At 36.8% G+C, this 119,064-nt stretch overlaps 1 protein-coding gene across 4 annotated transcripts; it reads left to right on the top strand.

The window, feature by feature from the left end:
• The first annotated feature begins 8,474 nt into the window (after window positions 1–8,474).
• nek1 (NIMA-related kinase 1) lies at window positions 8,475–117,320 on the top strand. 4 transcript variants are annotated; one of them, XM_088627837.1, is made up of 35 exons: window positions 8,475–8,581; window positions 18,765–18,913; window positions 19,734–19,830; window positions 25,827–25,924; window positions 26,138–26,221; window positions 27,870–27,937; window positions 28,311–28,397; window positions 29,255–29,309; window positions 30,005–30,205; window positions 40,132–40,204; window positions 41,493–41,650; window positions 47,949–48,008; window positions 48,213–48,272; window positions 48,901–48,948; window positions 49,110–49,193; window positions 54,123–54,265; window positions 54,349–54,480; window positions 55,194–55,296; window positions 58,167–58,250; window positions 58,804–58,887; window positions 61,255–61,332; window positions 61,508–61,603; window positions 62,145–62,300; window positions 82,210–82,266; window positions 82,788–82,809; window positions 84,233–84,394; window positions 84,822–85,013; window positions 86,465–86,576; window positions 86,974–87,065; window positions 93,986–94,212; window positions 97,014–97,162; window positions 97,630–97,853; window positions 100,338–100,471; window positions 101,000–101,132; window positions 116,513–117,320. In XM_088627837.1, exons 2-35 carry the CDS (start codon window positions 18,797–18,799, stop codon window positions 116,524–116,526), a joined length of 3,684 nt encoding a protein of 1,227 aa, XP_088483963.1. In that variant the 5' UTR covers window positions 8,475–8,581; window positions 18,765–18,796; the 3' UTR covers window positions 116,527–117,320. The 4 variants fall into 4 exon arrangements, with proteins under 4 accessions (XP_088483963.1, XP_088483933.1, XP_088483944.1 ...); XM_088627807.1 differs by having other exon boundaries at window positions 82,788–83,034; XM_088627818.1 differs by lacking the exon at window positions 58,167–58,250 and having other exon boundaries at window positions 82,788–83,034.
• The last annotated feature ends 1,744 nt before the right edge of the window (window positions 117,321–119,064 follow it).

The following is a 119,064-nucleotide window of genomic DNA, read 5'->3' as shown; positions in this document are numbered from 1 at the left end:
TTATGTACATTCCTAGACTTCATGAATAAGTAAGTGCTGTGCCACACCAAAATTTAAAATAAACAAATGTCTATATGTGCTGGATATTAGACTCTAGATATAGAATTAGGCCTACTCTGAAAAAAAAACGGTTCAAAAACTGATATTACACTAATACACACTATAGCGAAAATGTTTAATCCTGTTATATATTTTGGTCCGATTCAAATTTTAATACTGTACATACATGCTTACAAAAAAAAAGGTCAAAAGGAACAAACTTTAGAACAGAGTTTAAAGAGATATGTCTTAATTATAATAATAATAATAATAATAATAATAATAATAATAATAATAATAATAATAATAATAATTGCTTACACTTATATAGCACTTTTCTGGACACTCCACTCAAAGCGCTTTACAGGTAATGGGGACTCCCCTCCACCACCACCACCAATGTGCAGCATCCACCTGGATGATGCAACGGCAGCCATAGTGCGCCAGAACGCTCACCACACATCAGTTATCAGTGGGGAAGAGAGCAGAGTAATGAAGCCAATTCATAGATGGGGATTATTAAGACTATATGGGGATTATATTTATATATAAATATATATAATTTATATATGGGGATTATAAATTATTGTAACGCTTACATCCGACAGGTACTGTGTAAGAGCTGGTTTACCAGAGCAGGTGACGTCACCGCCCTTCCCAGTAATAGCAGGACCACAGCCCCTGGGCTGTGGAGAGATTTCTCTTTAGATCACCAGGCTGGGTCCCTCTTGAGTGACGTGGGAGTCCTGGGTTTGAGCCCCCAACGGTGGGGGGCCACCTAATGCGGCAAGGACGCCCTCCTGAGCCCCCGTTGCGTTACATTATGTTTATAATGCTGATCATGGATTTTGGCAAAATGTTGCACAAACATGATTCTATTAGGAAGAGGCTCTTTTATTCACTCTGTAGAGCCTAGTCTTCAGCAAATATGGCTAGAATCAATTTATTTCAGATTAAGATCTGAACTGTACTCATACAATAAGCCCTTTCAATAATCTTAAAATAGACCAATTAGTGCCTTATATGTGAGCAGGAGAAGTCCACTCTAAATGTCACGTGGAGCCAGTGCAACTTACAGAGAACAGGAAGTATGTGCTTTTGTAGTGTAGTAACAGTTTGATATTAACACATGGATAATGATGCGGAAGTGTCACTTGCGAAGATGATATTGAGAGTCAATGAGCTTGGTCTTATATAGATACCTGTTGAGCAATACATTGAAACTTTTGTTCTGCAGAAGGTAGCTGAAGCAAGAGCTGAAACAAGTTCTGACAACAAGTGTTAAAAAATATATAACTTCTGTCCTATCTTTGAAAATTGATTTGATTTTGCATAGTAATAAAGAGAAAGTGGTGGTGCAGTAGCACAGTAGTTAACTTTGCTGTCTCAAAGCACTAGGGCCCTGGGTTCAATTCCTCCCCTGGGGTGCTGTCTGCATGGAGTTTGTATGTTCTCCCCAGGTTCACATGGGTTTCCTTCAGGTGCTCAGAATTTTAAGGAGACTCAAAAGTCTCACAATTCAATGTATAGCATGAAATTATCTTTGTGGTGAAGTTATTGTTCCAAAAAAATCTTATTTAGTTTTCTGCAAATTTGATTATTTAGTCAAAATCTTCATATCTTTCCAGTATAACACTGATAAAGATCTGATCAGACCTAACATGTCGTGTAAAACTTATGCTGACAACAAACTTATTCTGTACATTAAAGCAATAACTGATAGTAACTAAAAGAACTAAGTCTATACAACAGGGATAAGGATAGGGCTATGACTATATGTAAATGTACAACCTGTGTAGATTGCATTAGCATGACAATTCATAGGACCATGATTGGATGGTAAGTGGCAAATGCTGTGTTGGACAGTCTCTTTCCTTCCTCCTTTGATATTGTTTCTTTCAGGTCTGGCCTCTCCATGCACTGCACTCTATGTAACTTGCACAATTAAAGGCTTAGCAATGACAGTTGCTAAGTTCCATGTGAAGGCTGCTATCACCCATGCTGATATTGTTAGTGTATTGTGAAGACCTTAAAAAGAGTAGGATTTTCTTTCTACAAACTTAGGCAGATGTGGGAGTAAATACATATTTTTAGCTTTTTTCCCTGTGATTAACTACTTTTGCTTTTATTTATATAGAATTCTCTGTAAGATTTAATTTTAATGAAAAAAATAAATCTTGTGGGTTTGAATGCTTTATTCCTTTTCTGTTATTGACTGTGCATTGCTTTCCCAAATTAAACCGTTTTGATTTAAGATAAGATCACTTTATTAGCCATACACAATTTCTTGCATTAGGAATTTGACTTTCTTCATACCCCAGCGTGCTCTCCATGAGACACAGGAAGGAAGAGAGAAGCTTGGGGTCAGAGCACAGGGTCAGCCATTGTACAGCACCCCTGGAGCAGTTGGGGTTAGGGACCTTGCTCAGGGGCCCAATGGAGTAAGATTCCTCTGCCAGCTGCAGGATTTGAACCAGCAACAGGCACGGATCCTTAGCCATAGAGCCACCACTCCACTCCTAACCCCTGCTTTAGCAAATTTAATATTAATATCACCTAAATTTAATTTTATGATTTACCAGAAAGGCTAATTAAGATAGGGCTTGCTGAACTGAGGAGGGATTTCAGATATACACAGTATGCTCATTGATGTGGCATAAAACCTTGCTCTTTACTCTTGATATATGCCAATAAGGAAAAATATTTTTCACAAAGATCCATTAATAAAAATATCCCATAACATTCTTTACTTCCTGTAGTACTATTGGTACTCTCCCCTGTGAGTGCCTTATTATTTCAAACATCACAAAGCTCTAAACTTACTATCAGTAAACCCCTGCTTTAGCAAATTCAATATTAATATCACCTAAATTTAATTTTATTGTCTGATCTGATACTAGATCTAGTATTTATTTTTAGCTCACCTCTTTGCTGAGATGTGTTCTGCAGAGTCGTGTTTTTATGTTATCTAAGCATTTACAGTATATACATGCTAAGTGACTATAACTGTTACTGATACTGTTCATCAGTCATGGCAATTGCAAAAGTAATTTTACATGAATAGTCCCAGCTAACATTTTGAAAAACAACTATCATTGCAGCCTGGTACAACAGATTTCTTCAAAATAATATTTTTGTGGTTGAGTGCAGCACTTCACAGTAGCTGTTAAATGGCCTGACCATCTACAGGACATAAGTCAATTTGATCTGCAGTTCCTATGAACTATCTACCACCTATGAATTCATCCACATTTTGTCAAGCTTTTTTAGCCTTCTTTGAAAAAAACTTTGAAAAATTACCTCTCTAAAAGGAATGCAAAAATGGAATGTAATTTGAGGCTATATACTGTATACTAACTACCAAACTGTGGACACAAAGTGCAAAAAGTCCTACATTAATGTTCATCAAGCATGTTTTTTTTATAATCAGACAATTAAATTGTCAGCAAAAACATTAGGACATATCAAAAATCTCCATTCCTATTCTTTTCTCTGTTCATGTTAAGGGTTTGGGTGTTTTCTTTATCCTACTGATGGCTGTCATCTGATTTGCAAGCTCTAATTTCTGAATGTCTGAAATCAGATCTGCCTGCAGTTCATGTCCTTCTGTTAATTTCTCAGAAGACAGTGTCTGCTTATATTTTGTAAGTAAATCAATATTATTTATGTTTAGGTAATCACTTTGTTTATTTTCAATCCATCAGTTGGTTAATCGGTTTCTTAATTTAAGTAAATTACCAGGAAATACCTAGAAAAAGCCAAATTCAACTTGCTTTTTCAACAAACCTAGCTCCAAAGTCCTACATACATTAACATTGTTGTGTCAGGATTAACAATTGCCTTACTTAATGTCACCTTATCTAGTCAGATTTCAGAAGCTAAACTAATCTGACCATGTTAATCACCAAGACAGATTTCAAAATCTGTTTGCTGCACTAACTATATTGGCGAAAAAATCGGTGGCACTCTTTGTTCTGGACTAGAATTCACTGTAAAACACTGCTCCAGTTTGGCAACTAGGAACACTATACTGAAGTGGTATTTAGAGATCCCAAATACTTGATCATTAAAGATCCCAAGGCACTGTTCATAAGAGTAGTGGTGTTAAGCTATGTCCTGCATAAATTCCACACTTTGCTTTCACAAAGCTTTCCCCCCTTAGTTCCATCACTCAATTGGTGTTGGAATTTCTTACTTCTCCACCTGATCTGCTGTGTAAAAGGCCTACTGGCACATAATACTTGTGACACTTGCTGAAGTTCAGGTGATGGATAAAGCAGGACCTCTCTTATGTGTAAAGCATTCTTGGATCCTTTGACATGATTAGTGCAATACAAATGCAAATAATTTATTTTAATTATATGCATCTGACAAGGTTCCTTATATTTTAATTAAATCTTAGACCCATAACCTCTGATAAACATCTAATACTCAAAATATTTACTCAAGAGTACTTTATAGAATACAGTTTAGAAAATGATATGCTTGATATTCTGAGATGTCTTAAAATACAATCCATCTCAGTTCAGTTTATTTGTCATATACACAACTGCAATGAAATATCTAATACAAACACCAAAACATAAACACAGAACAGCAGCAGCAACAAGTAGCTAAATAACATACAACTTTAAAAAAGCAAGTCAGACAAGCAGTGTGAGAAGAGAAAAAAACACATCAGTGTGAGTAATAATGTGCGTGTGATAATGTAGATGGATTTAGTCAGTAGTAAGGGTAGAATTCAGTAATCTGACAGCTTGCGGAAAACATCTGTCTTTGAATCTGGAGGTTCGTGCCTTTATGCTCCTATAACGCTTACCAGAGGGAAGGTGGGAGAAAAGTGATAAACCAAGATGATTGTTGTTCTTAGTAATACTTCCAGCCTTCCTGAGACAGCGCATTGTAAAAATGTCCACAATAGAGAGAAGCTGTATTCCAATAATGGACTGGGCTGACCTGATTGTCCTCTAAAAACGCCTTTTGGTCAGACAATGAGCTGCTGCCAAACCACACTGTAATGCCACATGTGAGCACACTTTCAAGTGCAACTGTAAATGTAGTAAGGACAGTTAAAGATAGAGCTAATTTTTGTCTGAGAAAGTAAAGGCACTATTGTGCCTGTCTTGTAGCTCCAGTTACATGCTGGGACCACGTTAAATCATTAGTAATGAAGGTATCCATGAACATACTGTACATGGAGATCATACAAACACCATGCAGATATTACTCCAGGTCCGAATTAAAACCAGGGCTCCAGCATTGTAAGGCAGCAATGTTAACAACTGTGCCACTATGCCCACCAACAAAACATAGAATTTCTTACTAATATTGCTTTGCAATTGTATGATGAAAGTGTTGATATAATACCCTACATAGTTCAAGTTCAAGTTTATTGTCATCGTACTCATATACAGGTATATGGTATAACAAAATGCTATTTAGCTAGCTCTCAGACAATACGTAGTACAAAAAAACAACAATACAATTGTATAATAAAAGAAAGACAGAGACAACAGGCAGTGTGCAAAAACAACAACAGGCAATGTGCAAAACAACAAAAGGTAACAGGTAATGTGCAAAACAACATCAGATATGCAAAAACATGCATTAACAGAATGAAATAAAAGGATAGAAAATTATGGGGAGTGAGCTTTTTGACATGTAACATGGAGGTAGATTTCAATGTGTGTTTGAGTTTTTGGTAAGAAAGAAGGCAGTGTGAGGTTCAGATCATAGAGAGGCTGGGAGTTTAATAGTTTTAAAGCGCGGGGTAAAAACTGTCTCTGAGTCTGGTAGTCTGGGTCTGAATTCTCTGGTACCATTTTCCAGATGGTAGAGGGTCATACAGTCTGTAGTTGGGGTGTGTGGGGTCTTTGATGATTCTTAGAGCTTTCCTCAAGCACTGTCTGTCATAAATGTCCTGTATAGATGGGAGGGCAGCCCCAGTGATGGACTGGGCAGTTTTCACCACCCGCTGTAGAGCTTTGTGGTCAGCAATACTGCAGTTGCCATACCACACTGTGATGCAACCTGTCAGTGTGCTTTCTGTAGTGCATCTGTAAAAGTTAGTGAGGATAGAAGGGCTTTGGGTGATGTTTTGGGAAAGTGGGCTAATTATCACATCAAAAGAAGTGTTTTGATATCTTGTACCTGTGTATATGTTTTTATTCCGTTGTGTACAAAAAGAAATCAAGGTTACAGTACATTATCTTCTGGAGTTTGTTTGGTTTTAATCCTAATCATGCTGACACATTAATCACAAAATGACACCCACCTTACCATTATTTGTTATAATTATAAAATATCATACAGTGCACTGCAGTTAAGGCTCTGTTAAGAAGGTATTCAAATACTGTATGTTTATGTTTAGTATTATTAGCAAAGTGGTGCAGTGGTTAGTATTGCTGCCTTGTAGCACTGGGGATCTGGGTTCAATTCTACATCTGGGGTGTTCTCTGTTGTGGAGTTTGTATGTTTTCCACATGTTTAAGTGGGTTTCCTACAGGTGTTCTGGTTTCCTCCCACAGTCCAAAGTCAGACTTGTAGATTAATTGGTTTCTGGGAAAATTGGCCCTGGTGTGTTTGTTTCTCTGTCTGTGGGTGCCCTACCATAGACTGGCATATTGTCCAGGGTGTATCTTTCCTAGTGCCCATTGCTTGATGGGATAGCCTCTGGCTCCCCTGTGACCCTTTATTGGATAAAGTGGTTACAAAATTGTTGGATTTTTAAATCTTATACACAAAATATAATGTACAGTAGCACTATTTGATTACGTGCAAATTAGAAAAATATATTTATCTTGAAAGCAAAAAAGAGCTATGAAATGGAGTAACTAATTTGCATTGCCCGTTTTAAATTAAATGATATAATATACAGCATTCAAAAGTGTTACATTTGGAATATACACGTGCTTCACTTCCAACAATTAATAATAACCCTCACATTCAAATTAACAAATATAATTAAACGTTATCCTTGGGACTGCAATAACGTGACTTGTTTACTGGCATAAGAACCTTCACATCCTTTGTACAATGTATTAATAACAGATAATCCAACAGGAATCTTTCAATAGTACAGAAATCCAGAGGATGTGAAGCCCCAGGAGATCAATGACATGACAAAATAGCACAGAACCCCAGATGCCTTCTCAATATGACAAAGCCTTCATGAAGGGATTATTTATAGCAAATGCCCAGTTCTACAGGAACTACAGGGTTTGTAGTGTATGATGACTGCTGAGACTCTTGTGAGGATGTAACTCTCTAGTCTCTAGGAGTGTTAAATATCCTGCAGCAGAGACCCGTTTTTGGCAAATGAGTTTGATTTTTGTTTAAGTTTTGAAGATCAGGGTGTCAGATTTATTTCAGTCACAGCAATTTCCATCTGAGATTCAAGTGCAAATGCCACAACTTTGTGATGTTTTGGATTAAATATGTTTATGCTGATCAGTCCTTGAGCAGTGCTGTAACAAGCCACAGTTTGTAATTAACCTGTTACACATACACCATTCATCATCTTTGTTTGTTCATGATTTCCATATTGTTTGTATCATCATGCTTGACCAAACTATGGAATATCCTAGATTACTATATAATGTGGCTCAGAACCTTTGCACCTAAACCCTGGTATTCATTAGCTTTCCTGGCTTTATTTACAAGAAAATAAAATATTCTCTAAAGATATATAAAATGAAAATTCTTCAGCTACTATTAGTACTATTGCTAAGGATAGAAGAACAATTTCTATAGTACGTCAAGACCAGAAGGGCCTTGGACAGTTCGTGGGGGGTCAATGCAAAGCATGGGAGACCTGTATTATTAACAGACCAAATATTGGTGACTGGGAATCATTCTGAAATAGTGTCTCCCTGTCATAAAAGGGATGTAAAGTTCATTTGATTAGTAAAACTGAAAAGTCAATAATCTAGATTTGTTCACTTAGACAGATTAAAAGTACTTTCAGCTGCTGATGTATTTGTGGTTTCACAGAAGATCAAGCAGAAAATGTGTGTGAATAAAATCTTAAAATCTAAAATTAAAAACTATTATTTTAAAACAGTTATAACTGTCTATTGTAACCATAGCATGAGCAGTATCACCAGTATCAGGTTACTTTTGCATCTCCCGTCCATATAAACTTGAAATTTAAAGAGACGACTTAATGAATATTTTAGTCATCGGGTTAATAACGCAGTGTAGGTTCCAAGCTTGTAATAATTAACTGGTGCAATTTGAGACCTCATATTTGAGAGTAACTTGTTTTGATAATTTTGCACTTGTTTTCCTCTGCAAGTGAATTTCTGCAAGGGGCTCGCCCCACCCCCTTTCTGTTTTACACAGGACGGAGACGGTTGCCACGGAGAAGCCTTGAGCCACAACAAACAGAGAAAACAAAGCATTAGAAGAAGATTGACAGCGCCGTGAACGAATTATAATGCATACTTACAAGGGCGGGACTTCCAGCAAGTTAGCTAGAGAGCGAGAGGGTGAATTGAAGCGGTTTGGTGCCGCTGAGGATTGTAACCTGGTCAGGTCAATGGTATGTAAAATGTTTTTTAAATATATTCTTGTTAGCACTAATCTGAAGTTTATCCTGTATTCGTATACGCGTGGCTTTTGTCAAATAAAAAATACTGATACTGATTTTCTTAACCTGTCTGACACTTTTCAGGCCCTGCTTGAGCAGCATCTTGACCTAGTAATATTAGAATACGCATTTTGTACATCCACTCCTAATATTATTAAAAGTTCATTTAATAGTTCGTCATTTTATATCGATTTGTTACATCTGGTATATGGATTTTAAATATAATTATGGTAGAGCTAGTGCTAAAAAAAGTTGTAATTTATTTGACCAAAACTTGTACAAGATGTTTGGTGTCTACGATAAATGTAGTCTGTTAACAGACTAATTGGTGGCTTTATTTTCTTTTGTAGGTTTCTAGAGATTCGCTACAGTTTATGCTAGTGAGAAACGTGTAAGTTTCTCTTGAAAATCGAGTTGTCAGACTTATACTGTGTGATGAAACTGAACTTCATAAAAACAAATATTGCTACACACTATTATCAATGGCAAACAAAATTTGGTGAAGCAAATTTGGAAAATTAGTTATTTATAGAATTACAATTAAAAAGATACAGTTCCAGTTAGAAACGTTTCTAGGTAATAATATATAAATTGAACAAAACAAGTGTAGGGCAGTCCTCCCATCTAGCTCAATTGATTGCTAGTGGGTAAAAGTGGGTGAAACCCTATAAACGGCATCTGCGGCTTTTAACCCTTAACAGCTTGATTGGGTAGCTTGTTCCCGCTCTCACAAACCTCTACTGAAATTGTGAATCCTGAAAGTTTCAAATGCACTTCTTTGGTTCTGAATCAGTTATTTGTGTAGATTGTGGCATTCCCTTTAAGGATTTTGATTGCTTTAGTCAGTTATTCTTGTTGTATTCTTCAAGTTCAGTCAGCTTGTCAGTGTGACAGTTCTGTGATCCCAGAAATGTATCTTGTTGATTTGAGAGCAGCAATAAGTTTTTTTTAACGTGGTGACCAAATTGCATTGCACTGTTCTAAATTCAACCTTTGTTGAATATTACTAAAATCTGTATGCACAATCTGAAATCCAAAATAAACAGGACATTTCCTTTTTATTATACTCACTAAACCTCCCTACTTTAAATGGGGGTCAAAATTTAAGTAGAGTAATTAACTGAGTAAATGATTAATCTTAATTTCAAATTGTAAGGCTGATAAACCACTAGGGACATATGGCTTTCCAGTGAATTCCATAAGGTATTCAAAAACAGTTGGCTTGCCCACCTATAATTGGATAAGGGAAGGAACAAAGCTGTTATATTTGTTAAACCAAAAGAAGGAAAAGATTTAAATGTGGGTTTTACCAACCAGTTTCTGTACTCAATGTGGGCTACAAGATTTAAGCTTCAATTTTTTATCCCAACAATTACATTTAGATCAAACTGGATTATTTCAGAATACACATAGACAAGATAACATTACATACTCTCCGTATTATCAAGTAATAGAGGATCAAAAATATGGGCGATCTTGGTTAGACTAGATGCAGAGAAAGACTTTGATTGATTCAGTTCAGAATTTTTATATCAAACATTAGAGAGGTTTGGATTTGCTGATGTATTAAGACATTTAATTAAAATCTATTCATATTCTACAGGGCAAATTAAGATCAGTAGAAATGTTTTTGACATATTTTGCTTAAAGAGAGGTATAAGACAAGGATGTCCCCTGCTAAACCTCCTGTTTTCTTTATACATAGAACCTCTGGCAGAATGGATTAGGCAAGACCCAAAAATCAAAGATTTTCAAAGGACAAGAAGATTGCAAGCATTGTATGCAGAGGATATCCGGCTGTATTTGGATAATCCTAATGAATTTCTTTGCTAGGATAGTGAATCTACTGGAGAAATTTGATATTGGACTATAAACTGAATATATAAATAAATTGAAGTTTTGTGTGATTATAACCCACTGGATCAATGAAAAGAAAGGTTTAAGCTAAATTGGCTATAAACATCCATTAAATATTTGGGAGTTAATTTATCTGAAGACTTATCAAAACTGTTTATTTCAAAATTCAGCTCTCTCTCTTAAAATAAAAGATGATCTAGCTAGCTGGAGTCTGCTTCCTCTCTCATTGGGATTTAGAATGCAAGTTATTAAAATGATTGTACTATTATGTAACATATAATATAGAACAGTGGTTCTCAAATGTTTTGGACCAAGTACCACCCCTGATCAAACCAAAGCATTCAAATACCACCTACAAGTCATCTTCTCATAGGAACTCCAGAAATCCTCAATGACCAACATGAGCGCACATGCGTGCACACACTCACATACACATATAATAAATATTATAATAATAAACTTTATTTGATATGGCGCCTTTAAAGGTGGCTTCTCACAGCTTTTTATTAAAAAATAATAAAAAAGCACCATTTCAGTGAGAGGGGTGAGCCTGTTTGGTCGAGTAAAGCAGATGTGAATTCATTTTTCGAGCCTTGATACAATTCACAACAGAGTCTAACAGATTTTAAATCGTCAGGCATTTTCTTGATTGCAAAGTTCTCGCGGTGGATGTTGCAATGCGTCCATTCATTTCTGGAGTAACCTCTCTAATTTGTGTAACTACACCGCTGTGTCGGCTTGTCATCCTAGCACCATCTGTACAAACTCCGACGCATTTTATCCAGTCGATGCCATTCTCTTCGATAAATTCATTCAGAAGCTGAAATATGTGCTCTCCTGTAGTTTCTGTTGGTAGTGGTTTACACAACAGAAAGTCCTCATGGGACGTACCCTCAAACTCGTACAGTATCTAACGTAAACAAGCAAATTGGCCAAATCGACTAAAGACTGATCTAATTGCAGTGAAAAGCATCTGCTCATCTTAACGCGCTCTACCAGCATACTTTTGATATCATCCACCATTTCAGTAATTCTGATTGACTGTGTCTTTCAGAGGGGGGCAGCAGGTCGAGCTGTTTAGCAGTTTTTTCTCCACACGTAATACGTGTCAGCTCTTTTGCCAACGGTAAATAAGGTTCTTCAAAAATAGTGTGGGGCTTACCTGCTTTAGCAATCCGCAAGCTTGCATTTTCCACCGTTTCCATTTCAGGAGTCTGTCTCAGAAGTTAAAATAAGTTTTTATTTCATGGGAATGGGAGCGAAACACAGAGACTCTTGGTGTATTTTTCTCAAATTAACCTAGAACAGTTCTTAAATATTTTTCTGTTATCTATCACGCTTTCCTGTGCTCAAAAGATTGCCAGCATTCCTAGCATACATTTCTATGCATTCCTGTGTTTACAACATTGGCATTGTTTCAAAATCATGCACATTCTCCTACCTCTCTATTTGCTGGAGATACGTTTTTTCAATACAATTGGTCACTTACGTTCATAGCATGTATTCCTATAGAGTGGTATAGAACTACATTGTGTCCACTCAAGTATTAGCGCGTGCTGTATCGTAGTATGAAGGCTGCGTATTCGACACGTCTTAAAATAGAAAATATGAAAACCCGTCCGGATTTTTCAGTGCACACAACAAAGTTCCAGGGTCATATGGCGTACCAGCTGGCGGAGCTCTGCGTACCACTCCTGGTACGCGTACCACACTTTGAGAACCACCGATATAGAACTATTATACCCTTTTCATTGTCTTTCAGTAGACATCTCCACAGAACAGGTTCATGGATGGGAAAAATTGATTTCAAGATTCATTTCTAACAACTTCATTTCTAGAGAAAAGCCAAGGGTTACAATTAAAATTAACCACAATTAACCAAAGAATATTACCAACCTTATATTGTAATATTATAGTGCAAAATGGAAGGAAATGGTGTCTTTCGTCACAGATGAATTTACAATACAGAAGGTTCTGGGGGATAGATCACTGGCAAGATTATACAGTGCTGGGTGAAAGTACATCTTTCATGTGTTAGATAATAAAAAACTTTTTTTGAACTCCAATATTTAATGAATATAAGCTGAATATTGGGCAACCATACAAAAATCTATAATGTTTCATTATTTATTAAATAATAATGTTTATAATATAAGATAAATAATGTTTAATAGAAATTCAGTGATTCCTGTGGGCCAAAGTAAGTGAGGCTTTTAATTCAATAAGCCATTGCACATAATTTAGTTGCTATGACGGCAACCAAGCATTTCATATACAGTGCCTTCAGAAAGTATTCAGACCCCTACGCTTTTTCCAAACTTTGTGTTGTAGACGTATTTTAAGATGGATTGAATTGATTTTTTGCCATCAATCGACACACAAGATCCCCTAACGATGAAGTGAAAACTTTATTAAAAATAAAAAACTGAAATCTCCCATTTACTTAGTGGTGTAAAAAAGTAAGTACACCCCATGAAAAGGTTTGTCTTTTCTACATTTTTGGACAAAAGGATATTTGATCGTCATTTCAACAATACTTATAGATAAAGCTGATCTAATTTTAAAAAATTGAAAGATTACATTTTGCACTGATTTGTACTATTTAAAAAAAGTTAGTACACCCCTACCTTTATCACTGCATCAAACACCTAAAATTAGAATCAGGTGCACCAAAACAGGAAAAATGGTTAGAACATCATTAGAGAGTAACTTGGAGGACACTGCCTTCTATAAACATCAGAAATCTGTGGTCTGGTTTGGTCTTGGCAATTGAGGTGTGTGGCTACATCATGCCAAGATCACAAGAGCTCTCTGAGGCCCTCAGAAGAAAGCGTGTTGATGCCTGTGAGTCTGGGAAGGGTTTTAAAGCCATTTCCAAGCAATTTATTGTCAATCCCTCCACTGTCCAAAAGATCATCTACAAATGGAGAAAATTTCAAACCACTGGCAATCTATCCAGGCCAGGTCACCCCACCAAATTCAGCCCAAGAGCTGACAGAAAGATGCCACAGGAAGTCACCAAGAACCCCAGGATAACATCAAGGGATTTACAGGCGAGTCTTGCTTCAGTCAATGTCAAAGTGCATGAGACAACCATCCCAAAGAGACTGCGCAACTTTGCCCTATATGCAAGGTCAGGAAGGAAGAAGCCTCTGCTCTCAAAAAATAATATAGATGCACAACTAAAGTTTTCCAGACAACACCTAGGTGAAGAACAGGACTATTGGAACAATGTGCTTTGGAGGGATGAGACGAAGGTAGAGCTGTTTGGCCACAATGCCAGACGTCATGTTTTGCGAAAACCAAAAACTGCCTTTGACTAAAAGAACCTCATACTAACTGTAAAGTATGGTGTGGAAGCATTATGGTTTGGGGCTGCTTTTCTGCCTCAAACCTTTGAGGTGTACTTACTTTTTCAGTTTCAGTTTTTTTATTTTTAATAAAGTTGCAAAAATTCCTGAAAACGTGTTTACACTTTATCATTATGGGGTATTGTGTTTTGATTGATGGCAAAAAAGAATCAGTTCAATCCATTTTGAAATATGTCTACAACACAAAGTTTGGAAAAAGTCAAGGGGTTTTCTGAAGGCACTGTAGTTATTAATTAGGCTCTCACATCTGCTTTAAGCAATTTTTGCCCATTTTCCTTACAAGAATGCTTCAACTGCTCCAAAATTGTTAGCTGTGTTGCATGAACAGCCTTCTTCAGGTCTTGTTACAAGTCTTTCTATTGGGTTGAGATTTGACTCGGTCATTCCAAAACACAAACTTTCTTCCTTTTAATCAATCCTTTGGTAGATTTGTTGGTATGTTTTAGGTTGCTGTCATGCTAGAGGACCCATTTTAAGCTCAGCTTTAACTCATGGACTCAGGTTGTGATGTTCCTCTCTAGAATATTTGGGTATGACTCTGAATTCATAGTCCCCTCAAAGATGATGAGTCATCCAGGTCAATGGACAGAAAAGCAGCCTCAAACAATGACACTCCCATCAACGTGTGACAGTGGGGTTAAGATTATTTTGATGGTAGGTTTTTACCAAATGTGTCATTTTTTGTTATGGCCAAAAATATCAATTTTAGACTCATCCTTCCAGAAAACATTCTTCCACAAATCTACAAAAACTTTTGCGAACAGTGATTTTCTGCAAAAGTTTTCTCCTGGCTACCCTCCTGATTGCCATTGCTATTCACCTTGTTGTAGGATAATTTTGAAGGACGTCCAAATTTAAATAGTAACTATGGTCTTAAAGTTTCTCAGTTTATTTTAGATTGTCTTAAAGTAAGATGATGAATTCCAAAACATGGAATTATGTGGATATGTGGTTATATGGTTTTATAACCCTTCCCAGACTGATGAGCAGACAACACACTTTCTGAGGTCTCTTTAGATTGTGGCAAGGTGTATTGCACTAACCTGTATGGACAAGACCAACTTTACTATGTTTCTTACCTCTATATAGTAGAGGGCCTCCATGATATTGTACTGGTGATTGGCACTTTGATTGGTTAACTTAGTAACCAATTATTTTAGCACCTGTTAATACTTATTTTGTTGACTGAGCTACTGAACCTTATATGTCCCTTGCACATGCTCTAGTTCATATTTACCTAATTCTTTTTCTTATACATCATTTTCTCTAAACCAGTGGTTCTCAAAGTTCTATGGTCCACGGACCACTTACACCATGTCACAGATGTGGTGGACCACCTATGCCTATGTCCACTTCTTACCCTGTAAAATTCATCACCTCTTAATGTACTAAAAATAACTAATATTGAATTATATTTTATGAAAAGTACTAATTTATTTACAAACAAAGCTGCATATTTTGCAAATGTTTTTATAACTTAAAAAGTTAGTGAAAATGGAGCTGCTTTTGTTGAGCCATCAGAGAAGTGATATCTGGATCCAAGCTGGACAACTTTAGTGTCATGTCCAGAAGCAGACACAGACATCATATCAAGCACACCTTCTGCTTCCTTGCACATTACATCTATCAATCTGTTGGAATTAGAATTACAGCACTGCTGGTATGGTTCACAAATTACCTCACTCGCATTTTCACTTCTTACTCGCACTATATAAGTTACTTTTACCATATTTAAGCCCTAGTTGATTGTATTACAAGGCAAAGCTGGAGAAAACATAAGCAAACAGACAACAGTGTATTACAAAGAGAAAAACATAATGGCAACCTCGTTAGAGCAGATCAGGACACAACTCCAGGACAGTGAGATAAAAATAAAAAAGAGAGAGGGACAGAAGAGCCTGGTGAGAGAAGTTTGGCAAGTTAGTCAGCACAATTGAAGAAAAAAGCACAGGTTACATTATCTGCATCAATTGTGAAACACTTTACAAAAATAACAGACTAAGCTACTTTAGTCAGTTTAAAACTAGGTATCTGGATATGCTGTTTCTAATGGAGTTGATTCGGACTGGCTTCGTGTCAGTACTTTTATCATTTTAAATCGGGTTGGGCGGGTGCAGGTAAAAAAAAAAGCCGACCTGTGCATCACTAACGACAATAGACTGCTGCACTGCCGTAATGACGTCGCTGCCAAAACTGACTGACTGTCTCGTTTTCATTGTGTGACATCATTTCATTCGTGATGCATAAAACTAAAGCACTGTAGCACTAGGTGCTGATGGGGAGAATGAAGAGGCGAGGTGGTCATTAAAACACAAAGGAAACAGAAGGGTACAGCCAAGGAAAATGAATGGAAACTTGGCCCTTTCGGCAGACCCTCAAGCCAGCCAAGCCTATGTCTAGACTGGTACTCGCCCCATTACTGACACCCTGATACCTAGAACCAACCGCTCCCTCCTCCCACTGTTTACAGCTTGCAGTTCTTAACAGTGCTCCTAGGGGGAGCCCCTTTGTAGCGGACACTACAATATTCTTTCCTCTGACTTAAACAGCTTAGAGTTGCTTTAAGAAAGATGATTAGGTCAGCCTACGTACCACCTGGTGCATGCTCCCGGACCACACTTTGAGAACTACTGCTCTAAACAATAGAATTTGTGGATGTGAACCCTTTCTTTTAGAAAAAGTAAAAACTACTTTTGATTAAACAAGGGTTTCAGAGTAAATATGTTACATTATTGAATTACATTAGTGGTTCACAGACTTTCATGCAGCAAAGTGAATTCATTTAAAGCAGGGCTTGAAATTTGGCGCAGGATTGCAGGTATGCCGCACAATTTTAGTTATTCCCACAAATCTGGCGTTTCTAATGCTCGAATTTCCTGCACGCATTTATTGACAAGCTATCTCCTAGGTAGAATTAGCCTAAATCAATCCACATGTATTCTCTGTCAGATTGAGTTTTTCCAGTATGTTGCATGGCACTACAGTATGATTTCGTAACGTTACCCTATTTGTGTACATCTCGCATTTGTTATAGACAGACAAATAGGGATAGAAAACGGATTGATTTTAATTTGGAATCGTTCATCGTTATTTCAGTGTGAAAGCTTCAAAATCTAGCTAAGTAAATTCAATCAAAAGTCTGCTTTGGCAGAAGGCAAGCTCTCAAGAAAAAATGCCCCTGAACCTGAAAAAAATGCAGTGATGGTGATGAGGAGATTGACAAAAGAAAACGCAAAGAGAAAGCGCTCAAAGATAAGTTTCAGGCAAGTTGGGTGAAAATATACCCATGGCACGAAATGAAAAACAGAGAAACGAGCTGTTCAGTTTGCAGCACATTCAGTAGTGTGAGGTTTATATGTTGGTGTTAAAAAAAAATCATGTACATTAATTACACTCGAATGCAGTTGCTCATAACGCAACACTCAAAAGAAAGTGCGAGACAGAATCAGATAACAATGCTGTGGTTAATGCAATCGGAGCTGCAAAATCGCGTGGCGAGGAATAGGTTAAAGGGTTACTTAAAGTGACATTTTGTAGCATAAAGTTAGCTAATTCAATTTGTTGAACTCATGAGATTCATGAAAGATAGGAATATCCTTTTTTGAAGCATCTTAAGATTTATGTATAAAACTGTGGAAGCTGTCTGAATGACGAAGGTTTGTCAGAAATGCATCAGGCTATTGTAAGAACACTCTTAGAGTTAGATGCTGCTGTATTGACAAGTCCTGTGTTTTCTTTAATATTAGATGAGTCTGCAAACTTGGTACAGAATGCACAGGTGGAGCTGCTATTATGAGAGAAAGCCCCCAAGGAGTTCTAAAACTCGGAAGAATTAAATTCAGTTTGAACTGGATTGTACTGCACAGCTCACCAGTTTGCTAGTGAGTGGTTCTAGTGATTCAGCCAGATGTGTGGAACAAGTAAAAAGGTTCCAGCAAGACTTGAGGACAATTTTTTTCAGCAACTCCGCTGTAAGGAGCAACAAGCTTTATGAGTTGCAGAAACAGTCGGAGGAGCCTACACTGACATTTACCATATACAGTGAGGTGGTTGTCAATTCAAAGTGTAGTGTCGACTGTATGCAGATCACTAAAAGCCCTGAGAGATGTGATAGAACATTTGGCTGCCTCCAGCACTTAGGATAAAGCCAACAGTCTTCTTATTACTGTCAGACAGTTCAATTTTGTAGCCCTCTGTCACTTGATGAAAATACTTGGACATGTAGTCCTTCTCTCAAAGCATTTTCAAAAGGAAGACAGACTTCTCCACAGTCCAACCGATGGTTCAGTATACTTAAGAGGAATTGGGAGAGTAACTATTCTATCCTGGTCCTTCAGAGCAAGAGTTTTTTAGCTTCCTGGAAGGTAACAACTTTAAAAGAGACAAATTGATTGTCATACACAAAAGCCTGCCTCTGACAACGTGAAAAGCAGATACATGGGTTACTTGATGAGGAAGAGAAAAAAAACTATCATCCTTATCCTAAGTTATGTTCTTGTACCTTCAATGGAGAGGAGATTGGCAACAAGGTAGGACTGTCTTTACAATTAACTTATGAATTGTTGCGTATTAATTATTTCGATATACTTGTTTCATTAGTCGACTATTATTCCCCACCAAGATGCTGAAATCCCCCCCTGTGAGCTTCATATAAAGGGGGAATTCCCCCTCATTTTCAAAATTAATTTTCAAGCCCTGATTTAAAGGCAGGATTATTGAAATCTCACGGTGCAATGTGCGTAGCTTTTAGTAGTTTTAGTTCCAGTTAGTATTGGTCTATATAGTGGCATAATGGCATTACACATTAACTCTATTTTTTTATTTAGACACTTTTTTCATTTAAATTAATGCACCAGTGGCAGTGCAGGTCTGTCTGATGAAAGATTATGTCTGCTTTGTTGATGTAGCACAAGCATGTGGAGCCATCCTTTAATGCACTATGGATAAATACACTAAGGTGAGCAAAATTGGGGAAGGATCATTTGGGAAAGCTATTCTTGTGAAGTCCAAGGAAGATGGAAAGCAGTATGTTATCAAGGAGATCAACATTTCAAAGGTAGGCCATAACTGTTCTTTTTTTAGTCAATTTAGCTGTTGGTCGCATCAGTTGTTTGAAAGACTGGAACATAAGCTTAATATTAAAATTATTATTCCATATTCGAGCTACTTTGTGTACTATTGTAAGTGTCCCTAAGAAAAGGAATCTATTTCTTACACACTAAACCCAGGCTGCCCAAATTACATCATTTGCTTCATTCTGTAATATTGCTACAAGCAGCTCCTTAATTTAATTGAAAATGAACAGGATAATTAGCAGATATTGTAATGAGCTGATCATATCAAAGATTACAGATGATATCTGTAATGGAGTAGATTGGAAAGACCGCAAATTGAGTAGCCCTGCTGTAGTCCATGCTCCAGATGTGTTTGGGGAACAATTCTCACAACTTGTAAATTTTTATTAAAGCTCTGAACAAGGTGGTCAAGTATGCTGTAAACAAATGTCACAGAACAGATTGCATGTTACATTCATAATGCCATCAGAAACATGGTGCAGAGCTGAAATACAATAAATCATTTAATATTATTCACTAGAACTAGTTCGTTTTCACTAGTGAAAAATTTCAGATGTGCTCTGTTGTGCCCCATAACTTTGGGGTGACTAAATACAGTTATGGTTGTCATTTGGGTAGAGATTGTGTTTCAATCCTTGGTTGAATTCTCTAGGGCTTATTAATATCCTTAACTTGTTATACATTGGATTCCTTGGAATACCTATATTTAGATGTTCCTTACTGACTTTTACTATGTCCATAAACAAATTGCCATCAGTACATGTTATCTTTCCTCATGTCATTTTTTTTTTTGCTCTGAAGATGTCTAACAAGGAGAGGCAGGAATCGAGGAGAGAGGTGGCTGTTCTTGCAAATATGAAACATCCCAATATTGTCAAATACAGGGAGTCATTTGAAGGTAACATCATTTCAAAGTGCTTGATGAATATTTTTTCCCATGTTGATACCTCAAAAAGAGGCCATGGAGACATGTACTGTTGTGAGAAAAAGTTTGTGAACACTTTGGAATGATCTGGATTTCTGCATGAATGGCTCCTAAAATGTGATCAGATCTTCATCTTAGTCATAATAAAAAAAATAAAGACAGTCTTATTTATCAAACAACACACATTTTACATTTTACAAACAGGTGACATGGAACCCTAGAGTGACAGTGATGCAGATGAATGTCTGTGTTCGTGAGAAATGTTGTGGCGTGATCTGAAGCAGGCCATGCAAGCAAGACATCCCAAAAATATACACAATTGAAACAGTTTTGTATAGAGGAATGGGCCAAAAAAACTCCTAACCGCTGTGCAGGTCTGATCAGCAGATACAGAAAGCTGTAGTAGTTCAGGTGGGTAGCTGCGTCAGCATGCATAGACTGCAAAGGAACAAGTAATAGGTTTATTCCATGCTGAAAAAAAGAAGAGAGAAACGTTTTGGCCGTGGAGCCTTCTTCAGGTCTTCTTCAGCCTTCACACCTGAAGAAGGCTCCACGGCCGAAACGTTGTTTTCTCTCTTCTTTTTTTCAGCATGGAATAAACCTATAACATGTTCAGATACAGAAAGCTTTTGGCTGAGGTTACTGCCAAACCTGCCAAAGGAGTTTCCATTAGTTACTAAATATAAGGGTTCACATCCTTTTTCCATCAATGACCTTGATTGTTTAAACCATTTGTTTAATAATGAAATGGCTATGTTAAATATTCCGCGTGTTGTTTATTAAATAAGACTGTATTTATTATTATGACTTAAATGAAGATCAGATTGCATTTTAGGAGCCATTCATGCAGAAATCCATATAATTTCTAAGGTTTCACAAACCTTTTCTCACAACTGTATGTTTCATCCACCAGTGTGCAGATCTACATTTAATCTTATTACAGTTGAGGTAATCAGAAATGATTTGATAAAAGGCATTAAAGTTCCTAAACACAGTGGGAAGATTAAGTCATGTACTGCTCACAATGTTGGTTATGTATAGTGTGATTTGTACAAAAAAGGCCAAATAAAGAATAGATCCAAAGAGGAACTTTGATTAAGTCTCCTTAGCAACTATGTGGAGGATGTACTTTCAAAAGCAGATATCATGTTCACTGGTTGGTTCATAAAAGAAGAACCCTGTGCATTTTCACAGTTGTCCAATCTCTGATTTTTTTAATCAAATGCCTTTATTTCAACATTAATGTTTTGACATAATCACATTTTAACCTTAAAACATAGAAATCTTCATTTGTTTGTATAGTATGAAGAAGGGAAACAATAAATACAGATGCAGCCATTCAAAGTGAGCGGTACAGACACGTACCGCAGGTAAGATGACACGGGGTACCGCGGTGCGTGATTGGTTGACCGACAGGGGCACTCGTGGTCCGTTGGTCTGTCGTAGAAAGACTTACTGTAAACGTCTTTACTGTGCCCGTTGTAGATATTGAATTTTACCACTGAAGGGAAATCTTAATAGCTGAGCATAAAAAGAATAGGAGCATACTGTAACGCGTGTGAAGGCCATAAACGATATTAATTTTGGAACGTAAACATACAGTATATAGCTGGTCTTGGTACTTTAAAGAAAAAAATACACACCAGTATTCCATTTCTCCCTAAACATTGTAAGCTTCGAAGTCTTTAACTAACGTGATACCGGAGTCAACAAGCATACTTTTAGAATTTGATTAAAAGGGAATATAATATGGAATCGCGTATCTCAAGAATTTAATAACGGTATGATTATATCCGTGTACTGCGGCAGGGCTGTGTAGGGCTGTTTCGCCTGCCTGTTCATGCGAGCTGTCTTGTAGCCTACTGGTCTAGGTGCGTGACTACCAACTGGCAGGTTGTGTGTTCGAATCCAGCTGGTGCTGGACTTTTCATTTTTTTGTATTTATTTTTTAATCGCGTAACATAAACATATTACCGTATGCAAACTGTACTGTATACAGTATGTATATGTATATTTAATGTCTTAACTGTGCCCGTTTAAGTATTGAATATTCATATCTAATTTTACCACTGAAGGGAAATCTTAGTAGCTGAGCATAAAAAAATAGGAGCATACTGTAACGCGTGTGAAGGCCATAAACGATATTAATTTTGGAACATAAACATACAGTATATGGCTGGTCTCGGTACTTTAAAGAAAATAATACACACCAGTATTCCATTTCTCCCTAAACATTGTAAGCTTCGAAGTCTTTAACTAACGTGATACAGGAGTCAACAAGCATACTTTTAGAATTTGATTAAAAGGGAATATAATATGGAATCGCGTATCTCAAGAAATTAATAACGATATAATTATATTCATGTTGCAAAAGAACTGCAACGGACATAAAAACTCCCTTGCTTTTAACAGAGCGTTCCATAATTTCTAACTACGAAAATGCCAGGTGAAAGGATTTGTAAACATATTTTGTTAAAGCAAGTCAGTTTTTTCCGCAACACATAAAATTGATTTTTCCAAGAAAGTTTAGCCTTTGTCACTAATGAAACCACTAAATAAAGACATAAATATAGATATCTTAAGATTTGTTTTATTTAATGTTGGTAGCAGGATGAACTGTCAGAGTGTATATTTTGTCGCAGAGTTGCTGCAAGATGTTAACAGTGAAAAAGGTATTTAGAAATGAGTTATTTCAAGATGAAAAAGAAAACATACACGAAACATGGTTTCATTATGACCAGAATCGGTCTTGAGATATTTTTAACTTGATTTACAGTATTTGAGAGGTATGTCTTAACACCGATACTACAGTGCTTAAGTACTGCTCACCTATATGTTTCTAGGTTTATATTATGCATTTCATACGGTCAAGTTACTTTTGAGCAACTAATAAGAAGCGCGAAACGGTATGCGTTTTAGTTTCGTTTTGTGCTGGGACCCGTGGATTGATTAGAGATATCAAGTACATACAAGTCATTTTTTAAATGTTGTAGTTCGTCTTGAAAAAATGTTACGAGTACATCATCTATCAACAATTACACAGGTTCTGTTTCCATATTGCGGATTTTGGTTGTGTGTTACTGTAGTTTCCTGACTCCCATGTCACATGGTCTGTGATTGAAACCTGTAAAACCGGTTTAATTCGTCACAGCCAGCACTCTTCAGGTGTGAGGGTCTTCTGCTCAGAATGAAACGCTAAAATGTTTGTGTATATTCTAATGGTAGTGGGGGCAGGGTGTGTGGGAACAGGTTTGGTTGAAATTGCATTGGAGATCTATGTTCTTCACACCTGAAACATTTTCTCTGAAAGCATTTTCTTCGCAGTTTAACCGATCTTGTTACAGCATGTTACAGTTTACTATTATTAACCATATTAATTTTAAGTGCTTAATGTAAAATCTTGTAAAAATATATTTTCATTGTTCAAATATACATTAAGTCTGACTATCATATAATAAGTTAAATACAAAACTAAAGAAAAAATAGGGTTAAATATAATTCAAAATATTTTGCTAACAATGTTAAGGTTTGCATGCATAATTTTAATTTTGAAAGCCACTGAGACATCAGGTACTACTGTTGTATTTATGAAAAAGAAACAAAACAAAAAACATACTAACAACTGTGCCATCCTACTCCTTAGTTAATACATTTTATTATTCATAAACAGTTAACATTGTTAGCAAAATATTTTGAATTATATTTAACCCTATTTTTTCTTTAGTTTTGTATTTAACTTATTATATGATAGTCAGACTTAATGTATATTTGAACAATGAAAATATATTTTTACAAGATTTTACATTAAGCACTTAAAATTAATATGGTTAATAATAGTAAACTGTAACATGCTGTAACAAGATCGGTTAAACTGCGAAGAAAATGCTTTCAGAGAAAATGTTTCAGGTGTGAAGAACATAGATCTCCAATGCAATTTCAACCAAACCTGTTCCCACACACCCTGCCCCCACTACCATTAGAATATACACAAACATTTTAGCGTTTCATTCTGAGCAGAAGACCCTCACACCTGAAGAGTGCTGGCTGTGACGAATTAAACCGGTTTTACAGGTTTCAATCACAGACCATGTGACATGGGAGTCAGGAAACTACAGTAACACACAACCAAAATCCGCAATATGGAAACAGAACCTGTGTAATTGTTGATAGATGATGTACTCGATGTACACGGGTCCCAGCACAAAACGAAACTAAAATGCATACCGTTTCGCGCTTCTTATTAGTTACTCAAAAGTAACTTGACCGTATGAAATGCATAATATAAACCTAGAAACATATAGGTGAGCAGTACTTAAAAGCACTATAGTATCGGTGTTAAGACATACCTCTCAAATACTGTAAATCAAGTTAAAAATATCTCAAGACCGATTCTGGTCATAATGAAACCATGTTTCGTGTATGTTTTCTTTTTCATCTTGAAATAACTCATTTCTAAATACCTTTTTCACTGTTAACATCTTGCAGCAACTCTGCGACAAAATATACACTCTGACAGTTCATCCTGCTACCAACATTAAATAAAACAAATCTTAAGATTTCTATATTTATGTCTTTTTTAGTGGTTTCATAAGTGACAAAGGCTAAACTTTCTTGGAAAAATCTATTTTATGTGTTGCGGAAAAAACTGACTTGCTTTAACAAAATATGTTTACAAATCCTTTCACCTGGCATTTTCGTAGTTAGAAATTATGGAACGCTCTGTTAAAAGCAAGGGAGTTTTTATGTCCGTTGCAGTTCTTTTGCAACATGAATATAATTATATCGTTATTAATTTCTTGAGATACGCGATTCCATATTATATTCCCTTTTAATCAAATTCTAAAAGTATGCTTGTTGACTCCGGTATCACGTTAGTTAAAGACTTCGAAGCTTACAATGTTTAGGGAGAAATGGAATACTGGTGTGTATTTTTTTCTTTAAAGTACCGAGACCAGCCATATACTGTATGTTTATGTTCCAAAATTAATATCGTTTATGGCCTTCACACGCGTTACAGTATGCTCCTATTTTTTTATGCTCAGCTACTAAGATTTCCCTTCAGTGGTAAAATTAGATATGAATATTCAATACTTAAACGGGCACAGTTAAGACATTAAATATACATATACATACTGTATACAGTACAGTTTGCATACGGTAATATGTTTGTTACGCGATTAAAAAATAAATAAATAAAAATGAAAAGTCCAGCACCAGCTGGATTCGAACACACAACCTGCCAGTTGGTAGTCACGCACCTAGACCAGTAGGCTACAAGACAGCTCGCATGAACAGGCAGGCGAAACAGCCCTACACAGCCCTGCCGCAGTACACGGATATAATCATACCCTTATTAAATTCTTGAGATACGCGATTCCATATTATATTCCCTTTTAATCAAATTCTAAAAGTATGCTTGTTGACTCCGGTATCACGTTAGTTAAAGACTTCGAAGCTTACAATGTTTAGGGAGAAATGGAATACCGGTGTGTATTTTTCCAAGTATACAGCTTGTCCAAAGTCATCCATTATTAATACTATTAGTAATATCTTCAGTAAAGGCTTTGATGCATAAATATTTCTGATAAAGGTAGGTTGTGTACTTTTGTCCAACTGAGCAATCTTGCTTTCATAAAATATACCAACATTTTAATGACTGATGATTAACATGCTGTAATACACAGTTCAAAATTAAAGGCTCAAATGCTGTAAATGAGAGGTTAAGCTCCCCCTGGCGGTTTTACAAGGCGACACCGGATAGTTTCCGGCAGAGTGTCAAATGATACGTGACACATTTTGAATGGCTGCATCTGTAAGTGATGAAATACTTCAAAAGTTGTATTTAGGTGTATCATTTTTTATGTACAAGTTTCAGAAAGTAAGAAAATGTGTTACTGAAGTCAGGAATACACAGTTAAATTAATTGAGTATAATGAGATTGCTTATTATACTGTGTTTTTTGTGTACAGAAACTGGCTGCTTGTATATAGTGATGGACTATTGTGAAGGTGGGGATCTATTTAAGAGGATTAATGCTCAGAAAGGTGTTTTGTTCTCTGAAGATCAGGTAAAGTATTTCAGTATAAAGGTTAATGTCTTACAAAAAATTGTATTGGTGTACAAATGTTAAGCTCTTAAAAATGCTCCTTCTATTTTGAGTGTACTGAATAGAAAAAAATTGAGAATAATGTCAGAACCATAATATAAAGGCTTTTTATTAATTCCTTTTCTGGTACCAGTTGACTTCATGGAAAAGTCACTTGAATTTGTTGTGTCATAGATCATGGATTGGTTTGTACAAATCTGCCTTGCCCTGAAACATGTGCATGACAGAAAAATTCTTCACAGGGACATAAAATCACAGGTAAGCAAAATGTAAAACATTGAGGGGTGTTTTGTTTTCCACTAAAAGTTACTTAAACATATTGAAAACATTATTCAAAGTATAGTGAAGCCTTCCAAAGATTGTTATAATTTTCTATTTGGTGGACCGTAGTATAGAAATTTCAATTACAGTGCCTTGTAGAAGCATTCAGACTTGCCCAGTTTTCGTATTTTGTTGCTTTAAAACTTGCAGTCATGACAGATTAAAGTAGCAGTAAAGTTGTTACATGCTCATATTCAAAGAAAAAATACAGAAAGTAAATAGATCATCAGTAAGAAAGAAAAAATTGAAAAGTTATGAATTCACAAACATTCAAGCCACTTGCTATGGCACACCTTAATTTAGGTTCTCAAGTCCAAAAATGTCTATTTTGGTCTGATCAGACCATAGTATTCTCTTCCATTTTTTTCTCAGAGGTTCCCACATGCCTTCTGGAAAACTGTAGTCCAGATTTGATGTAAGTTTTTTGTCACTCTCCAATGAAGCCCAAATTTGTGAAGCACCCGGGCATTTGTCATATGCATAGTTTCTCCCATCTCAGCCATGGAAGACTAATTTCTTTCGAGTTGTCATAGGCCTTTTGGTGGCCTCCCTGACAAGTGCTCTTCTTGTCTGGAAATTGTTTTCGAGGGCAACCTGTTCTCCACAGTTATGTCATATTTTCTACCTTTCTTTATAATTGACCTTACTGTGCTTTGGGGATTTGTAATGCCTTGGAATTTTTCTTATATCCTTCCCCAGATTTTTCAGTAGCCCCATCTTAGATTACTTTAGAAGTTCCTTTGTCTTCATGATGTAGTTTCTGTTGGGAGCTGTACTAATCAACTGTGAGACCTCCCAGAGATAGTTATGTTTTTACTTAACTTATCTGAAACATTGATTGCACACAGGTGGACTCCATTCAACAAATTAAGTGACTTCTAAAGACATTTGGTTTTAACAGAACCTGTTTATGTATTCACCCATTTTACTATGATCTACTCTATGCAATCACTTATTATCTGTAAATTCTATAATTTAGGAGAATATGTAGAATTTTGTTTTCACTTTGACATTATAGAGTGTTTTGTGTTGACCAATAGCAAAAAATCCCATATAAATATCTTGTGATTCTATATTGTAAAAGTTAGATGTGAACAAGTTCAAGGGGGTGAATACTTTTTATACTGTTGTCACTCTATTTGGACTTCCAACTTGTACTCTGACACCAAAGCTTTGGTTTACAGCATTGTATGAGCCATGAAAACAAAGTCATTGGCTCTCAGAAGTTTGTGCTTAATTTGGCGTAGTATTGTGTCTTTCATTTTACTGTATACTGAAAAGACTGTGTAAAGACTCTCACAAAGAGAGGGGGAGAGTTCAGTTTCTGTAATCAGTTGTTGCCTTGTTCTGAGGTCACTTGAGTTCTATTTATCCATCCTATCTCAAAAGCATTTGTAAGAATGTTTTCCTACATAACCTGCATATTCTTGTTTTTCTGTGGAAACTCAGTCAGCATGCGGTTCTGATTGTTAGAAGGATCTGAACACTTCTGCAATGCACTGTACTTGCTACACGTTGTATCATCTCTTTTTTGTGTCTCTAATGTCAGTGGAGTTTTATTTATTTTATTTTGTATCTTCTTTAGAATATCTTTTTGACCAAAGATGGGACAATTCAGCTGGGTGATTTTGGAATTGCAAGGGTCCTCAATAGGTATTGTTTTAAATCAATAATGTTTTAAATTTTGTATACATTTTAGAAATCCCACATTTTTTCTGTGAAGAAACTTGTGTATTATGTCAGGCAGTTATCCTGCAATACTCAATGCTAACAATGTTAGCTCATGTTTTTAAATTGGGCAGTTGGTACTATATAAATAAGGTCTGCTGAGGAAGAGAAGGAACACTTAAAAAATCAACTTAATTAGAGATGTCTACTGCCTTCAGCAGTTTTTAATAATCCCCTGAGTTCCTTGTGTTTAGCATTTGGTAATGATTCAGTATTTGCTTCAAAGTGAATATTTTTTTTTCCTGTGTTTGATATAACTACCTTACTAAATTTTTAATCTACTTTTTGTTTCTTTCAGCACTGTTGAATTGGCTAGAACATGCATAGGAACTCCATACTACTTGTCACCTGAAATTTGTGAAAACAAGCCTTACAATAACAAAAGGTAGCATATTCTGTAGTTTAATTTACAAAAGAAATATATGGGCTGTGGTTCTGATTATTGTTGATAGATATTGCCAATTAAAATATCAATAAGAACTCAATTGGAGATATTATGGAATTTTCAAATGACAAAATGTGGCCAGTCAAGTCATTTGTCCTAGTACTTTACAAATGGTATGTATTTTACTTTTCTGCTGACATGGAGCCTGTGTTGTTGGTCCACGGGGAAAAAAAATTAAGGCAATCCTATTTTTGCCTGCTGCTGAACAATAAGAATACATCTTTAAAAATTGAGGATCAGGTAATGTTGAGTCACGCCATTGTGATGCCCTCACCAGTATGATTGAACTAGTATGCTTCGTTGTGGGGCAGAAGATGACTCTTTTTAAAATTAATTTTACTCCCATTCATTCTGAGTCTTTTGTGTGTGATTTGACAAAATTAATGTATCCTACCTTGAGCTCCCCAAGGCTTGAAATTACTGCCTGTTTGATATTCTGTAAAAAGTATGGTGTTTATAATAGTTTCCAAGCCTGAGATTGTATTATGTTCTATATTTTAAATATGATTTTAGAGTAGCTAGGATCTGGAAGTATCATAAAAATGGTAATACGATCTGTCTTGCATCTTACTTTTTCTTTTTGCTATTATTGCTGTTGTTAAATGGTGAGATTAATTTATCTTGAAATGTTAAATGTTCTTGAAATGTTAAATTATTCTAACTAAAGTTTTTGAAAAGCCCTTTGGCATAACAAGATGCCAAAGTCATAAACATTTAATGGAATACAGATGTATTTCTTTCCATCTGATTCAGTGATCCTTTGTAAAGCACCTCTAATTCTGTATTTTCCATTTTAGTGATATCTGGGCCTTGGGGTGTGTGCTATATGAAATGTGCACCCTTAAGCATGCAGTAAGTATTCACATGTATTTTTCAATGTTGTCTACATAACTGTGCTTGTTAAGCTTGTTCTACACTTTGCAGTACCTTTTTTGATTACAGGAAATTATTCCTGCTTATCCATTTGAAAGCGAAAGTAATTCAAGGGCTTATTTAGTCAGTTAGATGGATTGTGTGTTATACAGTAGAATCTCAACATTTGAGAGGAATGCAGAGAACCGTTTCAAATAGCCAAATTCGCATATACATCCAAGTCCCCTCCTACGTCATTGCATAGTGACATTAGAGAAATCTAGTGTTTCTTTAAAAAAATGTACAAGAAACTAGATGGTTAGGTAGAAAAGTCATTTGCAAATTAGTAAAAAATGCAGGACTTTCCATTACTGAAGAAGTGATAAGGTAGTGCAGTTCTCTTGGTTTTGGTAACTTTTGCTAAATGAAACTGTTGTCTATGGACTTTAAATCAAATATTCAACTGACATGAATGAAGTGTTAGTGTAACAGTCTTTTCCGATACTTTTCTTAGTTTTTCTTAACAGTTGTAAACGATCTCCAAGATGTGTAAAATTAAGTAATAATACCACATTAGAGAACCCCACCCTAATGATTCTATTTAACAATGTAAAAAATTGATATAATCCTTGACAATAAAGAAAAAGCTGAACAAAAAAACAATAGTATACTTTATTAATCTTCTTATTTTTTAGTTCGAAGCTGGAAACATGAAGAATCTGGTGCTTAAGATAATCCGTGGGTCCTACCCTCCTGTCTCTGTGCATTACACTTATGATTTACGCAATCTGATGTCACATCTCTTCAAGAGAAATCCTAAGGATAGACCTTCCATAAACTCCATATTGGAGAAGCCTTTTATATCCAGACGAATACAAAAGTTTCTCACGCCACAGGTGAATGAAGTTTTCATGAAAATTTTTTTTTTTTACAAAAAAAGTATCCAGTATTCTCTTGTCAGTTCATTAGAAATAAAATGGTGAAAAATAAGCTCATGTGTTTTAAAAACAATTATTGTTTTTAGTTCCTGATTTTAAGTTTTTGGTTTTCTAGTACACGTGGGATGTCAGCTTAGTATTGTCAATAGGGAGAGCTGTAAAATGGACACTTGAGAAAGTGATGCTGTACTGAATATTTTTATTTACTTTGTAGTAAACTAACTTTTAAAAATAATTAGGCTAGTGAAAATGGAAGTGTCCTTTAAGCATAAGGTGTTCCAACCTTATTGCTTATTATTATTATTAAGCAAAAAGGTTTCAAATAATCCTAGAAGCCCATGGATTTATTTGGTTGTTTGTGCTGATTCCAAAATTTCTGTACCTTGGTGGCCAAAATAATTTACAGTATTTTAAATGAGAACTTACTTGTGCTTTGTAAGTAACTACAGTGGCTATTAAAATAAGTCACCCCCTTGGACGTTATATACTGTATTATTGTGTTCCAAAATGGAATCATTGAACTGGGACTTTTTGCCTTTGATTGACAGAAAGCTTTCTATAATTGTGAAAACAATTCTACAGATCCTCCTTTAATAAATATAAAAAGGCAAATAACTGATTGCATACATATTCACCCCTTAGAGTCCATATTTGTTAGAGGCACAGTTGGGAGAAATTAGTCATGAGTCTTCTTGGAGAAGTTTCTTCTAGCTTTGCACATTTGAACACTGCAATATTTTCCCATTCTTGCTTGCAGAATGTCTGAAACTCTCTCAGGTTGGATGGGAAAAGTTAAACAGCAATTTTTTCAACTCCTGTGACAGGATTGGATTGAGGTCTAGGGTTTGAATAGACTTCTCTAGAACATTTTTTTCTTTTTAAACCACTCCAACATGGCTGTATGTTTTGTGTCATTATTCTACTGGAGACGAATCTTCTCCCAAATCCCATGTCTGTTGCAGACTGCATCAAGTTTATCTCCAAGATTTCTCTGAACATTGCTTCATCCATTTTAACTTCTATCTTCACAAGTTTTTCAGGCCCTGAAGCAGTGAAGCAGCCCCATACCATGATACCACCACCACCACTAGGGGTAATGTTCCTAGGTTGATGTTCACTCTCACACTTGCGCCAAACATAATGCTTGTTGTTGAGGCCAAACAGGTCAATTTTGATCTCATCAAACCATAGAATTTTCTTCCACTTGGTCTCAGAGACTTCCACATGCCTTCGTGCAAAGTACAGCCGAGATTTGATTTTACAGTTTTCCCATCTCAGCCACGAAAGCTTGTAATTCCTTTGGAGTTGTTACAGGCCTTTTGGTGGCCTCCCTGACAATTCTTGTTTGGAAATTAATTTTCATTCATTTTTTTTCCACAGTTGTGCTATATTTTCCACATTTCTTTATAATGGATTTTACTGTGCTTTGGGAATCTGTAATGCCTTGGAAATTTTCTTATATCCTTGGTGTTTTTCAGTAACCCTATCCCAGATTTACTTTGACAGTTCCTTCGTCTTCATGGTGTAGTTTCTGTTGGGAGCTGTACTTATCAACAGTGAGACCTACCAGAGATATTTATGTTTATCCTGAACTTATTTAAGAAACCCAGATTGCACACAGGTGGACTCCATTCAACAAATTAGGTGAGTCCTAAAGACATTTGGTTTAATCAGATCCTTTTTAGGTGGATCTTGGTAAAAGGGGTGAATACAGATGCAGCCATTCAAAATGCGCGGTACAAACCCGCGGTACAGTAACCTACCCACAAGCCACTGTAGGGCACCGTGGTAAGTGATTGGCTGGCCAAAATGACCGACAGGGGCATTCGTGGTGCATTGGTTGGTAGTGAAAAGATTTAATCATTTAATGTCTTTACTGTGCACATTTTAATCCGCTTAGTTTTGAATATTTATATAGAATTTTACCACTAAAGGGAAATTTTAGTAGCTGAGCATAAAAAGAAGAGGAGCATAACGCATCTGAAGGTCATAAACGATATTCATTTAGGAACATAAATATTACTGTATGTACATAAACTGTAATGTGTATGGCTGGTCTTGATAGTTTAAAGAAAAAATACACACCAGTCTTCCATTTCTCCCTAAACGTTTTAAGCATGAAAGTTTTATGAAACGGTACCCAAATATGCGATTGCTGTATAGAATGAATTTGAATTAAAAAAAAAAATATTTAACACGAAAATTAAGCTGTTTACATCTTCCGCCTGAGAACAATCACCCGTTGCTACCCAACGCAGAAACACAGCCACTAACTAGCAAAGAGAGGACATTAGCTAGCCAATATGATAAAGAAATAAATGATTATTTTGTTTATTTCTTTTGCACATTTATTTGAACATTTCCATCGATTGTACAAGCACTTGGAAACTGTCTAATCCCTAGTTCATCAGGCATTTTCTTTTACGGTGCAGGCATTCTCCCGGTCTGGCGCCGGTCTGTCTTCTAGGACAGTGGTTCTCAAACTGTACCGGTAGTGGTACCGGTAGTGGTACGTGGCGTGCCGCCAGGTGGTACGCCAAATGACCCTGGAACTGTGTTGTGTGCGCTGAAAAAATCGGGACGGGTTTTCATATTTTGTATTTTTATACGTGTCAAATACGCAGCCTACGTACTACGATACAGTGCGCGCTAATACTTCAGTGGACAAAAGAGATACTCTGTAATTCTATACCACTCTATAGGAATGCGTGCTACGGACGCAAGTGACCAATTGTATTTAAAAAAAGCTACTGTATCTCCAGCAAATAGGGAGAAAGGAGAATGTGCGTGATTTTGGAACAATGCCAACGTTGCAAATACAGGAATGCATAGAAATGCGTGCTACGAATGCTGGTAATCTTGTGAGCACAGGAAAGCGTGAAAAATAACAGAAAATATTTAAGAACTGTTCTAAGTTAATTTGAGAAAAATACACCGAGCGTCTCTGTGTTTCTCTCCGATGCGCATGAAATAAATACTTAAAATAAACACTGAAATAAAAACGGAAATGTGGAAAAATGCAAGCTTGCGGATTGCTAAAACAGGTAAGCCCCACAATATTATGTGTGGAGAAAAAGCTGCTGAACAGCTTGACCTGCTGCCCCCCGAAAGACACAGTCATTCATAGAATTATTGAAATGAAGGATTATATCAAAAGTACGCTGACAGCGCGCGTTAAGATTAGCAGATGTTTTTCACTGCAATTAGATGAGTCTGTAGTCGATTTGGCCAATTTGCTCGTTTACGTTAGATACGAGTTTGAGGGTACGTCCCATGAGGACTTTCTGTTCTGTAAGCCGCTACCAACAGGAACTACAGGAGAGCATGCATTTCAGCTTCTGAATGAATTTATCGGAGAGAATGGCATCGACTGGATAAAATGTGTCGGAGTTTGTACAGACGGTGCTAGAGCAATGACAAGCCGACACAGGGGTGTAGTTGCACGAATTAGAGAGGTTGCTCCAGAAATTAATGGTTTCATTGCAACATCCACCGCGAGACTTTTGTGGTCAAGAATATGCCTGACGATTTAAAATCTGTTAGACTGTTGTGAATTGTATCAAGGCTCGAAAAATTAATTCACATCTGCTTTGCTCGACTAAACAGGCTCACCCCTCTCACTGAAATGGTGCTTTTTTATTTTTATGTGTTTTTTTTTTCTGTAAAACACTTTGAGAAGCCACATTTTAATATATCAAACAAAGTTTATTATTATAATATTTATTATATGTATGTGTGAGTGTGTGCACATGCGCTCATGTTGGTCATTGATCATTTCTGGGGTTCCTATGAGATGGTGACTTGTAGGTGGTACTTTGTTTTGGTTGGATTAGGGGTGGTACTTGGTCCAAAAAGTTTGAGAACCACTGTTCTAGGATATAATGCCAGCAAACTCTTGTTTTTATGTCCACTATAACAGACAATCTCCTTTGCTTTTAACCGAGCGTTTAATAGTTTCCTAAAATGAAAATTATTTACTTTATTTCCCTCACGGGATCAAAAAAAGTATCTATCATCTGTCTAAACTATGGGACAGAATTCGGGGGTCTCCCCATACCAGAGATTATGGTAGGGCTTCAGAATGGTGATTGGCTGACACCATCTGACACCCCTCTGATTGGAGAAAAAAAGACGTGCTGGTTTGCTATACATACAGTATTGTACCAGGAAGAGGATTTCTTTCTATTCGAAACATGTATTTAAAAAGTTTAATAAGTAAAAACCTTACAGCGTACACAGATTTCTAAAATGATCAGGATCGTTATCTTTGTCTTATGCATAATAATGTTCACCGCTCTGTCCAGCAAATTAATAATAAACTTTATTTTATATAGCGTTTTAAACGAATAAGTAATTAGATTGCTCATAAACCTAATCACTTGCTTTTTCTTTTTATTTAGGCTCAGATTTCAACTATAGATCGTATTATTAATAACCATAATAACAAACAACCAACAAAAACAACCATATAAACATAATACCAACCAAAAACATAGATAACAACCACAATACAAAATCAAATAATCAAACCATTTTACTCTCGCAAAGTCCTCCAATTATCATAATCCCGCCCCTTATGCAAAACCAAACCTTCCTCCCATCCCAGTTTATCCTGTTTATCATAAACAAAATTCACCTCAATTTTGCATAAAGCATTACACAAAACCAATACCTCAACACTCCATACTCAACAACGATAATTCACAAACAGCCAGAACATGTAACTACACATTCCCAAACAGACCTAATTTCCATAGCCCCGCCCCTTATGCAAAACCAACATCCCTCCCCTGTTCTCTCTCTCCCCTGGCGTTTGTAATCGTTTTTATTTTCAAATAAATTTTAGCAAAGTCATGTCTTTTAAAAATCTAGGATTTCTATATTTATGTCTTTATTTAGTGGTTTCATTAGTGACAAAGGCTAAAAATGTCTTTTATTTAAACCATGTTTGCTATTAATTCGTTCAGGGCTAAAATATGTTCATTGTCTTCCAATGAAAGAAAGGTTCCTTTTGCCGTAGTCGGGTTGACATTAGAAGCTTGCCACGCCCGGACTGTTACACCAACGCATCAGCATGTTAAAGCGATTTCATTGAGGAGCCTAGCTTTCTTAACTAGTAAGTACTGTACTTACTGGGTTTTTGAGGGGGGGGAGGTGTCTTTCGCTGGAAATCTTGCCTCCTTCTACTTTGAAAATACCTGTGAAACCAGTTTAATTCGTCACAGCCAGCACTCCTGCAGAGAGGGGGGTTGTACTTGCAGTGTATACAGTAGATGGGAAAGCCAGAGCCGACCTCTACGCCGCCCACGTGTTATGCTCTTCGTTAATGTCTAAGCCGGAACACATCATTATATCTCATTTTGTATTTCTTAAAAAAAAAAATCGTTTGCCCAGCCTAACAGTATTGTTGTTATTGTTTTTAACCTGTAAAGCGCTTTGAGGAGCCACCTTTAAAGGCGCCATATACAATAAAGTTCATTATTATTACTATTGTTAATTTGCTGGACAGAGAGGTGAACATTATTACACAGAAGACAAAGATAGCGATTTACGTTGCATTGTGCATTGTGCTGCTGTAATACAGTTTTAAATAATTAAGTCTAAACAGTATCAGCTTTATTTATGGGTTTTAAATAAAGGCGATTTAAACGCGATTTAAATCAATATAAATGTTTATATTGTAACGCCTAGGTGACTATTCATTGTTATTAAAATGACTTAAATTCGATCATGTTGTGACATTTAGAAATATAAATTTGTTTGGTGTGAGTGAGGTTTTAATTAATCTCTGACTCAGGAAACGCTTCATTTTTTCAAAGAAATGTTTGTTAAAAAAAATCCAGCGGGATTCGATCACAGACCATGTGAGGTGGGAGTCAGGAACCTAACCCACAGCGCCACCGGCAAGGTCACGTGCAGAGTGCTGAAAAAGCACTACAGAAACATTATCAACAGACAATGTACAGCGTGTACTATTCTTGTGTTGCGGTACATGAATATAATTATATCATTATTAATTTCTTTAGATACGTGATTCCATATTATATTCCCTTTTAATCAAATTCTAAAAGTATGCTTGTTGACTCCGGTATCACGTTAGTTAAAGACTTCGATGCTTAATGTTTAGGGAGAAATGGAATACTGGTGTGTATGTTTTCTTTAAAGTACCGAGACCAGCCATATACTGTATGTTTATGTTCCAAAATTAATATCATTTATGGCCTTCACACGCGTTACAGTATGCTCCTATTCTTTTTATGCTCAGCTACTAAGATTTCCCTTCAGTGGTAAAATTCCATATAAATATTCAATACTTAAACGGGCACAGCTAAGACATTGAATATACATATACATACTGTATACAGTACAGTTTGCATACGGCAATATGTTTATGTTCCTTAATCAATCTCTTTTATGAGCATGTGAAAGGCATGGTGAATCAATTCTCAAAAATTACTGTACTTTGCATGATTGGAAACAAATGCGTGATTGCGAAATGCTGTGGTGTTACTTTTACAAAGACGGTCAATGAAAAAAAGAATGTGGACCAGGGCAATACTTTGTTTACAGCTTGTCCAAGGTCATTCATTATTAATACTATTAGTAATATCTTCGTTAAAGACTTTGATGGCGACAGCTCAAACATGAGAGGTTGAGCTTTATTAGCTCCACCTTGCGGAAATTCCGGATACTATTATTTTAATTGCGGTATTATAGGAGAATTTACGGTAACTCGCGGTAGACCGCGTAAAGCGCACCGCAAAATAATGCGGTATCGCCCGCGCATTTTGAATGGCTGCATCTGTATATACTATATATTTTCCGTTTTATGTTTCATATTAATTTAGTTTAATTTAATTAACAAAATTAGTTTTGTGTCAATCAATGGCAAAAAGTCCCAAATAACTACATTATGATTCTATATTGTAACAGTTAAATGTGAAAAAGTCCAAGGGGGAGTAAATACTTTTGATAGCCACTGTAGTTATTGTATAAAATGGAATTTTTTTAATGCCTTCTGCCTGCAGTTTGAGAATGAATTATCTTTATTAATTGATTAATGAGAAACTTTTATCACTGAAAATCTAAATGGACCATATGCTCTGCTTGAATCTGTTAGTGCTGGTATTGTACGGCATGTATGGCATTGTACAAACGGTTCTCAAAACTGCTGCCATTACCCCCGTGCCAAAAAAGCCTAACATGGCTTTCGACAATCTTAACAATTTTCGCCCCATCTCCAACTTACCCTTTCTTGTGCTGTCACACTTCAGTTACATAACCACCTCATGACAAACAACCTTTCGAACCCCTCCAATCTGGCTTCGTCAACTTCACAGCACAGAAACTGCCCTGATCAAAGTCACTAACGATCTTCTAAAAGCTTCTGATTCTGGTTCTCTTTCTATACTCATCCTTCTTGATGTCAGTGCTGCTTTTGACACTGTTGACCATAACATCCTACTTTCTCGTCTTGAGACTGTGTTTGGAATTTCTGACACTGCTCTCAAATGGTTCAAATCTTACCTCACTGATCGCTGTCACTTTACAGGTCTGAAATTGGTCTTGTTAAGTCTGGTGTTCCTCAGAGCTCAATACTGGGCCCCTTGCTCTTCAGCATTTACATGTTTCCACTTGGTCAGCTTTTAAGATCACATGGCCTCAGCTTTCATTTATACGCTGACGATACTCAAATATACATCCATACCAAACCAAGGATGTGACTGTCTCTATTCTATCTAATTGCATCCTGACATAACAATTTGGATGACTCAAAACTTCCTTCATCTTAACTGCGACAAGACTGAAGTCTTGCTTATTGGCACCCCCCATCAACTTTGTAAAGCCAGTCCTGTAACCCTATCTGTAGACGGTTCTGTACTTGAGCTTCCATCTAAATTGAAAAACCTTGGGGTTATATTCGATTCTGGCTTAACATTCGACCCACATGTACAGTATACTGTCAAAACATCTTTGAATAAAAATATCGCTAGACTACGCCCTATGCTATCACTAACTGTGGCTGAAAAGCTGATCAACACATTTGTGTTCTCTTGAATTGACTACTGTAATGCTCTACTCGCTGGGGTATCTAAATCTACTTTGAACAAACTACAGTATGTCCAAAACTCAGTAGCCAGAATCCTGACCAGGTGTAGTGCAAGTGATCCCATTACTCCTATCCTGGAGTCCTTGCACTGACTTCCGGTCAAATTCCGTGTAGACTTTAAAATCCTCATGCTCACCTATAAGGCTCTACATGGCTTGGCACCTCAGTACCTGTCTGAACTATTATTGCCCTACTCCCCACCTCGCAACCTTCGCTCTTCTAATTCTGCTCTCCTTACTGTCCCCCGAGCCCGTCTATATTGTATGGATGACAGGGCCTTCTCCTGTTATGCCCCCAAGCTCTGGAACTTTCTCCCCAAGGATATCAGAGAGTCACATTCCCTAAACTCCTTCAAATCCAGACTCAAAACCCTCTTCTTCAGAAAAGCCTTTACTTAACTGGTTCCCTTCTTCACCCCTCTGCTTTTCTTAGTACCACCATCCACGGTCTCCTCTATATATCGTCATTATGTTTTATCTTGTGTATTCTTTTTATTCATTGTTGTCATCATTCTGTAAAGCGCTTTGAGAAGCCACCTTTAAAGGAGGTATATAAACTTAAGTTTTTTATTATTGATCATTTCCTAACAGTTACGAGTTTTGTCTCCTAGTCATGTTGCCATACATATGATCCTATTTCTAGTTATCAATGATATTTTTAAACAAGCTATGTAATGTCTGATGTGTATACTTTAAAATGTTTGTGATTCTGTAAAAGGTAGATTTTTTTTGTTCTTCCTTCTGTTTTGATACATAGCTGTGTGCTTAATTCATATTGTGAAGCTTAGTTACCTGTAATCTCTGTAACTGCTAGAAACCAACCTTTTTGTTTCATTTTATCTTAGTACAAGACTGTTCATTGTTAATTATCTTATAACAAATAGACATATTAATATGGAGAGCAATCTGTTAATGACTAAACGTTTCTGAAATATTTACAGTGAATTATTATAGTAATCCTTATCTTTTCTCTGCAATTTAATATGTAATGATGAGCAATTATTGCAAAATGATGTTATGACTTTGCTTTTGTAATGCTCTGTATATATGAAAGTGTTAATTCCATAACAACTGTGCCATATGGATGTTACTGCATGATAGCAGTAACTCTTGGAGCACATTTCCTGGCAAAATTAACTGCAACCAAGAATTCCATATCCAGTACAGTGCTTTAATGCTGACTGCACAGTCTGTATCTGGAGGTCTTTACTAATTAATACTTTAATACCTAGGTTTTTATTAACAGTCTACTTCTTCTTTTTTTGCTTCTGTATAGATTTTATAGTGCATTTTGGTGTACTTGTTGGTATCATAAGTACCTTAATTTTTTTGTTCAATTTAAGTTCATTTCTGATGAGTGGTCATCTGCTGCCTGGGGAAACATACTTGTGCCAGACTTTCTATTGCTACTTATTAACTTTTCTGAGCATACTGGTATTATATGCAATTCAGTGTGTGCCACTGTAATCACTTTATTTAATCATACTGTTTCTGCTTTTGAAAAATATGCAGTTCTATGCTTGATCTTGTAATAGTTTGATGTGCAGTATCACATCTTCCATAATTGGTAAACTTATTTTCCTAGTATAATTCGCAGTGCAATTTTCTGATTCATCCACAGCTTTAAGATCTTTTACCTTTAATCCAAACTCTTGTGTGTATATTTATATAGCGTTTGATATTTATATATTTGGAGCAAGTCCATGTTATATGAAATGGATCAGCATTTTACAAGTGAACTGAAAATCTTAAAACTTTCTTCCTTCTTTTTGTAGTTTATTGCTCAGGAATTCAGCTATCCAGCTCTCCATAAACAGCCTAAAGTCAGTGAGGCTCAAGTAGCAGCAGGTAAACAAAGGAAGGGGTACAGAACACGGGGATATACTGTTGAAATGTGCCCTTTTATCTTAAACATATAATCTCCATATTAAACTTTTTTTAATTTTACAATTACAATGGTTCTAAAGTACCTATATATTTTTAACTGAAGTAAATCCATCGCATTTTTTAATGATGCAAGTAAATCTCCATTAACTGTCTCCAGCTGAGGAGAAATTAATGTTATTATATTTTTCAGACTGCCTAGTGTTTAATTTGCCCCATAGTTCACAAAAATAAGAGTTTGGGAAGCCTGCTGGAAGTAATACATTTCCTCGAGTGCAGCATAGAAATGTACGTGAGGAAATGTACCTTCAGTATTGGTAATGAGCATAAGAAAGACTACAAATTCAGCCCATTTAACCCTTTGGGGCGTTAATAGCTGATTGATCCAATGATGATTTTGAATGCATGTATCAGGTCCCCTCCTAGTCTTCTCATTTGAGAAAAATGTATTTAGATCTTCTCTGGTCTGATTTCAGAGCAGCAGTATTTTTCTATGACATGATAATCACAGGATATATATACACAGGACCTATATGTATGTATTACTACTGTTTCTTATTCAAAGGACTATAACAAATTCGTTAAGCATGACCTATCTTTTCCATATCCATGTTGACCATTTCCTAGATATTATTTCCTTACATATAAGTCACACTTAGTGGTCTAGTATTACTTTGTTCAGCTACAGACCTTTATCATTTCACTGCATGCGGCATGTTATTGCGGTTTGCTTTAGTGAACGTCTGAGTGAAATATGAATTTAGTACATCAGTACATATTAATTTAGTACGTCACTTTTGTTTCACTGTCTAGAAGTTTCCCATTTTTGTTTCAGCTATAATTTACTTCATAATTAGTGTTTTTTGCTGCTGCAGAAATAACAATTTTAGCTTCTATGTAATATTCCTTTTAGTTTCTGTCTTGACTTTTTCCTTTAACTGCATCCTGTTTTTTAATCATTTTAGAAAGCTATTTGTTTTCCTTTGTTTTACCGAATTGATTTTTTTTAATCAGTTGGGATACAGTCTTTTGCTTTTGAATTCTATTTTTTTGTTATAATAGCACAAAATAATAATGACCTGTACATAAAACATTCTGATTTGACACATTTACTGTTTCAATCAAATCGAATGGTCTGCCTTTTTCTGCTGACTTTAGATGTGTTTTTTTGTTGCAGTAATCTTCAACTGGTCTTTTAAGCTGAAGTTTTACTTCAGTTTTAATGAATATTTTTATTTTATTTTACCCATAGTAAAGAGGCCTACTCAGGGACAGGCATCAGCTTGTGTAGCCCCAGCTCAAAAAATCACCAAACCTGCTGCCAAGTATGGAGTGCCTTTAACTGTGAGAAAGTGTGGAGATACAGCACAAAAGTCTGCAGAGAGGAAGCCACTAGTAAAACATAAACAGGTGGGAGAAAAAAGCTTTGGAAGAAACTACATTAGTGTTCAATATTTAATTTGATCTGTTCTGTAAGGGTTCTGGTGTGGTCAGAATAAAGATAAAGACCAGCCCCCGAATTGGCAAATTGCATTCTGCAATTTAGAGTCAACATAAAATTAATTAGATGAGTATATGTCATAGGCCTCTGAAAAGATTCTACAGAGTATTGCATGTAATTAAGCTGTGGTAATGGTTTGTTGGAAGTGAAATTAAAATGAAAAATGTTGTTTGAAGTGAAGGGAAAAATACAAAGATAAATTAATCAAAGCACCTATAAAAGGGTGTCAGATTTACCTGGTTTTGAAAAATGTGTGAAACATGTTTTGTAGAAAAGTGAAAAAAGTCATGGGGACTTTCTCCAAAGACTCATCCCATTAGAATATAAGGAAAATTGTAAACATTCAGATTATCTGCTTTAGCACTTTTGTATAATACCGATATATACTTGTTACTACCATCTGGTATACATAACAGCAAAATGAGTTGCATACTTAGACTAGTGAATTGACATGAAGATGTAAATGAATGTATTTAAATATTTATCTCATATTTTCTGTGATTTGTAGCATATAAAACTGTTTAAGTGGTAAAATACTTAAAACATTACATACTTAATTCCCTTTCTTTGCCTTGGAGTAGGGTGATAAAGATATTTAGTAATCTAACTTAAGAATTTAAGGGCTTTTATAAACAAATGCATTTGCAATATGAAGCCATTGCAGTGTGCTTTGCATGGTGATTGGTTTTCTACACAGAGGTATCTAGAGTTGAACTGTGAATACTGTCAGCAGGGTGAGCATCTTGAGTCCAAGATACCTGGGCTTGAGACCCAGTTAGCTAACATACAGTGCAGTCCGTAAATATTTTGACAGTGACATAAATTTTGTTGTTTTGGCTCTGTACTCCAGCACATTGGATTTGAAATGAATCAGTGACTATGAGGTTAAAGTGCAGAATGTCAGCTTTAATTCGAGGGTATCACAGTCCTTTTTCTACATATTCCTCCCATTTTAGGGGTCCAAAAGTAATTGGACAATTGGCTGCTCAGTTGTTTCTTGGCCAGCTGTGTGTTGCTTCATTAGTTCATGCACAAGAGAGCTAACAAAAGGTCTAGAGTTGATTCTAGATGTGGCATTTGGATCTGGAGTCTGTTGCTGTTGTCTCTCAACATGAGGACCAAAAAAGTGTTAATGCCATTATAGTGGGCCATCATGAGGCTGAAAACTCAGAATAAATCAGAGACATAACCAAAACATTAGGTGTGTTGAAATCAACTGTTTGGTACATTAAGAAGCGAGAATGCACTGGTGAGCTTAGCAATAGCAAACGACCTGGTAGACCATGGAAGACCACAGTAGTGGATGACCAAAGAATACTTTCAATTGTAAAGAAACATCCCTTTTTTGACTGTTGAACAGATCGGGGACATCTCTAGGATATGTCAAAGACTACCATAAAGAGAAGAATACACCAGCATAATCTCAGAGGGTTCACCACAAGCTGCAAACCACTGGTAAGAAAGGCCAGGTTACAGTTTGCTAAAAAGTACATAAAAAAGCCTCTAGAGTTCTGAGACAAAGCCTGATGGACGAAGATTAACCTGTACCAGAGTGATGGAAAGAGAAAAGTATGGAGACAAAAAAGGAACTGCTCATGATCCAAAGCAAACCACCTTATCTGTGAAACATGGTGAAGGTAGTGTCATGGCTTGGGCATGTATGCCTGCCAGTGGAACTGGCTCACTTGTCTTTATTGATGATGTGACTGCAGACGGCAGCAGCAGGATGAATTCTGAAGTGTACAGCAGCATCTTATCTGTTCAGATCCAACCAAATGCTTCAAAACTCATTGGACAGCGCTTTACCTTGCAGCAGGAGAGTGACCCCAAACATACTGCTTAAGCAACTATGGAGTTTTTCAGGACCAAAAAGTGAAATGTTTTTGAGTGGCCAAGTCAATCACCCAACCTGAATCCCATTTAGAATGCATTTCACTTACTGAAGACAAGACTGAAAGCAAAAAGTCCCCGAAACAAGCAGGAACTGAAAATGGCTGAATTACAGGCCTGGCAGAGCATCACCAGGAAAGATACCCAATGTCTGGTGATGTCTATGGGTCGCAGACTTCAAGCAGTCATCAATTGCAAAGGATTTGCAAACATACCAAATTTTATTTAAGATTGTTAATGTGTCCAATTACTTTTGGTCCCATTAAATGGCAGGACTGTATGAAAAGGGCTGTGGTTCCTATATGGTTCACCCAATATAGACGTAAATACCCTCGAATTAAAGCTGACATTCTGCACTTTAACCTCATAGCCATTGTTTTATTTTAAATCTAATATGCTGGAGTACAGAGCCAAAACAGCAAAAATTGTCTGTCCAACTATGTTTGGACTGCACTGTATTCTACAACTAAATTAGATGATCTAGTTGACTTGCATTTCAGAGAGATTCTGTACACTTTTCTAGCAGTGGAGCTTTTTACAGGTGCACGGAAGGGTGTGCAAACTAAATGAATGACATCTTAGGAGCTTGCCATATCCTACTTATTCCAGGACTTAGTGGAGCTTGATCCAAGCATAAACAGCCTGGAAGAAAAGGGGAGAATTGATGGGCTATAGGTGGGCCCACTCCATCCAGTAAACACTTGGATTGGGCTTGAACTAGAGAATACCAATGTCTTGGGGATGTGTATATGCATGTTGAGGAATATTTAAACTGGGGAGCGAGACATACTATATAAAATGCTATAAAAACACAATGCAGATAGGAAATGTACTGTATGATGAAATCAGGAAGTTATGCAGCAAAGGTGACATTATATTGCAGGGAAATTCCAACTTTCCACACACAAATTTGCATATTCTGATATATAATAGAGAAGCTAAAACTGAGATGGTTTAAATGACTAGTGATTTCTTTTTAACACAGGTTGTAAAAGTACATCCTAGGGCAGATTAAGTCAATAACAGCGTCTTTTCAAACACCCAAGATATATTGAAGGGAACTGACATGATGGAACCACTGAGGAATAGTGGTCATAATTTTTTTTCATGTATACTTTAAAACACAGAAATGTGAGTAAAATAAAGATGTATTTTTGTAGAAAAACAGAATATGAAGGAATAAGGCAGAATATTCAAGCAGCAGACAAAAAAACAGATGCGTACAGAATCAATAAAAGTAGGCATTTAACATTTAGGCAATTTTTTTCAAAAACCTAATGTTAAATGCTTAAAAACAAATTATTTCCCAAAATAGTGAAGTCCATCAAATCGCCTAATGGAGACAGAAAATAAATCTCTCTCTCTCATCCTAGCGTTAATCGCGCATCAGCAGGGTCTGCTTGTCGGCACGCCTGTCTCCATTTGGTGGTTTGAACCAAATCTTTTAACGGACGTTGCCATTAAATGCGACCGAGCATACTCCAACCGGCGCGTCTTGGCACCTGCCGTCGGAGTGGGGGGATTGTACCCAGTTCTTAGAGGGGGGATTATTAGGAGGCATAGGAAATTTGGCCAGGACGCCGGGGTTACACCCCTACTCTTTTCGAGAAAGGCCCTGGGATTTTTAATGACCACAGAGAGTCAGGACCTCGGTTTTATGTCTCATCCGAAAGATGGCGCTTGTTTACAGTATAGTGTCCCCGTCACTATACTGGGGCATTAGGACCCACATGGACCGCAGAGTGAGCGCCCCCTGCTGGTCTCACACACCTCTTCCAGCAGCAACCTTAGTTTTTCCCAGGAGGTCCCCATCCAGGTACTGACCAGGCTCACATCTGCTTAGCTTCAGTGTGCTGCCAATTGTAAGTTGCAGGGTGACATGGCTGCTGGCGGAGACAGAAAAGAAATATTGCAGCAAAATAATGTGGAGCACAATTTCTAGTCCTACAACGGTAAATGAACAGTACAAGTGGGAGTAAATAATAGTTTCTAAGATAATAGGGGACTAATAATAAAAGAAGATAAACATACTAACAAGGTTTCTCTTTTCAGTTGGAATAAACCTATTACTAGCCAGCAGCCGTATCACCCTGCAACTCACAACTGCTAACCCACTGAAGCTAAGCAGGTGTGAGCCTGGTCAGTACCTGGATGGGAGACACTGTACTGTAAACAGGCGCCGTCCTTCGGATGAGACGTAAAACCGAGGTCCTGACTCTCTGTGGTCATTAAAAATCCCAGGGCGTTTCTCGAAAAGAGTCGGGGTGTAACCCCGGCGTCCTGGCCAAATTTCCCATTGGCCCTTACCAATCATGGCCTACTAATAATCCCCATCTATGAATTGGCTACATTATTCTGCTCTCCTCCCCACTGATAGCTGATGTGTGGTGAGCATTCTGGCGCACTATGGCTGCCGTCACATCATCCAGGTGGATGCTGCACATTGGTGGTGGTGGAGGGGAGTCCCCATTACCTGTAAAGCGCTTTGAGTGGAGTGTCCAGAAAAGCGCTATATAAGTGTAAGCAATTATTATTATTACTTGTTCCTTTGCATACTAAATAGATGTTTCACACAGCTGTTCGAAAAATGTCAGTAACATCTTGTTTTGTTACACAAACACTACAGTTTAAGCAGTGGTGGGTAATTTTAGCATAATTCTTACTAAGGTTCTAGGGGGGTGTTAGGATTGTTAAATAAATCACTGGTGCTTGATGATATTTTCCCTGTAATTCCTGAGGAAGTAAGGTCTGTTATTTTTAGATTCCTATCTATAATATTTCAACAATCACTTAGAATGGCAAATGAAATACAAGAGTGATCCACACTAGTAGTAAATCTAGGGAAGTGTAGATTCATATTACGGTCACATCGGGAGCTGAACAAGGAGGGCTGGTTGCGAGTCACGCATGTACCCTGAGGACCACCTATACAACTAGAGTAACAACTATAGTTTTCATAATGTAACATAAAAGGTAACCAAAGGTGGTATTCACACATTACAATTAGGTAGTATTATGAAAATGACCCAGAAAAGAGGCAAATCTAATTACTAAATTAATAATACAGTGATAGACTGCAATAACTAGGATGCTATTGAAAGCAACAGATGAACTTATCCAGAATGTAATTACTCGCATTACTATAATGATTCAGTAGCAAGGAAATCCTAGACAGTTTTTCAGGTTTAGGAGCTGCAGACATCTGCAAGGCTTTGCTATTAATTTTTTGTCCAGCTCTTGACAAAAAATGTAATGTTTTGTTTGTTGAACTGGAGCTTTTACCTTCTGTCAGAAACTGAGAATAGTCATTTTGAAGTTTAAAGGCTGAGAAATGGAGCTGAAACATCTGCTAAAACTTTTTTTGCGTGATTCTAACCGAACATTGCGAGTCATATTAGATAAGAAAACCTATTGATTCTTGGTAACTTATTACATATTTTTTATTTAGTCTGAATATGTTCTCAGAGTCCTTTATGCTGCAGTAATTATCCTTTAATGGGCTAATTATCATAAACATGGAGTTATATTTTGGCTTTGAATTAAAAAACTGTTAAGATAGCATAATATTGGGCTCTTGAAGTAGTGATCAGCATCACTTGTAAACTGCTTGCCTCATGCTCAATAACTGTGAAGTAACATGAAAAGCAGCTTGCCTTGTTTCAAGTTTAGCACACTTCTAATTTTTTATGAATGGGAAACAGTTGGCAAAATGCAAGGTTAAAGTCAACATCAGGGATAACAAGAAATTGACTTGTACAGGTATTGCTCTTCTTTCACTTTTACAAATAATAGATAATTATCAGCAGACATGCAGGCTGTGTTTGACACTCAAGATTTAGACTATCCATGCCATCTTTAACACTGTGAACCATAATTTGTAGTATAGTATCTCAATTAGATCTATCCTCATGGCTTTGTTTAAATAATATAAGTCTTTGCAGAGGTATTCCTTACATAAGAGGCATTTTTCCTCTAAAAAATAAGTGGTTTCCTCTAAACATAAACTGGTTACATGAATGTAGTATACATTGAAATGCTTTACATATACTGAAGGTTTTTGTCTGGGCCATTTGGGTTTTTATATAAAGCAAGTGTAAAAGTTTGAATCATCCTTAATGTAGTATATTTAAGTATTAAATGAATAACTGCTTCTAAGTTATATATTTTTTTACGATCAGCAAAAATATTTAATTCATTTTTATTCTTTTACTCTTTATTTTTTCAAAAACTAGTGGGGATAGCTCACTCATTCCTGTACTATATTTCCCTTGTTGGGTGTGTTCTTTTCAGTCTAATGCCATTTCATATCTTGTCCAGGCTCAACCAGTCCCAGCGAGGAGAGTAAGTCGTGCTGGAGAAGAGAGGGTAAAGTATGAGGTATAAAGACACAAAACTGCATCACTATTAATCCTACTCCTAACAACATAATTAACATGTGAACTCCTATCACTCTTTCTTAATTTCTTATCTAACTACCTCAGTCTCTGCTTTTGTCCTTATCTGCAACCTGAGCACAAGTATGCTTGTTGTGCTAACATGTAGTTTAACTCCAGTGTTTCTCCTTTTATTTTCAAACTACAGGAATTTGTCAGGAAGAAAAGATTGGAGTTCATGGAAAAAGATAGAAAACAAAGGGAGCAAGTGAGTCCACCAGTTTTATTTAAACTTCACCAGAATCCTATTGAACTTACATTTGGAGCTACAGTTTTCATAAGTGTATGTTTCTAACAGAATAATCCATCTCAAATAGCATTAAATAAGGTAATGAGCTGTTGTCAAGTTATTAAGAAACTACACATCAATATCTCGATGTACTTGATTCAAATGATAAAATGATACACAAGGACTTCTCTTTTTGAAAAACATGAAAGATATGTCAGCTTTCTTATGTCAACTTCTTAGTTATATAGCCACACAATATTACCACACACGTTGTTGTTATTATTATTGTTATTATATCAGTATCTTGGTAAGTTAATTACTCATTAAAAGATCCTCCGAAGTCAATTTCACCTTTATTGCATTGCACTCAATATAAAAAATAACGGTTTTAAAGTTTTATTCCTAAAGTTGCACAGTAGATACAGTATGAATGAGGTATCATCTATATACATGTGTAAGTACAGCGTTATTAACATTGACTGGAGTGTTTTAAAATTCTGTGTGTGAGACATAGCCTATTAGCAAAATTAAAAAGGCTCCAAATGTTTTATAAAGCATGATTTGTGTACAACTTGTTTTATTGCATTGTACTTTTTAAAATTTGCAGATCTATCTCCTCAAGGCAGGACAGATGAAACGATTTGAAAGAGAAAAGGTAAATGTGTTTCTTTGAGACAGAATACTTAGTGTTTCAAATTCTATTCTATTGTCCATTCTACTGACTATGAAATGTATACTGAGTTTATAAAGTCCTTAATGGAGACTGATGAAAAACTTAATTTGAAACTGACAAAAACATTTATGCTCTCTTACCAGCTCAATCGTATAAATAGAGCTCGAGAGCAAGGCTGGAAGCATGTGCTCAGCTCCAGCGGAGGTGGAGGAAGTCCTGAGCATAAGGTAGGATGTGAAAGCCTCCTCCTCTTCATACAGATGCAGGATTCTGGAGAAATATGATTTGGCAGCAACCATTGTCCACTGAACAAAGTTCTTTAACAGTACATAAAAAACTCTTTCAGTTGTTTTGGTAACTGCTGAACTGTATTTTATGTGATTGTCAGGCTTGTTCTGTTTCAGTATTTTCTTAGAGCTGTATTACCTTAAGAAAAATAATTTAACGTTTTATTTGTCAGCGGATCACTTGAAACAAAAAAGGATTTAATGAGTAGCTGTCAATGTGGTGAGTTTAGAATGTAAAAGAGTACATTACAGGTGATCATTATACAGATCTAGCCATTCAGAATGCGCAAGGGATACTGCAATAGTTTGCAGTTGAGCAGCTGCATGAAACTGCGGTAGACTGCAGGAAATGGCAGTGTTTTAGAAATTTTCAGTAATGTGACTACAGTTCTTGATAAAACCTCCAGGGGGAGCTGTGAAAGCTTAACGGGGCATGCGGAACATTTGGGCTGTTACCTTGAAACACCTGGTTTCAAATCCTGGTCAGTGCTGAGGGTCAATTAGAATTTAAGCTATACACTGTTTAGACTTTTATTAATTTTAAACTATTATACTGTAGCTTGTGAACATGATGCGTCTTTTTCAGGTTAACATTTACATAGAGAAAATCCAAAGATAAATTTTGATAGCAGAAAAAAAAACAATACTGTACGTACAGTAATCTAATGTACACACAGTAGATGGTAGTGATAGCTAAATATGAAAACATGCACAACAGTCTTCTACCCTCGTCATAAATATTTTATGCATCAAAGTCTTTAACTTGGTAACTTACAGTGGGTTCTGGTTTTAACGTGCTTGTTCAAACATTATAAAGTTTATATACTGTACTTCATAAGTTAAAACATGTTATCATTTTCTAAGAATACGTAGTAAGAACACCACTTGCTGTTATTGCAAAAAAAAAGTTGTAGTTGTACTGAGTTAATATCACTTGACAATTATATTAATATGGAATCGTGTATCTAAGCAGCTAAAATATCACAAGTGGACATTTTGATATACATTTTGTTGTAACAGACAAATAAGATATAATATGGATCCCGAGATGAAGTTTAAACAGCTGAGTTTATTGCATACAAGGAACAGTAAGTACTGTTCTTTTCGAAATACAAATGCAATGTACTGTTCGAAATACAGGTACAAAACTTCCAGTTTATATAGCACTTTTCAGGCGCTTCTGACGTAGTTTATTTCCATGGAAATAGGGAGAGGTCATGGTGTTCGGACAGCACCCAGGCTTTGACCACTCTTAATGGTCGGTTTTAGGTTTCCTTCGTTTGGGGGGGGTGTCTCTAGCTGGCATCTGGAATCCTTATCAGTTATCCCCCTTTCCTGCCATAACTCTAAGCCTGGAATGTCTTGTGTCACAAGAAGTCCAGTCCTTGTGCAGAAAGGAATCAAGTAACCTCTTGTTCACATCTTATATCTTTCTTCAGTTTCTTTTTAAAAATACTTTTATTGTCCTTGTAGTGGTAGTGGACAAAGCACTGTAATGTAGCATGCTGCACACAGGCGGTTCAAAGTGTGATCAGAGCATTATTTTCAGTTTGTTTATTATATAGCAAATACATAAAAATAGTCCACTATTACAGCTCGTTATTGTATGAAATGCATGTACCTTTACATAATTGAAGTGTTTAAAATGTTTAATTAAAAAGTAAAAAAAAAAATTACAGCTTACACAAAGATTCTAAGCTGATCGTGAGGAAGATAACGCGTTTTTCATGCATAAAAAGTGTTTTAACTATCTAATCGCGGTTTTTATGGATTTAAAGTCATGCAATGTCTAATTTAGACAGGCACATGTTATTGTTTCTTTGATTTTCTTTAAAATTGAAAGAATCAGTTGCCTAACTTGCCATACAATATTATGTTACATTTTTATGTTTTTGAGAGTCTTTTGAACATTTCAATCGATGCATAAAAATGTAGCCTAATGCCTTATCGCGTTATGAGTTCGCTTACACCTGGGACCCGCTTTATTCAAACTAAGGTTTCTAAAAATGCAACCAGGTACTGTACAAGATATTGTTAACACAAAAGCTGTGAAGATTTTCACAAAATCACAATCTTTAAAATGCCTGTGGTTTGAAGGCTCTGTGTCATTTGTTGGCGGGGTTATTGACATCTGAAGCATCCTGTCTCAAAAATAGGAGTTTTGATATGAAAGTGAAGGTCGTGAAAACAGTGACAAATGACCTTGAACAAAATACAAACAGTTTGAAATTGTTATTATTAGTAAATTAATATTGTTAAGAGTGATCAGATACGTTATTATAGTTCGGTTTCAGTGGTGTTTTTAATATCGCTTTGGTATTCTCAATTATAATTGTAATTTATAGGACTTCGTTTTAAGACATGTTGTTAAGGCTTGTCTTGAATTGCCCCATTGGGATGCAGTATTTTTTAATTGAATTGAATTCAACCGGTTGAACTGTTTTTTACTCCCACTGTTTACAGTATTCACATTTGCTCATTCATAGTTTCAATTTATTTATTGAACACACTGTGATAAATAAAAATAAAATGTCAATATAATGTACATTATATTTACTACTTTGTTTAAAAAAAAATTGTTGCAAGAAAAACGCGTGCCTTCACTGGCCGCCGGGTTCAAAGGCACTCTCCCATGCAATCATTTCGAGAGTGTGCTGAAACAGACAAGTTAAAATGTTTCTAACATAATCATGAGCGAATGAGTCAAAGAAAGTGGAATACGGTAATACTTTGAGCTATATATTACATTTAGTTCCTTAAATTAATATGGTTATTAATTTCTTTAGGTATGTGATTCCATATTATACTTTTTAGAATCCGCTTAATAGGGAATATGTTTTTTTTACTGCAATAACGGGTGCAAGTATTCGTAGAAAAGGTTAAAACATTGTAGTTTTTTATAAAGTATATAAACTTAATATTGTCAGAACGTGCACGTCAAATCTTTTCCAAAAAGTGAAAGACTTAAATGCATAAAATGTTTATAAAGAAAGTGGGATACTGTTGTGTATTTTTTATTTAAACTACCCCCACCAGCCATATACAGTTTGTATAATACATTTAAATTCCTAAATTAATATAGTTTATGACATTCAGAGACGTTATGCCCCTGTTAGTTTTATGCTCAGCTACCAAACTTTCCCTTTAGTTGTAAATTTCCATATTAAGCGGCCAGCCAGTCACGTACTTCTGTAGTCCGCAGATGATTTGCCAGGGTACGGGGTTTTACCGTGCATTTTGAATGGGTACATTTGTATGAAGCCACCAGTAATCGCATACTTAAATTTTCCAAGAGCTGAAACTGCCAAGGCAGGAGGAGTTCCCATCACATCACGTCACATCACATGCCCATTATTGCTATTTCAACACTGACCTTTAGAGCATGTCTTGCTCCAGACTTGCCTTTGATCCACAGTAGTCACCTAGCTGACCAACAAAAGACCAGAAAAAAAAATACTTTTTGCTAAGACAGATGACAGACAGCTGCTGTCCACAATCCTTTCCCCTTACAGGAGAGAATCTGACATCTCTTCACAAGGTCACGGATCCACTTTCTATTCACTAATCTCTAGGAACAGTATAGACCATCACCAACACACTGCTCAGTGGGCAATCTGTCTGCTGGCAAGGCTGCGTGGTGACAGCCTTAGGGTTCCATTGTGGCAGGTGCCCAAAAGGCAGAGAAGCCTTCAGGCATGGAAGATGTAGCCATCTCCTGCTAGATGTTGCCCAGCAAGTATCATTCAGATGCAACTGATTGCCTTTCAAGATCAGAAAGAGCCATACTACCTCAAAGTATAAGAAATTATACAACTTTAGAGTTAAAAATATGGGTTGAGCACTTCGCCTTGAGAAGAAATCTTAAATAATCAGTTCATACAAATCGGAGTTCTAGCTAATGAAGGCTAATCCCACTGACAGAATTCATTAAAATGATTCACCCAGTGTTGTATCTAAGACTATTTTTGGCGGAGAAAGTAAACCCAAACTTTCCAAACCTGATCTCAAGTTCCTCAACATTGCTGCAAGTACAGTTTGTTTCATCAAGAATAGTAAAGATGCATTAAAGTATATAATTGTATGAAATGCCCATAGCTGCCAAACCTTTCCTGCCGAGACTAAATCAAACAGAAAAACAAAAAATAAGGTTTTCCGATCAGCCCCCTGGGGAGTTGCTAATACAATCGAATGCTGGCATATTGTGAATATATTTTGCTTTCATTTTGATTTTATTTTGCTTAAATCTTGATTGTCCTATTTTATTTTGCAAATGAAAAGTTGTAGATTAAGTACCATATTGCTAAGTAATACAGTATATTGCATTATACAAATTTAATTAATAGATTTAACTGAAACTCTTTACCTTGAAAGGCCTGTAATTTTCTTAAAATAGGATTGCCTAAATGGTAGAAGACTAGAAATGCTTTTCAATTAGTTTTTTTAAAATATTTATCTTAGGAAGAAGTAGTTCAGGTGGGTAGCTGCGTCAGCATGCGTAGGCTGCAAAGGCACAAGTAATAGGTTTATTCCATGCTGAAAAGAGATGAAAGAAAACGCAATGTTTCGGCTGTGAAACCTTCTGAAGAAAGCTCCACGGCTGAAACGTTGTTTTCTTTTTTCTCTTTTCAGCATGGAATAAACCTGTTACTTGTTCCTTTATTTTCGGAATACCTGTAAGCTTTTAAAATCTTGAATAAATGAAAATAACTCAGTGCTTAAAAATCCTACTGGTATTTCCTTCTGCTTCTGATGGATAACAAATTGAGTAAATGGCATTACCCGTTCACATGATCAATCACAACATAGCCTTGTACTGTAAATATTGTATTTTTGGTAGAATATTTTTGTTTTTTTCCCTTCTTATGGAAGGTTGCATTCTTTGGAGGTGGTGGGATCCAAGCATCGGCATCAAACAGGGGGCATTATGAACACTACCATGCTGCAGTAGACCAGATGCAAAAACAAAAACCTCAGAAAGAAGCTGTAAAAGCTGGGGGAGATGTTTCTGTCAGGTAACCAATTTACTACCATTTCAACCAGTTATTCCTGTCTATAGTCAACCTGCTTGTGAATGAAATGTGTTCTTGTTTGAAAGGGGTGTTCTGGCAGCTGCAGGACCCATCTTTCCCCATGGTGCAGCTGAACCTCCTAATCTCCCTGATCCTGATGCAGTGAAAAGGGAGCTGAAAAGATTGGAATCTGTCTCGAAGCAAGCCAACGTCAGCAAGTCAGTATCTGAATACACCTTATCAGAGACACCTCTGGTCAGCTCTAAATTTTTAGTTTTTTTTCTAATTCAGAACTTGGGTAAATGTTCTATATTTTTTTTGCATGGAATAATAAGCCTTTTTTTGTTTGTCTGAAGTTTCATTTACTCAGGAGGAAGATGGAAGCATACTGATTTGAATGATGCAGTAAATGAAGTTCATGAAGTATATATACTTCATGTCATATCCATATGCTAACAAGTTATTTTCAAGCAATCAATTAAAATTAAAATCTATGAACATTAGAAGGTGACTGCCATTTTGGGTTCTCACGGTTGCCTGAAGGGATAACAATTTTTTTTTCTTCCAGTCATGTCTCTTTTTTTTTTACATGACAAAAAGTTATCACTCCCGTTTCTTAAAATGTTAACTCACTACTTTGGTAATAACTTGATTTTAAAACATTCATATTAATTTTAATTGTTATTGTCCAGTTATTTCTGAGTTCTTGAACATAACGTCTTCAGATTATTATTCAGATTATATTATTACAATATAATAATGTTGAAGGATAAATCACATATAAACATAACAATTGTTGTTTTGTGAGACTCATTTTTTTTTTACAAAACCAAAGACACCATAAGTGTAATTTGTCACTGCTTAATTCTTTTCACTTCCCAAAATAAGACACCCCACTTAATCCTACTGTTGTGCCTTCAAATCTTTGCAGACAAAGAGGACAAGTGGCAGCAGAAAGGGCTAAGCAGGTGGAAGAATTCTGGCAAAGGAAAAGGGAGGCCATGCTAAACAAGGCTCGTGCTGAAGGACAGCTGGTATGGACTGTTCATACTTGCCCTTTTTAGGATCTTGGGAACAATTCTAGCCATTAGCAGCAGACTTTCTTTAGCAGTTTTTGTTTAGAATTGAACTTAAAAAATGAATCCCAGTGCACCATAAGCAGTATGACTTTTATTAGAACTGTAATTAACTAACTGAAGAACCCAGAAGTTAACAATTTTAATTTTCAGATAGGTAATTCTTAAAGTATGTTTTTGGCAGTTCTTTGAATCTGAACTATACAGTACATGAATTGCAGACAAAAACTGAAATAAATTTGGCCATGACAGCATCAGAAATTGCTTTAGGAAAATGTGATGCACTTTTGTCTGAAGAAGAATTCAAAATAGATGATACCTAGAGACTATAGACAAAAGGAAAGAAAACACAATGGATATACCTAAAGAATAGGCACTGAGGCATCACTGTGACTAAAAGAATGCTGAAGAATGCTGTTCTGAGCTGCAAATTAGACTTCATTCTCAGCCATATGTAGTTAGTTGTCTCTGTCATATGGCTGACTAATACTGTAGGTCAGTGGTTCTCAAACTTTTTGGACCAAGTACCACCCCTAATCCAACCAAAGCATCCAAGTACCACCTACAAGTCATGATCTCATAGGAACCCCAGAAATTCTCAATGACCAACATGAGCGCACGTGCACACACACTCACACATACATATAATAAATATTATAATAATAAACTTTATTTGATATAGCGCCTTTAAAGGTGGCTTCTCAAAGTGTTTTACAGAAAAGAACATTAACAACAACTAATAAAAAAGCACCATTTCAGTGAAAGGGGTGAGTCTGTTTAGTTGAGCAAAGCAGATGTGAATTAATTTTTCGAGCCTTGATACAATTCACAACCGAGTCTAACAGATATTAAATCGTCAGGCATTTTCTTGACGGCAAAGGTCTCGCGGTGGATGTTGTAATGCGTACATTAATTTCTGGAGCAACCTCTCTAATTCGTGCAACTACACCGTTATGTCAGCTTGTCATTGCTCTAGCACCGTCTGTACAAACTCAGACGCATTTTATCCAGTCAAGGCCATTCTCTTCGATAAATTCATTCAGAAGCTGAAATATGTGCTCTCCTGTAGTTCCTGTTGGTAGCGGTTTACAGAACAGAAAATTTTCATGGTACATGCCCTCAAACTCGTATCTAACGTGAACGAGCAAATTGGCCAAATCGACTACAGACTCATCTAATTGCAGTGAAAAACATCTGCTCATCTTAACGCGCTCTATCAGTGTACTTTTGATATAATCCTTCATTTCAATAATTCTATAAATGACTGTCTTTCAGGGGGAGGGGGGCAGCAGGTCGAGCTGTTTAGCAGCTTTTTCTCTACACATAATACGTGTCAGCTCTTTTGCCAACGATAAATAAGGTTCTTCAAAAATAGTGTAGCTTACCTGCTTTAGCAATACGCAAGCTTGCATTTTTCCGCGTTTCCCTTTTTATTTCCGTATTTATTTAAAGTTTTTATTTCATGCGCATGGGAGAGAAACACAGAGACGCTCGGTGTATTTTTCTCAAATTAGAACAGTTCTTAAATATTTTTCTGTTATCACGCTTTCGTGTGCTCACAAGATTACCTGCGTTCGTAGCACGTATTTCTATGCATTCCTGTGTTAACAACGTTGGCATAGTTCCCAAATCACGCACATTCTCCTTTCTCCCTATTTGCTGGAGATACAGTAGCTTTTTTAAAATACAATTGGTCACTTGCATCTGTAGCACGCATTCCTACAGAGTGGTATAGAATTACAGAGTATCTCTTGTGTCCACTGAAGTATTAGCGCGCACTGTATCGTAGTACGTAGGCTGCGTATTCAACACGTATTAAAATACAGAATATGAAAACCCGTCCCGATTTTTCAGCGCACACGACACAGTTCCAGGGTCATTTGGCGTACCACTTGGCGGCACTCCACGTACCACTGCCGGTACGCGTACCACAGTTTGAGAACCACTGCTGTAGGTCATCAAGTAAGAACTGGCATCCAGAGCAGGCTGTGTTCTCATGCTGTTCAATCAGGCATCTCCAGACAAACTAGACTTCAGCCAATTTCCTACTGAAGGCCAGGGCACCTGTTCACCTCCAGCCCATTTTTTAGAAGAAAAGGATATATGTTTTTTTTTTCTCTCAGAGAAAAAGAAGCTTGTGCAGGCTGTTTCTTCTGTGTTCATTATTTTGTTGTGTCTAAGAACACAGAGATTACTGAACATCTTAAATTAACTAATGGTAAGACATGTCTTTTGCAGCAGAGCAAAAATTATGTAAGCAAACCTTCAATATATCTCACTAATCACCTGCTTAATCTTGTATTAGGATTTTCTTCTCTTCTCTCATACTCCCAACAGCTATTTCAGGAGAAGACAGCCTGAGTTAACACTCATTTCTCTGTGACATCTGCTTTTTTAGATGCTTTGAAACTGTGCTTTTCAACCTTAAAAATTCCTGGGGAGCCCCAGTTCTTGAGGTTTTCTTGCTTTTCATTTATGTACTAAAATCAAAATGCCAGTTATTTTGGCCACTGAAGTAATTGTTTTACAGTGAAAATCAAAGAATGGTGTAATTTATGGTTGGTGACTTTTCACATTTTCATTGTGCTTTTTTATAGTTTTTATTTTAACAAAAAAACATAAATGTTCATTTGTCCCTTGCAAGAAAATAAAATGTCAGTGAAACAAAGAAAAGCAATTCATTCAAAGCAAAGCAATTCAAGATATTAAAAGTGAATTGATAAATTCTTATGAATTAAAGGAAAAACAACAGTTGCTGGTATAGGTTTTAAAACAATATTTTAAGTCCAGCATTCGTTCTGAAATGTGGTGCATTAAATGGTAAACAGGGTGCCCTGCAAAACCTGGCAGCTATCTATGGAAGCAGGCCAAAGTCTGCAGGAGGTGGGAAAGCACAAAACAAGGAAGAAGAGGTAGGACCCCACTCCCCTCCAGCCTGTCAGATGTTTTATAACATTTTTCTTATGCATGACGCATAAAATAGAGAAACGTTGCACCATAAAATAAATAGCTTTCCACTGTGCCACAAAAGAAATCCAACTTTACCTGTCCTGCATGAATGTTTGGTCATGTGTATGTGCAATCTCACTTGAATCTTGGACATACTGTAACAGCTTTTGCTCCTGCCCCTAACAAAGTTGTTGTTGATTTTGTTGCATTTAAAACAAATAGGAAGTTGTGAGCATTGACTAACCTCTGTACATGTTTTTTAGTTAAACCAAGTTCAGTTTACAGCTGCTTTTTCAGCTATTTATGCTTATCTATTATAACAGTAATAAAGGTGAATTTTCATATTTTGCAACCATCTAAGTAGTAACCTAAATATTGTTAAATGTTTAAAAAGTAGTTTTTTATTTAACTTGCAGGCATACCTAACTTATACTTAGTTTTGTCTTAATGGTCTTAATGATGTTCAGGCACCGATATTTTAGTAATTGTTTTTATGTTTTTTTTTCTTTCCACCAGGAATATTTGGCTAGGCTGCGACAAATACGGCTTCAAAATTTCAATGAGCGGCAACAGATTAAAGCCCGACTTCGTGGAGAGAAGGTATGTGGGATGGCTAGTGTGACCATGTTTATATAATCTATTAGTTGTTGTTATTATTATCACAGTTGCAATAATTGAGTAAATCATGATATTTTATTAGATCTTTTCAAGATTTGAGTTTTCCAATTCATATATTACTCTAAGAGGGTGGTTGGTAGAGACAAGATGTCGATTCTCATCAGAACCACATTTCCCAGAAAGCAATGAGGAATAACCTGAGTCAGTCACCTGACCAGGAGTTGACAGGAAGGATAGACTTCCAGGGGGCTGTCAATACCTGCTGTTTAGGAAGAAGGCAGAGGCTATGTTATGCAATGCAACAGATTGAGGGCCATGACAGCAGAGTGCAACAAGACTTTAAATACGCTGGGCAAGCGTTAGAGGTCATATTCTTCCACGAGGAGGATACCTTTAAAGCGGAGAAGATGGCACCGAAACTTTTTAGCGGCTCTCTCTTTAAAGCCCTGGCAAAATACAAAGACAGTATGTACAGTTATAATCCATACTGAATTAAAAACTACACATCCCAGTTAACATGGTGGTGCTTGTGATCCTTGCATTTAACCAACGAAACAGGGTGAAAAATCAGTCACATGATTCTGGGGCTAAATTTCGAAAGCTTAACCTATCAGCAACAAAGTGAAATTTACACAATAGGCTACCTCAGACTGTCAGCTACACGACTGTGTATGTCGCTTAAGCCACTCCTATTTGGCTTTTTAGTTATGGAGGCGGGAAGACTGCCCCCCCCGGGTGCCTGGCTTGTCACCATCTTTAACCGTTCTCTGTCCGAATCACAGTAGGGAGAGACACGTCCGACAAAAAGTTAATCAATACAAATATATTTTTGTGGTAAGAGGGAGAAAAACATCAGTATTTACTGCTAGTAAATAGTGTACAATTTATGCATTAAGCAATGTAGGAATGCTCACTTTTTCTGCAACGGAAATACACAGAGAAAATAAATCCTTTCTGACATCTCAAATCAGTTTCAATCAAGGTCTCCAAAACGAACAAGAAAAAGAGCATTTTCAGATAGCAATTACACTGTGTTTATGAAGAATAAGTGATTAGATTTATGAGCAAACTTATTTCTTATTAATTTGAAACAGTTAAATTTCAGCTGCAAAAGATTGCACCAGAGAAACAGAAAAAAGCCATGACTAGACATAGTGCAGAAGAGGGATGCAGGAACTCTTGCTTAGATATACAAAAAAAAATCACAGAAAGGTGTGTTACAAATGAACATGCAAACATGAAATAGATTTGGCAGAGTGAGGAATCAGAAAATTAGCATGCATAAAAAACTGCAGTTCTGTCGGAGAGCCTTATATGAATTAATAGCAAACATGATTTCACGGAGGGCTTCTCAGATAGCAAGTCAGTTTTTTGCAACACATAAAAGACATTTTTCCAAGAAAGTTTAGCCTTCGTCACTAATGAAACCACTAAATAAAGACAAATATAGAAATCTAAAAAAAATTTTATTCAATGTTGGTAGCAGGGTGAGCTGTCAGGTTGAGCTTAGTGTATATTTTGTCACAAAGTTGTTGCAAGATGTTGAACAGTGAAAACGGGTATTTAGAAATGACTCATTTCAAGAAGAAAATTTTCAGAATAATTATAAATCTAGCAGGATAGAGAAAGCACAGAAAATAGACAGATTAGCATTAGATTGATCAGATTAGTATGAAAAGCCATTTAGCAAAGAGGGTGTGAGAAGAGTGACAAACTAATATACTTTAGATATTTTTTTTTGGAACCAGAGAAAATCTGATCATGTTTCTCAGTTACAATAATAAAAAAACTATTTTATATAGCACCTTTAAAAGTAGCATCTCAAAGCAATACAATAGGTGTAAAAACAGTTATAAGGACCACAGATTACAAAGTAAATACATATAAGAAAGACAAGCAGTTAGAAGTGCTACCAAAATTAGAAAATGAAGCAGATACAGACACTAAGTCTTCTGAAAAGAGGTTTTGTGTTAGATTTAAATGCATTCAGGGTAGGTGACTCTGATATCACTGGGGATACAAATTCAGAGCTCTGGCGTGCAGCTAGAGAAGGTCCTGTTACCCACTGAATGTAGATGTTCTCGAGGACAGCTAGAAGACCAGAGTCAGACAAACAAAGGTGGGGAGTAGACAGATAATAAGCCAGATGGGTACTGAATGAGGATGAGGATTTGAAGTTGACTCAAAACCTGATTGTAAGCCAGTGAAAGCACTTGAAGACAGGGAAAATTAGTAGTTGTACAATTGTATTTGAAAAGAAATTTCCTTTGGTTTATACAATAGGAGATTCCAATAAATTTTATACAACATGTCTACTATTTTAATTAATCTTTCTCTTGCATTTTTTAGTATGACACAGAAGGTTCAGATAGCCAGGAATCTAGTGATGAAGCAGAACTAAGGAGAAAGAAAATTCAAGCCCTCAAGGTTTGTAATTCACTGTAATAGCAAAAATAACCCAGAAACTAAACAAACTGGTAACTGATTTTAGTTTCAGATAGTTTTATGTTTCAGTTTATTGTAAATGTAAATCTTACATTATTGATTAAAAGTTGAGGATGTTTCAAAGTGACCAATTCTGGTATTGGACACTAAACTGCAGGCCCAAGCAAAAGCTCGAGCAGCAGTTCTGAAAGAGCAGCTGGAAAAGAAGAGAAGAGAAGCTTATGAAAGAGAGAAGAAAGCCTGGGAGGATCACGTAAGATGATTAAATACACTTTTAAACAGGTGATAGTCTAATCTTAGTTCTCATATGTTACAACTGAGGTGACAGAATCTGAGGCAATTTTTTAAATAGTAAATTGTGTTGTTAAAGACATGAATTTTATTGTTTTAGCCCCTGTATTTTTTATTGCATTCTGAGGTTTCTTTTTATGATGACCTATGTTAATAAGTATGTATTATACTTAAAATGAATGTTTAGAAGGCAGGACAATAACCACTTACAGTATACAACTTAACAGCAGTGTACACTGCCTTTTTTGACTGATTTTTGTGTGTGCATTTTCACCAAGGGTAGATTTAGCTTAGTTCCTTTATTTGATAATGGGTAAAACTATTCTCTTTGTCCAATGATTAGCAATACAATTGGAAGGGAAAAAATGACAATGACCCATACTAATAAGTAACTGCTGACTGTTGTTAACTTGGTAAAGATAAAAGAATATGTAGTTAGATGTCAGTTTATTTCACTAGCACTGAGTGCCGTTGTGAGATACTATGTCTGTCTGTTTGGACAGCTTGCAGCTCGGGGAGTGAAGGTGGCACCTGCTGTGGTAGCCCCAGTGATGGGAGCAAGCTCCGCCCTGCAGGACCCCACCACTAAAGCACAGCCTCCACCGAGACTTGACATGCCAGCCATATCTATGACTGCTGCTTTGAAGGATGTTAGTGCTGTGAGTCTCTTTAACATATCAATCTATGTAAATGTTATGACACAAAAGGCAAAAATGGGTCAAGTAATGAAAGGCTATATTATGAGTATGTGTTGGAGAGCCCATCATGTGTTTCCTAATAGTACAGAAAATCTGTAAAGGTATACATGCAGCCACTCAGAATGTGGTTGGGGTATTTCTTCCAAAACAAAATCACAGAATTATGTGTGTTGCAAAAGAACATGAAGCAGATTTGGCAGAGTTAGGGGCTTGAATAATCAGGTGGATTTCTGGTAGGGAGACTATGAAGGTTTGATAGGATAGAGAGTCAGAAAGTTAGCACACAGTTCAGTAAGAGAGCCCTTATATGAATTAATAGCAAACATGGCTTAATGGAAGGCTTCTCAAACAGTTGGGCATTCAGGTAGATTGCCAGGGGAAAGCATTTAGAAATATATTTTTTTAAAGCAAGTCATTTTTTTGCCACACATAAAATAGTTACACAGTGCCTTTAGTTCCATCCATTTTCTAATCTCTTTATACTTTACAGAGTAGCAGGAGTCTATCCCAGCAAGAAACGGTTGCAAGGCAGAATACACCCTGGACATAATGTCAGTCCATCACAGGGCAGACAAACAGACACAAACACACACTTAAACCAGGGTCAGTATTCCCCTAAGCCATTTAGCCTACCAGTATGTTTTGGACTGTAAGGGGAAATGAGATTACTTGGAGAAAACCCACATGAACCCAGAGAGTACATGCAAACTCCACACATACACTACCTCAGGAATTGAACTTAGGCCCTCAACATGGCAAGATAGCAAAACTTATCACTGACCCACCATTAAAAATGGATGGATATCTTGATCAGCTTTCTAGTTCAAAGATTTCCCAATGCATAATTTAATTTTGAAAGCCTCCAGACATGGCAAAAATGGCACGCTAACCACGGTGCCATTCAATTCCTTAGTTAATATATTTAATTTTTATAAACAGTTAAGATTGTTATTAATTGTTGATTTTACGCTATTTTTTCTTTATTAATTTTGTATTTTACTTATATTTTGATAGTCAGATTTAATGTACATTTGAACAATGAAAAATGAAAAAAGCAACAATGTATTAGTGCTTATTTTAATATTGATTACTAATAGTTTATGTTCACACCTGACTTTCTCATTTAGATGTACAGATGCAGCCATTCAAAATGCAAGGTACAACCTCGTACCGCGTGATATTATGTACAGTTCACCGTGTTGCACCACAGTACGTGATTGGCTGGCCAAAATGACCGACAGGGGCAATCGAGGTGCATTGGTTCTTAGTTAAACGATTTAATCATTTAATCCCTTTACTGTGCATGTTTTTGTCTGCTTAATATTGAATATTTAAATGGAATTTTACAACTAAAGGGAAATTTTAGTTACTGAGCATAAAAAGAAGAGGAGTGTAACACATCTGAAGGTCATAAACAATATTAATTTAGGAATTTATTATACAAACTGTATATGGCTGGTATTGGTAGTTTAAATATAAAATACCAGTATTACATTTCTCCTTAAACATTTTACGCATCAAAGTCTTACATTATTTGGTTATGGTTATTTCGGAAATGTTTTTACGTGCTCCTTCTGACCATATTACTGTACGTTTATATGCTTTATGAAAAGTGATCGTTCTAACCTTTTCTGCGAATACGCTCGTTATCGTTTGGTTACATACAGTGGTTATTTTGGAAAAGCTTTTATGTTCTCCTTCTGACTGTATTAAGTTTATATACTTCATAAAAAGTTATACTGTTTTAACCTTTCCTATGAATATTTGCATTCGTTATCACAGTATTTTTTAGAATTTGATTAATAGGGAATATAATATGGAATCGCATATCTAAGTAAATAAATAACGATATAATTATATTCATATTGCACAAATTAGCACAGTAGTACACTTTCTTTGTAAATGTCTGCATCAGTTTAACTCATTCACCCGTGATTACGTGTGTGGTGTAATGGCTTACTCGTATGCCTTGCATGCTGGAGGTCGGGGGTTCAAACCCAGCTGTCACCATGATTTTTCTTTTAACAAATAAACAGTTCTTTGAAAATTAAAATAGCAAATTTTATGGACACTATGTTGACATTTCTAGAATTTGATTAATATGGAATTCTGTATCTAAATAAATTAATAACGATATAATTATATTCATATATTGTAGCTCAAATCCTGCTAAACTAAAAATTAGACACAAGAAGAGTATTATTGGACAATGTTGTGAGGCTCTGGTGGAATTTCTCCGCCAAGTTATAAAAGAGACACATTGTGTATCACCTCTTTTTAAACTTTTGGGCTCACGTGGGTTTGTGCCCTACACCCTGTGGGACCGCTGTGTACATACGTTCACAATGCGAGAAATACTGCTCAATATGAGTTCGTGCGAACAACCTGCTTATGACCATTGGAACGCAGAAAGGCACTGAAATAAAGTCCAGCAGCTCTGTTTGGGATTTAATATTGTTAATGACATCAATAACCAGATTGTTGTCAGCTGTCTGTCAGGAGGAATCGTCAGCAAAATGTGCTCCGAGACGGTTCCTGCAGTAAAAGTGAAGAAAATTACCATTGCTGTCAATAAGATCTTTTATAAAAATTATACCTTTTTACATCATTAGATTCCTTGCAAAGGGTCTCCCAGTTATTTGGAATGTTTGAGTTAAATCAAAGGATTTGTTGCTGTTGGAACTTCCGGGGTTTTAAATTGAAACTCTAACCAGCTTTGCATCGCCTCTTCTAGGAGTCCTAACATACTTAGTGACAGTTATTTTCTTATCTTTTTCAAATGAACTGGCTGTAATTGCAAAAAGGCAAATAAACCCTTTTCAAAAACTGGATGATAAGATCTCAATAACTTACTAGAACAACCATAGTTTAGGTTGCTTTAAGTACATAATTCAAGGCCCTTACGTTAATTTTAGTCCTCATTTTGATTGTACTCATTTTATGGCTGAGTTAGTTTTATTTTGTCTGGCTTATCTTTGCAGATAAAATTAAATATTTTTGGCTCATACAAGTTAAAAAAAAGCCTCAGGTGGAGATGGGAGACACATTACAAGATATATAAACTGGGGAATTATTAGTGAATTAAAGTTATTTTTCCATAAAGTGTTAATTTTATACTTTTCCATGGTTTTAATGTTTTGTCAATTTTACTTAATTAACAATCAAAATTTACTTTGGTAAGTTTGGTATTTTTTCTGGAATAGAAATGTCCAACATGGACACTGGTCCATTTGACCATTTTATTTGCAGATTGCACTGTAGTGAGAATTATGATTTTGCTAAGGGTCCAATTAGCAAAATAGTACATTTCTCATAATTATGTCTGAGACCTGACAAATGTGAAAAGCTATTGAGGTCCACAGTTAAAGCTAATAGTCTGGAAAACAGAGGTTTAATCAAAAAATTGTATCATCAGCATACATAGCTACTTTTAAGTTGAGATTGTTTATTCGAAGACCTTCTATTTGCTCATTTTTATTGCCAATATTTCTGTTACAATTATAAACAGATAAGGGGAGGGAGGGCATCCTTGTTTGACCCCTCTTAGTACTAGAAGGTTTTTAGAGATACGAATTATTTAAGGTTCCACATGTTGGTTTATTGTACATTATCTTTATCCATTTTCTGATGGATTCCCCAAAATTAAAGTACTGTAGACATTAAAATATATAATCAAGACATGCTTTATCAAATGCCTTCTCAAAATCTGCTATAAAGTTCAATCGTGGAGTATTTGAATTGTTAAAATTATCTATTATCTCTAAAATTGTCCTCATTTTCCCCAATATATCATCCCTGTAAAAGTCCAGATTGATCCTGATAATGTATAATGTTATGCAGCACTTTTTTAAAACAATTTGCAATAAACTTTGCTAAACGTTTTGCGTCATAACACTGTAAGGTTAAGGGTCTCCAGGGCTTTAAGTATGTAGGGTCTTTATATTGCCCTTTTACATTCTATTTCAGTAATAGTGATGTTAATCTTTCTGACTGTGTATCTGTAAATCCGCCCCCAAGTGGCTCTTCAGTTAATTTATAAAAGGTCTTAGAAAACTCTATTGGAATACCATCTATACTTGGTGCCTTATTCTGCTTAAAGGACCAAAATTCCTTTCACTCTCAAGAGATATAGGCAGTTGTTGAAAGGAAAAGGTCTCAGAGAAATATCTTTCCTCTTCTCGCAAGATTTCAAGTGCCTCAGTCAGAACTTCATTACTTATTAGCTGTAAGTTTTGATATATTTTTCTTGGACTTTTTTGATTGAGGATTTAAAAATAACTTAGTGCATTTCTCACCTTTTTCCATCCATCTAGCTTTAATAAAAAAACATAATTCGATTTTTCCTCATTATAATTTTCTAGCTCCTTTTTCTTATATTCTATTTTTTCCAATATATCACTAGGAACTACTTTGCAATTATCATATAATTTCAATTGTTCTATTTCGTGGATAAGTTCTTCTTCTTTTGCAAGTGCTTGCTTTCTCTTTCAAGAACTGTATTTAATAGTGTGCTCCCTAAGAGCACTTTTAAAAGCATCCCATACTATATGGGGATCAGCTATACCTATATTATGTTAACAAATTCACTGATAAATGTATTTATCAGTGATAAATACATATAGATAAAGGTTTTATCTTGCAGCAATAACTGGTTACATTTCTAATATCCATGCCCTCATGGATATTCACCAGTTGTTAGATGATGCAGTCCAACAAGGTGATGGTCTGACCCCAAAGATTCAGCAGTTATTGCTTTTCAACTTTTGATATCAATGAAAATTATATGAGGCTATAGTCAATTCTATTGGCAATATAGTCAATTCTATTATACTTGGTTTGCTCTATGCCAAGTATATCTAGTTTGTTTAGGATTTTTTAATCTCCATATATCTACCAATTCTAAGATATCTATAATATTTAAAATAGCATTCAAAACCTTTGGATGATAATTGCCAATGTATTTTTTCTAACGTTCTACTATAGATAGTATTTAAAACTGTATTGAAATCGCCTAAAATAATAATATAATCATTATTTATTAAGATCATCTAAGTTTGGCGCATCTAAATGTATTAGATTAATGCTCTTTAAATTTGATGTCATATCTAATATAATCTACCTTGTAAATCTGTGACTTGCATTTACCGTAAAGTTTTTATTATCCCTAAATAAGATCAAAGCACCCTTAGAATTACAAGTTCCATGTGAAAAGTATATAGTTCCACCCCATTCCTTTCTCCACTGATTTTCATCCTCTAGCTTTGAGTGTTTCTTAGAGACAGTAAATATTATACTCCTTGTCCTTTAACCATGTAAAAACTTCCCATATTTTCTTACTGTCTGCTAGCCCATTACAATTAAAACTTACTATATTTAATTTGCTCATATCACGTAGTTGAAGATCCTATTTCAAGAGATGCTTAATAATGATTTTTAATATAATTCCAAGAGAAGGATAGAAAAAACATTTATGCAGTTATTACCCCAAAGCAGTTAATTCTATCTCTGAGCATCTGAATTTTAATATACAAGCTCCCCCTTAAACATCCTGCTTTGAAAACCCAAACTCAATTACTCACAGTCCCTTTCTTTCCTTGTAATATTTCACAAATTAACTGGTTAACAGTATAGTGATGAATATTTTCGTGTAATGCATTTGAAGTTTACACAGGGCCAGGAACTCACAACTACATTTATCGCTTTCAAGTGAAGTTGACCAGTAGAGCAACCTGTTATTCCCAGCAGGTGCGATTTACTGTCTGCCTCTTCTAGCTTCAAACGTAAGCTCCGGGTAAGTGAGACTTAGCGGTGGGGGTACCAGGAGTGTCAGGTTGTGTGGAGGTGGGTGTGTCTTTGCCGGTTGGGGGTGGGTGTTGTGTTGTGTTCTGGTTTGTGTGCCTTTCCGGGATTGGGGTGGGGGTTGTGTGTTGCTGTGTTGTGTCCTGGATCTCAGGGCTCTTCTGTTGCAGTCAGGGCTGCAGTGTGTTTCCTCAGCTGTTCTTTGAGAGTCTTGCCTCTCCTCTTTGCGAGCTTCAGCTCCTCTCTCAGCTCAGCTACTTTAGACTGCAACTTTCTGTTGTCCTGCTGCAACTGTTCTATTTTTGTGCCCTGGGCTGTTGATTGGAGGTTTTGCATTAATTCTTGTATTTGCTAACCTCCCCCATTTCTCTAGGTCAGCCTGTCTTTCTTGTACCATTGTGTTACGTGTTGATGGACAGGGCAATGTCCCCTGCATTACTGTCGCCCGCTAGGGAGATTTGCCTGCCTTTGCTGATGTCTCTTTTTGTGATGTTTGTATATGTCTTGCACAAAGGTGTGTGCCAGGCATATACAGATGCAGCCATTCAAAATGGGTGAGGTATTTCGCGGCATACCCCGGTGGGCGTGTCGCGGTGTCACGTGGTATCACGTGGTGTCACGTATCATTTGACGCTCTGCCGGAAACTATCCGGCGTCGCCTTGTAAAACCGCCAGGGGGAGCTTAACCTCTCATTTACAGCATTTGAGCCTTTAATTTTGAACTGTGTATTACAGCATGTTAATCATCAGTCATTAAAATGTTGGTATATTTTATGAAAGCAAGATTGCTCAGTTGGACAAACGTACACAACCTACCTTTATCAGAAATATTTATGCATCAAAGCCTTTACTGAAGATATTACTAATAGTATTAATAATGGATGACTTTGGACAAGCTGTATACTTGGAAAAATACACACCGGTATTCCATTTCTCCCTAAACATTGTAAGCTTCGAAGTCTTTAACTAACGTGATACCGGAGTCAACAAGCATACTTTTAGAATTTGATTAAAAGGGAATATAATATGGAGTCGGGTATCTAAAGAATTTAATAACAGTATGATTATATCCGTGTACTGCGACAGGGCTGTGTAGGGCTGTTTCGCCTGCCTGTTCATGCGAGCTGTCTTGTAGCCTACTGGTCTAGGTGCGTGACTACCAACTGGCAGGTTGTGTGTATTTATTTATTTTTTAATCGCGTAACATAAACATATTACCGTATGCAAACTGTACTGTATACAGTATGTATATGTATATTTAATGTCTTAACTGTGCCCGTTTAAGTATTGAATATTCATATCTAATTTTACCACTGAAGGGAAATCTTAGTAGCTGAGCATAAAAAAATAGGAGCATACTGTAACGCGTGTGAAGGCAATAAATGATATTAATTTTGGAACATAAACATACAGTATATGGCTGGTCTCGGTACTTTAAAGAAAAAAATACACACCAGTATTCCATTTCTCCCTAAACATTGTAAGCTTCGAAGTCTTTAACTAACGTGATACCGGAGTCAACAAGCATACTTTTAGAATTTGATTAAAAGGGAATATAATATGGAATCGCGTATCTCAAGAAATTAATAACGATATAATTATATTCATGTTGCAAAAGAACTGCAACGGACATAAAAACTCCCTTGCTTTTAACAGAGCATTCCATAATTTCTAACTACGAAAATGCCAGGTGAAAGGATTTGTAAACATATTTTGTTAAAGCAAGTCAGTTTTTTCCGCAACACATAAAATAGATTTTTCCAAGAAAGTTTAGCCTTTGTCACCAATGAAACCACTAAATAAAGACATAAATATAGAAATCTTAAGATTTGTTTTATTTAATGTTGGTAGCAGGATGAACTGTCAGAGTGTATATTTTGTCGCAGAGTTGCTGCAAGATGTTAACAGTGAAAAAGGTATTTAGAAATGAGTTATTTCAAGATGAAAAAGAAAACATACACGAAACATGGTTTAATTATGACCTGAATCGGTCTTGAGATATTTTTAACTTGATTTACAGTATTTGAGAGGTATGTCTTAACACCGATACTACAGTACTTAAGTACTGCTCACCTATATGTTTCTAGGTTTATATTATGCATTTCATACGGTCAAATTACGTTTGAGCAACTAATAAGAAGCGCGAAACGGTATGCGTTTTAGTTTCGTTTTGTGCTGGGACCCGTGGATTGATTAGAGATATCAAGAACATACAAGTCATTTTTTAAATGTTGTAGTTCGTCTTGAAAAAATGTTACGAGTACATCATCTATCAACAATTACACAGGTTCTGTTTCCATATTGCGGATTTTGGTTGTGTGTTACTGTAGTTTCCTGACTCCCATGTCACATGGTCTGTGATTGAAACCTGTAAAACCGGTTTAATTCGTCACAGCCAGCACTCTTCAGGTGTGAGGGTCTTCTGCTCAGAATGAAACGCTAAAATGTTTGTGTATATTCTAATGGTAGTGGGGGCAGGGTGTGTGGGAACAGGTTTGGTTGAAATTGCATTGGAGATCTATGTTCTTCACACCTGAAACATTTTTTCTGAAAGCATTTTCTTCGCAGTTTAACCGATCTTGTTACAGCATGTTACAGTTTACTATTATTAACCATATTAATTTTAAGTGCTTAATGTAAAATCTTGTAAAAATATATTTTCATTGTTCAAATATACATTGTCTGACTATCATATAATAAGTTAAATACAAAACTAAAGAAAAAATAGGGTTAAATATAATTCAAAATATTTTGCTAACAATGTTAACTGTTTATGAATAATAAAATGTATTAACTAAGGAGTAGGATGGCACAGTTGTTAGTATGTTTTTTGTTTTGTTTCTTTTTCATAAATACAACAGTAGTACCTGATGTCTCAGTGGCTTTCAAAATTAAATTATGCATGCAAACCTGTGAACTAGAAAGATAACTAAGATATCCATCCATTATATTCCATAATATCCATGGAATATATGGCGCTGAAATATGTTCGACGCACTGGTGGCCTGACACGGTGAGGTGCCCTGGCAGCTGTATGATGCAGTGGTGGCCTGGCACGGTGAGGTGCGCTTGCAGCTATGTGATGCAGTGGTGGCCTGGCACGGTGAGGTGCGCTGGCAGCTGTGTGATGCAGTGGTGGTCGGGTATGTAGAGGTGCACTGGCAGCTGTGTGTTGTGACGCAGTGGTGGCCTGGCACGGTGAGGTGCGCTGGCAGCTGTGTGATGCAGTGGTGGCCTGGCACGGTGAGGTGCGCTGACAGCTGTGTGGTGGGGTGCAGTTGTGGCCTGGCACGGTGAAGTGCGCTGGCAGCTGGGTGATGCAGTGGTGGCCGGGCACGGTGAGGTGCGCTGGCAGGTGGGTGATGCAGTGGTGGCCTGGCACCGTGAGGTGCGCTGGCAGCTGTGTGGTGTGATGCAGTGGTGGCCTGGCACCGTGAGGTGCGCTGGCAGCTGTGTGATGCAGTGGTGGCCTGGCACGGTGAGGTGCACTGACAGCTGTGTGGTGTGACGCAGTGGTGGCCTGGCACGGTGAAGTGCGCTGGCAGCTGTGTGGTGTGACGCAGTGGTGGCCTGGTACGGTGAGGTGCGCTGGCAGCTGTGTGGTGTGATGCTGTGGTGGCCTGGCACGGTGAGGTGCGCTGGCAGCTGTGTGATGCAGTGGTGGCCGGGCACGGTGAGTTGCGCTGGCAGCTGTGTGGTTTGACGCAGCTGGTGGCATGGCACGGTGAGGTGCGCTGGCATCTGTGTGATGCAGTGGTGGCCTGGCACGGTGAGGTGCGCTGGCAGCTGTGTGATGAAGTGGTGGTCGGGTATGTAGAGGTGCACTGGCAGCTGTGTGGTGTGACGCTGTGGTGGCCTGGCACGGTGAGGTGCGCTGGCAGCTGTGTGATGCAGTGGTGGCCTGGCACGGTGAGGTGCGCTGGCAGCTGTGTGGTGTGACGCAGTGGTGGAAATGTTCACCATGTTTCACCATGCTGAAAATGTTTGTACCAGACTTTTTTGAGGCCTGTTTAATTGTGTCTGAAGTCTGATGTTGTAAATTTTATTGTTAAAAAGATCCATGAAAATGTCACTACTAAAGTTAGCTGGTACTGTTGGTATTGTAAGTGGCAAGTAGAGCTCATATTTTAGATTTTGTGTAGTTGCTAGCGTTGAACTGTGTGTTGGATGCACATGAATATATTCATTATATGCCAGCTCACCTCACCGTGCCAGGCCACCACTGCGTCACAACACACAGCTGCCAGTGCACCTCTACATACCCGACCACCACTGCATCACACTGCTGCCAGCGCACCTCACCGTGCCAGGCCACCACTGCGTCACATAGCTGGAAGCGCACCTCACCGTGCCAGGCCACCACTGCATCATACAGCTGCCAGGGCACCTCACCGTGTCAGGCCACCACTGCGTAACACCACATAGCTGCCAGCGCACCTCACCATGCCAGGCCATCACTGCGTCACACCACACAGCTGCCAGCGCACTTCACCGTGCCAGGCCACCACTGCGTCACGCCACACAGCTGCCAGCGCACTTCACCGTGCCAGGCCACCACTGCGTCATGCCACACAGCTGCAAGCGCACTTCACCGTGCCAGGCCACCACTGCGTCACACCACACAGCTGCCAGCGCACCTCACCGTACCAGGCCACCACTGCGTCACACCACACAGCTGCCAGCGCACTTCACCGTGCCAGGCCACCACTGCGTCACACCACACAGCTGCCAGCGCACCTCACCGTACCAGGCCACCACTGCGTCACACCACACAGCTGCCAGCGCACTTCACCGTGCCAGGCCACCACTGCGTCACACCACACAGCTGCCAGTGCACCTCTACATACCCGACCACCACTGAATCACACAGCTGCCAGCGCACCTCACCGTGCCAGGCCACCACTGCGTCACATAGCTGCAAGCGCACCTCACCGTGCCAGGCCACCACTGCATCATACAGCTGCCAGGGCACCTCACCGTGTCAGGCCACCACTGCGTAACACCACATAGCTGCCAGCGCACCTCACCATGCCAGGCCATCACTGAGTCAGAGATTAAATAAAACCTCACTCGCACCAAACAAATTTATATTTCTAAATATCACAACATGATCGAATTTAAGTCATTTTAATAACAATGAATAGTCACCTAGGCGTTACAATATAAACATTTATATTGATTTAAATAACGTTTTGATTTAAATCGCAAATGCGGGTTTAAATATATGTGTTTTTTGATTCACAATCAGACAAATGCAACATAAATTGATATCTTTGTCTTCTAAGTATCTTAATAAACTTTCAGCATAGCTTTCTCCCCGTTTAGATTTATTTTGGGATCAAACGTGGAAAGATTAGATTGTAATCGTTTTTATTTTTTAAATACATTTTAGAAAAGTGTAATCTATACTAAAAAGCTGTACACCACCTGCTATAAAGATACATATTGTAATACTTTCGGGTTCGGATAGGACAGACACAAGAACTCAGACTTGCGGAGTTAAAGCAAGTTAAAGCCTTGATTTTATATATCACCTTTAAAAGTGGCATCTCAAAGCAAAGTAAATACCCAACACTGATTGTACCCATCTGTCATGCTAATAAAGCAGCTTGAATTGAATTGAGAGGGGGGGGGGTATATTTGCTTTGTGTATAAAGTACATTGTGAATGTTTTCACAGCCTTCACTTTGTCGTTTTTATGCCATTTTTTGACCACGCACGAATATTCCTATGTCCGTATCTTCGCAAGGGAATCAGTGCGAATTTTAATACTAATTAAATGACCGCGGGCACTTTCCACCCCCTCTACATTCTCAGAGTAGAACAGACTAACCTTCTAATGAAAGACGGTCCACCCCCCACGGACAGGAGAAGTGCCCACAGGCACTTAAACTTAATATGGTCAGTAACAGTAAACAGTAACATGGTCAGAAGGAGCACGTACAAACGTTTCCGAAATAACCACATGTAAGACTCTGATGCTTAAAATGTTTAGGGAGAAAGTGGAATACTGGTCTGTATTTTTTCTTTAAACTACCAATACCAGCCATATACAGTCTGTAACGTAGGGATTTCTATATGTCTTTATTTAGTGGTTACATTAGTGACAAAGGCTAAACTTTTAGCTTCAGTAACGTGTACATATCTCCCCTTTTTATAAAACGACATGGTTGAAAACTGTTCCAGAGCCACTGTTGTTTCATCAGTGAAAAGTACATCATGAAATGCCTCTCCCTGTTCAATCCACTGGAAAAAAGAAAAGGAGCATAAAGCTTCTGATGGTCATAAACGATATTCATTTAGGAGCAGCATAAGAGGTATGCTTTTAACTGCACTGCATTGGAGAGAATACCATAGTGTGTTTTTTTTTTTTACTCCCTGGCGGAAACTGGCTTCCAGAAGAATCAGTATGGCTCAGAGATTAAATAAAACTTCACTCGCACCAAACAAATGTATATTTCTAAATATCACAACATGATCGAATTTAAGTCATTTTAATAACAATGAATAGTCACCTATGCGTTACAATATAAACATTTATATTGATTTTAATCGCGTTTAAATCACCTTTATTTAAAACCCATAAATAAAGCTGATACTGTTTAGACTTTTAATTATTTAAAACTGTATTAAAGCAGCACGATACACAATGCAACGTAAATCGCTATCTTTGTCTTCTGTGTAATAATGTTCACCTCTCTGTCCAGCAAATTTACAATAATAATAATAATGAACTTTATTGTATATGGCGCCTTTAAAGGTGGCTCCTCAAAGCGCCTTACAGGTTAAAAACAATACTGTTAGGCTGGGAAAACGATTTTTTTTTAAGAAATACAAAATGAGATATAATGATGTGTTCCGGCTTAGACATTAACGAAGAGCATAACGCGTGTACTGTATACACTGCAAGTACAACCCCCCTCTCTGCAGGAGTGCTGGCTGTGACGAATTGAACCGGTTTCACGGGTATTTTCAAAGTAGGAGGCGAGATTTCCAGCGAAAGACACCTCCCCCCCCTCAAAAACCCAGTAAGTACAGTACTTACTAGTTAAAGGCTAGGCTCCTCAATGAAATCGCTTTAACATGCTAATGCGTTGGTGTAACAGTCCGGGCGTGGCAAGGTTCTAATTTCAACCCGACTACGGCGAAAGGAACCCTTCTTTCATTAGAAGACAATGAACATATTTTAGCCCTGAATGAATTAATAGCAAACATGGTTTACATAAAAGACATTTTTCCAAGAAAGTTAAGCCTTTGTCACTAATGAAACCACTAAATAAAGACATAAATATAAAAATCTTAAGATTTTTAAAATACATGACTTTGCTAAAATTTATTTGAAAATAAAAACAATTACAACCGCCAGGGGAGAGAGAGAACAGGGGAGGGATGTTGGTTTTGCATAAGGGGCGGGGCTATGGAAATTAGGTCTGTTTGGGAATGTGTAGTTACATGTTCTGGCTGTTTGTGAATTATCGTTGTTGAGTATGGAGTGTTGAGGTATTGATTTTGTGTAATGCTTTATGCAAAATTGAGGTGTATTTTGTTTATGATAAACAGGATAAACTGGGATGGGAGGAAGGTTTGGTTTTGCATAAGGGGCGGGATTATGATAATTGGAGGACTTTGCGAGAGTAAAATGGTTTGATATATTTGATTTTGTATTGTGGTTGTTATCTATGTTTTTGGTTGGTATTATGTTTATATGGTTGTTTTTGTTGGTTGGTTGTTATTATGGTTATTAATAATACGATCTATAGTTGAAATCTGAGCCTAAATAAAAAGAAAAAGCAAGTGATTAGGTTTATGAGCAATCTAATTACTTATTCGTTTAAAACGCTATATAAAATAAAGTTTATTATTAATTTGCTGGACAGAGCGGTGAATATTATTATGCATAAGACAAAGATAACGATCCTGATCAGTTTAGAAATCTGTGTACGCTGTAAGGTTTTTACTTCTTAAACTTTTAAAATACATGTTTGGAATAGAAAGAAATCCTCTTCCTGGTACAATACTGTATGTTTAGCAAACCAGCACGTCTTTTTTCTCCAATCAGTGGGGTGTCAGATGGTGTCAGCCAATCACCATTCTGAAGCCCTACCATAATCTCTGGTATGGGGAGACCCCAGAATTCTGTCCCATAGTTTAGACAGATGATAGATACTTTTATTGATCCCGTGAGGGAAATAAAGTAAATCATTTTCATTTTAGGAAATTATTAAACGCTCGGTTAAAAGCAAAGGAGATTGTCTGTTATAGTGGACATAAAAACAAGAGTTTGCTGGCATTATATCCTGGAAGACACAGACCGGCGCCAGACCGGTAAAATGCCTGATGAACTAGGGATTGGACAGTTTCCAAGTGCTTGTACAATTGTTGGAAATGTTCAAATAAATGTGCAAAAGAAATAAACAAAATAATCATTTATTTCTTTATCATATTGGGTAGCTAATGTCCTCTCTTTGCTAGTTAGTGGCTGTGTTTCTGCGTTGGGTAGCAACGGGTGACTGTTCTCAGGCGGAAGATGTAAACAGCTTAATGTTCGTGTTAAATACTTTTTTTAAATTAAAATTCATTCTATACAGCAATCGCATATTTGGGTACCGTTTCATAAAACTTTCATGCTTAAAATGTTTAGGGAGAAATGGAAGACTGGTGTGTATTTTTTCTTTAAACTACCCAGACCAGCCATACACAGTACAGTTTACATACATACAGTAATGTTTATGTTCCTAAATTAATATCGTTTATGACCTTCAGATGCATTATGCTCCTCTTCTTTTTATGCTCAGCTACTAAAATTTCCCTTTAGTGGTAAAATCCATATAAATATTCAAAACTAAGCGGATTAAAATGTGCACAGTAAAGACATTAAATGATTAAATCTTTGCACTACCAACTAATGCACCACGAGTGCCCCTGTCGGTCATTTTGGCCAGCCAATCACTTACCGCGGTGCCCTCCGGTGCCCTGCGGTGGCTTGTGGGTAGGTTACTGTACTGCGGGTTTTTACCGCGCATTTTGAATGGCTGCATCTGTAGATACTCAGTAAAGAAGAGCAGGTTGGTTTGAATGGTTTTCAAGATTACAAGCATTTTCTCCTTTTAAAATGTCCTGGTCTGAGCACTTTTAGTTTCCTCAGGATACTGGAGTACTGTGCTGAGGGGGCTGGGCTGACACAGTGGAATTGTTTCTGCCCTGTATTCATCTTTCATTCTTTTGAATGCAATTAGCCCAGGTGATAAGTGGAAACAAACAGCCTGGCTAAGGCTTTTCAAATACCATTAGCCCACTCTTTGCTTGGGAAATGAGTTGTTTAACTTTGGCTTTTTGAATTCGGTGGGCCCAACTGGTATTTTTGTTTTGAAATAATTACTCAACATACAGTTTTTAGTCTCAGTAACTTTCTTCAGACTTGTTTTTTTACTTTTTTGGTGAAACAGTTCTATTTTAGAGACCTCTTTAAAAATGGAAAAAAATAACAGGGCTTGTTTTGTGCTGGTTGCTGAGCTTTTTGGCTTCTCTTGTTATTGCTTGTATTCTTTTCCTTTCCTTCTTCTTCCACTTTATTTTCCTTTTTCTCCCATCTTTTTGTCAGTATTTTGTCTTTTTCATTCCTTCTTCTGTAGTTTGGTCCTCTTGGTCTCTTGCAGTTTCTCCTCAGGTCCTTTATCTTCAGGTGTTACTGTCTTTGGTTGGTCTTTAGTTTGCTTTGTTGATTTACTCTGGTAATGTTTATTTTTTCATTTTTTTATTAGTTATTTTTCAGTTGCTGATGTTGCATTACTCCTAAACTATTAGTCCAGTTCCAGAAAAAAATAAAATTCCAAAGAAATTAGGAGCTCATCTTCTCTGCTTCTTTTCTCTCTATAAAAACTATAAAAACGAGTGTTTTTAATAAAGTACGCCATTTGATGACTGATTGCCTTATGTTTAAGTGCAACAAATAATGAAACGGACAGTAGACTGAAAATTCAGCCCCATCCCCCAAGCAAAACTGTATGTGTTCTACATAACAAACACAGCGGGATGTAACACCCCCAACCTTTGTAACATAATGTTTTTTAAAGAAGTTCAAGTAGGGTGCAGAGTTGCATGCTTTGGCCGCAATGGAATATGTAAAGGTTAATTCCACGATGAAAAGAAAAGTAGACAAGACACTGCATCTTCTCTATAACTCATCAGTTTGCAGAAAAATTCCCTCAGAGCCACAACATTCTCCATGCCATTCTTGTATCTAATTTCCAGGGAGTAACCCTGTAATGTAAGGGAACAGTACATCAGTCCTTGATTGTGGTTATATAGTAAATATGATGCCTGGTGGAATTCCAGCACTCACTTTTCTGTAATCTGTATAGAACCATGTTGTCCCATCACGTTTTGGTACCATTAAGAGAACTCAGAGATATGGCAGCCAGCAGCCATATCACTCTGCAACTCACAACTGGCAGCCCACTGAACCTCAGCAGGTGGGAGCCTGGTCAGTACCTGGATGGGAGACCTCCTGGGAAAAAAAGGTTGCTGCTGGAAGAGGTGTTAGTGGGGCCAGCAGGGGGTGCTCACCCTCGGACCATGTGGGTCCTAATGCCCCAGTATAGTGACGGGGACACTATACTGTAAACAGGCGCCGTCCTTCGGATGAGACGTAAAACCAAGGTCCTGACTCTCTGTGGTCATTAAAAATCCCAGGGCGTTTCTTGAAAAGAGTAGGGGTGTTACCCCGGTGTCCTGGCCAAATTTCCCATTGGCCCTTACCAGTCATGGCCTCCTAATAATCATTGGTGGTGGTGGAGGGGAGTCCCCATTACCTGTAAAGCGTTTTGAGTGGAGTGTCCAGAAAAGCGCTATATAAGTGTAAGCAATTATTATTAATTATTTTTATTATTAACTCCAGAAAATTATTGGTTGATTGAACTAAACCATGCTCCGCCAAATAATCCACAGTGCCTCCTATTGCAACACCTCTAGTTTAACAGGATTTACGTGATAAGCACATTGTTTAATTGGGGTGGCATTACTGATGTCTTTATCACTGTATGACAATAGTTGAGTCTGTGTTTCTGATAATAGAAGAGAGTGCCTTCTAATAAGTTTAACTATGTCTTATTTTTCAGCTAAATGAGGCGAATAGAAAGTCAAATCAGTCCGCATCTCAGAGTTAAATAAGCTAGCGCTTTGGTCGAACATACAGTGCCTTGCGAAAGTATTCGGCCCCCTTGAACTTTTCAACCTTTTGCCACATTTCAGGCTTCAAACATAAAGATATAAATTTTTTTATTTTATGTGAAGAATCACCAACAAGTGGGACACAATTGTGAAGTGGAACGAAATCTATTGGATTTTTGAAACTTTTTTAACTAATAAAAAAATGAAAAGTGGGGCGTGCAAAATTATTCGGCCCCTTTACTTTCAGTGCAGCAAACTCACTCCAGAAGTTCAGCGAGGATCTCTGAATGATCCAATGTTGTCCTAAATGACTGATGGTGATAAATAGAATCCACCTGTGTGTAATCAAGTCTCTGTATAAATGCACCTGCTCTGTGATAGTCTCAAGGTTCTGTTGAAAGCGCAGAGAGCATCATGAAGACCAAGGAACACACCAGGCAGGTCCGTGATACTGTTGTGGAGAAGTTTAAAGCCGGATTTGGATACAAAAAGATTTCCCAAGCTTCAAACATCCCAAGGAGCACTGTGCAAGCGATCATCTTGAAATGGAAGGAGTATCAGACCACTGCAAATCTACCAAGACCTGGCCGTCCCTCTAAACTTTCAGCTCAGACAAGGAGAAGACTGATCAGAGATGCAGCCAAGAGGCCCATGATCACTCTGGATGAACTGCAGAGAACTACAGCTGAGGTGGGAGAGTCTGTCCATAGGACAACAATCAGTCTTACACTGCACAAATCTGGCCTTTATGGAAGAGTGGCAAGAAGAAAGCCATTTCTCAAAGATATCCATAAAAAGTCTCGTCTAAAGTTTGCCACAAGCCACCTGGGAGACACCCCAAACATGTGGAAGAAGGTGCTCTGGTCAGATGAAACCAAAATCGAACTTTTTGGCCACAATGCAAAACGATATGTTTGGCGTAAAAGCAACACAGCTCATCACCCTCAACACACCATCCCCACTGTCAAACATGGTGGTGGCAGCATCATGGTTTGGGCCTGCTTTTCTTCAGCAGGGACAGGGAAGATGGTTAAAATTGAGGGGAAGATGGATGCAGCCAAATACAGGACCATTCTGGATGAAACCCTGTTGGAGTCTGCAAAAGACCTGAAACTGGGACGGAGATTTATCTTCCAACAAGACAATGATCCCAAACATACAGCAAAATCTACAAAGGAATGGTTCACAAATAAACGTATCCAGGTGTTTGAATGGCCAAGTCAAAGTCCAGACCTGAATCCAATCGAGAATCTGTGGAAAGAGCTGAAAACTGCTGTTCACAAACGCTCTCCATCCAACCTCACTGAGCTCGAGCTGTTTTGCAAGGAAGAATGGGCAAGAATTTCAGTCTCTCGATGTGCAAAACTGATAGAGACATACCCCAAGCGACTTGCAGCTGTAATCGCAGCAAAAGGTGGCTCTACAAAGTATTAACGCAAGGGGGCCGAATAATTTTGCACGCCCCACTTTTCATTTTTTTATTAGTCAAAAAAGTTTCAAAAATCCAATAGATTTCGTTCCACTTCACAATTGTGTCCCACTTGTTGGTGATTCTTCACATAAAATAAAAAATTTATATCTTTATGTTTGAAGCCTGAAATGTGGCAAAAGGTTGAAAAGTTCAAGGGGGCCGAATACTTTCGCAAGGCACTGTATTTTGCATAACAAGGCTGCATTTAGACTGTGTACATAAGTAAACAACAGAGTGAGTACCTAGCTTACTTAAAGGTGTAACACCTTTTAAGTAAGTTTCAACTTATTAATAAGCTGCCTGAATTCCTTAATCACAAAACATTCACTTACAATAATTCTTCCAGATTTACTCATGCTGGATCCAGTTTTTCCTGAAACAAGTCTTTGGACCGAAGTACTGTACATTATATGGTACTGTGCAGTAATCAATTGCAGTATGATATAAATGGTACATAAATAAACAGTATGATACCATATGATTTTAAAGCCACTACAGTACAGTATTTGTGAAATATGTTTATAATCAAAATGTAAAGTTAAATTGTGTCCTGATGGCTTGTTGCTGAAATTTGCATTAAAACAAAATATAGATTATCTCATTGCAGATGTAAACCTGAAAGAAGCATATTGCATTCACAACAAGCTCTACAGTATAATAAACCTTTTTATACCTTTTAAACCATAGTTTTTTCCCGGTGGTCTCCTATTCAGGTACTGACCAGGCTCACACCTGTTTAGCTTCTGTGGGTTGCCAGTTGTGAGCTGCAGGGTTATATGGCTGCTGGCTATTAGTAAAACTCTAAACAGTTTACAACTTAAATTCTATCATTGGGAAAAATTGTTTCAAAGGGCTCAGCATTTACCGGGATTCGAAACCAGGCGTTTTCTGGGAACAGCCCAAATGCGTCCTCACACCACGTTAAGCATTCACTGCTCCACCTTGCGGTTTTACAAAAGAGTGCAGTCTAACAACAGAATATTTTTTAAAAAGGGCAGCATGCTGTGGTAAGTTGTGGTGTGCATGGCACAATGTGCTGCATTATCCGGCGTGCATTCTGTATGGCTGGATCTGTAATTTTATGTTCTGATTAGTTTTGTAAAATGTAATAGCTTGTCTATTGTTTTGTTTTGACTGGTGTCCTGTCCAAGGGGTACCTCGCCTTGGCCTGTTGCCTGCCAGGATAGGCTCAATAGTGTTTTATTTAAATGGTTACATCATTGTGATACTTTAGAATGAGCTGTTTAAAACTAAAACAGTACTTTAAGGAAAAAAAAATCCATCCGCTTTCCAGGTTTACTCTATGTAAAGGAGGTTTTACAGTATAGCAGAAATAACCATCTTGATCTTTCTGTAGGGCAACACCTCAGTATACCATGTCTTTATTTTGTCTGCTTCGATGTATCTCACTTAGAATGTTTTCATCTTTAGGAGGATCTTCCATCTGCTGTACAAGTATTGAAAAACCCAGATTCTGCAGTCATTCAGGTAGGTTTACTTTTTGTTAGCACAAGTGTGGTTAATCATATGTGGTAACCTCATCATTAATTCCTAAAATATGCTTAAAAAATCTCCAGAGCAGTATATACCTTTGTGTACTTAAAATATTGAGGATAGTCAGAAAAACAGGATAACTGAAGCAATCTTTTTGACCTTGGTGTATTTCTCAGTTGATTTTCCGATTATCTATAGAGCCTTTTAAAGTATGTTTTGTTTCTGGTTGCATGGTACATAAGAATGATATAATAATTCTGAAAGGTCTGTTTTTGCATTTGTCATTCAGTTTTCATCATAATTCTGTTCAAAACCAGACTAATAAAATGTCATATGCAAAGTCACACCAACATGCTGGAGTTTTAATTAATCACTAATTTCAGATACTGGGCTAGTTTTCTCATTCTAGAGAAAGACTGACCTTGAGGCATGACCCAAGGGGCTTAAAATGTGCAAAATATTTTCCTTCCCTTAACAAGTAAATTTGGATTGTTTTTAATTGTTGCCTATTTCAGAGTGAGAAACGAGAGATACTGCGTAAGTTGAATGAAAATTTGAAGGTCCAGAACTGCACAGTGGAGCAGGCAATCCAGCTATCAGAAAATCCAAACATACAACAGCAGATGATGGTTCAACCTAAGAGAGACTTCTATGAGGAGGGAGTGCCCTCTGCAGGGGACAGGAAGAAGTGGGATGCTGGAATTCAACCTGACATCTCTTTAGCACAGCAGACCCTAGAGGAAACCTTCTTGGCTACATCTGGTGAGCCCTGTCCAAGAAGTACTTTTGATTAATCTATTCAGTCTTCACTTAGCAAATTTCATATTCAGATAAAAAACACACACATGAGACTTATGAAACCATTTGTTTAAAAATAATTATCACAAATGTATTACTTTACTTTTTATCCATGTTTATTAATAAAAACAGTTCCCTGAGTGTTCTAACTTAGCATTATGGTAAATGATATATAAATCTGATAATTTATGGTCTACGGCATTAAAACCTGGAATCTCTATCCAAGAAACCAGACCCAGTATCCAGCTCAGCTGCTTCACCCAAATAATTCTGATGACAGAACCTGGACAGAGGAATCCAACACTTGACATTGCAGACAATGGCCAAGATTTATTTTAATATACCATAAACTCATTGCCTTGTGGAACAGGGTCAACCACCAGTTTTGGGACTGGGATCTCATTTATGCCATTTGGAGTTTTTGTTTACCTCCAAGCCCACATGATCTACTGTTGTATAATTTTGTTACCTGCTTTATCATTCTGTTAAGCTCTCTGTTGATGTTGTGAAGCATGCTATAGCAAACGGTTAATTGAAATAGAGTTTCTCTCTCACAGTATAATTCTGTAATATTAGTATTCTGCTTTGAGTAAAATGAAAAAATTTTCTAACAAACTTTGCTAGTCAGACAATGGATGTGAATAAGTTAGTGTGGAAAGCCGCAGGCTGTAATAGTACTTGACAACTACTGATTCTATGATTATTTAGTTGCTTGGATGGTTGACATAAAACTAATACATGAAATGAACATTTAATTACTTTACTGAATTCTATATATGAAGTTTCCACTTAGGAGACCATAATCCCCATTGTGTTAAAGTCAACAGATTCATTAAGTTAAGCCTGTTTGCAGATGTGATATTTACATTGGCTCAAGGTACAGCATTAATGCCTGTTGTATGTTTTTCTTGTGGTCCTTTCAAGTGTTTTTTAAATTGCATTTTCAATGTCTAACAAGTGTTCCAAGAATAATGTTTCATTAATTCTGGCAGTGATCCTAGGGTCCATAACTTCTGATTTGATATTGAAATTTGTTTTACCAAGTATTTTATTAACTGAATTAAATAGTGAACATAAAGGGATGATTTTTAATGAAAGTTTAAATTAAACGTAAATACTTGAACCAATGTTGTGAAATCCCTCACAATTTTTGTCATTATAGATAAGACCGTGGGAGAAGTCATTAAGCTTGATGCTTCAGATGGCCCAAGGCGAGCCTGGGGAAAGCACCCTGATACCCATGTGCTGAAAGTGCTGGGAGAAGCCATACTGCAGCCACAGACTCTGTTCTTTGGAGAAACAAATGATGAAATTAATAGAAAGCGTAAATCTTTTTTTTATTTTCCATTTACTGAGCATCACTTTAATATGAATCACATATGAATCACATATGAATAAAATTCTTTCAAAATCATCAGTAAAGATTGACAAATTAAAACACAAGAAAGACATTTTGAGTCAAGCAATCTTTTGCAAAAAAGTGTTCCATGATTTGCTTTGTCAGTAGAACTGTGTGGTTTCAAAATACACGTGTATTACTTGGTTTGTTTCATTTTTGACCATGTTAGTACTGTATATGGACACATTTTTGTATGCCTTGACCAGAGATTAAGCATAGGAAATAACTTTTTGGTCTACTGTGTTATGTGACTGCTTAGTTTGTTTTATCCATTGTTCACATTGTTTTGGTTTAATTCTTTATCTATGCAAAGAGTACCAGGACTAAAATTAGTGTGCTTCTTTGCTTGCAGAAGGCTTTAAACCAGTTATAGAGAAGACCTGTGCTGTTGGAGATACTCTGGTGGGAAATAGCATAGGTGCTGCAATTGAGAATACTACTGCAACAAGAGAAAAAGAGAAAGAACAGGACAAACCCAAAGAAAAAACACCAACGGAACTGAATTTGTTACCTCAACTTATCTCTCCTCATGGGAATTTGGATGGTGAGTTGAGACACATTTTATAATGTGTGTTTGGGTAAAGACCATAAGAGTTGATAAGAGAATGTTTGGTATACTGTTGTTTGGTATTTGATATGGCTGATATCCAGCAGCCATATCACCCTGCAACTCACAACTGGCAACCCACTGAAGCTAAGCAGGTGTGAGCCTGGTCAGTACCTGGATGGGAGACCTCCTGGGAAAAACTTAGGTTGCTGCTGGAAGAGGTATTAGAGAGGCCTAATGTGGGTCCTAATGCCCCAGTATAGTGATGGGGACACTATACTGTAAACAGGTGCCGTCCTTCGGATGAGACGTAAAACCGAGGTCCTGACTCTCTGTGGTCATTTAAAATCCCAGGGTGTTTCTCGAAAACAGTAGGGGTGTAACCCCGGCGTCCTGGCCAAATTTCCCATTGGCCCTTACCAATCATGGCCTCCTAATAATCCCCATCTATGAATTGGCTTCATTACTCTCTGCTCTCCTCCCCACTAATAGCTGATGTGTGGTGAGCGTTCTCGCGCACTATGGCTGCCGTCGCATCATCCAGGTGGATGCTGCACATTGGTGGTGGTGGAGGGGAGACCCCATTACCTGTAAAGCGCTTTGAGTGGAGTGTCCAGAAAAGCGCTATATAAGTGTAAGCAATTATTATTATTATACGAATTTTCACTAATCTGAGCATATTGGAATTTGTACCTTGTAATTTTTATAAGAATGAAATTTCGCTAATCAGCACTTTGAAGTTTGAAAGTGACCTGTTTTGGCCAAGAACCATTTTAATTCAGCACTATCGAACAGCTGTTTGTTTCTGTGGGGGCGACAGGCATTGTGGTTAAGGTCGCCATGAGGCAGCAGTGCTTTGTTTACGATCACAGCAAAATCTCTCATTTTCAAAGTGTTTTTTTGTGTTTGTTTTGTAGTTGATGTTCATTATGGGGTCTTAAGGAAGAGAAAAAAAATCCTTAGCGTAATAGTCAACAATAATATGCTCATTGTTCTAGCCTATCGCTTGGATAGCGATCCATTACGAAAGAATGAAAAATGTAAAAACAAATTATTTTACAGTTATAGTTGGCTTATTTGAATAGAACTGCATTGTTCACTAAGCTTGCTATAATGGTCTGTATGGTATTATATGTTTAGAGAGTTTTTGAGTGAACTTGTTTTCAATTTGGGACGGGTGGAATTTTCCCCATAAGAAATAATAGAATTTTTATTTTCGATTTACAATCTCCTGCCTTCCAAACAGATTTTCAGGAACAAATTAGGTTTGGATACCAGGTATGAGTAGACACAAATTTTAACTCAAGGTCACTTTTTCATCTCTCTAACCGAATTATTTGTGGTTAACAATAGAAACAAAATTATGTTTTATCTTTCTCTTAATTTTATATTCCTTTTTCGTGTTAACATCTCTTTCTGAAGATTTATACCCTGGTCTGATTTTGCAGAGCCAGAGGATTTGGAAGCAGAGGAGCTTGAGCAAGCTTCTGGCAAACCTGAGGCTGCAGAGTCCCTGAATGGTGTTATTAATGCTTGGCAGAATGAATCACTCAAGCTGAAGTATGTGTGACTGTAACTGTACATTGCACTTTTTTGTATATGTTTTTAAAGAAACATTTTATTCATTAAAAAAAGTGTATTCAGCAGAACATATCTGTGTTTATATATAACATTTATATGTAGCATATTTATAGCAGCAGTTCTCTCAAAATGCCCCTTTATTTTTTTAAAGGCTATGGGCAGAGGTTTACTATTTTATTGTGTTATTCATTTCTGTATCTTTTTTCCTCATTGCAGTTTTTTAAAACACTGAACCAAATCAGATCTGTAACTAAGAATAAAAAGCTTCAATCTTTTCTTTATTGATAAAAAAATGGTGATGGGGGTCTTCTTTGGATATAACAGTGCAGGTATGCTAAGGCTGAAGCAATTTATTGTTTGATTTGTTTCCTGTCAGGTCACAAGAAAGTAGTATTCCTCATGCTGAGTCGGGCAGTGAGGTTGAATCCAATGAAAAGACAGAAGACACCAAACAGACAGAGCTTACAGGTCAGCTTTCACTCCACTTGGCACTTTAGGTGACAATATTTTGAAAGAATTCTAATTACTGTACATTTTTGTTTTATACTCTGAAATGATTGTGCTTTTCTTTCTGTGCCCACATATAATAAGATAGTCGGCAATATACCATAGGTTGTCTAGTTGCCACAAATAAAAACTCTTTGAGCTTGGGTGAGATGTCCTTGGCCGTCCATTCCAAAACACATCTCACTAAACTCAGATCTTCAGTTTACCTCTAATTAGTTTTGTTCCTTTAGTGAACTATGTTAATATCTTATAATGTATAATATCTTCTAGAACTATATAATACACCCGTATTGTATAATGTTATTTACACAATTTGCAAGCACAATGCTGTCTTGTGTAGGCAAAGGGGCAGCACCAACAAATAACAAACCACTTTCCTTTGCTTTATTTGGTCTCAACATTAACAAATGTTCTTGGAAAACATGAGAATCTCTTATGTAGTCTTGATTATTTTCATCAAACCTTTGCTTAGCGGAGAATGTGAGGTGATTTCTTGAACAGCACATCTTCAGGGTTTAAACGTCTGTAATGGTACAGTGAAGATATAAAACTACACGTGACAGAGAACTGACAGATTAATCCAGTAAAACAATTTGTTCCTACTGGAATAATGTCTTAATGTCTAAATCCAGATTGCTAACTATCCATAATATATGTTTGCATACACTTCTTTTCTTCAACATAATGTGGTGTTGTGAACATATTAAATTATGCAGCCCATGTTTTAAGCTGTTGCATGGTTATATCAAGAAGCACATGTTTTGTTCCCTTTTTGGTTTATTAATGAAGCTGTATGATTAAAAAATAATGTTCTCAAATTACATTAATACACAGATGACAGCAAGGAGGAGAAAATATTTCAGACTCAAACAAGAAGTATTGTTGCCTTACTTTAGTGTATGTGAAAGCTTACAAACTTGGTTTACTTTTGTGGAGTTGATTTATTATCAAAGTAGCTTAAAATATATATACAGATGCAGCCATTCAAAGTGCGCGGTACAAACCTGTACTGCACGCAACTACCTACATCTTACCGCGGTACGTGATTGACTGGCCAAAATGACTGACAGGGGCACTCGTTGTGCATTGGTCAGTAGTGTAAAGATTTAATCATTTAATCTCTTTACTGTGCACGTTTTTAATCCGCTTAGTATTGAATATTTATATGGAATTTTACAACTAAAGGGAAATTAGTAGTAGCTGAACATAAAAAGAAGAGGAGCATAACGCATCTGAAGGTCATAAACGATATTAATTTAGGAACATTTAACATTATGTAAACTGTATATTGCTGGTATTGATAGAAAAAATACACACCAGTATTTTGTTTCTCCCTAAACATTTTAAGCATCAAAGTCTTATATGTGGTTATTTCAGAAACGTTTTTACATGCACCTTCTGACCACATTACTGTACGTTTATATACTTTGTGAAAATAAAGTTTTAACCTCCTCTGCGAATAAGCTCGTTATCGGAGTAAACAAAAGCATACTTTTAGAATCGGATTAATAGGGAATATAATATGGAATCGTGTATCTAAATAAATAACGATATAATTATATTCATGTAGTGTAGCACAAACAGTAGTATAAGACTTTCTATTGATGTGTGTATGGCTGTTTCACTGTTGTTCACATGACTGCATCTGTGGCGTGATGGCTTAAGCTTATGTGTTATAAGCCTTGCTTTGTGTTGTGAAACTGTTCTTTATTTTTTTAGGATTTTTTTAAGATAGCACTACAGGTAATACACTGGAATAGGGGGGTCTTCTTCATGACTCAATAGCATTTCAAGCACAACATTCAAAATGCTGCAACCAAGTGTTTTACACACTAAGCAGGCCGTCTTAGCTTTCACTGTCATGATTTCTAATGTGAATCCCTTTCATAATGTTTTATTATTTCTGGTAGATAGCTCCATTGGACAGGCAATACGCTGGGATAGGGGGTGCTTCCAGTAATTCTGGGTTTCCTGTGTTTTATTTCAGTTTCACATTGGTTCTGAAAGTTAACACTTATGCAAGACATACTGTTTTTTGGGCATATTGAAACTGTTACTTAGCTTTCTTTGTGAGGGGAGTTATCCTGAGAAAAGATGTACTTTTCTTTGTTGTTTTCTTGATTTTCAAACATAGCTATTATGCTTTGCTGTGCAGTATGGGGTGGCTGTTTACTTATCAATAGTGCCTGGAATCTTAAACCATTAGAAGGGTTACAAACAACAGGGGGCCATTCACTCAATCTAGCTCATGTAATGGTTAATATATTAATCTGAGGACCTTATCCTGCTTTTTTTTTTAAAGAAGCCCAAGTAAAATAATCAAAAGCACAGTTGGACAGATGTTGAAGTTGACCCACAACCGTCTAAAGAACTGCGCCCTGCTGTCTGTATTAAACCTTGTTCACTCAGCACTTTAAAGTAAGTGTACAGTGCTATGAAGAAGAATGAAGATACTCTCACATCTTGATGAAAGCTATACTTTTTTAAATCTTTTAAATGATGGGTGCTCCTACAATTAAAGGACCCAAAGAATCTAAAAGTTGCACAGCTCAAGGGCAAAGTATTCAGAGATTTTTCCAAAGCTATTTAAATCAAATTGCTTTTTATTCCTTTTTAGGAACATATTTATAGCAAACAAATTATGCCTAGGGATGTTTTTTTTTATAGCAAGAAATTGTTCTGTCCGTACAACTGAAACACATTTTGGAGTACTGTCACAATGCTTTTCTGTTTTAATTATTCCAAACATTTCTGGCTCCAGCATGCCAAACAACATGGTCTTTAACATCATCCCTGAAGACATGGTCTTCCCCCCTTTGTTTTAATATTACTGGATAGAACACTGAATTGCATACCTATTTTATCAGTAAAATTGTCGCATCTGATTTCTATTGTTGCAATGGTTGTGCATGCATGTAATATGGAATACCGATTAAAAAAATATTTGATTTATCGATGAAACACTTTTGTGTTTCCTTTTTAGTATTGCTGTTGGATTCCTTTTCCCTAATTTACAGAACCAATGCTCCTGCAGATAAACCTATAATCCTTCCACTGAACTATGCTTTGTTTCTTTCAAATCTATCACTACATATCCTGCTTGCAAAACCTACCACTGTGACATTGTGCATACCATACCCTCATCAGACCAGTGTTTGCAAAATGTACATATCCAGGTATCTGAAAAAATAGCCAGGTATCTGAAAAAAAGGCTTCACATATCAAAGTAGGGTTGTGATGGGTCAGTGGGCATGCTAGTGTGTAAAATCCTTGGTTACAGCATAATGAATATGGTTGTGCAAAAGCTATTGACTTGTGAAGAGCACCCCCCTATCCCCATGTACTGCCTGTCTAATGGTGCCGTATTAGAAAAAATCATAAAAAATAAGGAAAAGTTTCACAACCCAAAGCAAGGTGTATAAGGTTAGGGGGTCTGCCTAGTGTGTAAAACACTTGGTTGCAGCATTGTGAATGTTGTGCTTGAAAAGCTATTGACATGTGAAGAGCACCCCCTGTCCCCATTTACTGCCTCTCTAATGGTGCTATATTGGAAAAAATAAAGAAAAGTTTCACAACCCAAAGCAAGGTTGTAAAATGTGAGGGTGGCTGTCTGGTGTGTAAAACACTTGGTTGCAGCACTGTGAATGTTGTACATCACAGGCCGGACAAACAGACACAAACACACACACCAGGGCCAGTTTTCCTGTAAGCCAATTAACCTAACAATATGTTTTGGAGTGCGAGAGGGAATCATATCACACATAAGGAGAAAAACCATGGAACCCAGAGAGAACACGCAAACTTCACACACACAGGATGGCAGGAATAGAACCGAGGGCCCCAGTGCTGCAAGATAGCAATGCTAACCACATCGCCACCATTAGAAATGGATGGATATCTTATCTTTCTAGTTCAAAGGTTTGCGTGCATAATTCAATTTTGAGAGCCACTGAAACATCTGGTGCTACTGTTGTATTTATGAAAAAAATAATACAAAAAGCATACTAACAACTGCCATCCTATTCCTTAGTTAATACATTTTATTTTTATAAACAGTTAACATTGTTAGCAAAATATTTTGAATGATATTGTACCCTATATTTTCTTTAATTGTGTATTTAACTTATTTTCTGATAGTCCGATTTAATGTATATTTGAACAATAAAAATATATTTTTACAAGATGTGGGGAAAAGTGCAACAATTTATTACAGTGCTAAATTTATTATTGATTACTAATAGTTTATGCTAACACCTAACTTTCTTAATTAGATGTATTTAAAACAATGAACTAAGTGTAACATAGCATTCAGAAATACAATCGAGAATAATTGTTATACATTTTAGAAAAGTTTCATCTATGCATACACCACAAAACTAAAGACGATTAAAATCTGTAATCTTTCCACGTGTAATGACATTAGAAAGTACAATAAGTTCCTGCTTTGTTTTAATGATGGTATCAAAAAGTAGTCTAAGTGGTGAGAAGCCTGTACTTGATGATAATTAAAGGACTTTAGAAGTCAAAGAAAATGATTTACGTTGTTTAATTTTACACACTTAGTTATGAATGCAGATGCAATTGGTGCCATTCGATAGAACAGCCATTGTGGAATACTGAGCTCCGCGTCTCCTCCCTCTCTTGGTGCCGCTTCCCCCTCTGACAGAATGCAGTGGCTGGCACGCTATTTTAAGAGCCTCTGATTGGGGGGAAAAAAAGACCTGCTGATCTGTTCTACATACCAGGAAGACAACAGAATGATTTTTTCTATTCGAAACGTGTGTTGCTTTTATGAAATTTGTGTATTTTAAACGTTTAATTAAGAAGTAAAAACCTTACAGTGTACACAGAGATTCTAAGCTGATCATGAGGAAGAAAAATCACCGGTTTTTCGCACATAAAAAGTGGTTATTAACTATCGAAGCCTGTTTTTATGGCTTTTAAAGTCATGCAATGTCTAAGCAAAAACACATCATTATATCTCATTTTTTATTTATTTTTTAAAAATTGAAAAAATAGTTTGCCCAGCCTAATTTTAAAGACCTACTTGTGAAACTTTTCACAGCCTGTACATAAAACTATATACACAATACTGCTGACAGCAGGAAAATTCCTATTCTTTACTCAGCAGCTTATTAAAAACAACACACATGATGTTCAAACTGATTTTTTTACACAGAAGACTGACACAGCTTCGCGTTGTGAATCTCTTTTTCTAAGAAAACATTTGTCAGTCTGTCCATGGGGGGAAGGGGGACTGTCTTTCATTCAAAGGCTTGCCTATTCTATTTTGTAAATGTAGAGGGTGAGAAAAGACTTGTGAACCCGGTTTGTTTACAAGCAATGTAGGCACAGAGACTCAGTCTTTGTGGAGTGAAATTCGGTACAACCAGCCAGCCAGCACTTCAGCTGCAGCGCCAGGCGAATGTGCCACATTAATGTAGAGCTTTCGGGCTCACGTGGGTTTGCACGTGCACACTACATTCTGTGGTACCACTGTGTACTAACAGTACGAGCATGTTGTGATATTTAGAAATATTAAAAATGTCAATATAATGCCAATAATGTTTGCTATTTTAGTTTTTCAAAGAAATGTTTATTAAAAGAAAACTCATGGCGACAGCTGGATTTGAACACCTGACCTCAGCCTTATAAGTCAGTCACTTAAGCCATCACGCCACAGATGCCGACATGTACTAAACAGTGAAACAGAAGTACACATATCAATGGAAAGTCTTATACTACTGTTTGTGCAACAGTACTTGAATATAATTATATCGTTATTAATTTCTTTAGATTCGCAATTCCATATTATATTTCCTATTAATCAAATTCTAAAAGTATGCTTTTGTTTACTCCGATAAAAACTTTTCCGAAATAACCACATGTAAGACTTTGATGCTTAAAATGTTAGGGAGAAATGGAATACTGGTGTGTATTTCTTCTTTAAACTACCAAGACCAGCCATATACAGTACAGTTTACATACAGTAATATGTTTATGTTCCTAGATTAATATATTTTATGAGCACGTGAAAGGCGTGGTGAATCGGAGATTCTCAAGACTTACTTTGTATGATTGGAAACGAATGCATGATCAGATCAACGAAATGCTGTGGTGTTACTTTTTGTCAATGAAAAAATAAAGTATTTTCGTTTACAAAGATGGTTACAAAGAATGTGGACCAGGGTAATACTTTGACTTTACAGCTTGTCCAAGGTCATTCAATATTAATACTATTAGGAATATCTTTGGTAAAGACTTTGATGCATAAAATATTTCTGCATAATTAAAATATTTATAATAAAGGTGGTAGGTTGTGTACTTTTGTCCAACTGAGCAATCTTGCTTTCATAAAATATACCAACTTTTTAATGTATAATGATTAACATGCTGTAATACACAGTTTAAATTCAAAAGTCTAAAGCGTATACAACTTAAATTCTTAATTGAATACAGATTGTCCCTCAGCAGTGATCAGGATTCGAAACCAGGTGTTTTCTGGTGACAACTCAAATGCTGTTCATGAGAGATTAAGCTTTATTAGCTCCACCTGGCGGTTTTACAAGGTGATTCTGGATACTATTAACATTATCTAATTTGCATATGGTATACCGCGGTATGACAGGAAATGAGCGTACCCGGCTAATTTTGAATGGCTGCATCTGTATGTATGCACTAATCTTAACATTCTAGACAAGATTTAAGTTCTAGCTTTGCCAACCCTTTTGTTTATGCTTAATTATGTATTATGTATATTGTAATCCACGAGCATATACAGTACAAAGTCAGAATCAGGGCAAACACTAGACGGGGAATGAGCCTAGTTTTGATTCGAACAATTAGTGCTGTGTCTGAAACTTTGTCTTTTCTACTGATAGCCAAAAGGGAGATCTGTGAGGAGAGCTCAGCATTGGAGCCCTTGTTACAGAAGGTGGCTTCCCCAGCACACAGAAGGGCAACAGCTCTGGCAATCCTGTCTGCACAATCATCACAAGAGGATTCTGTGACATCTCGGTCACGCTCTGTTTCACCAATTAAATCCAAAGACAAGGACTCTCTTCTCATTGGACTGTCAACAGGTTTGTTTGATGCCAATAACCCCAAGGTAAGACTTTACATCAAGGAATTTGCATAAAAGTGAAAATTAGTTCATATTGTAATTTGATGCTTCTGGCTTTCTAATGCGAAGTGGGGATACAGGCAGCCTCCAGAATGCTTTGCTTCATAGCTGGGCCGGTATTGTCCTTCGAGAGTTTGTGACTGTCCACCATTTAGTCCTAGACCTCTCAAAAAAACGGTGCCATATTTTTATTTTAGGCTTTTACTGTGATAGCTGTGTTAGTATTAGAAGGGAGGAAAAAGGACAATCTTTTTTATATTTAAGATTGAATTTTCAGGGATTAAATTTTATACTGAATGAACTACCCATTTTAGTCTTTAGGTGTGGCATTACAAATGTACCTAACTACATAACTGAATGTTCTAATTTGTGCTCTGTTTTATACATGTTATTTTTTTCCTTCACATACATTTCTTATGAGTATTTAATACTGAGAGGCATTTTAAAAACAGCAAATGCTACTCAATTCTTGTGTTGTTATTTCCATTTATTATTCCCTCACAACTGAATTCTTCATTGACAAAATTCTTTGTATCCTAAAGTTAGACATATTTTTGTTCTGGAAAACTTTAAATGGCAACAATGATAGTTCAGTTTAAAAGAGTTAATAGCTCTTAATAATTATGAGGGTACTTTAGCTTGGTTCAGGTGTTCTGTCTTGTTAGATTTTCTTGTAATTTTCTCCTGAGCATGTCAAAGAATTAAGGAACCTTTAGGGATAATGAGGAAAATCTCTGTTGTGCCAGAAAATGATCAGTTTATTATCTGTACGTATACATTATTTCTTCCTAGTTTCTTGAAAATTAATTACTTATTCTTATCAAAATTAAATCTGAAATAGTAGTTGTACACTCATAATAATGACTCATTGGACCCCATCTTTAATTTATTTTTTGTGCTTGGCCTGTACAAACAAAATGTAAGAATCCCTCACACCAGCCTAGACATTGTCTGTAAGTATTTATATGCTGTATTGCTAATGTTTTAGTTTCCGTTTCCAAGCTAAAACTCCTGAATATCACATAATTACAAATGAAAAAGAATTGGTTGCTTCAGTTTCATCAGTTAAGGATTTTGCCTAATTAAATTCCTGAGGCACAATTTACAGGTAATCACTAATCCTAGAATCTATTTAACTGTCCTTTCAGTCCTGTAGCATGACAAATGATATATTGTGCATGTAAATGGTTGTGCATTTATTTTTGCCTTTTGTTGAACAAGAAACCTTGACTTCTGTTCTTTTCGGTACATTGGAGAGCTCCTTCAATGTAATGAATAATATCCCAAACTTGTATCCTCTGTATATTCTTAGAAGAGTACACAAGCCTTTTAGCTCAAGCAATTGAAGTAATACACATTATTTAATATTTTAAAAATGTTTGCATACCTTTATTTTAATGTGACTTGGCACTACACGCAGTTATCCTGTGTTGTCATATGGAGTATAATCTGAGAGATTAACGCAGATGTTGTCATCCATCTGCTCTTCAGTCAGACATGTTCGGAACTTCAAACTCATGCTAGAAAAAGACGATTTGCATGGATACTTTAAACCAAAGAAGCTATTTTCATGACCACTCTGTGTATGATGTTGTATTTTCTGTACCAACAAAGTTCCAAAAATTCACAGCAGATTGATGGTTGGTTAGTGTGCAGCAAAAGGTAGCCATACTCAGTTATACTTTGTGGCTTTACGTGGGGGTTTGTTCACTGTGGATTTAGAGCCCCGGATTGAGGCTAGTGCATTGCCTTCACAACCACAGCTGTTCTGGCTAATTAATGACAAGCCGTAGCTGTGGGGGATCTTTAAGATACATTGAGCAGACCCCCAGAAGGGGAGGATCATTCCAGTGACAGTCCCAGAGGGGATTATGACCAAGCATAAGGCCGTCGTTTCTCCTTCATTTTTATTTTCTTTTTGCCTTTACCGCTGTGCATTTCCACCGGGGCATGCTGACCCTTGTACACAGGTTGAGTTTTTATTTTTGTTGTGGCCTAGCGCTCCCTGCTCTCCCAGACTGGACCCCATTAAATAGGGTAAGACCAGTCTGGTTACCGCTGTGCTAAGCAGGTTCTTTTTCCCAGGCTGGATCCCATGTGCACAGTGGCACATTTTTCTTTTAGCTTTTTTTGTTTTTCCTGCCTCTTTTTTGTTATTACCTCACACAGGTACCTCCACCCCCTCTTTTACTGTTACTTGCCGTGGGTGCTCCCACATCTGCATTGTTACAACTTCTACCAGAAATAAGTGGCTAAGCTTGGGTGTTTGACTTGTTCATAACTTGAATTAACAGTTTTAATGAAAGTTGTAATTATATAACCAATTCCTGTACAAATTGCCTTCTGGTAGGTAATACAATGATAATTCAAGAAACCAAGGGAAGTCTGAATTGGCTTTGCAGTTGCATTCTACCCTGTCATGGCTGGTGCTGTTTTTGTAAATAACTTCTTGACCATCATTGACGACAGGAAAAAAGTTCATTCTACCCAGAGAAAGCCATTAAGAATATGCATACAGAACGCGTCTCAGTCAGGAATCAAACGCAGGACCCAGGAACTGGGACACATCTATTACCAAGCCCATAGGTTGCTGTTTGTGCCTGTTTGTTTTTTTTGTGCTATAAAATGTAATACAGTAAACTTTGGTGATAATAATGGGTAATGGAATAATGGATAAATGTAGCACTGTTGATATTTTAATGCTTTCTCATAAAATTGTTTTAAATTAGTAGCCAGAGAGTTGTCACAAAGTATTTGAAGGCTCCTTTTAAATGTTTAACTTTCAGATGCTGAGAACATGCTCCCTGCCAGATCTTAGCAAGCTTTTTAGAACTTTTGTTAATAACAATGCAGATGCTCCAGATGACAATATTGAAATAGATGACATTGAGGATGAACCAATCAAAGCTGAAGGACATTCAGACTCTGAAGACACGTGAGCATGATGTCATTTTATCCTTTTTGTTTCTTTTTAAGTCTTTTAAAAATATAAAAAAATTTAACATACAATAGTAAGCTTAAAATGGGCAGCATAGTTGTTTTTAGCATAAACATTTTTGAATAATTGATCTTTTGATTATTTGATAACTTACTGCAAGTTATTTACCACTCTAATGGGAGTAAATAACTTGCATTTTCCTGACTGGGTGTAGTTTGCTCAATATCCTTGTTATTACCAATCTATATTCTCAGTAGAATAAACTTATTTTTAAATAATTCATTTGATATTATTTTTGTTACTGCATGTTTAATATATGAATATTTAGTTATTAAACATAAACAAGTAAAATGTATGTCTCCCTACATTGTGTTTGTCTTTTTTGAGACGTTTTGTAAGGTTGTTTTTCCTGCAATGATGCACAGCTTGCCAGTAAAAGATATTGTTTCTGATGTTTAATTCAGTATGTTTGAGGAGACATATGAAGACCTCCAAGAACTTCAGGCCTCCATGGAGAGACTGCTGCAGGAGCAGCCCAGTGAGGAATATAGCGAGGAGGATGAGGTTGGATTAAATGCCAGCCCCTCTGAAGATGCATTGGATGGAGTGGAGATTTTGGCTAATGGGTTTGACAGGGAAGAAAATCACCCTAGCATTGAGAGTGAACTCAATGAAGAGTGGCATTCTGGTAAGAAATGAGACCACATTTCCACTCAGAACATTTTAACAAAGTAGCTCTGATCTCCGTCAGAGTTTAAATTTGCTTACTAACAGTTTTAAATATTTAGTTTTTAAACCTTTCCCCCTTTATTTTAAGTGTTACATGGACAGACCATCAGCCTGGACCAATTTGAGGCCATAGCTACAGTTTTGTGCAAAAGTTGGGCACCCCTGGCCAAATTATATGTTTTGTTGATTTTCTAAGTGAAAAGAAGTTAACACAACCTGTGCAGCAAACAAACTTAAACTTGACATATTTCTGCAGATATTACTGTCTCACAGCCTCTTATCTCTGGGTCCATTTGACAGTGTGGGTGTGGGTTCTTGGTGGCTTTTCTGCTTTTGATCCAGTGTTTGACCGCTGGATCACGTGTCTCATTGGAAGGGAACCACAGCCTGAAAAGTACAGTTACTTGCAGCTGACTGGGTCCCGTAGTCCCAACAGAGGTTTCAGAAGAAGATGCACTCGGGTTTCAGGGGAAAATACGTTATGTCTCTCCACACCTCCTCGACTGCCTGGCACATTAGGTTTCTTGTGATGTACTCGTCAACCCATACAACCCCTACTTCCCCAGACAGACTTGAAGACCATTCCTTTGGGGTGCTCATCTGAGTGTCATCTCATTATCATGGGCATGTTTAGGTCAATGGCCTAGGCGATGGTGTCTAAAATGAGAGGTACGTTCCAGCTTACAGATCTCCCCTCCACCCTGCTCATCTGATCACAATTTATTGTTTCTGCAGTCCAGTAACTTGGACGTGATCTTGATGTCCATGCAGAGCATCATTATAAGCCTCCAGTTTTTTAGATCAGCCACATTCCCCCCCCCCCCCCCCCCCCTTGAAGAGCAGGACTTGAAGGGTCCAACAGTCCCTCAGCCTAGATGAAGGAAGGGTGCAGTGCAAGTGTCACTCCTGGCTTTGCCTTTGAACAGTGGGTTCAAAGACCAGAGAGAAGTAGTTGCAGATGGAAGGACTTACAACTGCGTTTTGTGTCTATTTTCCTGAGCCTGCCTATTTTTAAAAACCCTGTTATGTCATGACCAAATGAGGTGTCATAAATATACATACTGGAGCTGCATGTTTGCAATGTAATGTTGGGGAATTATTGCTGCTACTGTAATTTGAAGACTTCTTATGCTCAAAAACATGTGCCATGTATTTTTTAATTCCAAAGTCAATGTTTCAAATGCGATTAGGTAGTTTGACTCTTTTAGTAGCTAATTGATCCAAGGATCTCTTATTGCCATTTTGTCAAAGAGTGGCTTTAACAATATTGCTGGGTAGCCCGTTCCATATTCCCTCAACCTTTTTACTCAGATTAATTGCATCAGAATTCTAACAATCATCCATCCATTTTCTAAATTCTTTATCCACAGGGTCTCAGCAAGCAACAGGTATAGGGCAGGATATACACCAGAATGCCAGTACATGACAGGGCACACCCAAACAGAAATGGGCACACACTCAACTCCCAGTTTCATTTGTGGTGTCTATTATCAACTATTTGTTTAGGTACTATTTTTAATAGTAACTATAATTGCTTACACTTATATAGCACTTTTCTGGACACTCCACTCAAAGTGCTTTACAGGTAATGGGGACTCCCCTCCACCACCACTAATGTGCAGCATCCACCTAGATGATGCGACAGCAGCCATAGTGCGCCAGAACACTCACTACACATCAGCTATCAGTGGGAAGGAGAGCAGAGTAATGAAGCCAATTCATAGATGGGGATTATTAGGAGGCCATGATTGGTAAGGGCCAATGGGAAATTTGGCTAGGATGCCGGGGTTGCACCCCTACTCATTTTGAGAAACGCCCTGGGATTTTTAATGACCACAGAGAGTCAGGACCTCGTATTTATGTCTCATCTGAAGGACGGTGCTTGTTTACAGTATAGTGTCCCCGTCAACTATAATATATCTATAATTTAAGACCTCAATGTTCAGGCAAAGAATGTGATTGTTTAAATTGTTTCCTTGCTGTTTAGTCATGAACTAGCCTAGACACACACCTAAAGTTTTGCACATCAGGATTCAGAAACTTTTCTTTAACCTTTGTTAAATTTATGGACAAATAACCATTTGACATTTTTGACATTTTTTTACTGCCACAGCTCCAATTTATGTACACGTTCTGTGTACTATGAGTACTAAATATTCCTAAGCAAACATCTTCACTTCTTTACATATCTGGTATATCATCAGTCTTCATATACATCCAGTAAAATGTGAAAAGTAAAAACACCAGAACATCAGGATCCATGTCCAGTCAAAACAAATCCACACCATGCACCTCTGTACTCATGTCCCCTGACTTTGGTGTCATGTTGCATTGTTTGGCTGTATTTTGAAGTGTTAAAAGACCTAAGATGTACTGGTCTGATCTTCAATTACTTCTTGACATGAAACTGTACAACAAAACACTTTTTTTCCTGATCCTTTAGATATCACAGATGAAGAAGCAACAAGTGATGCTGATGATCAGGATAGTATATTCAGCCGCCTAGAAGAGCTGAGGTTCCATTTGGAGCAGGATATGGGATTTGAGAACTTCATTGAAGCCTATAATAAAATAAAGGTCTGTAGGAGGAAATAGAATTCCTTCATTGGCTTTTTTATGGAGTCAATTCAGTGAATAAAGATATTCAGGAACAAGTAGAGGTTAGTTCCACAGTAAAAAGTATAAAGAACTTTTCCACTTTGGCTATGATGTCTTCATTAGTTTATTGTTATTCATTTTACTTTCCAGTGTGAATTTAGCCTCTACTAGTTTCTTTACTACTTGCATGCAGATATGGTTCTTGACTGTAACCTCTTAAATATACGTTTATTGGAGTCATGATCCTTAACAGTACATTTTTTACAAAAGACACTTTGAATTATAATAAGGTAAGTTTAATAAACAGGATGGCATACATGCACATTGGTAATTATAGTGCATATGTAAAGGTAATTGGAAGTTAGGGACCCAGTTTAAAAAACATAAGTTATAAATTGAAATTTTGTTCCCAAGATTTTTGTAAATGACTAAAAGAAAGCCCAGCGAAATACAATCCATTTTATTCCAATACATTTTTTAAAATGTGTTTTGTATTTGGTGTGCTAGGCTATTCATGAAGATGAAGATGAGAATATTGATATTGGGTCAGATATCATACTTAATATTCTGGGAAGTGAACACCAGCACTTGTACCCCAAGATTCTTCAGCTTGTTATGGCAGATGGAGCCTATCAGGAGGGTGAGTTTGAATGTTTTTATAATTCATTTATAAATATGATAATTCATTTTAAACCTTTAAAATTTATTTTTCTGTCTTGACATATTTCCACCAACAGGGCTTGCATGCGAGACAGCCTGGAAGGGTAACCAAGGGTAACACCCCTCATAACAAGACAACCTTGACTTTGTCTTTAGTGGTCATATTCTTGTGTAACAGATACGAATGGGCTTTCAAATCTGTTTGTTGCTGTAAATTAGTTTGGTTTTCTCCAAAATTACTTTTGACAAAGTTCAAGTTAGTAGCTGTGCCAGCATGCAAAGGAACAAGTAAAGGTTTATTCTGTGCTGAAAAGAGAAGAAAAGAAACAAAACATTTCAGCTGTATAGCTTTCTTCAGATGTCAGGATGAGGTGTTAAATTTCAGGCAAAATACTTTAGGAATGATATTATAACGATGCCAATCTTAAAGGAAGAAGAGGTGGTTAGAAAGCTTAGTCTTGTGTTGTAACAGAAAGAATAAGGTTCTGGATCCCGAGATGAAGTTAAACAGATGAGTTTATTGCATGCAAGGAACAATTAAGCCGAAGTCTTGTTTCCCGCAAGAAACAACAAAACCGAAATATTGTTCAAGGTACCGGTACAAACTTTAGGTTTATATAGTCCTTCCTTGCTGCTTCTGACGTCATTCGTTATTATGGTAAAGGGGAGAGGTCAAGTGTTTCGCCAGTTTCCAGCCTTTTGGCCAAATGGTCAGGGATTAAGTCCCCAGGGGTTTTTCTAGCTGGCATCTGGAATCCTTATCAGTTAACCCCCTTTCCTGCCATAAACTCCTGTTGCTTAGAAGTCTAATCTTCATGCCGAGAGGACTTAAAGTTGACATCTGGTATCTTTCTTCACTTGGAACAGATCGCTGTGAAGAGATAGAATGCCGTTTTTGTGAAAGAAGGGGGCAGGTAGCCCAGGGAGGAGGGGAAGGAATAACAAAGATCTAGAAAAAGATTTAACAGAAGGCATAGTGGGACACAGCAGAAGTGGGTTGAAATTCAAGTAGGTAGCACGGTCTGCATGCGTAGGCTGCAAAGGAACAAGTAAAGGTTTATTCCATGATGAAAAGAGAAGAAAAGAAACACAAAGTTGTTGCCATAGTGAACGTTTAGCTGATGCCATGGTGGTTATGAGACAACCATTTGGAGGATATGTTGTGACAGTGGGCAGGCAGGTACATTCAGTATGCAAAAAACAATTTGTTGTGGTTAATGATAATGTTACTTATTTTGAGTCAACTCCATATTGTACTCGTGGTCAGAGCTCATCTGCAGGAAGTCACTAACATAGATTAGTCTGCCCATTCTGCCAAACTGAACCCATTTGAAAACTTCTGGAATCAGATGACTTGATTTTTTTAATGCAAACTTTGTAGAATTGTGTATTGAGCTTGTAAAGAATTCAGTACCTTTGCAGGCTAGCGAATACTATGCTACTGTATATTCATGAGGCTTCTGTTGACACTGTTATACAGTATGTTGTTTGCTTTGGGTAGTTCATTGACAAAAGAACTATACCCATTCTTGTGTGTTATTGGGAGAAATAAGGTAATGTCTGACTAGCAGTAAATACACAATTGTGGGAATACAATACAAAATGTTAAATATTCTGAACATTTGGTGATATATACCAGTAGCTGGACAAGATCTATGGATCAGTTATTTAATATCAAGAAAGCTAAATTAAGTGAAATAGATGTTACCGTTGATTATCATACCAAAGTATTATGACAAAATACTACTTTTTAATATTACATTTTTTTTGGTTTAAAATAATTTGCAATACCTAAAAAACATATACTCCATAAACATTTTTTGGCTAGACATTTTAAACAAGCTTGATGTACCAGAACGTTATATAAATACCTGTATTATAAATATGTATATATAAATGGAAGGGTTTTAATTAAGTCAATGCTAAAGGAAAATCTTTTTCGAGTTATAGAATTTAAGTTTTATACTGTTCAGACTTTTATCAGTTTTAAACTGTTTTACGTTATGTAAAATCTTAAATTAATATTGTTTTTCTTTACAAAAATAAAATGACTCCATTTGATATATATAAAAAAGGGTTATTATTATACTGAGGCTTGTTGTGATCGCAATTTGCTTTCTTCAGGTTTACTTCTGCATTTAGATAATATATATATTTTGCCTTAATGCAAATTTCAGCAATGTCTAAATTTGATTATAAAAATGTTTCACATATTGTATTGTAGTGGCTTTAAAACCATAGAGTATCATAATATATACACAGTATAGTTATACAGTATAAATCACACTACAGTTAATTGATCTACAGATGCAGCCATTCAAAGTGGGCGGTACAAACGTGTACCGCAGGCATTTCCCTACGTCATAATGCATCATAACGCGTCATACTGCAGTACGTGATTAGATGGCCAAAATGACCGACAAGGGCACTCGTGGTGCGTTGGTTGGTCGTGGAAAGATTTAATAATTTAATGTCTTTACTGTGCATGTTTTAACCTGCTTAGTATTTAATATTTATATGGAATTTTACAACTAAAGGGAATTTTTAGTAGCTGAGCATAAAAAGAAGAGGAGCATAATGCATCTGAAGGTCAGAAACGATATTAATTTAGGAACATAAACATATTACTGTATGTAAACTGTACTGTATATGGCTGGTTTTGGTAGTTTAATGAAAAAATTCACACTTCCATTTTTCACTAAACATTTTAAGCATCAAAGTTTTATAATATGGTCCCTAAATATGCAACTGCTGTATAGAATGAATTTTAATTTAAAAAAATGTCTTTAACATGAAAATTAAGCTGTTTACGTTCCTCTGCCTGAGAATATAGTCCCTCGTTGCTACGCAACGCAGAAACAATGCCACAAGTAACTAGCAAAGAGAGGACATTAGCTAGCCAATATGATAAAAGAATAAATAACTTTTTTTGTTTATTTCTTTAGCACATTTTATTGAACATTTCCATCCATTGTACAAGCACTGAAAAACTGTTCAATCCCTTTGGCATTTTCTTTTACTATAACAGACATTAAAACTCCCTTGCTTTTAACAGAGCGTTTCATAGTTTCTAACAATGAAAATGATTTAAACTGCGACACTTTTTTCATTCAACGAGAACTCAAAATATCACAAGGATCAACAGAGATCAAGAAAGACAACAGAAAAAGATGTGTATAAGATACTGTACATGGGAATCCAAGTTTTATCTACGCTAAGAAGTAGTCTTTACAATTTCTTCATCACACAGTGAAGTCAAAATTCCGGGATGTGCCTATATTAGAAAATATAGGACTTCTTCGAATGTATGTCAGGCAATCAGACTTCAGGACCAGAATTAGCCGTTTTATAATGGGGAATATAGTGTAAAATCCTGGGTTCGGTAAAATGTTTCAGGCATTCATGTGAAGGGCAACAGAGCTTTCATTGGCCGATTATCATTATCATCATTATTATTAATAATAATGTTTTATGAATATGTTTCAGGTGTGAAGAACATAAATCCCCAATGCAATTTCAACCAAACCTGTTCCCACACAGCCTGGCCCCACTGCCATTAGAATATACACAAAGCACTGAAATCTTTCGAGCTGACGATCGAGGTGTTTCCGTCAACACCTTTCAGCAGCACTCCCGTGCCCGGACGAGAGAAAGACACAAGACAAGCCCGCCAGCCCGAGAGAGAGCGAGAGAGAAAAGAGAGAGTAACACCAAGGGATGCGGAACTGGGGAACTATTTACATGGAAAACTGGCGATCTCCCCAGACTGTGTGCCCGTTTCACTGTTACCTGGATACCTCTTTATTTAGAACTCACTCTCCCCCCTGCCTGTCTGACTTTTTTTAATCCTTCTGTGCCCGGATTGCAGTGGGTAAGAAATTTTTCCAAGAAAAAAAGAAATTTCACCAGAGCCTCTTCTCTTCTTGTGTCTGATTTATAGTTTAGAAGGATTCAAGCAGGATTTTAGATTAAAGGCAGCGACCTCAATCAAGCCCAAATCATAATTGAACCCATTCAGAGTCTACATTACATTTTAGCGTTTCATTCTGAGCAGAAACCCTCACACCTGAAGAAGGCTTGCGTTTTCTCTCTTCTCTTTTAAACATGTGTACAATGCTGTAATACAGTTTAAAATAATTAAAAGTTTAAACAGTATCAACTAAACTCCATTAATATAAGTATCGAGTGGTATTAAATAAATACAGCTTTTTAGTATAGATTACACTTTTCTTAAACTTATTTAAAAAATAAAAACGATTACAATCTAATCTTTCCACCTTTGATCCCAAAATCCCAAGAAAAATAAATCTAAACCTGGAGAAAGCTATGCTGAAAGTTTATTAAGATACTTAGAAGGCAAATATAACAATTTATGTTGCATTTGTCTGATTGTGAATCAAAAAATAAATTTATTTAAACACGCGTTTGCGATTTAAATCAAAATGGGGTAACTCTCTCTCTCTCTTATTATCAACACTAGTTCAATTGTGGCTCTTCTCAGATACTGTAGTTCGGCATTCAGTTAGATTGCCAAGCGAAAAAAAAATAGCTTCGATAGTTAATAACCACTTTTTATGCACGAAACACGGGTGATTTTTCTTCATCCTGATCAGTTTAGAAATCTGTGTACACTGTAAGGTTTTTACTTCCTAATTAAACTTTTAAAATGCGTGTTTCGAATAGAAGCAGCATATGCTGTTGTCTTCCTGGTATGTAGAACAGATCAGCAGGTCTTTTTTCTCCAATCAGAAGGGTGTCAGATGGTGTCAGCCAATCACCATTCTAAAGCCGTACCGTAATCTCTGGTATTGGGACAGAATTCTGTCGCATTTTCATTTTAGGAAATTATGAAAAGCTAAAGGGGTTAAAAGCAAGGGAGATTGTCCGTTATAGTGGACATAAAAACAAGAGTTTGCTGCAGCGTTATTGGAAACCCAATTTTAACACTAATCGCCGGCATTATATCCTTGAAGACACAGACTGGCGCCAGTGGGAGCGTAAAAGAAAATGCAGACGAACTAGGGATTGGAAAGTTTCCAAGTGCTTGTACAATCGATGGAAATGTTCAAATAAATGTGCAAAAGAAATTTTAAAAAATCATTTATTCCTTTATCATATTGGCTAGCTAATGTCCTCTCTTTGCTAGTTACCTGTTGCTGTGTTTCTGCGTTGCATAGCAATGAGTGACTATATTCTCAGGCAGAGGAACGTAAACAGCTTAATTTTCGTGTAAAATAATTTTTTTTAATTCAAATTCATTCTATACAGCAATCGCATATTTGGGGACCGTTTCTTAAAACTTTGATGCTTAAAATGTTTAGGGAGAAATGGAAGACTGGTGTGTATTTTTTATTTAAACTACCAAGACCAGCCATATACAGTACAGTTTACATACAGTAATATGTTTATGTTCCTAAATTAATATCGTTTAGACCTTCAGATGTCTTCTTTTTATGCTCAGCTACTAAAGTGGTAAAATTTCATATAAATATTCAATACTAAGCGGATTAAAATGTGCACAGTAAAGAGATTAAATTATTAAATCTTTTCACTACAGACCAATGCACCACGAGTGCCCCTGTCGGTCATTTTGGCCAATCACTTACCGCGGTAGACTGCGGTGGATTGTTTGTAGTTGCATGCGGTACGGGTTTGTACCGTGCATTTTGAATGGCTGCATCTGTATATTAAATGTAGTAGCTTTAAAAGCATATAATTTTTTTAAGCATATAAGCATATTGTTACCAGCCAAGCAACTAGGTTTGACATCATAACAAACACGGCCAAAACAGCAGTCTTCAGATGCAAACAAAACTAGTGTACTGGGTTCAAATTGTGATAACCAAAAACAAAATTCACAGAAGCTCCTTTCAGCCCACCTTCCTTCCAAGGCACTATCTCCCAGTCCCTTTTATAGCTCCTCCTTTCCCGGGACCATCTTTCCTTAAAGTAGGCTGGGCAAACGATTTTTAAATTTTAAAAAAAATAAATAAATAATGAGATATAATGATGTGTTCCTGCTTAACTTAGACATTGCACGACTTTAAAACATATAAAAACAGGTTTCGAGAGTTAAAAACCACTTTTTATGCGCGAAAAATGGGTGATTTTTCTTCCTCGTGATCAGCTCAGAATCTTTGTGTACGCTGTAAGGTTTTTACTTCTTAATTAAACGTTTAAAATACACGAATTTCATAAAGACAACAGACGTTTCGAAGAGAAAAAATCCCATTCTTTTCTCTTCCTGGTGTGTGAAACTGATCAGCAGGTCTTTTTTTCCCAATCAGAGGCTCTGAAAATAGCGTACCGCCCACTGCGCTCCGTCAGAGAGGGGCGCGGCACCGAGAGAGGGAGGAGGCGCGGAGCGCAGCAGTACAGAACGAACGTTCTACTGCCTGGAGCGCTTATGGCAGCGATCGCGTCTGCATTTATAACTTAGTTTTTAAAATTAATCAAGCAATATGAACCATCTCTTTTTACTTTTAAGTCACTTAATTATCATTAAGCACAGCTTTCTCACCACCTAGACTACTTTTTGATACCATCCTTAGACAAAGCAGAAACGTCTTGTTCTGTCTAATGACATTACAAGTGGAAAGATTACAGATTTTAATCGTCTTTAATTTTGTTACGTTATACATCCATACAAACACCACAAAACTATTCTCGATTGTATTTCTTAATGGTATGTTACACTTAGTTCACTGTTTTAAATGCATCTAATTAAGAAATTAGGTGTTAGCATAAACTATTAGCAATCAATATTAAATTTAGCACTGTAATAATTTGTTGCACTTTCCCCCGCATCTTGTAAAAATATATTTTCATTGTTCAAATATACATTAAATCTGACTATCATATAATAAGTTAAATACAAACTAAAGAAAAAATAGGGTTAAATATAATTCAAAATATTTTGCTAACAATGTTAACTGTTTATAAATAATAAATTGTATTAACTAAAGAGTAGGATGGCACAGTTGTTAGTATGCTTTTTGTTTTGTTTCTTTTTCATAAATACAACAGTAGTACCTGATGTCTCAGTGGCTTTCAAAATTAAATTTTGCATGCAAACCTGTGAACTAGAAAGATAACTAAGATATCCATCCATTTATAATGGTGGCAAAGTGGTTAGCATTGCTATCTTGGAGCACTGGGGTCCCAGGTCCCATCCTGTGTGTGTGGGGTTTGCATGTTCTCTCTGGGTTACATGGTTTTTCTCCATATGTGTGATATGACTCCCTCTCGCACTCCAAAACATACTGGTAAGTTAATTGGTTTATGGGAAAACTGGCCCTGGTGTGTGTGTGTTTGTGTCTGTCTGTCCTGTGATGGACTGGTGCTATGTCCAGGGTGTATTCTGCCTTGTGTCCGTTGCTTACTGGGATAGGCTCCAAATCCTCTGTACCGGATAAAGAGATTAGAAATGGATGGAAGTAAAGGCACTGTGTGGATTGAACTATACACAGTGTTAGAAACCCACTATGAAATGGCAGCATCTCACTGAGAATAAAATATTTTATAGTGCTGGCTTAAGTAAACAGCCTTTCCACCTCTCTTGCACATCAGTATCCATACCTAGTTATTTAAACAAATTGCCTATAATTATAAACATCTTAATATGCTGGCTCTGTGGATATGCATCAGCGATGTTTGCCCATTCCTTCAATTCATGTGCATCCAACACACAGTTCAATGCTAGCAACTACACAAAATCTAAAATACAATCCTCATTTCAGTATCTATGTAAACATACAGTCTGTTAACTTCATCATCTTCATCAAAAGTATGCCTAACCCCATTAGGAAGTGTTCTTGTTATCAGTGTATTCCTCAGCTATCCCAAAATTATCTTCTTACCAACATCTCTAGTTTTTTATCCTGCAATAACTCAGCCAACACTTAAATCTCGAAAAGCTGCTTGTGTTCATTTCTTTAAATCACAAATATCATGTGTAAATACTGTCCATATACAGTAATACTCTGCATTGTGGAATAATAGTTTATTTTAAAGGGAACTAGAGAAACTAAGAACTAGAGAAATCAAGAAAGGCTTTTTTTTCTAGAATTAATAAATGCACATCCTGTTCACTGGGGAAATTAAATCCACACTGAGCAATCTTCAATATGTTCAGAATATGACAGCGAGAATCCTATCAGGGATGCATTACACCTGTTTTCAAGTCCTTGCATTGGTTACCTATCAGGTTTCGAGTCAACTTCAAAATCCTCATCCTCATTCAGTACCTACAGTATATGGCTTATTATCTGTCTACTCCCCACCTTTGTCCGTCTGACTCTGGTCTTCTAGCTGTCCTCAAGAACATCTACATTCTGTGGGTGACAGGGTCTTCTCTAGCTGCACCCCAGAGCTCTCAATTTGTATTCCCAGTGATATCAGTCACGTACCCTGAGTGCATTTAAATCTAACCTCAGAACCTTTCTTTTCAGAAGACTTAGTGTCTGTATCTGCTTCATTTTCTAATTTTGGTAGCACCTCTAACTGCTTGTCTTTCTTATATGTATTTACTTTGTAATCTGTGGTCCTTTTATCTGTTTTTATATCTACTGTATTGCTTTGAGATGCCACTTTTAAAGGTGATATATAAAATAAAGTTTTTTATTATTGTTATAGAGAAACATGATCAGTTTTCCCTGGTCCAGATAAAAAGATCTAAAGCATACTAGTTTGTCACTCTTCTCATTCCCTTTGCTAAATAACTTTTCATACTAATCTGATCAATCTAACTGCCTGTTTTCTGTGCTTTCTCTATCCTGCTAGATTTGCAATTATTCTGAACATTTTCTTCTTGAAATAACTCATTTCTAAATACCTTTTTTCACTGTTAACATCTTGCAGCAAAGCTGCGACAAAATATACACTTAGCACAGTTCATCCTGCTACCAACATTGAATAACAAAATCTTAAGATTTCTATATTTATGTCTTTATTTAGTGGTTTCATTAGTGACAAAGGCTAAACTTTCTGGGAAAAATGTCTTTTATGTGTTGCAGAAAAAACTGACTTGCTTTAACAAAGTATGTTTACAAATCCTTTCACCTGGCAATCTACCTGAATGCCCAACTATCTGAGAAGCCCTCCATGAAACCATGGTTGCTATTAATTCATTTAGGGCTTATTGACAGAATTACTGTTTTTTATGCATGCTAATTTTCTGATTCCTCACTCTGTTTCATGTTTATAGATAAGACTTTATTGATCGTGAAGGGAAATTGATGTACATGATGAACATGTTTGCATGTTCTTTTGAAACATACACCTTTTTGTGATTTTTTTTGTATATCTAAGCAAGTGTTCCTGCATCCCTCTTCTGCACTTTAGTCATGGCTTTTTTTCTGTTTGCTTATTTCAAAGCAACACCTGCTCCATTTCTAAAACTTTTTACTCATGTGCATTTTTGTATTTTTTACACCTCTAGCACTTTAACATCCTGAATTTTCATTTGCCTTAATTTGTAGAATGAACTTGAGTTTTAGCCTAAAGAAGTTTTCATTATCTTTTGTTTCTTGTCCTACAACTGTTATTATTGATCACCGAATTATTGTTCTTGACATGACTTCATTCAGCCTTTCCTGAACGTCTATGACAGGCAGAGAGAGTGCTGTTTCTGGTGCGATCTTTTGCAGCTGACATTTCACTGTTTTAAACGAACAAGAAATTAGATTGCTCATAGATCACTTATCCTATATAAACACAGCGTAATTGCCCTCCGAAAATCCTCTTTTTCTTGTTCGTTTTAGAGACCTTGATCGAAACTGATTTTAGATGTCAGAAAGGATTTCTTTTCTCTGTATTTCCTACATTGCTTTGTCGAGATTTTAACTTTATATCTAACTTTATATCTAGGCTCAGATTTCAACTATAAATCGTACAGTAATTAAAAGCAGTAAATACTGATGTTTTGCGCCCTCTTACCACAAAAATATATATGTTTTGTAGCTGGGATGAACTTTATTTCGTACGCGTAGCTACTGCGATTCGGACACGGACGGTTAAACATGGCGGCAAATCAGACACCCAGAGAGGGGGGGGGGGGGGGGCGTCTTCTCGCCTCCATAACTAAAATGCCAAATAGGAGTGGCTTAAGCGACATACACAGTCGTGTAACTGACAGTTTGAGGTAGCCTATCGTGTAAATTTCGCTTTGTTGCTGATAGGTTAAGCTTTCGAAACTCTGCCCCAAAGTCATGTGACTGATTTTTCGCCCTGTTTCGTTGGTTAAACGCAATGATCACAAGCACCACCATGGTAACTGGGATGTGTAGTTTTTAATTCCGTTTGAATTATAACTGTACGTACTGTCTTCGTATTTGGCCAGGGCTTTAAAGAGAGGGCGCGCCAAAAAATTTCGGTGCCGTCGTCTCCGCTTTAAAGGTACCCCCGTCGCGGAAGAATTCGATCTCGGGACGTTTGCCCAGCGTACTTAAAGGGACTGGCTCATATCTGTTATAGGGGTGGGTAGTTTTAAAACAAATAAAGCAACTTAATACAATAGCTTACAAACTACAGAATAACGTTCAAACTTTTAAACTTTAATAAACTTTAATAAAGTCATGTGAGGCTTTTTATACATTTAAACTAGAAAAAATACATACATCAGTTATTTATGGCTGGCTTGCCAGTAACCTTTCCCTTTAAGTTTAGCAGTTTTTTAGTACTGCTGATGTGGCAGTGTGGAAAACTACAAACAGAAAGGTAACTAGTGGCAGAACACAGAACACTGTATCATTCATACAGTGGTGTGAAAAAGTGTTTGCCCCTTCCTGATTTCTTATTTTTTTGCATGTTTGTCACACTGATGTTTGACATGTTTGACAATGTTTCATATCATCAAACAAATTGAAATATTAGACAAACATAATCACTTTTTCATGTAGGGCCATGTAGGTTTGGATTTTTTTTCCCCTTAATAATAAAAACCTTCATTTAAAAACTGCATTTTGTGTTTACTTGTGTTATCTTTGTCTAATATTTCAATTTGTTTGGTGATCTGAAACATTTCAGTGTAACAAACATGCAACAAAATAAGAAATCAGGAAGGGGGCAAACACTTTTTCACACCACTGTATCACACTCATAAACATACAGGAAGGTTATAGGAAAGGTATTGGAGTTTTTTACATTCATTTGGAAAAAAAAACAAGCACGCTTTCACACATTTATAAAAAAAGAGGCCTTACTGTACAGTTGCGTATTATAAGTATTGGAGCAGATACGAATCTGTACTATAAGGGTTTTTCTTTAAGGACACCACACTTTCACCACAACAGTGCCGCAATAATTATGACAATGTTTTTGATTTCTAATATGATTTATAATAATTTGTGTGTTAATTTATTTCATACAGGTTTTCACCTAGCAATTATTATTCAGATGTTGGAAACACTTCTGGTTTGTTTAGTTTCACTTTCTCTGCAAATTATAACATCAGTAATTTTAATTATTTGTTGTTGATAAATATATATAGTATACTCTTTGTTTCTTTGTAGTGTAATGGAATGAAATGCTTGTAGTTTTTTTTAATTTAACTTATCCAATCAGAGTGACACATTGACAGCTGAGTGGTAGAAGTTTCGCCTACCACATGGAAGGCCTGGGTTCGATTCCCAGCCAATGCGCAAGTTGTACTTTTAACTAGTTGTCCCTTGGGGATGAAGAAACATTAAAATGTCAGAGTCCAGGTGTTGGTGAAAGAAGAGCTGTTTATTCGTATGCATACGGGAGATCAGCTAGCAGAACCTAGTTTTCCCGAAAGACATTGCTCAGCACTTTTTATACACAGTGACAGACAGACTTCCTACCTTTAACATAGATTACCTAATCCCTAATCATTAGTTTTTTATTCAAGCTCCTTATTAAGACATTCGTTATTGCTTACATTCGCAAAACAAGACATTATTCGACTTCCCTTTTTACTCTTTTTAAGACATGAGCTGTACTTTTCCACTGAGCTATAGATGCCCCCTGGTATGTTTCCACTTGCCAGGGTTATAAATAGTTAGGAAGCTAAAAGACAAGCAGTTTGTTAGCTTTTATAAAATTTATAACATTCCTTTAGGGATAATTAAAACTATCGAGTCATAAAATATGTACAGTGCCTTCAGAATGTATTCACCCCCTTGTCTTTTTTCACATTTTGTTTCTGTTATGCCTCCAGATTTGAACAAATTGAAATATTTTTTTCTCCCTTCAATAATTGTATTCAAGTTTGGGCTCTGGCTGGGCCATTCCAGAATACTAACCTTTTTTTCAAGCCATTCCTTGATAGTTTATGCCATGTGCTTTGGGTCATTGTCCTGCTGGAAAATGAATCTTCGCCCTAAACGCAGATCTCTGGCTAACTGAAACAGGTTCTCCTCAAGGATCTGCCTGTATTTAGCTCCATCCATGTTGCCCTTGATGGCAACAACCTTTCCAGTTCCTTCTGCTGAAAAGCAACCCAATTGCATGATGCTGCCACCACCGTGCTTGACAGTAGGGAATGTGTTACCTGGGTGTTGGCCTGTATTTGGTTTGCACCAAACATAGCACTTTGCTTTCAGGCCAAAGAGATCCTCTAGTCTCATCAAGACCACACCATTTTCTTCCAAAAGGTTTCAGGTTTTGTCACATGGCATCTTGCAAACTCCAGGCCTGACTTAATGTTGGCCTTTCTCAGAAGTGGCTTCCTTCTAGCCACTCCCCCAAAGAGGCAAAATCTGTGAAGTGCTGAAGAGATTGTTGATGGACAGTTTCTCCCATTTCCGCCAAAGACCTCTGCAACTTGTGTTGTAGCTGGCCACTTTGACAATTGCCTTTCTTGTCCGGTTGCTCAGTTTGGTAGGATGGCCTCATCTTAGTAGTGTGTGGGTTGTGTCATGTTTATTCCATTTTGTTACCATGGACATCATGGTGCTCCTAGGAAGGTTCAAAGCTTTGCCAATTTTTTTATAACCTTCTCCAGCTTTTTTCCTCCTAACAACTTCATCTCGAAGTATCACGGGTAGCTCCTTGGTTTTAATTAAAGCAGGACTGATCTGATCTGTTGTTTTAGTTGAGACCTCACAAAGTCAGTGATATTTATTGTGCAATCAAGCAATTGAACACAGGTGTATTTAGTGTGATCTCTCAAGATAATTGAATACCTCACCCAATTTAGGTTGTTAAAACAAAGGGGGTGAACACTTATCAATTAAGTAATGTTAAGATTTTAATTTTTAATATAATTCTGAAGACATTTAAAAATACTTTATTTCATTTTAACAGAGAGAGTTACTTCTACAGGAGTGGAAAAAAGCCCTTTTAAATATGCTTTAATTTGACTTTGCAACAGCAGAATGAGAAATAATCTGAGGGGTGAATACTTTCTGAAGGCACTGTATACTATATTGACATTTTAATTAAATCTGTATGTCAGTATGTTAACTATAAAATTAATATTAATAATAAAAGGAACAAAAAGGTTTATTCCATGCTGAAAAGAGAAGAAAGAAAACAACTTTTCGGCCATGGAGCCTTCATCAGGTGTTAAAATAATGTCGATTTTCTTAATGCTGTATATTAATGCTACGTATCAATGTTACTTTACAATATGTAAGACAAATTATGCTGTGAATATATAATGTAAGATTTATTCTAAATAAAATTATTATTATTAATTTATTCTAAAATCATTTATTCTAAAGTCATAAACATTGTTAAGTCCTATAATTTCTCTGTCCCCTGCTCAAAACACTGCTAAGGTGTCTTTATCATGTAAATGGACCTAGAAACGTGGCTGACAACAGTGGCGTAGCCAGGATTTTATATCTGGAGTTGCAGGGACACCAGCATAAAACAGTGATCCCAAGGTTGGTGCAAGCAACAATATTTAATAAAATCTAGGTGTGTCGCTATATGACAAAGCAATTTGAGCACAGAATGTAACACAGTGTGCAAAGTAATTCAAATCAAATATGTTTATTTGCTTTTAAATATAATACAATATTGTATGGTTTTAAAGCCACTACAGTATCTTTTGAAGGAAAGCACAACAACGCTAGGTGTGGTAACATAAAGAAAATGGCTACAAAAAACAAATTATATAAGCATTTTAGATTATAATGACAAAATATTATGCATAGTGGCTTTAATGAGTAGTATTAATTTTTTTTAAATTTCATTGCATTTTCTGTTTAAGGGCATATTTCAATTCTCTTACTTTCTCTGAGCATCTGGTTTTCTTTACTGGTGTACCATGGCACTTAACACTTTATTCCAACTCTATCATATCAAAGTTCATTCATGTCATTACTTAACTTCTTTCAATTTTATTTTAATATTTTAAATACCAAGCTATATGGAACTAATAAAAATGTGGGTATTGTATGCATATTTATTTTATTATCAGAGACAGTCTTTATTATGCTTCAGGGGCAATTTGTTAAACAATTTGTATATTGGCCAGGATATAAACCTTGACCTCCCAAGTGGCAGTTGAGATTCTACCACTGAACCACCAAAACATAATTTTTCTTGCTAAAAGTTGCAAACATTGCTTCTATTTTCTGCAAGTGTTTTCCATTACAATAATGACGGCAAGTGTTCATGGGAAATATGGTTAAATGAACAAATAAAAAAGCAGAAAATATTTATGAAGAAGGTGGAATACTGCTAGACTGTTGTCTACCTTATTTTCCTAAAATGTAGTTAATGACATTCAGAAATGTTATACTTTATTTTTCTTTTCAACTGCAAAAATGTCCCTTTATTTTCATGATGCCATATTAATATTCCATATTAAGTGGTTTTAAAGTAGTATAACATTAAATCAAGGTACCGTTTCACTAAGATTTGACACACCACAAAGGTCACCTATCCGTCGTCTTTGGGCAGTGAAAATATAAGTTTGGCATGCTGAATAATAACTTGGTACAACAGTTAAAAAATGACGTGGCTGGATCTGTATTTGTGGTAGTACAGATAGGCTGTCTGAATGTTAATATCTCGGTGCATGCACTGAGTTCATATAGATCTTCTGCACCGTTGAAAGCTCCATTGCATTGCAAGTGTCCAAGTCCTGGTTCCTAAAGAGAACTAGATAAGGCCTGTAGAGCACTTATCTGCTTCTTCTGTGTAGCTGCTATGTGAGGTATCAGAGTATCAAAAAGGTTTTAATTTAAATGATTTTCAAATTGATTTACTGATTCCAATTTTGCCACTTTTACTGTAGAGCTGGTTAGACTAGTTCAGTCCATCATAATTCATATACAAGTTCAAATATCAGTGTTATAAAATGCTTATTTCTTTTTTAGGAATCTAGAGAATCTGTAATACAATGAGTAGCTGCATTATTAACATGAAGATTTTTTTTTCTCCCAGACAATGATGAATAGAGCCTTCTCTTCAGGTGAAGATCTGTAAGCAATTGACATCTTCCCAGGCTGTGATGAGTGAAAGAGTGGTCTTGCACAGGTTTTTGGAGCACAGCTACTGGAGTGCAAAAGTCGGTCAAGCATGTAATGGATGCATGGTAAATTACTGGTTCACAGCAGATCATTTGTAGCATCTTCGAATTTTTTCTCATAATTATTTTTCTTTTTCTTATCGCAATCTTTCTAATGTGGAAGCATATAATGTAGTACATAACCAAGTGTAATTTTTGATGGGTAAATATAGACATGTAGTCAACATTAAATACTTCACCAGTAATCAGAAATCAACCTGTAAATTATTTGACTCTGAAAAAGAGGAAAAACAGTTGTACCTGATATTCTTGATAATTTAGGATTATTAAATCATGAGCCTTCTGTGTAATCTTTCTATTTGACCTTTTTTAAGTAATCAGGTCAGATTCACGAGGCAGCAAACCCTTTCATTCTCAAATGTGTACACTTCTTGTTCTATCCGATAAACCACTTTTTCAAAGTTTATTAATACTTTTTTTTATTCACTTAACTTGAAAATTATTTAAAAGACAGTCTACTTTGAAGGAATCAAAATGTGTGCAATGATAAGGTTTCAATTACAGTTGACTACATGTGATAATAGGAATGTTGTATAAAATTAAAAACAGCAAGGTATTTAAATTTTAGTAAAATCGAGATTTTAAAGTGCTCTTTTTCGTTAATATAAATGCTGATATGTATCGATCTTTAAATGTAAAATAAATGCTTACCTTTTGCTAGCATTTTTGATTTTTGTATTTTCTTTTGCATGGAATAGTTGAGCTACTGTGAAGTTTAGAAGTCTACAAGTTATCAGTTCATTATTGGTTTAGAGATAGATAATACTTTATTAATCCCGTAGGGAAATTGATGTGTTACAGCAGTCCAGCCCAAGACAAGCAAAACAGACATCAGAATAGTTATAAAACAAAAGACAAACAAGATAAATAAAAATAAATACATAGGTGTGTGCAAAATGTGCTGATCATAGTCACTGTAAAAACAATAAAATATGTGCAAAATGTGCATAGGTTTATACAGACTGATTGTCCAAAAAGTACAATGGAGTAAACATGCTGTCCATAGAGGAGCAAATGAAGGGCTAAAAGTCCTAGCCAAGGGCATCGTTATAGACCCTAACAGCCGCCGGGAGGAAAGACCTGCGGAAACGTTCCCTTGAACACCGTAGCTGGAGCAGTCTATTGCTAAATGTGCTCCGCTGCCCAGTAACAGTCCCATGAAGCAGATGAGAGGTGTTGTTCATGATGGTTGTGAGCTTGGTCAGCATTCTCCTCTCAGCCACCACCTCCATGGGGTCAAGGCTCATCCCCAGTACAGTGCCAGCCTTCTTGATGAGTTTATTGAGCCTATTTGCATCTTTTGTCATGATGCTGCTGCCCCAGCACACCACAGCGTAGAAGATGGCCGCTGCCACCACTGATTCATAAAAAATGTGTAGCAGTGTTCCACACACACCAAAGGACCTGAGTCTCCTAAGAAAATAGAGTTGGCTCTGACCCTTCTTGTACAGGGCATCAGTGTAACCAGACCACTCCAGCTTATCATCCAGGTGTACCCCTAAGTACTTGTAGGAATGTACGCCCTCTATGTCCTCACCCTGGATGGAAACAGGGTTCAGCGGAGGCTTATTCCTTCGAAAGTCAAAGATCATTTCTTTGGTCTTGCTGGTGTTAAGATGGAGATGGTTAAGATGACACCACTCCACAAAATTGGTAATCAAGCTCCTATGATTAATGGAATTTTACACCTTCTTACAGCTCTTCAAGTACTGACCCTGGAAAAGAGTCATGAGAGGCATACATCAGTGTGACAAGCTGGTCTTTGAAGTAGTTGTAATAGCAACTACTTCCACTAGGGGCCCTGGAAAAAAGTAATCTCTCATCCTAGCGTTAATCCTGCATCAGCAGGGTCCGCTTGTCGGCAAACCGGTCTCCATTTGGTGGTTTGAACCAAATCTTTGAGCTGATGTTGCCATTAAATGTGACCGAGAATACTCCCACCGGCGCATCCCTCCGCCTGCTGTCGGAGGGTGTGGGGGGGGGAGAACAAAGTAATGTAGCCAATTCATAGAGGAGGATTATTAGGAGGCATGGGAAATTTGGCCAGGACGCCGGGGTTACACCCCTACTCTTTTCAAGAAACACCCTGGGATTTTTAATGACCACAGAGAGTCAGGACCTTGGTTTTACGTCTCGTCTGAAAGACGGCACTTGTTTAACAGTAAAGTGTCCCCGCCACTATACTGGGCGGGGATATATATATACTATACAATACATGGACCGCAGGTTAGCGCCCCCTGCTGGCCACACTAACACCTCTTCCAGCAGCAACCTTAGTTTTTCCCAGGAGGTCTCCCGTCCAGGTACTGACCAGGCTCACACCTGCTTAGCTTCAGTGGTTGCCGATTGTAAATTGCAGGGTGACATGGCTGCTGGCCTGCCTGGAAAAAAGTAATAACTTGTAAAT

This window comes from Lepisosteus platostomus, chromosome 1 (genome assembly GCF_059453375.1).
Source record: "Lepisosteus platostomus isolate fLepPlt1 chromosome 1, fLepPlt1.hap1, whole genome shotgun sequence".
NCBI lineage: Eukaryota > Metazoa > Chordata > Actinopteri > Semionotiformes > Lepisosteidae > Lepisosteus > Lepisosteus platostomus.
Note: the sequence above shows the minus strand (reverse complement) of the source record. Positions and strands in the feature narration are given on the sequence as shown.

Coding starts and splice junctions, on each gene's coding strand:
- nek1 (XM_088627807.1), top strand. CDS start 18,797: ATGGATAAATACACTAAGGTGAGCAAAATTGGGGAAGGATCATTTGGG. Junction 48,009..48,212: donor AAGAGAGGGTAAAGTATGAG/GTATAAAGACAC, acceptor TTCAAACTACAG/GAATTTGTCAGGAAGAAAAG. Junction 49,194..54,122: donor GAGGAAGTCCTGAGCATAAG/GTAGGATGTGAA, acceptor TTCTTATGGAAG/GTTGCATTCTTTGGAGGTGG.